The sequence below is a fragment of the Solea senegalensis genome, linkage group LG1 (genome assembly GCF_019176455.1).
Source record: "Solea senegalensis isolate Sse05_10M linkage group LG1, IFAPA_SoseM_1, whole genome shotgun sequence".
NCBI lineage: Eukaryota > Metazoa > Chordata > Actinopteri > Pleuronectiformes > Soleidae > Solea > Solea senegalensis.
In genome coordinates this window covers 14786063-14907246 of record NC_058021.1, presented here as the reverse complement: position 1 = coordinate 14907246, position 121184 = coordinate 14786063, and the positions used below count along the sequence as shown (strand labels likewise).

The following is a 121184-nucleotide window of genomic DNA, read 5'->3' as shown; positions in this document are numbered from 1 at the left end:
GTTGCTTGTTCCACAAGTGGGGAGCATGAAGTCAAAAGTCGGGAAACTTGTCTTGCTTTGTTTAGATTCTGGGAACATGGAATAAACCTGTTCCAGACAACCTGAGCTGTCTGGAAGCTTTATAGTCCCGGAGTAGACTAGATATGTATTTAGGCCTGAGCCCATTTAGTTTTTTATAGACAAGTAATAGGATTTTGAAACCTTTCCTTTGACACACAGGAAGCAGTGTGGTGATTTAAAGAACGGCATAAATGTGCTCCACTTTCTTGGTGTGGACTCTGGCACCAGTTTTCTGCCTGAGCTGCAGCTGTCTGGTTGAGTTCTGCTAAGACCTGTGAAAACACCATTGCAACAAGCGGCTAAATATAAACACATGAACACTTTTTCTGTAGCTTGTTCAGAACAATTTTAAAGGTGTTAGTTCACTGATTGAGTCCCTAACTACACCAACTATTTTGCTTGTTATGTAGATAGTGGTAATGATTTTAAATGAGCAATGTAATGTGTATTTATGGCCAAAACCATTTTCACATTATTGGACTATGTTCAGGTGGAAAGTCTGGCTCATTGCTTCTTTTGATTCATTTAGTGAATGTAAAGAATTTTTCTCTTGATCTCTGTAAAATCATTATTGTAAAAGATAAATGTTGAATACAAGAGGCCCAAGAATAGGTCCCTGTGGGACACACGTGCTTTTGTTTGCTCAGCTTAGTCCCAATCTTCACTTTGTGTAATCAGGTAGAATACTTACTCCCCAACATCATGTGAACAATGCGTCTGTGAGCGTGCATGCCTCTTTAGCATTTAGTGCAAATGACCGAGTACAGAGAAAAAACATAATTAGGATAATATTAATTGTTCAAAGGCAAAATATGTCCTGTTTGCAATAAATGAAGGAATCTAGCATGCATCTAAAAGCACACTATCATAGTATCTCTGATACTATTTAATTATATAATATGTAACATTTCTGCATTGAAATGATCAATAAACTCCAAGATTAATATTATATAGAGTGCCTGCACTAACCAAAACATTGCACAGTAACTTGTATTTGTATTCAAGCTAATGGGGCAGTTTCACTTTGGTCGCCTATTAATGACATCATACACTTTATCTGTCTCTGCTACTGTGAAATAACCACGGAAGCATCACAGAACTGGAATTTAATGAGCACCAAAACTGTCAAAGACAGGTACAGTGTGCACACCCTCTTCCTACATATACTCCAACAGCACTACCCTGTGCTGTGTAACTGGATATATATATATATATACATATAAATGTGGTTACGCTTTTGTTTATTGTTTTTTGTTACGCTTTTTATATTACCCATGAGTGACAGCTATATCTTCTGGGGCAAACCATTATCAAAGTCAGCTGAGGAGGTAAATATTTGGTGTTTTGTCTTTTGCTTTTTCACTAATGAATCATATACATTTCTGCTGCTGAATCTCCATCAGAAGAAAACACTCTTGTGATTCCTCAGTTCTTCAAGATGTCATCAAACTAGGTCTTTCACTGCTATTGCTTTAACTGATGGACCTCAAGTGGCAGAAATGACATACTCTATGTGTAACATGCGATTAATGAAGTGATGGTTCGAAACTATTTTCTTGCACTGTAAAATGACCTTGAAAATGGGCTATATCTGTTCTTTCTGTTAGCACACCCAAACTGCAAAAAAGGGAAGAAAAAGAGGAAAAAAGTATGAGTAGTGCAAAATGACTGTTCTTGACCCTCCCTTGATTTTCAAATGGGATTTCTTGTTTTCCCCTGTGACTTTTGGGGGGGGTAGCTGTCGTTTAATGCACCGTTAAAAGGCTGCAGCTGGAAAAGTGAGCAGGAACATTTTTAACAACCTCACAAAGCCCCTAAAGCCCGAAGCCAGAGCTGCCTTTGACCACCTCACGCACAAGAGGAAACTGTCCCTCAAACCACAGACTCCAAATGCTGCACGTCAATCTTCCATGTCGGCGAATGCAACGGTCATTTCACTTTGATTTCTCCGACCGTGCTTATTTGAATTGATTTCAAAAGCATCTCCTGACCATGGCTGAATTGTGTTAAACAGGATTCATACATGGAGGTGGATGTGTGAGATATGGTGGAGACCTTGAAGGCATGTGGGAAAAAAAGTGGGGAGGGCAGGGTTTGTGTTTTCGCTTATTTCCAGAGGATGGAATGAGGGATCGGCTCTGACTGCATTTCCTGGAGGAACTGCAAATCTTGGAAGAGAAATCCTGTAAAAATCTCATATCATCATGAAGAGGATATACAACCAGGCTGCTTCCTGAAGTTGTTGAGGTCGATAACGTAGGTGTCTGGAAAAAAAGTTTTCATGGAACAAAACAAGTTCATTACCCATCCTTGGATATGATACCACATATAATCTGTCTCTACAGGACCAATTACCTTAGAATTAGAAAATTATATGGCGGAATTTCACGCGTGCCTGCTGTTCTTGCTGCCAATGTGGTCGGGTGTTGGACTTGTGCCGTTTTTTAGTTCTAAACTATTACTGTTTTGTGAATTTTTGGACGACATACTAAACTATGACATTTTTGTCACATTTTGGACGATATACTAAACAATGACTATTTTGAGTGAGTTAGTACGACATACTATACTATGACTTTGTTGTCACATTTTGGACGACATACTATACTATGACTTTTTCATATTTATGAAGCTGAAAAATCAGAAAGCTTGTTTTGATTATTAAATAACAACAGCTTCAAAACCGAAAAGTAGTTGACAAGTCATTTATTAATTGATTAATAATTGATTAAAGGAATCATTGTTGCAGCCCCAGAAAGAAGTAAAAGACTGAGTATAAATAAGTATAAATCAGACGCAAGTCTCGGACTCATATTTCTGTAGCTTGTTTAATTTATGCTAAATTGTTTGTATCTGTATAGCACTTTTCTAGTCTTGATAACCACACAAAACTGCGGAAATCAGCTTCACTGTTTCATTCAGTAATAGTCAGACGATAATGATAGGTTATTAAACTCGACATCACTTATCTTGTGGCTACATCCCCGCATATAGCTGCTGTGTTTCCTGTTAAAAATCAGACCAGGGTAATTGTTTTGTACAAGTGTCACACTGCAGTGTAATTGACAGGGCACTGGCAGGTCACAGACACCACAAGCCTTTGAAAAGGAAACTGTGCCTTTACTGTGTACAGTGTATTTACTTATTTGTTCCAGTGACAAGTTAATGAAAAGCTGCTTTAAATGGATCCTTAAAGCTGCAGTAGGCAATATCTCTGATGAAGAAAAAAAAAAAATGAAATGCCATTGGTGCGAATTTGCCTAAATCAACCCAAGATATATTAATAGAACTGGACCTGTGTTATTAGATGATCATTTTGATCCTATTTTAGGATCAAAATATTTATTTATTTTCTGCTCAAACATCTTGCCTACTTTATCTTTCATTACCTGTGCCTGTGCACAGATGTGATTCTCCTGGTTTGACCGCATTACTGAAGGTTGAGAAGCCATGTCAATCGCTGGCGGTAAACTGTGTTGGACTGAAGAGTTGAAGAAGTGGCGCTACAGTTACGGCTGGTTAAAACTTCCCGTCACTGTCGATATCAGCCAGTCAGCTTTGAGATATGCAGAGAAAAGTACAGGTGAGATGAGAAGACATGAGAGCTAGTTACACATTGGATGAAATAACAAAAGGAACACAGCTATGACCTGAAGACTGAACGGGCAAAAATCCATAATGATGGATTTTACCTAATTGATGCCATGCCAGAGAAATTCACTTACTGCACCTTGAAGATCAGGGGTAAAAATAAAAGTGACAATTATAAAATTTGAATAGAATAAGCAGTGTAATAACATAAAACAGGAATTCATACACAAGTAAGTATTAAACATGTTTTCATTAAAATGCACAAGAGTAAACGTGCAGTGGCCTAGGGGTTATTACGGTCACAGATTAAGAATGTAGTTCAGTCATGCAGTACAGGTGAATCTGGTATAACAGTGTTTATTGTAAGGGATTTGTTTTAGATTCCTGTGAGTGAGTGTGTGTGGGTGTGACTGCAGAGGACAAAGGGGAGAGCCCGAGAAGAAAACAGGGAGGCAAAAAGTGAAAGAAAGAAAAAGAGAGACGTGGAATAAATGGCCATTTTGCATCATAGTATCATTGCCATCAACATTTTATAGAGCTTCTATTGCATCTTAATGTTTCTTTATAGGTGAGACTGCCTCTTTATAATCATAAGTTGTGCAGAACGATTAGTTAGACAGTGCTACAACATAACATGACCAAACAAAATAAGCAGAATTTTCCGTGTGTACATGTTTATTAATTTCACCAACCAATTGAAAATGATTTCACTGCAAAAACAGCCTTGTTAAAAATAAAACAAATATTCTTAAACTGATTTAAATTTGCTTGTTTTAAGAAAAATAATCTGCTAATTGGGTAAGCAATTTTAGCTTGGCTAGAGCTAGCTTGAAGCTTGCTTCAACAGCCACTTTCAGACTCTACCAATGTGCCTTTAAATGAGGAACAGGCTAAAAATCTGGTAGTTTTTACCAATTCTTAATTGTAAGCTGTAATGTTCTATGAAGACAAAGTTAGATATTTTGTTTCTTTTGTGAGTGAAAAACATGCTAGCTAAGATTATTTTTAATTTTAGGCCAAAAATACTAACAATTTCTCAAAAATTAGGCTTCTTCTACTTCTATTTTTGTGTTCTTAATTCAAAATGATGTCACTTGTTACAGATATGGCTGCCAATTATTAGTCACTGCATTATGCAATCGCATTTTATATGTTGATATAGTTTTCCATCTATGAAAAGTAGGTCCTCATAGAAAGTCTGGGAAACACTGCCCTAGAGGATGCTCACATTTCTTCTTCCACGTATTCGACCAATTTGTATTTGTACTGTTAGTTGTAAACCAAACTCTTGTGGAAACCATGCCATGCCAACTAGAAAAATGGTCACACTGTGTTTAGGTATCAGTGCCAGTGTCTGTGCTACATTTGTTGACAAATTTCTCTGTTTATCCCAGTCGAAATTTATGTTCCCCGTGTTTTTAAACAGGCCTTTGGCAACGCAATGACTGCAGAGAATAACAACTCCAGTCGCTTTGGGAAGTTCATCCAGCTCAACTATCTGGAGAGCGGTGTCATCAGAGGGTGAGGTGCCAGCTTGTGTACTCTCCGTCAGCACAGTTAACCATTTACTTTTGCTTGATGTACAGCATTTGCTTGGTTTCACAGTTACTTTTCTCTTCTTGTGTCATGAATGCTTAGTGTGGATTAAGCTTCACAAAGGCTTTGTTTACATCCTCCTCTTGTGTGTTTCTTGCAGGGCTGTCATTGAGAAGTACCTACTTGAAAGGTGCCGCCTGGTGTCCCGAGATAAGAGAGAGAGGTATGATGAAGTTCAGACTACATGATGCATACTTTTTGTCTGCCACATGTCCATATTCGGTGATCATTGAAAGTCATTCAATGACTTGACTGACAGATATGGCAGACTACATGTAACACCTGACCTGACCAATCATCACGACTGACGTGATGACGTGGACAGGAAAATGGGCTTGGCCACGGGGGCGGGGCCAGGTGGGAGACACATGGGAGAGTAGACTGTAAATAAACAATGATGTCTGAAGCAGAGTGTGTGTGTGTGTAATAGTTGCTGTTAGAGCTGGCTGATCGTTCAATAACATTATATATTCTGATATATATAATTAATTAATTAATGCACACTTTGCACAACCCAATTTTCTGTCCTTCCCTTTTTGGCTTCTCTCTTTATGGGTCGATACAGCGGATCATCTACCTCCATCTTGCCCCTATCCCTTTTTGTCCTCTCTGTTACACCAACTGTCCTCATGTCCCCCTCTTCACAACATGATCTTTCTCTGTGGTCTTCCTCTCTCTATCTTCAACATCTTTTGTCCAAAATAATCACTAACTCTCCTCTGCACGTGAGCCAACCATCTCAATCTTGCCTCTCTTTGTTAATATCTTTGTGTCCATGAAGAAGTTTCACCCAGGAGCTAAGCTCAGTCTTTAATTATCTCGACTGTTATCATCATAATTATCTATATCAACTACTCTTATGATGATGACATTTTTTTGGCTATATCCCCCAGCTTAACAGCAACTAATTTCCACTCTACTCTTTTCCATCAGTATGGCGGGAGGTGTCCCAGATTATACACTACACAGGATTAAAATTATTGATTTTCAGGGCTTGACGCTTAGCAATCTCCGTACATTGTGTGTTTACACAGCCATGACAGTGTAGTCTGTGCCAGTTTCAAGCTGTCAGTGTTCTGTTCACTGCACACTTTAAATCCATGGAGATCGAACAATTTATTGCAGAATTTGAATCGACCCTTATAATGTCCATGTGGTGCTTTTCATCATGATGGAAACTGCCAGAACAGACATTATTTCAGACCAGCAGTATTCTAATAAACTTTCCCTCATCAGCGTTGGATTCCCGTCACTGCATTTTCTTTTGCTTGCTGAGTGTGTTTCATCCTCAGTTTTTATGAATACAGCCATGAAAGAGACGAGTTGTCTGTCATATTACTTGATAAATTTGTTACCGGTTATGCCATTTAATACATTTAAGCATTTAGCAGACGCTTCTATCCAAACCAGCTTACTTACTTACAAAAGAGGAATACGCTATCCTCTGATGAACGGCGTAGTCGAGGAGTAACGCAAGCCTTTAGAAGAGCATTTAAGTAGCTAGAATCAGTGATTTGAATTTGATGCAGGCAGCTCAGGGTAGCCAATAGAGCTCAATTAACAGAGAGGGTGACATGTGCCCATTTGGGCTGATTGAAGACCAGGCGTGCTGCCGCATTCTGGATCATCTGTAGCGGCTTCGCAGGTCGCGAGGCCTGTTGGTAGGTGAGATGACCAAAGCCTCTACTAGGAGCTGAGTAGTCTGTTGAGATAGGCACAGCCTGATTTTTCTGCAAAGCGACATGACAGGACGACAGTTATAAATGTCTATGTATTTGAACAGCACAGCCTCCTACTAACATGGCATTGTTTTGGTTGCCTGATGAGATTGCATGCCGTCAGATACTGGAGCTCTATAATCATGCTTAGAGCTGCAACTAATGATTATTTTCATAATCGATTAATCTGTTGATTATTTCCTCGATTAATCAGTTAATCGCTTGGTCCATAAAATATCAGAAAACGTTAAATGTTGAGTGGTGTTCGTCAAACCTGGAAATGATGATGTTCTCAAATGTCTTGTTTTGTCCACAAACCAAAATTATTAACTTTTATTGATTTCTTCGTTATCCAGAGCAAAGAAATTCGGAAATCTTGTTTTAATCATGAAAAAAGCTTTGAACCGATTAATCGATAATCAAAATAGTTGTCGAATAATTTAGTAATCGATTCATCGATTAATTGTTTCAACTCTAATCATGCTGTTATTGTGAAGTTTGGTGTTTCTTACACTCGGAGAAGTACTCACATTTTTGTAGAATATCAATGCATGAAAGTGAAACTCAAAGCCACAAAAAAACTCAAGACACGTTTTCAGTTCTCAGTGCAGTGTTGAGTCAACAACAGAGTTGAAATGAAAGTCACATGGTGGACTGTATGTGAGCTCTGTTTTCTGACCCGCAGGAACTACCACGTGTTCTACTATCTGCTGGTGGGAGCGTCCAAAGACGAGCGGGAGGACTTTTATCTACTAAAGCCACAAGATTATCTCTACCTCAAGCAGGTACCTTTGCTCCACTGTCTTTACAGCATCAGAAATATAGGACAGGTTATGATCTGCTGTGTGATTTGATGTGATTGAAATAGGTAAATCCAGCGATTGATGTTAAATAGAAAGACATGCTTGATATCGTAAAAACTTGGGTAAATTATAGCTCTCCTCGTGTGCGCTCACATAAAACTGTAAGACCTGGTTTATAAGTGCACCTGTTTTTCTTCACAATCATCTCCGTATATTAACAATTTAAGAACATGTCAAACTCCAGCATGTTGATTTATGTTTTAGTGAACAAGAAATGTCTCTCTATTTGGTTTCAGGTGTATTTTTAGTTTATTGTGACAATGCAACATGGATCACTCACTCCCACTAACATATCGTAAAGCACTTTACTTCAGTTTAAAATCAGGTTTCTTCTACTGCACTTAAACCTTCAGTTTAATTTTTATTCTAATGTTATTTATTCATGCTACTTTTTATTATTTAGTGTAGGCAAAATAAGGATTTAACCACTGCATATGATATTTGTATCTTGTATGTATATATAAAGAATTATTTTAACTTCAGTGCAGTTGATATCAGTGTCATGGAATTAGATTTTTTTTTTTGTAGGTTTTGCATCCCTGATAATAATAAACCTAAGACTAAACTGTATTGTCAGTGAAGTCGGGTTATTTTAGAGAGATGAAAATTATGAAAATGTAAAACTGTGAATGAAACACAAGAGAGGGAGTAAATAATTTGTACACATTTTAAGGAATTTTTTGTTTTTATAATTTATATCGTCATGATGATCTAATTTCTTTCCATGCATATATTAAGAAGTTTGGTCTAGGGCTGATATTTTTCAAAGCAATTAAATACCGGACCAAAACATTACATCTTCATCAGGCATGTTGTTTTTTTTTTTATTCTAATTTAAACGACTCAGTATTATACAAAGAATTGCAAACTTCAGAGATTTGTTAGTTGACAAAAGTAAATGAAATTTGCCACAGAATGTTACTCGTCTTTTAAAACTGCTCTTTGACTCCGTTCCTCTGATTTTTGAATTAATCTACCAGTTATATGTCTTTAGCCCCTTTTCCACCTATGGTCCAAGCTCGTCTCACCTTGTCTCGCCTCAACTCACCATGGCACAGCACAGTTTAGGTTGGTTTTCAACTACAAAATCGTACCTACTCAACATGGGTACTATATACTCAAATACAGCGATAGGGTTTGTGATGTCGCTCGCCATCAGTAGTGCTGTCGCTAAATACACCCGGACTCCTCTGTTAAATATTGAGATTTTAGACATTTCCCTGGTAATTGTTGGAGATTATCCCACGTTCCGTGTCATGCTGTGCCAAGGAGAGTCAAGATGAGCCGGTGGAAACGCACCTTTGTCTTACTTAATGTTTACACTCATCTCTCTCTCTATACATCTCTGTTTCTTTTGCAGCAGGGCTTCCATATAGACGATGTGGAGAAATTCGGGCAGGCGTACAAAAGGCTCCAGCAAGCTATGGAAATGGTCGGCTTCCTGGCCTCCACAAAAAAACAGTATGTGTGGGTTTGATAAGAAACGCTGCAGGTGAAATCCTGCTGGCCGGAGTCAGACTGAACTGTGTATACAGGGACCAAAATGAAATCAGTTTTCAAGAGTGAGAGAGTGAGAGTGAGAGAGTGAGCAGAGTCAGGAGGGATTCCCTGAATGAAGGACGACAGAAACCTAGTGACGCTCGCATGTAATTCAGTGTTAAGTAAGTCATTATTAAGTAAGTAATTTGTCAAGGAGGCAGAATTTAAAGCTATAGTGTGTAACTTAATAAATATCACTTGAGTTCAAAATGTTGTCAAATGACTTCACACAATGCTGATGAAGTCTGTCAGCTCCACACAACTCTGTGTTCCTCAGTATAGCAGTGTTTACATCTCCTGTCACACGGTGACATTCCAGCGCCGCACACAGGAAGTGATTTGTTTGATGTCAAAATGGACTGAGGCAACGGAACAGCAACATTGTGCAAGTAAACTGCAAATTCACAACATAAGGAAGCGCCCGCATAAAGTTTCAGAAGTGAATCTGACTGCTCAAAGTTAAACTGCTACTGTAGTCATGTCTGATAGTGTTGCTCGTTTTCTGATGAAGGACACAGTGTACAAATGTTACGTCATTTCATTCACAAAGAGCAAATCGAGAATTATAAAAACAAAACCGATCGACAAAAAAAGAACAAACCTGGGCCTGCCTCTTCTTTTAAAAAAAACATAATCATGCTTTACTTGCAGTGCAGCTTCCGTCATCATTGGTCTCTCCATGCCCCCCAGTTTAGTTTGGGATCCACTGAGTTCATGGATAATTCTTCTTTTCGTGATAATACTTATCTAAGGCATGTGGGGGATTTTCTGACGGGACCATCAGGTGGTTTTAACGGTGCTTCCCCAGAGACCCTCAAACTATAACAGGTATAGGTAATGGATGAATTTAGGTGGGATTTGTCATGAAGGACAGAGCTATAAATGCCAGACAGTTAAAATAGACCCAATATCTAATACTATTACAGCATAGCTGGTCCTCTAAGACTGTGTGGAAAGCCAAGAATACCAGAAGTATTTACTGTAAATGCCCCACCAACAACATTTCACTCTACTTATCAGTTAGATGGTGTGTCATGTTATTGTACTGATCTAAAAACTGCAAGAAATGTATTGTGCAATTTAACTGAACACTGTTGGGAAGAGTTTCTGCTTCCTTCGTTAGTTTCAATAACAGGTCGGAGCTTGTCAAGTCAAACAGGAGAAGAATGCAGGGAGCATTGTTGGCAAGTGCAAAACAGCCTTCAGGACACAGTGTTGCACATATAACTGCACCAGCAGCACCTGTAGTGCAGTCTCTGAGATTCCATTCAAATTGGTTTTCCACATAGTAAAGTGTAAAAAAAAATGACCAATCATTTGTATCATTAATCCCTCTGTCAATTCTTTGTTCTCCCTTAACTGATTAGTTGTTTCTATGGAAGAGTATTAGGGCCACATGTAAAAAAGAAGTTTACTTTAATCTCAGAATTCATGCTGCGGTAAAATGAAAATTGTGCAAAATATCTGTCAGGGTTTCTCAAAGATGACAACTACGTCCTCGACTGTCTTCATGTTTATGGTGCGTTCCATTTGTAGTCGGAATTTTGGAATTTGTTTATTGAGTACTGTAACTTCTACAGTACTCAGTGTGCTAATTCTCAGTTGCTCAAGGTTGACACTGGTACGTTTACACCAGCACAGCAATGTTTAGAGTCCCAGACTCCATTCAGCTGTGTTTTATGACTGGCAGCAAACAGCGAGGCTGTATACGCAGGAGAAGAGATATAAATAAGATACTGAAAGATATCGTACGACGTTTGTGTGTATGTGTATGTGTGCACACGCGAGCGTGTGTGTTATCAGTCAGAAGTAATGTCGGAAAGACCCTGGTAAACTGGAGCTTGATGTTCAAGGCTTTAACTGTAAATCCAAATGTGAATAATACGACATATTTGTCTCAGTGTTTTCTCTCTGTGCCCAATCTTCTTACCACCTGAAGAATGCAGTCAATTTGACACCTCAAAGAATCAGTTAGGACTCAATGACAACTCATTCTAGTTGAAAAGAATGTTTTGACGGCACCTGGCACTGCACACACTGGTCTGTTCTTACAACAAAGAATGTCATTTACTGCCATGGTTGCCATGGTATCCCACATACAGGTGAAAGGAAGGTGAGGGTCTCCATGTCAAATCTGCATTGCACACACTGGAGATTCCTTGAATTAATCGAGAGCTGACACACTTAAAAATTGTGCTTGTATTGCAGCTCAAATCACATTTGCAATGATGTTTTCACCAAGATTGTTCAGCTATAGAATCCGTGATGACAAAAATAGGAATTCTAAATCATTCAGTTCAAAACTTTCTTTAAGATATCATTGCTTTGAATCGAATCATGACAAAATTCACACCTCTACCGTCTACATCACCTGCATTACGATGCTACAACTTCAGCAGACTTCGTTTGGCTGTGTGTAATACCACTTCTATTTGTGTGTGTGTGTGTTTGTTCCATGTAGCATATTCTCCCTCCTCTCCGCCATCCTCCACCTGGGCAATGTGACGATCACAGCATCAGACGACACTCAGATCCTGGAGGCTGGACCTCCTGAAGTCCTGTCTACACTGACTGACCTGCTCAAGGTTTGTTCATAAAACACAATTGGATCTGCTAGACCTCATATTGAATGATTTATGAATGTGTCTATTGCAGTATTTCAGAACTTTTAAAGTTATTTTTAGGTGAAAAAAGAGCTGCTGGTGAAGACTTTGACCAAGAAGAGAGTGGTGACCGCTAATGCCACCATAGACTCACCATACACACTCGAAAAGGTTAAGTTTCAAGCACTCTTATTGGGATCTTATTGTGCATTTAATAGGAGGCAGATTTCAGTTTTGATTTGATTTGTTTGTTTGTTTGTTTCTCTGTGTGTAGGCCTCCAAAATGCGGGACTCTATGGCCATGTCATTATACAGCACTCTGTTTGACTGGATCACCCTTCATATCAACCATGCACTGTTCAATAGACGAGACATGGAGGATTCAGTCTCTGTAAGTCACTAATGATCCTTAAAAAAATGCAATACTCATCACAAAATATATACATATATATGTATGTATATGTATATATGTGTATATATATGTATATTGAATGAAAATTGAAACTTGAATATATTGAATGAAAATCTGAATATATGGAAAGAGTTAAAATAGGGAATGAAACTTGAATATATTAAATGACATCATATTCAGTGACATCATCAAGGCACTGGAACAATCTTGTGTTTTGTTGTTATTCAATACGGATGTTGCTTCAGGAACAGTAACTATGAGTGAGTCAGCACATAATCTTTTAGCTGTTATACTAGTAAGTAATGAAGAGATCATTAACACTCGTGCAAGTGCATGCTTGTATGCGAGTAAGAGTGCATAGAAACTCCCACCAGGAGTATAAACGGGGAGAGAAACAACTCCGACACATGAATTGTTCCGTCTACTGTGTTTATTTGCAGTGTTTGTCCATCGGTGTGTTGGACATGTTTGGATTTGAGAACCTCCGGACAAACAGCTTTGAGCAGCTGTGCATCAACTACTCCAACGAGAAACTGCAGTGTTACATCAACCAGCACATCTTCAGGGTTCAGCAAGTAGGTGTCATTCGTGTTTTCAGCCAAACGTCCCTTTCATTGTTCAATACTTTTGCACAGTACAAACACAGCTGAAACCCAATCCAGTTGACAATAATCAGTTGACACCTTAAAACCCACAGACTCATTGTTTCATGAACTGTTTCTCTCTGGCTGTATTGCAGTATTTGCTGTTTGACTGTCACTTATGGCACCTTGGCACGGTTAAGTTGCATTTCCGTTAGCGATAGCACCTTGTACCAGGTACTATTTTTAGCACCTGCGGAGGCGATACTATGCATGACATCATCAGTCTGCCGGCCACTGATTGGTCACAGGAAGAGACATCTGACACAAAAATCAAAGCCGAACAATGCCGAACTGTAGATTAGTTAAAAAGACTTAATACATCCTAAAAATTTGGGTTTATCGCCAACAATTACCAGGGAAATGTTTAAAATCTCAATATTTAACAGAGGAGTCTGGTGTATTTGGTGTCTGGTGACAGCACTGCTGATCGCAAGTGCCGATCGCATCACAAACTCTGCCGCTGTGTTTCAGTCCAATGACTGTGTCAGACGGAGTCTGTGCACCGGTCATGGAGGAAGTACTGTACAAATATTTTTAATGAACTGATTCTAACGATTCAGTAACACTGAAAACAACTGCTTTACAAGTCACTAGTCACTGGTTTGTGTGTGTCGAGTGTCTCGAGGTGAGGCGAGCTGGGACCACAGTTGGAAAAAGGGCCACATACTTCACCCACAGAAATAATATAAATTCTGTTTCCAGGAAGATTATGTGTCAGAGGGCATTGCTTGGCAAAACATTGACTACAATGACAACAGTGGCTGCATTCAACTGATCAGTGAGAAGTCGACGGGACTCTTTGACCTGCTGGACGGTGAGAGCAAGTACGTGAACCCTCACCTTTTAACTTTTCTGCCTTAAACACACGTGATTGTTATGTTACATGAGTCCAAAAACAGTTGTAGTTCCCCCGAGTCATCATAAAACACTTAAACAAGAAGAAATGTGCTAATTGTTATTATATTATTATTCATCTTTTTTAAAAACAACCTCCACTATCACTCCTGATGATGTGGAAGATAGTGGATTGGCCAATGGAGAATGCTTTACTTTACTGACTTTATTTAGTCTATTTAAAATGTATATTCTTGCCATTTTCTATTAGCTCATTCAGTATCTTTATACCTACTTTATATAATACTAATTTTATTACCCTTATTTTTTATTTTTTTAATGGAAAAAGAATGAATAAAAATAAACCACTGCTTTTTATAGCAGGATTTACTGTTAACTCACAGTTGATATAAAATATATTGTATTGATATTGAGGGTCAAAATGATATGGACGTCTCTTGACCTTTATGAATAATAAGGGAATCTTTTTTTTCCCTTCCATGTCACTTTTGGGCGTTCTCTGTAAACCTATAGATCATCTTCTTAATATGTATATAAAAAGCTTTGACATGTAAGAGTACTGTAATATCGTGTGTTATCAGTTAAAGTCAATAGTCGTAAATATTATTTGTGCCGTTTTCTCTGCCTCTCCAGTGCAGCCATTTGTTTTTCTGTGTCTTGAATCCTCTCATTTTCTCTTTTGAAATATCAACTGCTGAAACAGATATTTTGTCCTCTCTGTGAATCTTTAGCCTCCCTCAGGCCACAGATGAAACCCTGCTGGACAGGTTCAAGCAGCAGCATTTGGACAACCCGCTCTTTGTACCCTCGCCAAACACAGAGCCAACATTTGCCATCCAACACTTTGCTGGGAGTGTTGAATATCACATCAAGGTTGAGTATCAGTCCCAACGCTGCCAACATGCAGCATTCTCCACCTTTTTAAATTACAATTTCTCCACCTGCGTTTGGAATTCAGCAAACCTACTTTCCATCGCTCCACTGTTAAAAACAAGTGTTGACCTTCTGCGGCCTTGTTAGATAAAGCAGTGTGGGAAAAACCTGAGGAATCTATGTGCACTAAGTGAATGATTAGTGCTGATTCCTCCACGTCCCCCAAACACATGTGAAGAATGTGGAGCACCACAGATTCTCTGTTGTGCTAAAACAAGGAGTAACAGAATACAGAATGTCATGATTGTTGTTATTTTTCAGGACTTTAGAGACAAGAACACGGAGCACATGCGTCCCGAGGTTGTGTCCTTACTGCGGAGCAGTGAGCGTTCATTCCTGCATCACCTGGTCACGTCCAGTCCACAGGCTCTCTTCAGATGGGGCGTCCTCCGAGCCACTATTCGTATCCTGGCAGTGTTCAAACACTTGGGACGTCAGCGGGCTCAATTGTGTAGGTAGCTTTAGTTGCTTGGTTGACAACGCATGTGGATTTTCTGTGGGGTTTGTTTGTGCCGGATGAGCTGATTGCAGTTGGGATGCACCGATGCCACTAGATATTTAAACATTTACAGTCCTCTCCAAAAGTAGTGGCAGACTGAGGCCAGTTTACATTATTTTTGCTGTAAAACATTTGGGTTTGACATGAAAAGATATTATTATTAGAAGATGGCCTCATTTGCAATAGATTTTGCAATGCATTTTAAGGTGAGCAAAAGTATGTAGGAGTTAGAGGAACAGATGAACTTGAGTTAGATTTAACATTTAATATTCAGTGGCAAATACTTTGTGCTGGTTCCGTAGATGTTCACATCAAGTGACTCAACGTGATCCACGTTGAAGGAGCTACTTTTCTTCTCCTCCTCCTCTTGTCTGCTCTACTTTGCGACACAATTTTTTACTATTATTATAATAAATAATGACCAACCTGCTCATACATAAAGTGGTATCAGGTGCAGCAGTGTACCCAATACTGGTATTGGTATTGGTGCATCCCTAGATATTAAAAATAGTATTTAAAAATTCAACACTAGTCACTCGACTACTATGTCATTGTGTGTTCCCTCCCCCACCTCAGGCTTCTGAGCACTATTTAATAACTGCATACACGTGACTGACTTGTTGTATTGTAACCACAGTGGCCGACAGACGAGGCTCCTGCAAGTCCCTCAAAGACTTCAAAAGGTGCAGTGGCACGATGAACCGATTATCCAGGTAAGAGCTCTGTAGGAGCCAGAGTTAAGTTAGTTTTAGTTCAGGGTTGGACCAGGTGGTTGATGCAAGATTTGACACTTGTTACAATGTCATTTATTAACAGTTGAAGTAGTTAACTGTTGGCCTTAAGCCTTTGATTCAATTAAATATTCTATATAAGGAAAGGAATGTGGCTTTGTGGCCTTCCTGATGTTATTTTGTTCTTTAGATAAAAGCTACCATGGACACTTTGATATCTTTGACGGCTATGATAGATAAAAGGAATTGGATGATATGTACTGAAAAATATCTAGCAGTTGGATGGATGTGTCCGTTTGAGAAGCTGTACTAGGTTTTGGTGTAACAAGGTTTTTTGACCATCAGGGTTGCGTTGTCTTACTGTTGGAATCTATAGATCGTCATTCACAAACTGAACATCAAGGGAATATTTCTATGTGTTGTTGATCCTTGAGAAGCTTGGATACATGTGGATATAAATGTAACTTGGATGTACGGCAAGTGGAAATAAATGTGCAAACCTTCACACAACTTTCTCTTGCCCTTGTGATTGATGAATTACAACAGTACCTACGAGTCAAGCCAAATGAAACAAACTGAAACCTTAAAGCTAATGACTATTCAGTGGCTTTGGAATTAAGTGTACTTTTGCCACTACAAGCTGCTACACTGTCGCATTCAGATTCGATTTCATGTTGTTTGGGTATCATTTTGATACAACCAGGCAATGTCAGGCTTTAGTATTGACAATTGATTAGTAACTGTCTAACTACAACAAGAAAAATACCATTGTCATGTTTTATACACTGTATGGTGTATGTATTGATTGGCTCGGTTGCATTAAATCAAGACGGATGGAGGCAAAAGCAACATTGCATTAGTAAAATGAGAGGACTGCAGGTTGACAGGTTTGACAGAAAATGCAAATGAAAATTGATTTCTACTGCACAGATAACCCAGTCATTACAGTATACAGTGTTACTTAAAGCTAACATCAAATGTAAGCTTCAATGTGAGTTCTCATCTGTGTGATTGTTTCTTTGGACTCATGGTTGTTTAATATGCACTTAGGAACCCATATTGCATGTGATGTTAATATCTGCATGTGTGCAGTGATATTATTTGCCCGTGAGCATGTTTTACCACTCTCACGACGTTTGTCATAAATCTGACGCTGTAGACTGAGGCAAATTATAACATTGACATGAATAAAAATCACCAAAATGTATGCACTGCAACTTAAACTAAGGACGATAAATATGTGACTGTGACTGTGTCATGAATGAACACCTGCACAAACACATTATACGTGATGACCTGGTGTTTGCCGCTAAAGTAAACCGTCCTCTGCTCTGACTGTTACAGCAACAGCCTCACTCTGGACTTCTCCTTTGATCGCTCCGATGAACATCCTCTCGATGTGTTTGAAGACATATTCGCCAGTTATGAAATGAGAAAGCAAGTTGGGGCCATTGTGCATTAAAGTTCAGACTGTGTTTACAGTCACCGTGTGTTTCCTGTTTATATCTCTTATATTCTGTATCTGTGTTTTTCCCACAGGAAAAGTAGAAGCGGTCGGCAGAAGCAGCTCATTCCGAAGGTAAAGTGTTGATAACGTTGTTATAACATGACGTGACAAACCTATACTTTCGCTACATTCATAATGATGTCACTCCTCACACAGTCCCCGTGTCACAGTTCAATACACACCTGCAATCCTTCCTTGCAAAAAGCTGTGTCACTGCACTGTCTTCTATATTTTCTTGGAACATTTTGGGTGCACAAAGTACGAAGGGCCCTATTGAAACTGTAAGAATTGTGCTTATTCTATTTCTATGTATTTTTTGTACGTTATTTTTGTCTAATTTAGTACTGTGTATTCTATATCTTTTTCACTCGTCTATCTCTGAACCTGAACCTGCTGTAACAATGTGGATTTCCCCAGTATGGGATCAATAAAGTCTAATCTAATCTAATCTCTAATAAAAGGTACAGTGCTGATGAAGCAAAGTGCTTTCTGTGGCTGCCTTTTCTTAATGCAGGTCTTAATGCCCAATTCTGATCTGTTGAAACCTCAACATGAGTCTGCTCGTTTGAGCCCTCGTCCTCGTCCATTGCACTGGTGGAGAGAGTCATATGATCATGAATAGAGTCCATGATCATGAATAGAGTCCACGTGTGTTTAAGTTGTCTGCCACTGTCGAGTTTTTAAGGACAAGTCGCAATAATTTGGAATATCTCTTCTGCCCGGCAATCAAATCTGATTTATTTCCACATCTGAGTAAGGCTGTAGTGTAAATGCAACCTATGATGTTAGATGCTTTTATAGACTTTGACTTTGTCTTTTTAAACAGAACCTAATGGATATGCGCTCACTCCAACATATTGTTGGCCTTACTGCACATGATCGAACCAGCAAGTCCATCTTCCACCCTCACTGGAGAACACCCCTGCCCACTGTTGGCGCCCAGTTTCAGGTTTGTCTTATTCTCTGTATGACTTTGCACATTATTCTCCTTCCTCTTCTGTTAGAACAAAAATGTCCTCATTTCCTCCTTAAAACATCCATGAACCTTTTCTGTGGTCTTCCTCTTTTCCTCCCATCTTCAGCATCCTTTATCCAATATAATCACTATCATCACCTCCTCTGCACTACACCAAACCATCTCAACATTGAGTCTCTTACTTTATTTATTCATTTTGGTGATTTTTGTTCACGTCAATGTTGGGTCATCAACTTGTATGTTGTTCACACATCGGCTCTGACACCTGCCTGCTGGCTAAGAAATTTAGATTGGGTGACCGTGTCATCCTAAAATCCAAAGGGATGCTGACATTTATCAGCTAATTATTCATTAGCAAAAGCCTACCCATGGAAATAAATAAATAAATCAGTAGCATATATAGCAATATACATCTTGTGATAATGTAGTTTTAAATTTGCTTTTTCTAAATGCATAAGATTCAACTTCACTCTCTCACACAGGCCTCGACCAGGAAGCTGATGGAGACAATCGAAAGAGCCGAGCCTTTCTTTATTTTCTGTGTTCGCTCCAATGCTGAAAAGGTAGCATAATGTCATCAATGAATCTGCAAATTAGGTCTTATTGTATTTTGAAAAGGCTAACGCTCTTCGTAACTCACTGTTTACAGAGGGAGCTGCACTTTGATGAGGAACTTGTGCGACAGCAGATCAGACACATAGACTTGCTGCCGGTGGTTCACATCCAAAGATCTGGCTACAGCGCTAAATACACGTTCACGGTGACGTTTCATTGATGTCAACTAGACATTTATGTATGGTAATGGAGACTATTTGCATTTCTAACTCTGTGTTTTCTCTGAATAATAACAGGGATTTGTGGACAAGTTCAGGATGTTATTCCCAAAAGGCGCAACTGCAACTTCTGAGCACATAACTCAACTGTTTGAGAGGATGAAGCTGGATAAGTCCTCCTACCAAATAGGAAAAACTAAGGTCATTAAGTGTTTCATTACAGCCATAAATTAATCGGCAAGTTCCTGTTTATAACAGTGGTCAAAGGTTAGAATGTGTCTAACCATTTGTCATGTAATTGATTTAAGATTTCCGTTTTAAAAAGTGACATGATATGCAGGAATTCAATGGAAATGAAAATGTGTCTTCAGGCAAATGAAAAGATATTTTCCAGATTTCATGTCTAAAATAGGCCTTATTCTTGTGAGAATAAGGCCTTAAATCTGATCATTAAAAATAGAAAAAAGTCACAGAAAATGAATGACATATGCCCCAAAGAATGTAAACCCACAGCACCCACATGGTTTATTTTCTGCTTTGACCTCGCCACATGCTCTGTGTGTCTCGTTTTCATCCGCTTAGGTGTTCCTCAAGGAAAAGGAGAGGCAGCTGCTCCAGGACTCTCTGAACAAAGAAGTGATACGACGCATCATCATACTGCAGCGCTGGTTCCGCGCTTGTCTGATGAGAGTGCACTTTCTGCAAAAGAAGGATGCCACAGTCCTCATACAGGTACAGGGTTATTGTCATTTAAAAAGTACTGTTAAAGAATTATTATAGTCTTTATTTGCATACTCACCAATTAGTGATAGTGAATTTGACCTTGACATTTACTACTCGACACAAACTGGGTGCAGGAGCAGTGGCAGTGGCACGGGGAGCCATCATGTACAAGAATCTGATAGAAAAGGTAGATAAAGGAACGTCATGAAAACTGATTTTGACCACAGGGTTTCCATTGTTTCAGAGAAACTGGCGTGAATTTTATGAGAAGCAAAATCGAGCAGCATCAGTGATCCAGACGGCTTGGAAGACTTCCCTGAAGAGGCCGAATCGGCAACCTGAGGATGAGGAGTCGCCGAAAAGCCGCCATGGTAGAGACAGGTATGTACAGTACATGCAGCTGCACCCACACTGCCTCACTCTAGAATTGATTTGAATGTGTTTAAATGATTGAGAGTGGAAGCCAACCTATAACCAGCGGATGGTTATAAGTCTAAATTGGTAATACACCCAACCTGATTGTGTTGCATTTAGAAAAGCAGCATTTTTTGTCTGGCTAAAAGTAATGACGAGCTGCAGGTGGGGCCTTTACATTCCACACTCTGTGCACCCCATTTTGCTTTAGGCATTTTTATCCGACAGCAACTGTCGGGATCTGTGGTATGTGTGCAATAGGAACGGTAGTGTTCAAAGTATGTTGAAGAATTAGTGACATCTAATGGTGAGACTGCAGAATGAAACAAATGCTGGACTCACTCACTCAATTTCCTCCCACTCATCAGAGAACTAAGATGGCCTTCACATACCAGAAATGATGTAAACACAGAGATAAAAAAGGTTCAGGGAGGAAATGGATTGTGTGAATTATGTGGATTAGATGAACTTGAGAATGAGTCACACCTTCTTGTGAAAACCCAGAAATATTCTGGTGCTCTGATGAAGTCAGGATGGAATGGATGTTTAATGTTATGTATACAAGTTGGTGACCTTGGTTTTCTAAAGCCTGGAAAAAATAAAAGCCAGGAATGTTTAGCATTGTTTACTCTCGTCTATGATTTGTGTTCTACATTTTGGCTGGGCATATTCTGTATGCATGGCACATTATTTAAAGGAATCGTCTCAAATCAAATCATACACAACTCTCATCCCTGTCCTGTTTCATCCTTCTTCTTCATTGGTTTGTGTATCTGAGATATGTGGGCTGAACCCTTTGTTCTGGTTTACGTGGTACACATTCTTTTTCAAAAAAGGCAACATTCATCGCAATTTGAGCTGCTGTAGAAATCCAAGTCCAAATCAGCAGAGTTTTCCTCAACCTTTTAGTCAAAATGTATGTCTATATGTTTTTAATCGCATGCATAAAAATGTGCTACTTCAAAATAATATGAGGTGTCACAGATGTGGCTATACATTAGTTGCTCTTTATCGTGTGATTTGAGTGACAATAGTTTGCCATCTTTAAAAAGTGGGTCCCCACATAGAAAGCCTGGGAAACCCTGGAGTAGTGGCGAAAGTACACTTAATACCGAAGCCACTGAATAGTCGTTAGCTGTAAGCAATTTTCAATTGGCTTAACTCGTAGGTACTGTTGTAATTCATCAACCATGAGAGAGAGTTGTGTGAAGGGTTTGCACTTTTATTTCCACTTGCCGTACATCCAAGTTATATTTCTATCCACATGTATCCAAGCTTCTCGAGGATCAACAACACAACAGTAAGACAACGCAATCCACGTTCCTTTCCTTATATTCAATATTCAATTAAATCAAAAGCTTAAGGCCAACAGTTAACTACTTCAGCTCTTAATAAATGACATTGTAGCAAGTGTCAAATCTGGCATCAACCTAACCTAACCCTGAACTAAAACTAACTTAACTCTGGCTCCTACACCTGGACTGAAGTATGTGCATTATATGGAAGGCAGATTCTAAGACTATGAAAACTAAAATATATTTATTTTAAAGTGATTATAAACATATTATAGGTAGTACATTTGATTTCTCCTAAATGTTTCACACTGGAGGTTTACATTTGCTTCTCATATGATTGTGACAAATGATTAGAATATGTTTACACGTTTAAACGTCTTCCTGATCCTCTTTGGTGATTAGATATTTTTGATTTGTTTGGATACAATGAATAGTTCTGAATGCATGTCAATCTAATGTATCGCTTGTTATGTAACAGGTTGTCAAAGAAGGAGTTAAAGAGGCAGCATAAAGTGGACATGAGCCCCAACAGGACCCAGCAGGTGGACTCCGTCAGTGGCCAGAGGGACCACAGCAGGGAGAAACGAGATGGCAGAGGATCCCCACCTCCTCTCAACAGACCGCTCTCCTTCCCTCTGGACCCTAACGTTGGCAGTGAAGATCGTTCTCCCAGCCCCTCGAAGAGCAGTTCTCTGCAGCGCTACAATGACATGGCTGGCATCAAGGAGAAGGCGGAGAAGTGGAAGGAAAGGTACAGTGAGGGCGACCCGACAGACGACTCAAGTCCAGAAGTTTACAGACGAAGAGACAATAGGAAAGAAGCATTTCAGTAAGTGAAAAATTCAACAAGCTCCATTGATGTAGTCATAAACTTCCCTTTGGTTTCAATAATCTGAACATGGTTCTGTCATGGTTTAAAACTGTAGTGTGTCATTTTCAAATATAGACAAAAGTCTGATGAGCCATTTTGTGCAAAGTTACATATATATAATATATTATATTGGAATAAATATATTTATACATACAATCACTCATTGCAGTAATTCCCAACTCTTTTTTTTATTTCCATCTGAAAAACAGATCCAGAGTGAAGTCCATGTCTGCTGATGAACTGTCCCGTGTCAGCTCATCAGGCTCTGATAGCTCACCTTCAGCCAACGAGGTACCGTTTTCTTGTGATATTACATGATTTATAACATTAACTATAACTTAACAGTATCAATGTGTGTTTCGTTAGACTAATTCTCTTTTTGCCACAACAATAAATCTTGTGTTTAGCTATACAAGGTGCTCTAAGTCATGCAAACTGTAAGTTAATGTTAAGTTCACAAACTCATGGAGGATCCTAACACATCCTGACCCAGTCAAGGCCTCCCAGTCTGTGCCTCATTAACTTTCCTGGCCCAATTAGGTCAATGTGCGCTTCCGCAAGCAGCCCAGACGCAAGCGGCGCTTAGCCTATGCCCGCAGCGGTTTGATGATTAACTTTGGGGGCTCCAAGGAGAGTGAGTACTGGAGCTTCCCACTGCCCCCCATGAGCCCCCATATGTCCAGCCTGAAGAGCTCAGCCAGTAGTGTGGATGTCCGGGGCCTCAAATCCCAGGTCAAGGTACTGACCAAAGGGACATGTTGTCTGACAATGCTGCTTGTCTGCATGCAAGCCTTGCATGTGGATATCCCAGATGGATTGAAGCTTTTTTTTTTGCTGCATTTCTTCTCTGCACATCAGGACAAAAAAACAAAGCTCATTTAGTCTCTTTGCCACCAATGAGCTGCGGATTAGTCTAGAATATGGCGCTTTGATGTCGGGGTGTCCTCTGTCGCTTGCCTCATTTAAGATTATTTTGATAATGTGTTTTGTCCTAATGTTTGTGTAAAACACTGTGCTCCACTGTGCAGCCACGAACAGCACACTTGTCCCTCCACGTTGACATAATACCGCTCTTCCTCCCTCACCTGCACTCTCGCATTTTATAGGGCAATAAGGTGGAGCTCTCGAAGTAAACTTACTGGTGGGGTGGTAATAATCGCGTGAAATGCGCATGCTGCCGTCATAATGCGCAGGGAATTCAACATCATGTGTTTTATCGGCTGTAATTACACTAAAGGGGACCACGAAAAAAGGACTGAGTATTCTTTTTCCACACTTTGGCGACTGGTAGGGCCTCCAGAGTCCCAAATATAGGTATTAAAATGATTAAAAAGTTGATTTTGCATAATATGTCCCCTTTAAGACAATTTAAACATTACATGACATTGTTGTTATGATTATATTAAACAAGGAAAGTGTGAATTTTCTTGTATGACGTGTTACTAACCCGTTTTGTGGCAATCATAACAAAGATATTAAAATACACACATTCTTTTACCATACTAATGCAAACAAAAATAAATAGTCTGTACTGAGGTGGCAGCAGGAGATGGTGTTTGGTTTTAAAAAAAAAATGTAAATGGTGAAAGACCACTATTAATATGTTATTATGTTTATGGGGTGCCTGGTTTGGTGGTGGTGGCGCTGATGGGTGTGGTCAGATGCTGCTGGTGGTCATGGATGGGAAAGAGGGTTTGTTTTCTGATAAAGGATGTTTGTTTTTCTTGTAAATATTGGTCCCATTTTAGCATAAATCATGTCAATGTTTCCGTTGCAGTTGCCGGCGGAGCCTGATGGGTCGAGGTTCAGCCTTCCAGCCAGACGCACAGATGACAACTCGGGACAACACGGGTCCAACCAATCACAGCTCACGACTCCCGAAAGGTAGACTGCTTTATTTGATTAAATATCAAGACTTTCGGAAACCGAATTTTCTGTCATAACCGTTGTTCAATGACACACAAATTGTCTTTTCTACAGGATTTGGTTCCTCAGTAGATTCCTGAGGAAACGTGCACAGAAATGCGTCCCAGGCAGCGACTCTTCGTCAGAACAAGCAGGTAATTGACTGATTGGTAATTGTAGAAATATACGTGTCGAAATATACTTTTAAATATGCAGTGGAAGGTAAGACTGTGAGGGGACAATATGTTAATGATTAAAGGACAGTGATGTGTGTGTAAAATGATAGCGATTTGTTTATATCACTTCCCCAAAATATAACCCTGGAATACACATGCCATCAACAACCCTCTGTAAAACTACAAGAGTTTATACTTTGAGATTGTAAAGGTCAAACTCAATTACAGGGGGGCCCGATAATTAATTTTACATTACATTACATGTCATTTAGCAGACGCTTTTATCCAAAGCGACTTACAATGGAATTGAGTACAATCAGCGTGGGGTGGAATCGAACTTGCGACTATTGCGACCATGATGTTTATCGCACATAGGGTACCGGTCTTAACCACTGAGCCACTCCACCCCAAGTCGAGAGCCACACAAGGTCAAATAACACTACACAAAACCAATCAGGGAACACATTTTAAATTAAAGATGTGTCATTTTTTTATTACATTACTAATAAGTGTTGAGTTTGACACATGCTATAAATAACAACAAATCTATTAGTTTGGTTGAAAATATCACATACTACGTCGCCAATACATAATAGTACTTTTCTTCTAATGATTCCATCTCTCCACAGTCACCTTGCCCAGGTACACGACACATCCATACCACGTGTCAAACCAAAGCAGTGGGCGGGCCACTCGAAACCCCACCATTCGAATCAGCCGGGCCACGCGGGCGATCGAGTGGAACACTTCTCTGGACCGAGAGATCACCGACCCCAAGGAGCTGCGGAACCTGGACGAGTTCCTCGGCAACCAGGTGAGGAGCAGAGCAGAGTTCTAACTTGTGTCTTAACGATTATATCGTCACTGCTTGTGTTACTGATTTTCTGATAATTAGATAATAGTATTTTTTTAAAGCACAGACACACAGCAAGACATCATACTTGCCATATAGGCAACAGAATGGAAACAACCATATATGGACACCTCAGTGGTCATTAAGGTGCTGACCATGAACAACAGCCTTTTTGAATCTTGACAGCGTCAGGACGCGGACAGATGCGCCACTCTCAGGAAAATACCCAAAATAAAACATGTTAAAACAACACATTTCAACCACTTACATAATATCACTGCATAAATCTGTTTTGCTATTACATAAGGCCATGGTTCTTAAACTGCTGTACGTGTACCACCAGTGGTACGCAAGCTTCCTCTGGTGGTACTTGGAGGAAAATCAGGAATACTGTTCTACTGTATTTACCAGGGTATGTGATCGATGGGAGTCGAGCTGAGGAATTTTGGCCGGAGTGCATTTTCCTTGCATTAATAGATGGATATTATATCCTAGATTTTCATCATGTGAGATTTTATTTTCTGTAGAAAAAATAATTGCGAGAGGAGCACTTGATTTTTGCTTTATTTTAATTGCAGTTACTGATTTTAGAACACGTTTAAACCTCGCTGTACAAGATGGACATTTTAAATCACTGCTCTTAAATGGCCATGTCTAACTGATGAAGATGCATTCATTGGTTTCAGTTTATATTTAAATGCATTAATTTTCAGTTTGCCACTTTATTTAAAACAGGATCTTGTACAGTGTGCAAAAATATAATGACAAAAGGTCTTTTATGTTTGAAGCTCCAACAGACTGGAATAATGTACCAGCTGATGTACAAATCTATTGCATTACTGGGTTTGTTTAAATCTACTCTGTCCTCTTTTTTTCCATTGTAATTGTCATTGATTTTGTTTCAATTTACCTAATGATATACTGATATACTGTATTTGTACTTAGTGGTATTACACTTAACTGTATTTGGTGGTCCACTTACACTTTATCTGGTCATGACCACTCTGGCCTAACTGTGGTTGTAAGGTTTCCTGTGATATTATTACTTGCTGTATGTTGTTTTTGTCTGTTGTCATTCTGATTTTTATTTTGAGTTTGGTTTTGTTGTGTAACAGAAATTAGATGATACATATCAAGGGGTTTATCCTAATGAATAAATTGGTTATATTATATCTTTCTTTCTTTTATTTGTCCCGAAATTCTCTTATATTAATTATTTGCTCACCTTTGACCTCAGGTGAATGACCTGCGGTCAAGAATGAAAGAACTGTCGCCCACAGAGAGCATTTTCCTCACAGCCACCATGCAGTTCAGAGAGACCATCAAAGGCATGTACTCTGTCGAGGTAAGTCAGGTTCCTTCTCCATACTAGAGAGTAATTCAAAGCAAACGGGTTAACTGTACCTTTCATGCTCGATGTGTGACCCAACAGAAGCCCCGGATCGCCTACAAGGATCTGATGAAAGGCTACCACAACAAAGTGACCACACTGGCAGGATTCAAAGAGAAGGCAGAGGTCTCACTGGTGGTCAACCTGTTCCAGTCTGTGCTGGACGGCTTCATCAGAGGAGAAATAAAACGAGTGGAGTCTGACCCAACAAAGGTACATTACAGCATTCAGACAGAAACACAGTAATCCCTCTCTTAACTCCTGACTCACTCTCGTATAACTTCTGGCTTCTTTCAGGCTACTAAAGTTACAAAAAAGAGGAGGAAAAAGGACAAATGTGTACGTTTAATGTATTAATCTCCACTGTTATGTCTCCTGGTCACGAATCTTGGTGAATATCCTCAGTGTATTGTGCGTTTACTTTGTGTCTGCAGCTTGATAATCCTCTGGATCACTTGTTCAGCACATACCAGGTGAACATCATGCAGTCATGTGACTTGTGTGGCTCCTACATCTGGGGGATGGAGAAGGCCTACATGTGCAGCGGTGTGTTGAACAAACACAATATTTTTAACTTAAAAATATAATGTACATAAATGAATCACTATTTGTCTTTTATATTTTCATTTAGCTTGCAAGTTGATATGTCACAAGAAATGCCTGAAAAAGATCATCACAGATTGCTCTACACGCTGTGCCAGGCAGGCAAGTACAGACATTTTGATGTCCCCTAACAATAACTTCTCAAGACTTCCCGTCTGTTAAGCTGTGACATTAACCCATTTTGTATTTTCCTGTGATCAGGATGAGAGTGTACCTGGCTCCCTTCACTTTGGGGTGCAGGTGTGTGTCCTCACCAGTAAAGCCAACCCTGTGCCCAAGGTAGTGGAGATGCTGCTAATGCATGTGGAGCTGAACGGCCTCTACACTGAGGGCATTTACCGCAAGTCGGGCTCAACCTGCCGCGCGAGGGAACTTCACCAGATTCTGGAGACCAGTAAGACATTTCAGATCTTGTCTTTCAACAGATCCTATGATAAATTCTTCTCTCATTGAAGTGCGGTGTGAGCGATTGAGAGGCTCATCTCAATTTTCACTGTTCCCCGTTCTCCCTCTGTTCTTCTCTCCCTCAGCTCTCTGCCCACTTCTTGGAATGTGTTTAAACCCAGAGCTTTAGGCTGAGTTAGCCTCGAAAGAGTGGGTTTAATTACCCTTCATAGATTTGAAAGTGATGTGAATTTTCTTTTTCTTTCTGTCTCATGAAATCAGATCCTGAGTCAGCGTGTTTAGAGAATTACCCCATCCACACCATCACAGGTCTGGTGAAAAGATGGCTCAGAGAGCTGCCTGATCCCCTCTTGACCTACTCCCTCTATAGTGACTTTTTGCATGCTGCAGGTGAGTAAATGTAAACATTAGCTTTTAATTTTTTTCTGATGTAAATCCTCATGGGTTGGGTTAACATTTACTCAAGGATGTTCCGTTTTTTATAGATTATTAGAAGAGAAAATAATACGTAGAGGATAGAAAAGCAGTTGGAGAGCGTAGACCTCCCCATGGCTTAAACATATACCAACACCTGATATATTTACATATTTTTGGAATTGGAACTTTCTAAATCTGCTTATAGTTTTTACCATCTTACATATGCATGACAAAATTAATCCTGATCTACTGATGGTAGAGTGTCTGATCCTGCATACTCATACCACATTTCGATGACTTTTTATTTTTTTTTTAAGTTTTTTCTTACACCCATTATTAGAGATTTGTATTTCTTGAAACGTTCTATGACATCATCAGTGGGTCGATTCTTACCAAATTTATGTGGGAATATACTTTACCTTCCCATGACAAAACAAATGTTAATTGATCTGTCAAAAGCAGTAGACAGGAAGTTGCTAACAGTAGGACAATCTTAGGCTGATGAAAACACAATCTCCTTGGTCGGGGTAATAAAAGTCTGAACAGAGTTGTGATTATTTGACATAAAAACAAGACAGCAGACTTCCAGGAAACTGCTTTTCCCTTTTTATATACAGCAAAGCAAAGGATAGTAAGCAGAGTCCAGGGTACTGTTCTCATGTCTTGTCCAAACTATTGTTACATCTAAAACAGAAATAAAGTCTTCAATTAGTCTTCAGTATTATTGTGGATACAGTGATATAATAATATACAATGTTTACAATAATAATGTTATACAAAACAGGAAAAATCAACAAATCCTTATATTTAATAGGTCTCTAATATGCCTCATTTCCAGTTAGCTGTATATAGATCTTTTCATACATATGTTTATTTGTGTCTCATATGGATATTTTCACAACTCTGACAAGTTGTTAAAATGTCTTAAATGCATTTTTTTTTCTCCACCTTCAGAGCTGCCAGAGAAACCAGAGAGAATCAGGGCTATATACCAAAAGGTTGACGAACTTCCTCCTTCTAATTACAACACACTGGAGCGGCTTATTTTTCACCTTGTTAGGTAGGGTGTGTTGGGCGTGTGATTGTTTTTTATAGGTGTGAGTGAGAATTCACACAAGATCTTGACCTTTCTGTTTTCCAGGGTTGCAAAGGAAGAAGAGCATAATAAAATGTCATCAAGCTCCCTTGCTATTGTGTTTGCCCCCTGCATCTTGCGCTCCCCTGATGCTGACGACCCCTTCCTTGGAATGAGGGATGTAGGCAAGGCTACACGGTAAGTCATCATACTGCACACAACTGGAATTCCCCTCCAGGGGCTATAGTTGCTTATTTTTCATGCCCAGTGTGAACGCCTACCTTTTTAAAAAGCTAGATGCATCATTGACTCTGTTGTCTGCAGGTGTGTGGAGACTCTGATATCCGAGCAGTTCAGACGCTACACGGAGAAGATGCAGAATATCCAGGAGCTGGAATATGCAGAGGCCCTGGCTGTGAATCAACTCAGACTCAAGAGGCAAAATACTGTGAGAGAACAATACAATATTAGATTTCTCACTTTATTTATAGTTTTTATCAGTTGATAGTACATCTAACCTTCTTGTTGGAGGATTTGAACCCTTCAATTTAAAAAGTATGGCACATCTAGCAAACAAAGAGGAAAATGCCATGGCCCTCTGCAGGTATGCTGGAGGACTAGAGCCACCTGAACATGGTGTAACACCAAAGAATGTAATCGAAGCAGAGGGCTGAATATTGCAGTTGTATAACTTGGAAATTGTGTCAAAAAAGGAATCCCAGAAAGGGTAGTGATACTTGTGCAGAAGTCACAAAATAGCCCATTTTTATTTAATTTGTGTTCATAAAAACGAGACAACCCCACTTGTTACAAATGTAATTTCTAAATTTCATGCATTCAATCAGATTTCTTAATAAATGGATTACTTTATTCTCAGCTATGTTTATATAGTTGGTGAAAATGGAAAAAAGACACTCCTGCACATTCCTGTAGCCTCTGTCAATACGTTTTAATAAAGTAATGGAAAAAAGCAGCCTAAATGCTGTGTGTTCTAAGGGTTAAGGGTCAATTGTGTAACTTTTCGGAGGGGTTATTGCCAGAAATTGAATATTCTACCCATCATTATGTTTGTATTTAATTTATATTGCAGTTTGTATGTTGTATGTGTATAATCACTTTTTTTTGCTTTAGAACAGGGGTTGCCATCCCGCTAATCGTCGATCTTTGGATACTTTCCCTGTAGATCCCGAAAATAATAAGAAATTAACTTTACTTGGTAGGCGGGTCGTGGGCTGTTCTCAATGGCCACTTGGCGTGACGACAATAGAGGACATTCAGTAGCTCTTTTTTTCTTGCCCAGTTTGTATGAGGAAACATGGGTCGTAAAGGAGTGAACCAATCAGCTGACTGTCATGGTTGGAGCCGGCCTGGCTACCATTTTACTCTGGTACCCCAAGGAAAGGGTGCCAAAAATGGAACAGTTTGTGCCAGTTATTTTGGTGCTATTCCTAATGGAAACCCAAAAAAAACATAGCGTGCTGTACTAAACCGAACCGTTTAACTCGGTGGAAACATGGCTATAGTTCACTAACACTCGTGTCTCTGTTGTTGCACTCTGCAGTCTCGCCATTAGATGTCACTAATTCTTAAACATTTGACCTCAAAATATTTTTTCATTCAATTCAGAGGTTTTCCCAATTATATCTTAATAGTCTGCTTATGTCACATAATTCTAACTGCAGTTTAAATGAAAAATAAAAACACATCTTGTTTTAATCTAAGTGAATCCATGGTGTAGGATTGTGTCTTGATCTTTAATCTGCCTCCAACCACTGTTCTGATCTGTGTGCAGGTTGTTGAAAAGCCCTCAGAGCTGACTGTTCCAGAGGAATTAAGTACTAACGACATGGAGAAGACGCTCATCGAAAGGATCAAATCCATCAAGCAGGAAAAGTGAGATCTGTTTTTCTTATTTTAGTCGAATTAAAAGCAGTTTAACTTGTATGTGTTTTGAGTGATATCATGGTTTGTTGTTATTACATTACATTACATTACATGTTGTACATGTTGTTGTTATTGCCAGGATGGACTTGGCCTACAGGTTACCTGACCTGGAGCAGGAGCACTCTGACAACGATAACCTGGACTCATCATCATCATCAATGAGCACAGAGAGCCTAGAGGACCGTCTGAGGAGTCTGGATTCGGAAGGTCAGTAGGGAGGTAAGGTATTTTCACCTTCCTCTTGGTTTAAGAAAACAAGTCACATAACTTAGCCATTGTTTTGTTTTATGTCCAAACACTTTCATACATAGTACATGGGACTATATTTCATCATGATAATGGCTTCTGTCTCTGTGTGTAGACAGACGCTGTAGACCAGTCCCTGACAGAAACACTTATGGGAAAACTGTTTCATGTGTTGTCTGCCAGCAGTGTTTATACCTGCTCATAACGGATATTTTAAAAACGTTAGGTATAATAAATGTTCATGTTACCCGGTTCATTGAGGACAAGTGACAGTGTGTTCCCATGAGATACAGAACTGGGCAGAAAGAAAGGAGAGAAAAACAATAAAACACACACAGACCTGAAATAAAACATTAGTTGCTCCAAATAAATGGTGAAGGAAACACAGAACGCATTGATATTGATGATCGGGAGAAAGTTTAGGAGCGAGGAATGCTGCACGCTGCACAAGCTACAGTATAAAGTAATTTTCTCAAGAGTCAAAACATTTCACAATGTGAATGAATATTTCTGTAATATATCTGACCAAATATCTTGACTAATCTGCCGTTGCTACCAACAGGAAAGGTGACGATGCTAACTCAGAGCCAGAAACCCGACTGCCCACCGAAACCTCCTGACCTGGCACAGAGAGTCAGAAGCCTGATGGCTCAGTCAATGGACAAACAATTGGAGTTCACATCGGGACAAAAGAGAGATGTCACTCAATCCATGTGCTTCCTACCCAGCCAAGACCACCCCTCTGCAACCAGCAAGCCTCGGGTCACCAGCAGCACTTTCAATGGGAGCTTTGACGACCTGGACATCCCATACATAGATGAAGATGAGGAGCCAAGTTGAACGCCAACACCAGGAGTTCTTATTATATATTTGAATATGTGTGTGTGTGTATGTGTTCATAGAAGACTTGTTACGGCAAAAAGAACTGCACTTTGCCGTACAGATTTTCCATTTGTCAGTGCTGCTATGGAAACAAAGTGCTGTATGAATTGATGTTTATTTAAGGGATACGTTGTATAGGGTCACTTCCTTCAGGGGTATGATTTGTTGCAGATTTGATCAAGAACTATCAGCAATAACTGTTCTTACTATGACCCTGTTCAGACCTTGGGTTTACCTTCTCCATCCTGAGGAGGAAGTATGACTGCCAGATGGAAACAGTCGTACTTTGTCCACATGTGATCAGATTATTGAGGTCTGATGTGAATACCTGGTCTGAACTTGGTCTAAATGTGTCTGTGTATCACTATGTGATTTTAAACATAATTCAGGATTGCACAGTACACATTTCAGAGAAGGTTTTTCTATTGGATAGTTTGTGTTAAACTGAGTGTGTTGTCTTAATTAACGAGTTGTGCAACATAATGAGGAGCAATTCAGGATTCAAGTACCTCCCATACCAATGGTTCATACCCTGAGCTTGTTGACGATGGCATAAAAAAAGTTTTATCTTTGTACATAGAGAGACTCTTCCTTGTACAGACACTGGGACATTTTTTCAAACTAATTGAAACTGCTCATTTGTTTTGTCTGACTATTCTTTATACTGACTGCTATGAGTGATCACTGTACCGACCTACAAAAGAAACAATAATAATGCTGCCCTTCTTGACTGAATTTCTTTTCCCCATGTTGTTTTTCTTGGTTTGACAAGGCTTTGCAGTCTCACCAAGTACATTTTTTCATCGTGCATGTACATTTTGTTAAGGGGTTGCAAACATACATTGTGGTGGATGGCCTCTGATTTTGTCAGCAACTGAACTCAAGTGTCTCATGGAATTCTAGAACTTTAGAAAAGTAAGTTTTTTGTATGTATGTATATTCTGATATATTGATATACAACATACTGTAAACATTGAATACATTAAATAGAAAGTGAAAGGAGACTATATATATTTATTCATTAAGAACAACAAAATAATTTGTTGTAGTGATGAGGTTTGTCCTGCACAGTGTCTTCAGAGACAACTAGGAAAGAGAACAGCAAGGATAAGTAGACCTATGACCAAAAATGAAAAGTAGATCACAAATCTTGGAAAACTTACCAAAAGTAAATAAATAATAAATAAACCAATAATTCAAAACTAACAATACAATTGGGGTGCAGTTGCATATCATTAATTCAGTCCAGTTGTCATTTATTCAAGTCCTTAAATACATGTGATTTTGAAGGTATTATTAAGAAAATGGAGGTGGAGATTTTACTATACTATTTTTATGTCTAAAACATTTGACTAAACATAAATTCACATTACAACAAAGACGTTCATATGTTTGTTTTTCATCATAATGCCATCTAAGGCATTTCCTCTCTGTTACCCGCGGTGTGACGTTTGCCAATGACAAGTCGAGGATGGTAGCGTCAACCGTTTTTTTTTAACCAATCAAAACTCGAGTGACATTTGTACGTTTATAAGACAACCAATCTCTGGATTACTTTGCATGTTAGGGGCGGGTCTCCTCTCTGGTTGCGGAAGTCAGGTTGAAGATGAGAAATCATCATTTACTTAGCCCGCAGCTCGTTGCTAGCTGTTGCTCGGAGCCCTGTGTCGAGGTGTTGTCAGCGTAGCAGACGAAAACAGCACATTTCCTCGACTTTTACTCGGCGCAACGATGACCCTCTGACAACAAGAATGGACATAAGTTTACAATGACGGGGGAGAAAAAGAAGAAAAAGCGGCTGAACCGCAGCATTCTTCTTGCAAAGAAAATTATAATAAAAGATGGAGGAAGTGTGAGTTAAATATTTATTTATCTTCGTTGATTTAACTTGGCAGCGAGCTATTCTTGCTCTCGACCGCTTAAGTTAGTCTGTAGCTTTGTTCCTTAAAGAAAACGCAGCTGTGTGGGGCGGCATTTGATGGCTCTGTCCCCGGCAGGTAGAGTCACCCGTTAGCTGCGACCGCTTAGCTAAATGGCTAACCTAGCGAGCTGTAAACTAGCAGCGTGTTAGCGGCCTACGTTAGCAGCCCGTTTACACGTCAGCTTGGCTCAGTCATGTTTTTCTTCATCGTCTGTCGTTGCAACCACCGTTGAACATTCGCATATTACATTTAAAACATCCTTTATTGATAATTGTACTCCACGTTTGTTCGAATATCGTTACAGGGCAGCACCAAGTTGTACATCACACGAGCTCGGGAACTTTAGCACACTAGCATATGTGTTAACGGTTTTTGGCATTAATTTACATTTCTCAATATACCCTGTCATGATTAAAGTGTTTCATGAATGTTTTGTCCTGCATAGTGTCAAATAAACGACGTAATCTAACTTGTCGGAGAACGTAACGCATCCCCGCTTGATTATGTTAACTACAATATTTATTTATTTATCTGACATTACAGTGTTGCACCGTTTACTTAACGTAGCTAAAAGCAAGGCGGTAGTTAAGCAACAAACAGTGCTAACAAAAACTGGAAACACTGCCGAAGAGACTTAAGTATGAGAATGATCCCAGATTAAAGACTCATACTAAACTACTGTATGTGCTGATCATACATTGTACAATGGTGGCAATATACACCGGTCAGCCATACTATTAAGATTAGTTATTTGTCCAAATGTGTCATTGTCATTTGTGGGGGAAATAAGTCAAGAATTATTTCAATTCAATTATTGGTATTTTTACATATAAATATAGACTTGACTTAATTTCCTTTGGTAACTTGATTTGTTTTTCTGTGCGATACAGTAACACCCATGTGTCTTTGTGTATTGTGAATTCCATGAAACTAAACTAAAAATTAATTACATGATGTCATTCATTATTATAGTATAATAATGACTGACATCTTCAGTTGCTATGTTCAACGTGAACACTATAGGTGCATGTTGTTGAATGTGTATATACAGTACACATACTATATATGTGCAGTCTCAACATACTGGTTTTAATGTTGTGGCTGATCTGTAATATGCTTTGGTTGCATGCATACAGTACATTGAGAGGCACATGGGAGCCATCATAAATAATATAAAAGATGTGGTTTTTGAGAGGTTTTTTGACTTTTTACTGTAAGAGTGTATTGAGACTTGGTGCGTAATTGTTGTAAATACTGGCCATTCAGATTATGGGATGCGTATTGCTTTGGCCAAACAAATATCACAGGGCAGACAGTTATGATATCCTTATGAAGGTAGTCCTAATGGACAAGAACCTTTTCTTGCAGTAATAACACATGGCTTTATAGATTTCCTTTATAGTTTCCTTAGAAATATTATTGTTGCTGTACTATAATGCTGTAGTAAGGGCTGCCTGTTCACCCATTAAGATCAAGATTTTCGCCTTCAGCACCCATTCATTGCATCTGATAGACTTCGATGAAAATAAGATCTATAGATAAATAGAAGGATGTGGAATTATTAAAGAGGAAGTGGCAGCATTTCAGTATGATAAGGCATTATAGATGGTTCCTCCTTTTCCCCATAAAGGAGATGGTGTGACCATCTATGTTTTATGGGGGGGGTTCAATCATACCCAGTCTTTTAATACTGTTTTGTTTTCTCAACCTCCCCTCATGAGGAAATTGCAAAGCATGTGTGGGTAAACAAGTACCACCTGTGTTGGTCAAGTTAACCCTGGCCTACTTAACAATCTGTACAGTTTTCACTTCTTCCCGTGTTTCTTATTAAACACAGCACCAGTACCAACTTTAACACATTTTTATTGCTGCAGTGAAGTGACTTATTTCCAGTGGGTTTTGCATATTACAGATACAGGTCTGTATTTATAATGACCTGTTAAAGAACACAAATCATTCTGTTATTGTATTATAACATTATGTGTCATTTAGCAGATGTATTATCAAATCAACTTTATTACCTCTTCTTTAGTTAATGTTTAATTTGTAGTTGTATTATATAGACACTTTCTTGTCTGGTAAATTAGCTCAATTTACCAGGCAAGGTGAACGTATAATATTTTGTTTTACCCACAATTAACACATATAATATATAATCAGAACAGCTCAACCGTGTCTCACTGTAGTAGTGTGCTGGGAAAACTCTAATATAGTGGCTTGTTTTTCATTTTGGCAAGTACAACTGTCTTGTTGGATATGATATCAATGTGAAAAACAACCACTTCCTTTTTATATCTTTCTATTCTATCAAAATACTCAAACCCGGTTCCAGGCCTCTGAATTGCGGTTATCAGAGGAGTCTAAATTAAGTTATTCTGGCAGCTGAGTCTGATTATTATGTATGTGAATCATGTAAATTATATAAAAAATACTTAAACTGAGAATGTTACCTGTGTTTATGTAGTGACTGCTCTGACTTTTTTCTGAGTGATTCTTGTCTATAAGTTTCCGTAGCTGTATATAGGAAGTGGCTAGTAACATGTCTCGGGCGCCTTTGTTGTACTCGGATGTCAGCACTGTGATATTGTTTGGTACTTCTTCAAAAAATGTGTTTACTCAACTGCGGGTGGTCCTAAAAGATCAGATGTTTCATCACTGCCTTGAAATGGTTACATTTGATCTGTTGCCACCAGCTACCTTTAACGGACAATATGTTGTTTTACTGCTTATCAGCTAAATCCCATTCTCTTTGTGTGTGTGTGTGTCTCCACCCAGCCTCAGGGAATCGGTGAGCCCAGTGTTTACCATGCTGTGGTGGTCATCTTCCTGGAGTTTTTTGCATGGGGTCTCCTCACCACCCCGATGCTCGCGGTAAGTCTGGTTGCATGTGCTTTCACATGGACACACACTGATATGTAAGCTGACATTAAAGTTTTTTGTATATTCTTATGCCTACGTCTCTCTTCTCTGAAACCCTCTGTAACAAGTGTCATTTCCCATTGAATCACTAAAGGCCCATCAGTGCCTATGAATAATTGAATTCATAATCAAACGAGTAAGGCCCTGGATGAGGCCTGGTGTTGTTTTTGTTTGGGTATATTGGCAGATGTTAGGCTGGGTGCTACTGGACTGAGAAATATGAAAAGGGCATCAAACAGTTGTATTGTCTGAGTTTTTTTGTTAAAGGCTCATGGTAGGGTGTTGTTAGGCTACAGCACAGATGCCAGGCAGATCACACTATACACTCACTACACACAGTGCTCTACAGTGGTATGTTCAAGAGGTACCATTTGTTATTTTCTGTTTTATTTGGCAAGATTTAAATAAATTGACGCTTCCTCAAAAAAGTTGTGTATGTGTGTACATATTTTTACTTCACACATCTCTTTTAGGGCAAAGACTTGGTTTTTGAGTTAGAGTTTGGGTTAGGCATTTATGTGTCATGTCAGTGGGTGTCCTCACAATTATAGACAGACAAGTTTAGTTGGATTGTGAGATAGCTTAATAGTTTTCTGCTTTTTCTTTTTCAAGTCAAACACTTTAATTATTGATTTCATGTCCAGTTCCATATATCTGAGCACTTTCATCCACATACGTAAGTTTGTTTGTGTAGAAACCGGTATCTCCAGCAAATGATGAGCAAACATCTGTGAACCACATGTCCTGACCAGACTGTCTTATATAATGTGTGCTTTCCTGCAGGCTCTCATTTGAAGAGATAGTTGTGTGTGTAACTGTTGAGAATTAATTAGTGGGGGTTTGTTGTCCTCAAGATTCCTGTGTGAATGCAGGATTTGCATGTTGGAGTAATCAGAAGGTGTCTGAAAAGGAGAGGGACTGCTTCACCACTCCCAGTGAGCACTCTGCTTCATTAGTATCCAGCAGCAACGGTTGGTGTGGGTTGGGTAGCTGACTCCCTGAGGAAACGAAGGAGATTCTTAGCCATGCCACGAGCTTTCCCTCTTTACCCCTGAACAATATCCAGATCCTGTTTTCCAGTCTCAGTCGAGCTTCGCGTGTCCTCAATTAAATTAAAAGCTTTTTGTTCCCACACCAGGCACTTGTATGCAACACTTTATGCTTCACGTTGTGAACTTTGAATTGATCTATAAGTGACCTCCTTTCTTTTCCTGCATGCCTACAAAGTTACATTGATCTTAGAATCTAGTGTCCACCTGTTTAAATTCTAGTTACATTACAGTAAATCTGTAACCAAACTCAATGTTATGGTGAGGCATATGTATTGATTTCCATGATTAAAGTTAAAACTAGGGCTGCAATTACGATTCAGTGTTTCCCAAAGCTTTGTTCTGAATTGTCTTGTTTTGTCCACAAACCATAATTGTCATGTAAAAATCTGCATATCTGTGTTTTATTGGTCTGATAATGTATAACATTACACATCGAAGAAAGATGAAGTAAACCAAGTCTCAATGATTTGTCTATATATCAGTGTTTGAGGAGGCTACAAACCTCTTTTTGTCTTTGTAACCGCCGGTTTTCACTGTTTCACAGTTCTGTTTATTCATTGAGTAACTGTGCATAACAACAGGTCAAAGAACTCGGCCATCTGATAACACACATCAATGGCTCATGTAACCATGAAAACAATTGGTATACACCAAAGAAAGCCACTTTGTCAGTTTTTGCAACAAAAAAGCAATTGGACTACCTGAGTGAAGTTGAAGACATTTCACCTCTCATCCATATTTCCGGTCAGCAGTGTGGGAACATTTGGGTTATCAACATGTGGGTCAAAACCTTGTAAAAAGGTTTTTGTACTTTTTAAGCATTTCTTGACTGTTCTGCAACAGACCACCATGATAGAATCATTCAGTCATGTCTTCTCTTAATTTCCATCCTCCGTTATTTGTTGAATGGACAGGTTTTTGTTTAATGCTGACTAAACTACCTGAACACTGAAGAATGTCACAGTTTGAATTGTGATGCAGTTTTCTGTCGACAAGGGGGCTTCATATGCTGTTATCTGTGCTTTATTCTCCAGGTATTACACCAAACATTCCCCCAACACACATTCCTGATGAATGGGCTCATTCATGGTGTCAAGGTAAGAGATGACAGAGGAAAAACAGGGGACCAATATTCTGTCTCTGAAATAGCAGCAGTATAACATATTTAGATTGAGACTACTGTGTACTTTACATGTTAATGGAATGCATGATATTTGTAATGCTAAAATATAACTATTATTGTTATCCATTTAAAATCATAAATAAATAAATATTTGTTTTAGTGGGTGAATGTTATGCTAGATGAATTTCTGACTTCTCAGAGAAGCCCAGCGAGTCAGCTCAAATTTGGGTATAAAAAGGTGAATTTATTTTATTTGGCAAATAAATATTAACAATATTTTTAGTTTTAAACAAGGGTGTGAAAGATTTCTAAAATATATATATATATATTGTCTCTCATGACAGGTGGTCTAATACATTTGTTAAGCACTGTGTGTGTACGCCATCTTTTATATTATTTTATATTTATGTTAATTTTTCACAGTTTAAATTAAATAATCATTAGCCTTTTAGCTGAACACTTTTTGTGATCTTTGGACACATGATATTAGTAAACACTATTTTTTTTCGGTACTGCAAGTTTGTTTATTTTTATTGTTGTAGGGATGGCACAGTGGCACTTTTGTGTCAATTACAGATATTACAAACTAACACAAGTCATAAGACCTTTTAAATTCTGGAGCTGTTAACAATGCATTTGTGCAATTTCAAGCTTTTTCAAAGACATAATTCTCTAACTGTTACAAATATTCTTCTCCCATGAAATAGAAACAAACAGCCCACAATACGACTCAGCTAAAATGCTGTTGCTGATTTTTATTTGCATTTCTACAGTTTGTGCATAGTGAAGCAAGTGATATATAGGATTTGGATTGTGTCCGATTTTACATTTTGATCTGTCCAGTGTCCAATCCAGTGATTTTGACCAGTATCGGACTGACGGTTTTTGTTTAACAATGCCTTGTGTGACAAAGTTATGTTGCATGTTTACACTCAGCTACTGCACTGGTCCCTCACCTGGCCACCACATAGATCAGCAGTATGTGCAATTTGATGGTCTGTGTCTGAAGACGGGTGGAAAAAGAAGACCTATAATTATTTTGGGTTTTATAGTTTTGTTTGTGACAAGAAAACCTTTTGTGTTCAAGAAACACTTTGCAACTACCAGCAAATGTTGTGAATGTAAACCACATTGATAAGCGTGTGTTGAGTGGAGTTTGTATTTTATAACTTGTTGCAGTGGACAAACTCTAAAATGCTACACGTTGCAAAATTAGCTGTGTTGACACTGTCAACTGTCTGTACATGAATCATTGTGCTTGTTGACTTGGAAACGTCACTTTAGTTATCCATTTACAGCTCTCTATTTAACTGAACTTCTCTCCTTTTCAATTCTGTTATCCCACGTCATCCTCCATCTTTCCGTATGTCCCCTCTAGGGCCTATTATCATTTCTGAGCGCTCCACTGATTGGAGCATTGTCAGACGTATGGGGACGCAAGTCTTTCCTGCTGCTAACAGTCTTCTTCACGTGTGCGCCCATTCCACTGATGAAGATCAGCCCATGGTGAGTTTAGAAATAAACTTAACAGTTAACATGCATTATTTGGTACAAAACAAATAAATGGTCAAAAATATTTTTAAAGCACACTTGTGTGATTCTAATGGCTAAAAAATGGGATTCCATAGCATTAATTTTGTAATATCAAGTTCTGAAGCTCTGAAATATTTATTAAAGGTTGCAGAATCAAATAAACCTCTCCTTCCAGTTTAATAGAACCAAACTACGTTCTGACAGACTACTGACCCTGAAGTAAGCAATAGCTTGTTACGTGTGGTTATTTAATTTGTGTTTTCTTTTTGCAGGTGGTACTTTGCAGTCATCTCCATGTCTGGCGTCTTTGCTGTCACCTTCTCTGTGATCTTTGCTTACGTGGCCGACATCACGCAGGAGCATGAAAGGAGCACAGCATACGGTTTGGTAAGGAGTGGCTGTCCATGTTTAAAATATGTGGATAAACATTGTAAACACTACATAAAAGAATTATCATTGGATAACTGTCTCTCGTCTATCAGATTAAACAAAATGGTCAGTATTCAGAGAAAATAAAAGCCCCAATATAAAAGAGGAATCCACAAAAGAACAATTGCTTCATGTTTTGCTCACCTCTGCTCTGCTCTGCTGTGTCCTCCCTCCCCAGGTATCGGCGACCTTTGCAGCCAGCCTGGTTACCAGCCCTGCCATTGGAGCCTACCTGTCTGTGACCTATGGTGACACGTTGGTGGTGATCCTGGCCACAGCCATCGCACTGCTCGACATCTGCTTCATCCTAGTGGCTGTACCAGAGTCGCTGCCAGAGAAGATGAGGCCAGCATCATGGGGAGCACCAATCTCCTGGGAACAGGCGGACCCATTTGCTGTGAGTGGAAAACACAGCCCTCTTCAATGATCATTTAGCAGTGTTGATGAGCGAGTGTTCAGCATAAGTTCTATTCAACCGTACAACATTTGGTTCCAGATTGTGAAGCGACAGCTTCTGATCAGATTTCACTTCTCTTCTATTTTAAATATGTACATAACAATATAACCACGTGTGCTGAATGATGAAAAGTGTGTCAACAACAAATGTTTTCTAGAACCTCTGTCTATCTAGTAATAGCGTCTTAACAAGTGTGGGAGCTCCGTGGAGCAAGTCGCTTTTAAATGGAAAGACAGCTGCTCTTGGCCGCCATGTTGGATGTAAAGCTAGCATGCCAGGGGGTTGTGATTGATTGCTTCGCCTTTTTTAGTAGAGTCTGAAGTTGGCCAAAATGGCATCCTTGTCAGATGTGTCTGCAGAGCAAAATCAAATCGCTGGCAGTTTCTGCTGGGTTCACCCAGGCTAGAGAGAGACAGAAGGGCAAAGAATGGCTGAGTGAATTGATGTGCTATGCAAAGCTCTGCAATGAAATCAGATTGCATTGGCTTAAAATGTGAAACGAAAATGCCGAATCAATATGTGGTGGTCAGTGATGACAGTGTGGACAAAAGACAAACAAATCTATGTACAGGAGACACATAAGTGTAAAACATTTTGTGTTCACTAGTAAGAGGACGTTATTTTAAGTCAGCAGTCATTCACTGTGGGCCGGGATGCATTTAGGTTCACACTGCTTAACGATCAGAAGTCATGTTGTAATGGAGCTTCAGTGGGGATGGTGTGCAAAGACCTTTAGATGGATATGTGCTTCTATGTCAGTTTCTACATTAATCGCTAATTTGCTTTTCTGAAAAAGAGTTGCTGGAGGGGTCTGAATACTTGCTAAATATAGCGTCAAAGTCATTAAGTTGGCAACACTGTTTGCCGGATGACGAGCGGGAAAGGAAGTTGGACACAGTTATAATAATAAAAGAATTATTTTCCGAACAAAAGCCCCCATTTTGTAACAATCGATTTGTTTTGATTATTTTGTTTTTGTAATCGTTATGGCCCCCGAAAAATATCGATTTAAAAGTTGAAAGTGAAATGATTCTGCAATATCCCATGTAAAAGAATAACATTGCACACATACATGTTTGTTTGTTTATGTTAAGAAAAAAGTGAGTAAAACAACCCTGGACAGGAATGGTTAGCGGCATGCTGGTGCTCTTTTTAAACATCTTTTGTAACATTTTACAGAGGAACAGCTTTTTTTATCAGTTTAAAATAGCCATTCCATAATTTGCTTCCCTAAAACAATACAACTAACCATTTCATCAAGACAATGGTCAGTGGATATTTCAGTTGTAAAAGTCACAAGTTGCAGCAAGAAAGAAGGAAGTTGACAGCATGTTTGCTGGATTCAGAACTACCCAATTTTATTAACATACAGTATCTTTTCTTAAGGTGATTATATCTGTGTTACACATTCTTGCAGCATGCATTTAAATTTCTCTTCTTCTCTTCGCTCTTCCAGTCTCTGCGTAAAGTGGGCCAGGATTCCACAGTGCTGCTCATCTGTATCACAGTGTTTCTCTCCTACCTCCCTGAGGCTGGCCAGTACTCCAGCTTCTTCCTTTATCTCAGACAGGTATGGCTCTTCTTAAACATAAATGCTTTTTTTTAATATATATATATACATATATATATCTCAGATGTGTTTGATATAAAGTTGTTGTTTTTTTGCTCAGGGTATTCTTTTTGATTTCTTTTAAGATTATATTTTTATTCAGGGTTAAACTTATGGCTCATTCATGAAACAGAATTCTACTTCAGTAATTTATGTTTCTAATGGCAGAAAATGGACAAAATGGCAAGTTGAAATTTGCAGAGTGCCCACTTTCACTTGCATTATATCCAGGATTGGATCAGCAGCTTTGCTGAGTTGCCTATTTCTCTGCTTGAACAAATAGAGAAAATTCATTATGTGTCTCAGCAAAATGCTACAGCGGGAAACCCAGTGCTTCTGCGAACGCACGGTGCCAAAAATGGACAGGTAGTTATTTATAGACTGTTAGCATCTGGAACAAGCTCGCTGCTCCGAAACAGACTGATGAGGTGTGACCTCTCTTTTTCTAAACTGTCTGAACAGAGGACTGTTAACTTTGTGTAAACACAGTCAGTTAAACCAGTCGGGCAAGTGAGACACACGCACACACACAGAGCTGTTATTCCTTCTACCACCTTGACAAAGACAGCGATGCCGCTCTTGAGTGTTTAGGCCTTTATTACTCACCACACCCGTGTGTTCTCTTTTTACCAAATTAGTTAATCATATACCTTTCTGCCTTCAGTGTCATTCTAGACATTTCACACAAGCTGTTCTACCTCTGCTGCCTGTGTTGAAGGGTAACATATTTGACCTGAATACACCTAAGAACACAATGAAGGGGAAAATAAAGACTTGCACTTTTTTTGTTGCAAGATGCAGTTTTCACAGAACAATGTGGACAAATCTCCTCCCTTAATTGTGTTTATTGAAGAGTGTGAATAGGGGCTTCCTGTGTTTGTGCATGCTGCTCTGTAGATGAATGGGTCATGTCCTAACTTGTATTGTTTCACGTCTCTCTCTCTCTCTCTCTCTCTGTCTCTGTCTCTGTCTCTGTCTCTCTCTCTCTCCCTCACCCTCAGGTTATAGGCTTCTCATCAGAGACTGTGGCTGCTTTTATCGCTGTAGTGGGGATCCTCTCAATACTAGCTCAGGTATTTGAAAAAATTTACTAATGTTTGGTTTCTCCTCAACGTTGAGCAGCCCCCCAATGTTTTTATTGTATTTATTGTGTTGTAGTATTTCGCAGTTCTCTAAACTGAAAGTAGTTTAATGTTTATGGCCTAAATCCACAAAGTTAGCAAAGCCATTGCTCACAGACACAGTCAGTATGGATAAGGAAGCGAAACCCAAAAGTCTTCAAAGGTTGTGGGGAGGGCAGTGGCGCAATTTGTGGAAGAACCGATCACAAAAAACGATTTTGACATGCTTTCAACACGCACCTCCATGTCCATCGCACCATCCCAATAAGTGAGACAGATTTTATTTACATTCCGTACACACAGTAAGTGGGATACCTCTTCCAAAAATGGGCTTTGGAGCAATATTGTTTGTCACATGTAATTTGATTTTTTGAATCCTATCAACAGAATATTTTATCTCTACAACTGTGTCAAGAGTGACAGGGATATAAAATGAAAGTATATCTTTTGTTTCCACAGACGGTGGTGTTGGGAATCCTGATGCGGTCCATTGGAAATAAGAACACAATACTGCTCGGCCTCGGCTTCCAGATCCTCCAGCTGGCGTGGTACGGCTTCGGCTCTCAGCCCTGGTCAGTATCTCCTTCAACTTGTTTATAATATGCGCACATACAGCTTGACACACATATCTACCCCCCAGTATACCAGAGCATACCCAACGCATTTAAGTTACATTTATACACCAACACACACTCGGCTCATTTGCAGACTGGGAGGAGTGAGGCTGGAGGAGAAGTGGCACCCGATTTTGACAGTTTGTGAGAAAGCAGCAGGAGGAGGGTGGTGTCCAGGTCAAGTAGCTTTTCACTGTGAGGGGTGATTTTGTCAAAGGCAGCGCTGTAGTCAATGAAAATCATCCCTGCACAGGTATCTGGATGTTTAAATGGCTCAACTCTGTGTGGAGTTCTATAATGATGACATCTTCTGTGCATCTGTTTGCTCTATAAGCAAAACTGGTGAGTGTAAATGTTGGGCATGAGGTGACCTTACAGACCTATTACAAAACCACAGTCTTCATGATTCAGCATGAGTTAACGCTCTTTGCTCACATTAAATTCCATTGAAGAAGCTGAAGCCGCTTGTCTACATTTAACTGTGTGTCAGTCAGTATCCTTCCTCGGTCAGTTGAAATGACTGGAAGACTGTATTTTTAAGTGCAGTTTTGAACTAGAATTCCTAGCTACTGTTGTTATCCCCTGACAAACCACTAGAGGGGAGCATAGCTTAAAGGTAAGCTTGAAGGTAACATTACCACTGAGGTGGTGGCCTTTTTATATGCACATACACCCTGTGGTGGCACAGTAGTCTGATATCTGGGACTATTATCAATGGAGTCAATGTATTGATATTTGTTTGACTGATTTAAAAAAAGAGGCTGAAATTATTTATTTCCAGAAGTATGTTTGCGATATGTTTCAGAAAACTATTTATTTACTATTTCCGATTAAAGATTTTGCTTGTTTGCTTCAAAGCCAAATTGTGTATCAAGGTGATTTCACCATACAAGCACCATCCACTTGCAGATGATCAGTTTCATGTTCATGTCCTGAAATGAGATCAGCTCCATAGGTTTCTTTTGATGTTTTGACCTGGGAAATGGAGTAACTGTAAAATGTACTGATTCTTTTAAAGAGAAAAACACCACTCTCTTTTTTTTAACCTCTCTATATGATTTTCCAGCCAATGAATATCAACCTGGGAGGTTTTTCTGACTATTTATGGTCAAGTATGGGCCTTAGCTGAAGCTCGCTAAAGATGTGCTGAATTGCAAGTTGATCATGATTTATAAATGGACACTAAATGAGACCCCAGGTCTTTAAGTCCTGGTTAAAATTCACAAACAGAAGGTAGAGGTAGGACAGGCAAAGGGCAAGAAGTTGTTTTTACACTCCTCTTCCTTTCAGTGTTTCACTGAAAAAATCATCTATCAAAAGGAAAATGATACCATGATTTCTTCTAGTGTATATGTTATTTTGAGCACAAACTTTATCCACAAAAGCCTTAACTAAACCTACTCTGGAAGAACCTTTTTTTCATTTAGTTTGTATTGCTCACATGTGTTTATAGGATGATGTGGGCAGCTGGAGCTGTGGCAGCCATGTCCAGCATCACTTTCCCAGCCATCAGCGCCATCGTGTCCCGGAATGCTGATCCAGACCAACAAGGTACGTTTCTGATCTGTTTGTAGAACTGTTGGATTTCCTGGTAATATAATACCAAAACAATAGCATCTTAAATTCAAGAATACATCAGTGTTTGACTCTGACTTAAGCCGCGTTTCCATCACTGTACAGTTCGGCCACGGGAATTGTTGGGTCAATTATTTTGGTACTGTTCCTACTGTAAACTCAAAAAAATATGTACTTTACTGAACCGAACCATTCCACTCGGTGGAAACACGGCTTTAGAATGAATGCGTCAGAACTTTGCTTTCTTTGTTTACAATTACTGCTAAAATTGTCAAATATCTAATCACAGTATCAATCCTTTGACCAGGAGAAGTCACTGTGCTCTTCTGTAATTACAAAAGTCTTTTGTAATGAAATGTCACTGGCTCTGTCTAACAATAATTGGCTCACGATCAGTTAATATTTGTGTCCGTGTGTATCTGCAGGTGTCGTCCAGGGAATGATTACAGGAATCCGTGGCCTCTGTAATGGTTTGGGTCCTGCCCTTTATGGTTTTGTCTTCTACTTGTTCCACGTGGAGCTGAGCGACACAGACGGCTCCGAGAAAGGTGCCAAAGTCAACATGGCCAACCCCACAGATGAGGTAAACATCCGTTTAGGTTACTGAGTCCTGTGCAGTGTACAAATAATGTCACGCATTTGGTAATAGAGCTTTGGCTATTTAATTACTCCATTACTGTTTATTTGTTTTTTATTATTGGACAAAGTTTATTTCTTATGTATTAATGCAAATAATTACCTTATCCTTGGGTTGTCATAAAAGATGGCATCCCTGTTTGCAACAGTGTCATAAGAACCTGCATCTTGACTGGATTGACGTGTTTTCTTAGGATTAAAATATTGAAAATTGCTACAAAGTTCGTTCTAGTCAAATTTTAAAATCCTCTTGTTTGTTCCGATGTTTATTGAAAATGATCCTCTTCCATGTGGCTTTGAAATTTATATTGACTATCGAGTATTTTCGCTGGGCATCAGAAATAAATTCTAGGATCATGACAACCCTGATTTATCCTTCTATTTTGATATTTAACTGTTAAAACCCATGAGATAAAGTATACATCTTATCTTCCTTCTCTGCAGAGTTCCATCATCCCAGGTCCTCCCTTCCTCTTCGGTGCATGCTCAGTGCTGCTGTCTCTGCTGGTCGCCCTGTTTATCCCAGAGCACACGGGGGTCGGCCCGAGAACCGGTGCCTACAAGAAGCACAGCAACGGGGCACAGAGTCACTCCCACAGCCCCCAGGGCAGCGGGGCAGAGGGCAAGGAGCCTCTGCTGGAGGACAGCAGCGTATAACCTTAGCTAAAGGGGGCGGACACCCGCACTCCCCAGCCAAACGCCTGCACAAATGGACAAAGTACACACATTTTACCGTACAGACACACTCGCACCTCAGGCGCACATGAGACTTGAGTGCCGCAGAAGAGGTGTATGTGTCCGTGTTTGTGTCCACAGCACAAAAGTGGGCACTTGTTCCTAAGCAGCCCTGTTGTGTGTGTGTGTGTGTGTGTGTTTTTTAAAGCAGGGTAATTGTGAGGACCCTGTTCAATGAGAGAGTGAGTATTTTTCAGGCTGCACTGGAAACGTGTGTGTGTGTGACTCGGCTGAGCTGGACTCTAATCCCTGGTTTCTATAATACGGTAACAGAGTAGAGCATACAGCAAAGGTCACCCCCAAAACCCTCCTGGTGAGAATCAGAAACAAAGCGTTTTAGTTAGAGTGTGAGCATAGAGTTTCTCAAATGTCACTAAATCCCTGTGTGATAATTCTCGTTCCTGTGTTGCCGGTTAAGTGGCAGCTCGGCCTGTCTCATGGTTCACTGCAGTTCTGCTGTGACAACATTTTCAAGAAGGGAACACACATTTTCTTTTTTTGTCCTCTGAATGCACAGTAGCTGTAAACCTGTGAGTGGCGTCTCACAGAAGCGAGGACGGGGTCAAACAGTTTTACTTAGAAACGGCTTTGTAAGACCACCATTTGTTTAAATATCACACTTGTTAACAGACTGAAGTGTGTGCATACATGACCACTTAATTCATTTGTTTTGTTTTTTCAACATTTACTTGCCATTCTCTAGGTTAGGATTACATTTTGGGTTGTATATGTTTCTGTTTAATCCAAAGGCTAGTTGTGCTTTCAAATTTTAATCCAAGAAACAAATGTTGCCTTGACGTGACTTGAGATAAATGAATATATACATAAAGAAGACACATTACGTGACCTGTATGAAGACCCAGGTCTGAGGAGGCTCTGTAATCTTACACTATCGCTCCCATCGGAGCCGTTACTCACTTTTTATTCCTCTTCTTTTTTTTGCTTAACGTCCTTCCCGTCACTCAGTTTTCTGACGTTTATCACCAACAGGTTTGAGTTTTGCAGAGAGATGCTTTTATTTCAAACAGCCTCCGGGCCATTTAGTAGCTGGACACTCTGGAAAGTCTCTTATCAGCGGTCAGTGGTGAGTGATGCCGACTGTTAATGCAGGGAGTTTGAATTAATATCATTGGGTTCAACAGCCGATCGGTGTTGTCACTGCAGGGCTGTGATGTAATGTCAACTGAGTCAGATTGGTGTAAAACGGATAAACGGTGTCACGTAATCTCTCTCTCAGAGACTCAACTTTTAGATGTCAAGCACCTCATTTAACAGGCTACAGATTGTCCACAAGGGGGAGTGCTTTGGTCACTGTACAGCATCTGCATGAACCTGCCTGAAAGCAGCAACAGCAGCTTCAATATTGAGGGATGAAAAACAGCTGCAGAATCTTCAGTATTTCTCGAGTTTCAATGTTGAAAAAAGAAAGTTAATTTCACATTGTAAACTGCTGCTGTTGCTTTTCTCCTCACAGGTCGACGCTGTGTGTCCCCTCTTTATTTTATTTCTTTCCTTGTCCCGATGACTGTTAAAGACCGGTTTAAATGATTCCAGTCGCCATTTTAAAACCTTTAATTTAAAAAAAAAAAGGTAAATGTCAAGTGCATTTAAACAAAATTACAACAGATACTGTTAAGTAACTGACGCTGGATTTCAACATCCCTCGAGTGACGTCATGTTTTTGTGCCAATTTCGGTTGCTTTTTCATACGCGTCGTGAATGTGTGAGTGGTGTGGATATTGTTTCTTTGCTTTTTTTGACTTGATGTCTCTGGCTCAAGATTTAAGTTTTAACACTCTTCTTTTTATATGTCTTTTTAAAATGTCATTTTTAGGCTTGTTTTTTTTTTCTTCTTTTTCTGTTTTCAGTCTTCAATATCAAGCATTTCTCCTTTTCAGTTAACACATTTTCAAAGTCACTGAATGTTGAGAACCAGGCCGGAGACGTCGACCACACCTCGCCCTCAACATTTTGGCCTTTCACGTAGTTTAAATTAATTAATTCAGTAATACACAAAGTAAAGGATGTTACTCTTAATTTAATCTTTTCTATTTATTTATCATCTATTTGGACCAAGACGATAAAATCCAGACCCCTCGTAAATTTGTCAAGATTCTGCACCAGCCCAGCGTACACTTGCGTACAGCTTACACGCAGACGACTGTAAATGTAGAAAAAAAGGAAATCATGTGTACTACATCAAGTAAATGTACATATTTATCGCTCAAGAAGATAATGACCACCATTTGGTCTATTTGGTTGTATGGTGCAGTTCTCTAATTATTATACAGTATATTTCTCAAGACTTACCTGCTAGCCACTCCTGGTTTTAGTACGATCATGTGGTTTGTGGCCTGAACCCCTCTCTGTGTGCCTAAATTTAGCCAAGACATGAGTATGGCAACATAAGTAAATGGTGGTTATTATGTAAATATGGGAAACTAATGACAAACTATTTATTAAAGGTTTATTGTACAATGAAATGTTTGTGTGGAGCATATGTTTGGGTTAAAATGGTGTGAAGTTAAGTCTTAATAAAAGTGTTTCCTTTTTAGTTTAGAGCTCTGGTTAAACAGGTTTGTTTGTTTAGTCACATTAAGAGTTCTGTTTTACTCTACGTACACACTGTAAACATTTGATTCAGTGGTTATTATTGCACAAACCTAAGCTCATTTACTCTGAGGTTTGAGCCGTTCTTTATTAAAACCACAGGGGGGCATCTGTCCAGGGGTATCTGCAGCTTTTTAAGTCTTAAAGCACTGCTTTCAGCTCACTCTTTTTGAGAGAACTCGCACAAAAAAAAAAACTTTACTGTGTGAATGTTTTCTTTAACCTACTAGACGCTGTGGACATGATCAATTAGTGTATAATAGTCTTGCGCTGGTTTACCGGCCGTTCATCAAGTTCTGGTTCATAACGATATGACTGATTCATTATTCACCATGGCCTACAGCAGGACGTGCACTTGGACCGTCAACCTGTTTGTGTGTTTCTATGGCAGTTAATTTAATGCAGTACCTGTTCATTTATATTAGTAGTGTTTGAAGCACAGTCCCAACAGCTGTGGGATTAATGAACAGAATACAGACCACGTGGTGGGGTAGTGTTGTATGTGTTCTCCCAGTGTGTGCGCTTGTGTGTGTTTCTGCCTGTGTTGGGTTTGTTTAGCACTTTTATTTCCAGTTTCTCTCCTCTGAGAGTGTCAGTCTCTCAGGTGGATCTTGGCAACCAGGTGGCAGCTGACTGGAAGGAGGATTGGCTCCCCATGAGTGGTTGAAGAGAAGGGGACCCGGAATGTGGCCTTCCTCCTCCTCCTCACCTTTCCAAACGAAGCCTGTGTCGTTGCAATTCCGTAGTAGTTTAGTCGTAGTGTGTGGAGGGTTGGATAAGTTGCTGCATGGGTGTGGTATTTAAGTTGGTTTTGAAAGCTGCAATAGGCAGATTCTTTGCTTTTGTGTTTTTTGTTTATTTAAGATAAATAATGTTTGAGAATATTAAAAGGTAGCAGAAGAAGGAGAGAGAAGCCATTTTGTTTCATCTTTCTTTTCTCCTGTATTCAATTGGATTTTCCGTTTTCTTTGCAGGTAAGTTTAGGTTTGAAAAGATAAGTTTGGGTTTGGCATTGTTCCTCCATAACTGCTACCCTTCTTTAAACAGACTTTGGATTTATTTGGGCTTTCTTTGGAAAGACGAGGTGAAAGATACACACACACTCTGCTATCCAAAAACATGCAGAGGTTAATTGGACACTTGTCCCCCACCTCACATCAGCTGAGATTGGTTTCAGTTCCCCCACGACCACCGTGAAAGGAATACACATTTTTTTCAACATTTCAAAGTGGGTACTGCACACACTGGTGACCTCAGTGAGTCGCCCGCCAGGTTTTTACATCTGTCCAACAAACCATTCATGAAAAACACATTTATGCAATTAACCCTGTACATCAAAGTCAACTGTAGTTATTATGGTAATTTGACTCGTGCTGTTTGCAGGAATCTGACCAATCAGCGACTTTGTCGCCAGAAAGGGAAAAAGTGGGAAAAAAAAGTTTGTACATAGTTTTTGGACATTGAGAGATTGGACTTTTTTTTTTTTTTTTTAGATTTTAAATATGTATTGTGTTGTTCAAATTTCAAATTTAATATGCAAAATCTGGTGACTTTTAGTTTTTCTTCATTTTGAATTGTTAATGCACCATAGTGAAAGTTGATCTGGAAAAAAAGACAAAAGCACTTAACTCACAGGACATTTTCTGGTTAAATTAAGCATAATAATAATAATAATAATGTTATCTGCTGGAGGAAAGCTTTCCAAAATGAAGTGCCGTTATCATACTTTTTCCCCATGTGCTGCTACTCCCTGTAGGTGAGATCACTGGTGTTTCCACATCCCTTTCACACTTGCCCTTGAGAGATTAGCGTCTATCTACACAAACAGTTAGGACTTAAAGTATCAGCCACTCTTTATAATATGAGATTTCCTTCTACATTTAAGGTATAATCTCTGAGCGAGTCTGAGCAGTCCTGTGTTTCCATCTCTCTCTCGCTGTCTCTGCAGAAATATGATGACGTTTGTAAAAAAAACTGTCCAAGTGGAGCAGCAGGTGATATGAGGTCTTAACCTGGGGATAGAGGAGATAATAAGACTCTTATCCATAATCCATGGCCATTGTTTCCTCACAGGCGCGCTCACCGCGCTCGGCACTGCGCTGCTTCACTCGGCACAATCACGTAAAGCCTCAGTGAAACTGTTCAAAAAATTTTGCCTCACTCCTGTTTTGTTTCCCACTGTGATTTTACTTTCATCTCTGCAGGATCACTTTTGAACACACGCTTGATTTTCTTTTTTCCTGTAAAACACCAAAAAAGGCGGGGCTTTAAATTGTGGCCTCCAGTGATCGTAATTACACAATACATCAACAAACAGCAGGTTCCAGCTTTCCAGGAAATCAGAGACATGCAGTAGGATTAGCAGCTTTCTGGCAGCAGAGGCATTAGGGCATATTTTAACTTCACCAAGTGCTTTAGAGATCACTTTCAAGACGTAAAGGCTGTGCACGAGAGCCCGTCTGGTTCTCTGTGTTCTCTTTAATTTGTGCTGGTGTTGAAGATGGAACGAGCACAAGAGTGAAGAGAATGATTTGATTGTATATATAATATTGGCATAGGTATCTAAATTGTGTTAAGTTATTTGGTTTTGTTTTGGAGTTTGTAGATTTGCTCATTTAGCGCACGTTTGCACATCTGCACAAAGCAAAGTCATTAGACTGGTTTACTTGTTTAATTCAACTTCAGTATCGGCACACTTTTCACACCTAATAGTCCACTAGACTCAGCACGCCTTGCTTTTATACTTGAAACGGACCGAACCTTTTGATTAACGTATTCCCCTCGCCTGAGGCGGCATTACATCTACAACTACTGAAGGAGAAAACAAGACAAAAAATTAACAAGAAGACTCACTCAGCTGTTAATGCAGGGCAACTTCTGTCTCTGCCACATAAGAACAAAACGTTCTTGTTTTTAAATCAAATCAAATTGTGCTTAGGGCCCCGTAAAGGCTTTGGCCGGCCCTGGCTGGAGGTCCATAACACAGTCCACAATACTAGTTACATAAATGTCCATTAACCTCAGACAGCGAGAGCATCCATCAAGGTCTGCCTCCAAATGTGAAGTATTTTCTGGAAATGGCACCAGGAAGAACTCTGTCTTTAGAGGAGAACACCTCAAGCCCCACAGGCGCAGTGGGAAGGGGAAGTGGGTCCTGTAGTGGATGTCCCACTCAGTCCAGATACACGGCAGCATCTTTTCCTGCAGCATGCTGGCGTCTAGGAAGAGCCCTGGGGATTAATCATGCGTGAACCTCATTGTTCTTGCAGTCAAACTGGTCTGTGTGAACCTTGCTTTGTCACTAACCTCTGTCACAATTCCTGCTTTCCCATGTTCTATATGCAGACCCACACCAGTGTTCCCCTCATATGACTTCCTGGCACATGTGATTGACGAACTCAGGGGTAGGTGTTGGCCTCTGGACTCTTTAACGCACAACATCCCCGGACACAAAAATCTGATTTTTTTTTTTTGCTCCAAGGCCACCAAAAAAAATATATGATCAGTTCTGAACTCTTGAGTGGAACCTTTGAGGAATCTCTCCCACGCCTCTTTTGGAGTTGGATGGCAAAAATAACCTTGGTCACCGTGTGTTTATAATAGCAGAGTGAGTCAGCCTTATCTCCCTGGACCCTGACCCTGTTCTTTTTTGCTGTTAAATTCAAACAGTATATATCTATATGTTGGAATAAGGTAAAGGTTGCGTGGCGACGTGTGGATATTGTGAATGCAGCTGCTGCAACATCAGTCCCTTATATAAGAGTTCTTGTATTGCTGCCTGCAGTGAGGTTATCATTTACAACTGATTCCTGTCTTTACTGCGATAAACTAGCCCACCTGTGCTGCGACTGACAGCTACTGTACAATGTCGTCTATGTTATACTTATGATCACAATATTATCAGCAGATTTTTGGCTTTGAAATGTAGTATTGCAGTGGTTCTCACACTTTTTATAACGAGTACCACCTGAGAAAATATTGAGCTCTCGAAGTAACACCGCTATCACCAACGTTAAAATACAGTGGTGTAAATACAGTGGTCGAGCAGAGTCAACTACAGACTTTTCACAGGAGGCAGAATCCCCCAATATGACCCTTGATTAAGCATTTAACTGAATAAGCTGTTACCTCCTATGTTTACACCTCTATTATTTTATTGATTTTGCACAAGGAGGGAAATGAATATCTATGTCTGCTGCACCAGGAGTACGTAAAAATGTTATGTTAGTTTCAGGACAAAGAAGATTGTTCCAAACACTTTCGATATATTAGAATTAGAATTGTCATGTTTGTCAAATCACCAAATCATTGATCTATTGTTTGCAACTCTGCAGCACGCTGCAGCACGCCACCACATAACACCAACTATTGGCCTCACTCCACTGGCTAACATTTTAAAATTCTCTTCATTCTTAATTCCTAAAATTTGTTTTTAAATCATTAAATGGGCTGGCATCTTGATATCTGGCTGAACTGCTGCATCTACACAGTCCAGTCAGAGCGCTTAGTTTGGCTAACCAGCTACTTTTAGAAGTCCCATAAACAAAGCTAAAGACCAGAGGTGAAAGAGCATTTTAGATCATTTAAAACTATTACTCATGCCTTTGCACCAAGAATAACACACACATGCAACACGTCAGCAAAATTCCACTACTGTGCATCCCTGGTTATACTACAATCTACTATTTTCCACTGCATTTTAACACAGCTTCCAACGTGTCTCACTTTACTTAGCCTGAGATTTTCCATGCTGTGCTTCAAGTTGCACCTCCAGTTAAGTCCAGTGTGGAACATCAGGGTCACAGGCCTGTGTCAAACAGAGTCAAAGGCTTTAGGAATAATTTCCCTGGGGAGACCATGCAGGATAAAGTTTTTATTACAGTTATTACAGTTAGGAAGTTGTTGTTTTCTTTAATTAAAGCTGCATGATTTAGTATTTCTTATTTGCTCAACATTAAATGAATGTATAAAGTGAGCAGACCTGTCACGAACTTGTAATTATGAGAAGAGAGTTTTAGTCTCATTTAACATATTGTTAAAATACTATTGTAAGATAATGACATTATGGCACTATAGTTTTATAATTTGTGGCGACTCTGCATTACCAACAGTAGCAAGTAACTTTAAATGAATAACACCATTAACAAGCCACTGGATGCTAACTGCCTAGCTTCACACAGCGGAAAATGTTTTGCATCTTTTGTTTATTCTGTGTTTAAGTTAATAAGTTCATGGTTGATACTATTGTACAGTATTCCCTGAAGCATCTACCACTGCGACTTTTACTTTATAAACTTGTCTGCTTACTTTTATTTGTCGCATGAATAAGTAGCTAACGTGTCATGTTAGCAGTTAGAGGTTTTAGCTATGACCTTGCAGTGTCAGGGAGTTCTTCTGCCACATACTGGTCAGAAAAAAATAAAGAAATGTGGCTTTAATTTTCTTAAATATTTTAATATTACTTTAGAGAAATGTCTAGGATTTTAAATTTATTTAGGTGACCTAAAAACATCATTTTATCAGCACAGCATGTTTTATCTACAGAGGATAGGATACATTACATACATTAATTGAGGATTAGTGCCACATTTTTTCTTAGAGGTCAGAATTTTGAGGGAAAAAAGTCAGAATGCTGACCTAAACTTGTTATTCTGACATTTTTACCATTCAAAGAATTCAGAATTCTGACCTTTTCTGACTTCAGACTCATAATTCTGACTTTTTTCACAGAATTTTGAGATGAAAAGACCTTTGTTTTTAGTTTTCCTAAATTTTTTTACATGTGAACACTTACATGCTGAATGTTTAGATCTCTATTTAAAACATTCATGTTGTCATGTCCCATAGTTTACTTTGTTTTTCCTCACGGAAACTAATTAATAATGAGCTGTTGAATAGCAGTCTTTCTTTTGTTGACGTTGGTGCCAGATTCATAGTCATTTCCTGGAGAATGGTGTTTGCTTATTGTTCGACCTTCGGTTCTGAGTTCCCAACAACATAGCTTGTGAAAGCAACGCTTTTCAACAGCCAACATGTAAATATCGGATGTTGAAGCTTCCTTGAAGGCACCACAAAGGAAGAGTTCCTTACACAAGCAGTAAAACCATAAAACAAAACTACAAGTCACTTTGACAGGAAACCCAAGATGTGGGGGAGGTAAACTCAATGAGTAAGTTAATTGCCCGCTTGAACAATTTCATCAATGTAAGTAATGCTTTGGAAAATTAAAGTTATTTATATGTATAGTACTCAATGTATGATTTGTGGTTAAGCTGAAGGAGGCCAGTTTAATAAAAGCAAATAATATACGCTGATTTTAGCTTTACTTTTCAGGTCCGCGAGTGAATCCCTACATTTATTTGTGCAATGCCAAATATCTACAACCCTTATGAATTAAAAATAACAATATTAACAGTCCAGTGAGTAAGAATTAGGGGTGACAGTTCAGTGAAAGTGTGGATTTCGAGTCTAAATGCTGGTGTGTCCTCGGGCAAGACACTTAATCCTACATTGCTTCTGTGCTGGCAGCGTGTGAATGGGTATGAAATATGTGTGATGTGATAGAAAACCTAGATGCGCTGTATGAATGGATGTGAATGGGTGAATGGCAAAACTGTAGTGTAAAGCAGCTTTGAGTGGTCATCAAGACTAGAAAAGCGCTATATATTATATTGATCTGTTGGTGAGACTGCAGACTGTGATTAACACTCACTGCTCTCCATTCCAAGCACAGAACTACGGTGGCCTTCGTGTATCAGAAAGGATGTTGTTCTTCTTCCACACTCTGCCTGGATTGTCTGCTCAGGTTGTTGCAGAATTCCTTAAATAGTATAAATGTTTATTGTAAGGCTACAAAAAAACAAATTTACACTCACTCAAACATTCATATGGGTAGTATCTTCAAATTCTGCCAATTAGCCATGCTACATGCTACACGGTGGACCTTTAACGTTAGTAATAAAAAAAGTATGTATGTTTACTCCTATTGTTCTTTAATAACATGTTTGTGCATGTGCATATGTAATGGGACAAAGGGAAATACAAATACAGCGGCTGTCTCCTCTCGCTGATTGACTCAACCAGCAGCTCAACTCAACCTGACCCCCATTCCACCTTTGACACGGATCAACAGAGAGTCAGGCACTGCAACACTTTTAACGGTTTGATCCGACCCCTGACTTCAGCAGAGGTCGGGAACAGGGGATTGTCAGGGGGATTAGAGGTCAGTACACAAACAACAACCTGAGGTCATGCAACAGGCCTCGCAATTAGCATTCAGATCATGTGCTTATGACTCATTTGTTGTTTTGTTCAGCTGAGCCTCAAAAACACATCAATGTAGTTGTGGTGGGTCGGAGTGATCCTAGACAAGAACAGCAAAACAGTGCTTTAGTGAAATTAGACAGAATCAGAGTTATATGCTGTACAGTATACTGTACCTGTCTGTCTGTCTGTCTGTCTGTCACACTGATGATATTTCGTTTGGTCATGAATTAGAAGTGGAACATGCAGTAGTTCTGGTCAGTCACTGGCTATAGGCTTTAATCTCATTATGGATCGTTACTCCCACAGATTTAACCCTCAGTGTGAGATTATGCTCAAGATAGAGAGTTCACAGCGCAACATTTTATCTTTGCTCGATAAGGCAAGGCGTTCGTTCTCTCTCGTCAGCCTGTAAGTGATGCTTGTTGAAAGGTATTGGCGAACATGACTATTGAATGCGTTGTTTCAGTTTTCCTTCCACCATTGCAGAAGTGTTGTTGTTCCCACTCCCCGTGATGGTAAATTACGTTCATTACCAAGTGCTGATGAGCTGTTCTCCTGATTCATGGTTCTCTGAAGATGTCACTTCCCCTAAAATCAATGTCTGCATCAGTAGTATATAACGAAATCGAAGGCCACGTTCACACCTGGTATTAACATCCGTCATCAGTGATCCAATCACTTGTGGAAACCGCTAAATACAAGTGTTCACACCGGGTATTATAATCCGTCCTGGACTCATCTTCTGTGACACACTCAGTGTGTTTACACTCAGAGTCAGATCTTATTAATAACTTTGTTTTCTTAATGTCATTTAAACACGTTACTCTGGATAATAAGATTCATAGTCCAATTACTCCTGCATGTATTCTGTGCATGCACTAAAATGTCCCCAGTCTTTGACCCGTATAAACGTATAAACTGCAGTATTGTTGCCAGAAATCATATCTTTCTCTGGACAGCAACCAAATGCTCGATCTAATGTATATGATGATTCACTTTTCCAGGCTACCTGGGTACTAAGTGGGCATGGGCTTAAAGAGGGTCAACTTTGCAGGTCCCATGTGGTTTTAGTAACATGAGAAGCCCATGTGGGCAAACACGGGTGAGACCACAGACAAACGATTTTATATTAATTTCATTTCGTTTTAGTTTTTAAGTAGATTTGTTTTTAAAATTTTAGAGTTTTAATGAGTTCATTTTTTTGTACTGTTTGTATTTGCCAGGTGCAAAATTCAAAAAGTATCATAATAAGTATTGTATCATAAAAAAACAACATTTAAAATGTATTAGGACAAATGAACAACCGTCCAGTAAAAATCGAATAGCCAGCAGACAAAAGACACATGTGAACATAACAACATAAATAATAATAATAAATAATATACATCACAATGTACCCTCATGAAACACATTTATTTATTTATTTACATGTTTATTTTGGTCATGTCAGTTAGATCAATCATCATCACACATCATCTTAGTGTAGCTCACACAATACACATAACCGAAAGGGAAAGCGGGAGAAGCAAAAGCTTTACCCACAGAATACATATTTTCATCGTACAATACATAATTTCACATCACATTGCTTGTGAGCCAGGAGTCTCAGAGAGATCAATTTGAGAAAAAAATTAAAGAGAGTTTGATTCGCTTAGATGAACCAGCTCAACCCAATTAACTACAAATGTTATATGTAACTTGTCTAGCCCAATGTCCCACATAAAACAAAGTAAAATGAAAATAAAACAGAGAATGAAAATGCTGTTTCAAATACAACCTTTCAAAATTTGCCAGGCAGAGCAAACATAAATGTACTTCATATGAACCCAAAAGGCTCAGGTATGAAAATAAATTCACAAAGACGAAAAACTAAGCACATTCACAATTTCAGTTAGTTTGAGTTAGTTTTATAAACACACAATTCAGTTAGTTTGAGTTAGTTTTGTAAACACACAATTCAGTTAGCTATTGTGTTCTTTAAACTCTTTATTTCAGTTATAGACAACTAATTTCATACATTTTCATTAACTATAATAACCTCGCTTGGCACCCATAGTGTCAGTCCAAATATAACCCTGACACGAGGTGGTCTGAATACGGTCAAAGGCAGAGGATATGTCACATAAAATTGACCACTAAAGGTCAGTGGAACAGCTGCTTCAGAAATCCTGTAAGAGCAGCTTTTCTTTATTTTTATTATTCCAGTAAGATCTATTTTAGTACAACAACATTATTATTATTAATAATAATAATAATAATAATAACAATAATAATAATAATAATAATAATAATGCAGTTGTTTCAGCGTGGGGGTGATGTGATGTACAATACACAACAGGACATGATTATCCCGCACCAAAACATACTGCTGCATAAACGGAGGATGTAAACAGGCAGTGAATTAGCAGTTGCGACAGAAATAGCATTATGGCTCACAAACATGTCGGGAAGAACAAACTGTGACACTGTCTTTTCATCCTCTCAGGGGTCAGCTGTGAACAGAGCGTGAATATAATATCCTCACAGTGTTTTTCCCGCTCATCTGTCAGAGTGTGAGAAGAGCGCTGCGCGATCAAAAGCACAATCGACTTTTGTTTGTGGTTTCAATTAGTCAACGACTTCACTTCCCCCTGCGTCTGACTAAAATAACCAGGAATCTTCATTTCCAAAGAGAAACAGTAGGAGTAGCTCTGACCAGAAAGTGTGACTCTTCTCCCTTTACAGTGATGAAACGGGCTTTTTAAAAATATTTTCTTCAACAACATGTGAGCTTGAATTAAATTGGAACTATGTACTACTAAACTGTTAATGCTAAGATCCAAGACACCACAATAAATGTCCCCTTTAACAACAAAGTAAATGCCTATAAAGAGAAAATGCTAAACCCCACGCCATGTGCCATGCGGCCACACATCTGTCACTAAATCAATAAGCGAGCCTTGTTACTTTAACAGAATTAGGTGAGAAGTACTGCCTTTCAAGGGCCTCATCATGTGACCTCCTGTAATTTGGAGTTTATTGTATTCGTTTCAAACAATGTAATTACATTATATATATGGGGGTTTCGGGGTTTGTTTTGCCATTTTGTTTTTTTATTGTTCATATTTGACAACACTAATCAGTGTGTTTTAATAGCTGCAATTAAATGCAGTCACATTGACAACTAGGAAAGTCTGAGTTTTGATTTCCAGTGAAGCACAGAACTGATTTTAAGATTTGTTGTTTTTTTTTTAAACTGACAATACAAGGAATGTGTGCACTTCCTAATTCTCTTTTCTGCCTCCAGAACTCTCACTTCTGCTGCCCAATCACTACTACTCTGTGTTCCACAGACCAAAGAACAGAAACTGGAAAAAAAAAAGTGCGCATTCCCCTCCATTGTTGTTTGGTTTGGTTGACAACGTTCAGTACGTGCGTACAGGGGAAACGCCGCATGGATTCCAGTATGACCATTCACTCACGTCTCATGGCCACTTATTGGACGTTCATTATATGCAGTGTCCTCCAAAACTATTGGAACAGTAAGGACAATTCCCTTATTTTTGCCATAGACTGAAAACATTTGGGTTTGACATCAAAAGATGAATATGAGAAAAGAGATTAACATTTCAACTTTTATTTCCAGGTATTTACATCTGGATCTGATACACAATTTAGAAGATAGCATTATAATGGAACACAACATTTTTAGGTGAGCAAAAGTGTTGGAACATGTGACTGACAGGTGTGTTGTGTTGTCCAGGTGTGTCCTATTGCATTGACTATTCAAATAGTAAATAGCACTGAAGGTCTATGCTCAGTTTCAGATTGGGTAGGATAGGTTTTGCGTGTGTAGACTGCATTTAGAAGTGGAACCAACATGAAAACCAGAGTGCTGTCTATGGGTGAAAAACAAGCAATTGTGAATTTGAGAGAAGAAGGGAAATCAATGAGAGCCATTGCACAAATGAAGATAGAAAACTAAAAAACTAAAAGTATCTGCTTGTCATCTTTATTGGGCATTTTAGTAGCTGTTGACTGACACATACTGAATTGACACATCTGATTTGAAAAGTGGAATTGACAATCTGATTACTGTGTCCACACAGCCCGAAAAAGCAACAACAACCTAGATCTGAATCACATAGTAATCTGATTGTCACCATTATCTGTTTCTTTAACATTTTAATTGTTGTCTTATTTTATTGGTTGTCTGTACAATGCTGTCTTATTATGTTATCCAGATTAGAGCTGCAACTAACGATTATTTTCATAATTGATTAGTCTATTGATTATTTTCTCAATTAACCAAGTCATCGTTTGGCCCACAAAATGTCAGAAAACTGGAAATGATGAAGTTCTCGAATGTCTTGTTTTGTCCACAAATCAAAATGATTCACTTTTAATGATTTTTTTTGTTATCTGGAGCAAAGAAACCAGAAAATATTCACATTTAAGAAGTTAAAATAGTAAGAAATCTTTTTAATCAAGAAAAAACAACCTTCAAACCAATTTGTCGATTTTCAAAATAGACAATTATTTAGTAATAAATTAATAATTGATTAGTCGAGTAATCCTTTCAGCTCTAATCCAGATATTCTAGGTTTATATTAATTTATTATCTTCTTTATAAGATTTATATATTTATATACATATATACATATACATAGATATGATATGTGTGTGTGTATGTGTGTATTTATCTAAATAGTGATGAGCTTAAGTTTTATGGTTTTATTTTGGAGTTGAAGATTTCAGATCCCCCACCCCCCATCAAATTCAGTTTAGGGCCCCATAAAAGCTTGCGCCGGCCCTGCCATGAATCAAATAATACAACAACTCCGTATGAAGCGGTCAGGTTTTCCGTGTTTCAAGTGTGACCCGTGAATAAACTGTCATGACTTAACGGTGCAAATGACTGGTGGGAGTTAAGTGCATTATTTTTCACCACCTGACAGTTGGATCAGTTTGTTGTGTAATCCAATAAGCTCCAGTCCGTATTTCCCCTGAAGCCCATCTGGCTCACTGGCAGGGTTTGTTTACTGGCGGAGAGGCTGGGAAGAAGGGGATCCTGCAGGAGCTGCTGGGACACTGTACAATCTACCTCGGTCTGTGGAAGAAGAAAAGGGAAAAAAAATAAATGAATATTAATAATAATTAATAGAAAACTTTATCTCATCTATTTTCTCGGGTTCGTGCTTGATCGTCATGCCAGACAGCTGAACGGAGCAGGGTCGAAACTTGGATCTTTTTTTTTTATCATAATAATAATTGTTATTATTATTATTCTTATTATTATTAAGATCACCTGATCGTCTACCGAGCCACGACGGAGTCTGTGTGCAAGCTTTCACTGAAATCTCTGCGCTGACTAAGAGTTCGTGCTACTCGACACTGAAAAAGAAAACGCCGTATTTCACTCGTGGGGCAGAAAGACAGAAAAAGAGCTTCGGTGTTCTGTGCTCGCTGGAGGACTTCAGAGAGGACTGTGCATTTCTGCGAAAGACACGCTAACGTTTTACGCCACGCATGCCACAGCCTGCAAAATCAGCAGCCAGCGACTCCTTTAAAAAACATCTGAATTAAGTGTTTTCTTTTTTGTTCCAGTGATTTCTACATTTGCAACTTTTGTGGGGGTGTTTTGTGTTGTTGTTTTTTTGAGACCGTGCATCTCCGCTGACGTGGGATTTCTCCGTGTTAAAAAAATGTTAAGACAACTGGTGTGAAAAGCAGCGCAAACTTCTCCTGTGGCCTGGACTGGAGTAAAGGAGCCAGGCTAGGCTAAGCTAGGCTAGACGCAGCAGCAGCAGCAGCAGCAGCAACAGCAGCAGCTAGCCCAGCAGCGACGTGTGGTTTTCCTCGAGTCTTTTTTTCTGCTATTTTTGACGCGGGCAAACTAAAGTGGGACATATACAGAAACACGTGTATGTAAATGCACAACGGGGAGCAGTAGTGTGTCGCGCTGCTGTGTGTTTTGACGGTGCTTTTCCATGAGGTGGCTAACTTATGCGGCAGCAGTAGTCGCAGCAGCAGCAGCGTTAGCTTGTGATTGAGTGAACACGTTGGACTCGATCCTCCGCCCATCTTCCGGGATGTCTTTCGTTTATATTTGTTTACCTGTTGGCCCACGCCGCAAAACAAAACCAGTCTCCTGAAGGCATTTTTCCTCCATTTTGAACTGTGGTGTGTGCCTTTGCCAAGTATCACTGAGTATTCGATCTGGATCGGAATTGAATGGTGCGTCGAACAGAGTCAGTGATGTGTCTCCGGACTTTGTGTTTTGTTTTGACCGCTGCCTGCTTCATGATGAGCTGTCATCAAGCGTCTGCAGAGAGTAAGTCATACTAATTATTTCTTTACACGAGCTGTGCTTTCTTTCTGTTGTGAAACGGTGTGGTTGCACACACACACAGACTACTTTTTTAAAAGTCATTACACAGATATTAGCCATACATGCTCAGGTACAAAGACACAATAAATAAGTAAATACAGTTTTAATTATCGGCACTGGCTGAGTAGAATTTCAATGATTATTATTTGTTTGTTCATCGATTGATTTATGTCAGTTTTGGTATTTTTTTGTGCTCAGAAATTAGATTAAATGCCGCTCAATCAATAATGTATTCGTTCATTCAAACTTTAACTTAAAGCCTATGCGTTTATTGGATAACTTTAAGTTATTGAGTATGTAATATTTAGTTAGTTTTCATTACTTTATTTATTATTAAACTTACATATTTTATTAGAGTGGCAAACATATCAACCAAAACAAATATTGCCTCATATATTTGTCATTAGCTTTCCTGATCTAAACAAAATCCACATTAGTCGAACTCTAATGCAGGTGAACACTGAACCCTCAAATATTAACACAACACATCCATCTTCTACCGATATATCCTCCACCAGAGGGTCGCGGGGGGTGCTGTGCCAATCTCAGCGGACATAGGGCGATAGGCGGGGTACACCCTGGACACTTCGCCAGTCCATCGCAGGGCCACACACACTCACTCAGACAAACAACCATTCACTCTCACACTCACACTCACACCTATGGTCAATTTACCTAATCCCCATATCGCATGTTTTTGGACTGTGGGAGAACCCGGAGAAAACCCACGCACACACGGGGAGAACGTGCAAACTACATGTAGAAAGGCCCTCGTTCCAAACGGGGCTCGAACCCTGGTCTTATTGTAGCAAAGGCAAGAGTGCTTAACACAATACATCAATAAATCAAATTGAAAACACACATGTACACAACATACAGCAATTAAAATGTGTATTTTAGATATGTTACATGTATGAAAAATAATAATAGTAATATAATGGGAACAATTCATCTTTTATTTTTCAGTTAAAATTAATATTTTGATGCTGCCACTTGTTAGTGCTCCATCACAAGACTTTCAACACAACTTCAACTATTTACACAGTGAATATTGACTTGAAATTAGATTTCTGAAGACATTATATTTCAAATGAAATCACAATAATTGCTTTCAATGTTATTGTTCAGGCCTACATATTCTTGTTTTGTAAATAAGTCCTCTTACATGTGTGTATTTTTGCATGGACAGGCATTTAAGCAGAAAGCAAAAATTAGTTTGACAATAAATACTCTGACACTGCCCTACGAACTCAAAAATGCATGGATTTAATAAATTGAGATGTGGAGAAAGCACTCGGAGAGTGCAAACTTGTACTGCTCATTTTCCCACATCACCACCATGTTCCTTATATTTTGAGTTCCCCTGCTCACAAATCGAAAGACGAGCAGACAGACAAACACGGCCAGAAGCATTACCTCCATGTCAGAGGCAATAAAAAAATATTAACTGCTGAAAAACATGCTGCATATTGCCCTGCTGTCAAACACATGTCTTTTTGTCAGTGATGATTATTTGAGGCACGTAGGCAGAAAGTTGTAGACAGCCAGTGAAGGGACAAAGGTTAACACTTATCTGCCTTTTGAGTCTGCAGGAACTGTAAACAAAATGTTTTGTCCCAAATAAGTAAGCAGTCTGAGAATTTATATGAATTAATTGGACACGCCAGGGACTGGAAATGCCTTGATTTGTAGCTGTGGTCAGTGCATGAATGGAACAATGAGTCCTCTTTAAAGCTCCTGACAATCCCCTTTATATTCACAGCCCACAAACCCGGATGATAACAATGAATGAACATGTTTGTAATCGCCCCAGAGACATTTATGCATTTCTCAAACGGCGCAGTGACAGCGCTTGCTCACACTGATGGAGTCTTTTATTTTAAGCAAATATTGATTATAATTATGAGGAAATGTGGAGTCAAACTGTGAGGCAACCTCCTTGTTTAACCTGCTGCTCAGTAGGTGTCTGGGTTTTTTTTTGATAAACGGAAACAACAGAGGTCAGTCAGGTGAACGAGAATCCACTCATTATTAACTAATTTATCAGGAAATGTTGTAGTGAAGATGCACTGTGATCTGTATTGAAAACAGTTTTATTTACACATTACTGTAAATGCCAAAAACCGTTTTGATTAACTTTTGTTTTCGTTATTTTTATTTACATCATTTTTGATTTATCATACAAAAGACAACAGCGTTGCTCCACAATACTCTGCTGTGTGATTAAATATCACGTTTGTCCAACTATACCCCGGAAATGTAAATATTAATTTTAATAGAAGGCAAATTGTGACATTTGAGAATCTTGAGTCATGTCATTTTGGGCAGTTTGATTGATAATTGCAGCTATAAGTAATTCCCAATGTAACGTGACAGTGTCATTATCTGCTGTGTAGTGAGACATTTATTTAAAAATAATTATATATTATCACTGTAAATGATTTCCTTCAAATCTTTGTCCATAAAACAAAGTGCATATTCAGCTACTTTCCTTTAGTTCTGGAGGAGCACAGTGGAAAAGTACATTAGGCTTTAAACACTATATAAAAAAGCCTGTTTTTTTGAGGGAAGAAGAAATTAAGTTTCCTTACTCGTCTTGACACAAACACCTAGATGTGTACATAACAAACTGTGCTACGTATTTCACCGATAGGAGCTCCTCCTTTTATTTTCAGTATCAGGGAGTATTTACTGTTTACATCCACTTTATTTACACACACCACATGTTTTGCCCCGGGTATAGCTTAGCTTTAAAACTTTATACAGCGACGGTACATGAAAGTTTGACTTTTAAGAGGGGAAAAAAAATCACCTATCGTCAGATTTTAGTAAAGGACAAATGGAGAGATGTCAGTAAACCAGTCGGAACAAGAACTTTTAGACATAAATCAAAAGCAAGTTGTGTAATTGCGCTGCCACCGCCGCCTCTTCCCCCTCCAACACACACACACACACACACACACTCTCTCTCTCTCCCCCCGCCTGCTCTCAGACTTGAGTTTGAACCACAGAAGGGAAGAGTGGAACGTGGGCCTCACACTGGCTCTGATTTCATAAGCTGGACTGACAAATGTTGAAGTCAGGAAAGCGACTCACTGGTTGCTGTCCAAGTCAGCTGAAGGAGGCGAAAACAGCGTTTATTTAGTGGCAGTGATGATAATATTTCTAATCATCGACTGATTTTAATTCACAGCTGTGTTGTGCTAAGCCGTCCATATAACTGGCATTTGGTCTGTGCCCTGTTATGTTTTTGTTGTTGTTATTTTTTTTTTTGACATATTGTAAAGTCAGCCCCAGCATGGGCCTCTCATGTAGTAACATTTCATGCTTCCGTTTTTCCAGGAGAATATCATGTAACTGTCAGTTGTAGTTGGTTGTAAAACAACACCCAGTGCTGTTTTTGAAGGCTTCTCCCTACTCTTCAGAGAAATATGGTGCATTTTGCTTTTCGTTTATAGTAGTTACTTTATAATTATTCATGCTTTTACCATAATTATGTTAAGATATGTTCAGGATATTTTACGTTTGATTTGTTCACACACTGTGCTGCTTTGGCTTTAAGCCACCACACATAGCACTGTCTGATTGATTACACTTTATAATCAATAGCCAGTCAACACTGCTGTGGCTGCTGTGCACTATAGGACGATGTGTGCATCCTTTGAAGATGGGGTGGAAAAAAAAACATCTATCTTTTCTGTTTATTGCACACTGCAAAATGATTCTCCATTGCAATATTTTTTTTTTATTACCGTTTTGGAAAGTGCTTCGTTCGTCCACATGGCAACAGAAGCACGCAGGGAAAAAGTGCATGAAGGCAACACAAACAAAGATGGAGCACAGTAAATGTGACACAAATGACAGGGAAGGACAGGAGAACAACACTGAATAGCCAAAACAGAATGAGGGTGTGGTGGTGCCACCTGACAGCAAGAATATTGCTGGTTTTAATCATCAGGGTTCAACTCAGGGCATTTCTGTGTGGCAACTGAATGTTCCTCCTGAGTAGTCCAACTTCCTGCCACTGTCCAAAGATATGCTGACTGGAAGTTAAGTTAGTTAGAGGCCCTAAATGTCCTATAGGTGTGAATGTGAGTGTCTCTGTAAATTGCGTAAAAAATAAAAAAAATAAAAAGGAAATGACAGAATGAGGCACAAGTACTAACACAGAGTGATCAGAACACACAAAACAAGAAATTTGAGAACATAATTCTTTCCAGGTTTGATAAACCCTGATCAACATTTTATGGACCTAAACGATCACTCGGCCCTAGTCCGGACGTTTGTCTGGGTTTTAAAAGTGTGATGCGGAGTGATTTACTTCAAATGTTGTGGCGCAAAATGTTGTTTCTCATGTTGCCTGAGGCGGCAAAATTACTTCACAATCTTACTTAGCAGAAAACTCATCTTGGAATACCAGGAATATATCTCTGTGACATTACAATTCATGAACAGACAAACCACCACAGATCCAAGCAACCACTGCCAATAGGGATGGTGTTAATTGCTTTAAAAAATAAAAAATAAAAATTTAAATAAAAGTCCTGTGTGCACCCACTTATTTTAATGTGACAGATGCTTTAGTGGCGTGTAAGTGCACAACGTTCCCAGGTGACAACCACACCTAAAACAAAACATTCCAGTGTGAGACCATTTAAACAATTGATTATTACTTACTCTTAGTTGGCAGTTCACTGGGTTCATCTCTCAAAAACTAGTCCAGTCTAATAGATATGGAATATCCTGCAGTACACCTAAGATTGTTTTTTATTTTGGCTGTGGTGCGTGCTCTTATTTAGCGCACATCAGTAGATGGCAGCTGTCCATAGCCTTCATGCAGCAGCAGTGAATGTTATTGTAAGTCTTGATGGTAAGATTTTGATTTTATTTCTAGTGTCGGTGCTGAAAATAACACACAGTTCAACACCTCCAGTGCGTGGCTGTTTTATTGCCACCCACTGTGTGTTGAATGTTGTCCTGTTTGTCCTCCTGCACTGTGAGCTCAGAGGCAACAGTTGTTGTTTTGGCAAAAGTTTTATCATCAGATATATTTGTCTTTATCATCTTGCGTTGTCATTCCAGCTGACGCTGTCTTTCCTGTCTCGCTGAAGACGAGGAAGTACATGTTATTCACAAGTAACTGGAAAGAAAACACATGCGTCTTCTGTCATCTATCATGTAGCAGAATATTTTCTTTTATATATACGTGTGTGTGTATATACAGTATATACATATACATATATATGTATGTGTGTGTGTGTGTGTGTGTGTGTATGTATATATGTATATATATATGTATATATACATATATATGTGTATATATATATATATATATATATATATATATATATATATATGTATATACATACATATGTGTATATATATATATATATATATATATATATATATATATATATATATATACTTACATATGTATGTGTGTGTATACTATATATATCTTAAATCTAACACCAATAATTGCTTCTTTTTCTTTCTTTTTCTTTTTTAAAACAACCACACCAGAGGCAAATGAGTCTACTACCACGTTGGCTCACCTCAGGTTGTGTGCTGAGGTCTCCGGTGGTTTTGTTGTCAGATTTTAGTGCATTGTTGTCATGAATGAGTCAAACAGCGTGAGACTTGTCACGAAACCATCGGCAGCACCAGAGAGCAACTTACTATTAAACCACCTTTGGTTTATTCTCCCTGACAAGAAAAGTAAACGCAAGGCGTTGGAGCCGTCACCTCCCAGCCACCTCTGCACAACTTCACTCCCCAAACACTTCCACTGCTGTCTTGAGTACCAAAGTCATGAGTGTGTTTGACACGGACATAATGGAGGGATTTTTGCACTTGTCACCCTCAACAATGCTCGTGTAATCCTGGTTGACGGGTTCACATTTGAAAGTTATACACTGCTTGGAACTAATCAGACACACCTGCACGCTGACTTTGGCCACACAGAAAAGCCTTGTTGTGACACAGCTTTACCCTTGACACAGTGGCCCTGTTAAAAAGGAAATGTGCTTCTTGTTTTGCTCTCACAAGTTTCAGGTAATGATTACTCCACAGAATACCCACATAAACCACTTAAAGGTTTTTAACAGGAGCCTCTTTCACTCAAATACTATTGTTTTTATATCAGGGTGAAGCTGCTAGAAAAAGGAGATTAACACCTTCCATATTATCAGTGGTCGTTCTGCTCTGTAGTGTTTTTAATTGTGAAGTCGCACGTGCCTGATAAGCAAAGAAAAACAACACTACCACTTTTGCCCTGGCATCTTTTACTTCAGTTTCTCTTAAAATCAGTGTCAAACTCTCGGCCCTCCAATCGATTTCATGTTGCCCACCACTTCCTGGCGGCTCATGACCAAGAGGAAAGGAATTGGGCTTGTAACCGGAGGGTGCCCCTGTGCAATCCTGTGTGTAATGGATGTGTTGAATCCAGACGACATATTCCCTTTCACTAATTGATGTGTGTGCAAAATAACAAATTCTAAATTCTAATTAATATCATTATTTTCTCAATCGCGTGATCGTTTGGTGAAATATTCCCTTTTTTTCTAAACCTGGAAATGATCACGTTCTCAAATGTCTTGTTTTGTTCACAAACCAAAATGATTCAGTTTTTATGATTTCTTTGCTAAATGGAGCAAAGAAACCAGGAAATATTTACTTTCATTATGTTTTTATTATGAATTATAATTCCATATGATAACAAACACTTTTATTTTGAAAAATATCATAATAAAGTATATCGTCTACCCCACAGAAAAGGTGTTTTTTTTCCCCCAAAAAAAGTTGGACTTTTTATTTTCCCCTTGGTGGGCCCCCTCCTGACCAGACTATATGATCAGTGGCGCCCAGGTCATTTAAGTTTGAAACCCCTGATTTAGCAGATCTGATTATATTGAGTGGCGTCGCAAGTTTTTGCCACAAACATTAAAGCAAAAAATAGCTTTAACACGTTCCCACTGGTTTAAACCCAGGATTAAATGTTTGTTTTTAACCTGTGGGAATGGGGTTATAGAAGACTGATCTGTATTCTGATGCAGTTTTCACACTAGTTGTTTCATCATGACACGGCTTTGCTGTCTCACAGGGGTTTCATTTGAACCAATGTCATACATTTCAAATAATCAAAAAGAAGTTCTGGATGCAGTGGATTGTTATGACAACCATCAAAAAAAGAATAATGTGCACGCAGAGGAAGCCGGTGGGCAATTGAATCACCAAATGATCTTGCGGTCGAGAGCCATTTATCCACAAGATAGACATCACACAATAGGCTCCTTCTTTTACTACATTGCGCTCCGCTGAAAGACTCAGGCCTTGATTACTTTGGTTTAATTTTATTCCCCGATGCACCGTGTTGTATTGTTAATATACTCACCATGGCAGTCCTGCTAAACTACACTCTGTATTTGCTAACCCACGACACACTTCTGCCTGTTTACAAGACAGGGCCTTGACCCTTCAGCAGTTTCTCAAGGAAGCATTATCTCCGAGTTGTAGTAATGAGAGAATTAAACTGCGGTAATATCTAATCCCATGCTATTAAGGAGATGACAAGCCTCTCTTAATGGCTGCCAAGAACCTTTTAAAACTAAATTCTAGCATGCCGACTTATTAAGTCAAGAGGTGAAACAGTGGTGATTCAGAAGAGACGTTTCTACTGTTTTGCAGTGTAATGATGTGAAACTGTGTAATTATTAGGTTTTACTGCTCCCTTTTTTTTTTTCTTTTTTTTTTAAGTGGATTACATCACATGTCATTTTGGAAACCGTAAATGCATCTCAGTGACCTCGGCATGCTGTTGAACTGTGGTTAGTTTTTAGTGAAAAATCAGGCGGCAAAACAGCGAAAGCTTGAAAAGGGGAAGTGTTGAAACGGCTGTGTTGTGAGTGTGGGTTCACTTCTCTGTGAGGCCCAGTGATAATGTGCACCATCAGTCTAACAACCTATAACAACCTGTAACCCCGACGCAAACACACAACACACAGATCAGAGGCGTTATTGCCTTGCAATGCTGCCTGCTTGCAGCTGCAGTGAAAGCATTGTGGATTTGTACAGTCTGCCGCGATCACTCACTGGACAGATGGTGACGCTCCGATGTCTCTCGAGTGGGACTCCTAGTTCTTATAGATATGTTAAAGTGCTCCACAGCTGCAGAGGAACAGTCGACAGGACAGGTCAATTTAAATTTAGGACGGTCTTGTGACCAAGGCAGGATTCACATCAATCATTCCCAGAGGTGTTTATCTGGATTTATTACCAGGATGACGTGTCATCATTGGGTTGCATTAGGTAATAAGTGGCATAACACTGTTACAGGAAAATGATACACCTTGGGACATAGTAGTTGTTTACATCTTATTGCTGTGATATCTGTGATTTCCGTCACTCCTGGTTGGTCTTGCCTGTTGTCTGATATAAAATAACATGGGGTCAGGATCACGCTGTTCCTGTAATGCACAAGCATCCTGCAGTTTGAACACGAGGGGGGAATCGCCTGCCTTTTTTAAATGAATACATTTGTGTCCTACCTTTTTTTAACAAAACGCAGCTGACCTTATTGCAGCGTAAATGCCAATGTGCCTCGGAGCTTCTCCATCTCCATAGTTCATAGCTTCACTGTCTGTGGCAAAGGAGTTCATTTGATTCTATACATTTGTTATTAATATTGACAATGTGACATTGCATTGTTCTAATGTGACATTAACTTAAATAAAAATAACTGTAACAGTCAATGTAACTCTTAAATAGTGCTATAAACTGATATTTTCTTGATTAATCATTTACTTGTTTGCAAATGTTGAAAAAGTGATGTTTCCCAAAGTTCTAAAAGATTTCTTTGGTATATGGAGCAAAGAAACTAGAAAATATTCCCATTTAAGAAGCTGAAAAACTAGACTTGGCTTGTTTGATAATAGTCATTGATTAATAATGTTGCGTAATTGTTGCAGGCCTACTGTTTGTATTCAGCTCTTAGTGTTATGTTGAGTTGAGTTAAAGTTAACTTGATTGTGATTTGACCTAATCAGAAATTGTGTTAATTTGACACTTTTTTTTTTTTAACACTGCAAAATATACCATGTAGAATTAAATCATTGCATTTGTGGTATGGTGCGTTTTCAATTTCACAATCGCTCGCAGTGATTAGTGTCCAGTTGCCACGGAAAACGCCAGTTCTCCTTCAGCCACATGTTTTTTTTGGACGTCGTGCCCATAATTCACGCAACGTATCAGTGGCCATAGGAATGAGGTGGATCCATAAATCCAAAGTCATAGGATAACGCTGTGTTTGCACTAGTAACTAATAAACGGATGAGCTTTTATCTTATTTTTTATTCCCCTTTGTTGCATCCACACATCCATCTCTGCTCTCCAACATCAGTGGGTCGCTCAGTTGTCATGGAGACACTTTTACTTTACTTTTGGACTTTTCGTCCCTCCTGGCTCAAAGTTGAAAACCAGACACCACTTTGAAATTGACACTTAGTTTTGTGCAGGACCTTCTACAAATTTGCTCTTCACATTTAATGGATGAATACATAATGTACTTGATAGCAACACAAGACCGCACTAGTCTTAACCTTTAAACTTTGATTTTAAGCTCCACCCTGTCTGGTCTGCATCCACGTTGGTATTATTAACAGCGTTTTCTTTTGCTTACGGTGGTGCTGAAATGGGAAACCATCATACTGCTGCGTTTTAATTAACCTTAAAAGTTCATCCGTCTCACAGGTGCAGGCACTGATAGAGATGGATGGAATCTAATGGCATCAATCGATAGATATTTGCCCCTCTAATGAGTCTAACTGCCAATTCGGAGCACCGTTATGTTGTTTGGCCGTCTGCTTCAAAGTTGGTGACGTATGGTGAGCAGGAGCCAGCTTAGTTGCCGTAGTAACCTTTGTGATGTCTGCCAGTTTTTGTTTTTTTTCCGTTTCTCTACAATGAGGGAGAATTTGAATTCTGGCCTGCACCTGGTTTGTTTTGCTTGAGTTGTGTCTTGTCGTCACGATTCAGAGCCATACACTGAAACAACCAAATTGTGTGTGTGTGTGTTTCTATCCACTCCTGCCAGAGTTTTGTTCCTAAACTAAGTATTCACACATGGTGAAGTCAGCCTGGCCAGTTCTTTCTCTGCTTTAAAATTCCTCACTTACACACCAGGACTGCCATGTTCCAGTTTCGAATGTGAGCCACTATTGGTACGGCTGGAGTGTATTAGATTCTCTATTGGGAATGTGATGCTAAAAATACTGGCCTGGCTGAAAGTGTACACTGATAGGAGCCTGGACTTACTACCCTGTGATGATTCGCCTCCTCCACAGGGTCACTGAGTCCTCAGCTGCGACACCGTCTCCTTGTAACGTACGCTGCCAGCAGCATCTTTGTTCGTTAAACTGTTCTCTTTGAGTGTGTGTGTGTGTGTGTGTGGGATCTCTGAGGCCCTTTGTTGTTGACGGATCTACGGTCGGCTTCATTTCTTGCTGTCCCTTCTGTCCGTTCCCTAGAAGTAGTTTCGTTTGGAGGTGGTCGTGTTTTTAAGTACAGAACTGTGGTATGTCACCCATGCAGATGATTTGGCAAAAGGAGCTACAGTTTAAAGATAGTTTAAAAAAAGAAATGCACCTATAAACGAGCCAAGCTGCTTTTAATAGGCTGTGGTTTAAGCCCATGTTAGGACATTAGCCTGTATTTAAAAAAAAAAGGAAAAAAAGAAAACCTCCCTCAAAGTTGTAGACCAGATAATCGCTGAAAAGAGATCTTACTGGTTGAGGTCATGGAGTGAAAAGCTTGTTTTTTGAACACAGTGATTGAACAGCGTATGTCTGTGTGCAGTTGTCTTGTACAGTTATGCAACAGAAAGTGTAAAAGGAGCCGCTGCCATAAAGAGGTGCACGCCTAGCTGTTACACCTCTTCCCCACATGACTGACCAGTTGGCCGGATGCGCCCATCTCAACGGTGGGTCGCACAGTAAACAAACACAGTCCTCTCACCAGGCAGCGCACCCATGACTTGGGAACTGTAAAAGCGCCAGGGTCTGGAATGTCCTGCGATGCACCTGCAAAGGAAAACATCTTTATGGCCGCCATTGCTTGTGTTATGTCACAAGCATATACTCAGTTTGGGTTTGGCTGGTTTCCAGAAGTGAGGGCTGAGGAAATCCTCATTACCCTCATCGTGTCTAAATATATATATATATATATATATATATATATATATATATATATATATATAAAACACCAGAGTGTAAAATTGCAGACGGTTTCAAAATGACTGCTGTTTGATATTCAACTGAGGCTCTGTTTACATTCAGCAGAAACTAGCTGAAACTAAACTAAACGATTAAGAGTTACTCATTACTTATTATTAAGCATTTGGCTGCTTTTACTCTCTTTTCTAGAGAGCGCTAAATATTAAAAAAACAAATCAATAACAATCGTGAAATCCTCTGTCGTTACAGCCTTACATTTATCTCTTGTACTGTCAGAATTTGACAGTGGAAATGTCATGTGCTCAGCAGTGAGTTGAGGAATTTCTCGTGAAACCCGATCATGTGACCACGTTACGACGGACAATTCCCCAAGTCTACTACCAGGCCATTACTGTTTCAGTTCCTCTTACAGACAAATATTTTAATGCATTAGCTAACGTTTTTGTATGGTTTGAGTTGCAGAAACAACTCCACAAATCAACCTCGGTGCAACCAAGGAAGAGCACAGTCTCGCTGTGATGACAGCACTCCATATTTGACAGTGGCTCGCTGCCAGATATGCGGTTGCTAAACAAAATGTCAGTGAAGATGGTCTGGTCTTCATCAAAGGCAGAGACACAACCGCATACTTTTCAGGAAAATCGCGCCTCTAATTACTAAAAGATTTTTTTTTTTTTCTTCTCCTTGAGTCTGTGGGACTTCCTCTGCCCTGTTTTTCCAGTTCACAGAGCAGACGTCATGTCTAATGCATCGCTCACATTCTGTAGTAGAAATCTGCTGACAAATTGTCTCCAACAGTGTTTTTGTTCTTCATATCCCAGAGTAGTAACATCACCTTTCCACATGTGACAGCTTTGACGTTACCCAAGTTTTTGTCTCCTTTATTAAAAGAAACATCTTTCCTTTCTTGTCTTTTCAGTATGTCCAAAGCAGGACATCCGGAACAGTGTGGCCAACCTGCAATCACTTGAGAACTGCACTGTGATTGAAGGCCATCTGAAGATCTTGCTCATGTTCAGGACCAAGCCAGAGGATTTCCGGGGCCTGAGTTTCCCAAAGCTGACGGTGATCACCGACTACTTGTTGATCTTCAGAGTTTACGGCCTGGAGACTCTCAGCGACCTCTTCCCCAACCTAACCGTCATCAGAGGCAACAACTTGTTCTTCAACTATGCCCTAGTGGTGTTCGAAATGCTCCAGCTGCGAGAGATCGGCCTCCATAGCTTGATGAACATCACCCGGGGAGCCGTGAGGATTGAGAAGAACCCAGATCTCTGCTATCTCTCCACCCTGGACTGGTCAAAGGTCCTGGACTCGGTGGCGGACAACTACATCATGGCCAACAAGAACGACAGAGAGTGTGGTGACGTGTGCCCGGGGGCCTCCATCGGAAAGACCACCTGTCCGACGACGACCATTAACGGACACTTCAGTGAACGCTGCTGGACCCAGAGCCACTGTCAAAGAAGTAAGAATACTTACTCAAAGATTCTCATAATCCTGCACTGCACACTTGTTATCAATGATAGGTTATAGAGACGTACTGCTCACAAAAACTACAACAACTAACATTAATCCTGAACAATCGGGCAATTAATCGGTTTTAATGTTTGTTTGTTTTTTGAAACAAGTTCTCAGATTTTTTTTTTGCTTCTTAGAAATTAATATTTTCTGGTTTCTATTCTCTGTACTTAACAAACAAATCATCAAGACTGAATCATTTTGGTTTGTCAACAAAACGAGACATTTGAGAAACATCATCATTTCAACCTATGAAAAACACTGATCAACATTTTGTTTTTAAAGATTTTCTGACATCTTATGGACCAAACGATTGCACAATTGATCAAAATTGTATATTTTGTTGTACTTGTTTTGCCTTTTAAGATGATCCCCAGTGAAGACTTAATGTTGTGGTTGGCCACCAAACTCACTCTTGCCTCACTGATCCCTGGTGCAAAGTCCGATGAAGTTCTGTCTAGTGCTGCGAGTAGATTATTGTCATAATCGATCAATCTGTCTATTATTCTCTTGATTAATCAAAGTAACTGTTCAGTCCATAAAATATCAGACAATGCTGATGGGTGTCCGATCCAAACCTCAAAAGGATGAAGTTCTCAGATTTGTTGTTTTGTGATTCAATTTTAATGAGTTTCTTTGTTATTTGGGGCAAAAAAAAAACAGAAAATATTCACATTCAAGAAACTTTTTCAAACCAGTTAATCAATTATCAAACAGAGAAAGAAAGCGGTGTCCAATTCAGGGATTTATTGTAGTGTAAAATAACTTTGTTTTTTGACTCTTTCAACTGCATCTTATAATCGTCATCACTGCGGTTGTTGTTTTTTTATTTATGTCTGGTTTCTTTGTTCGTTTCTAAATCATGTTCATGCTGAGGCAGAAAAGAATCCGTATGAATTTTTCTCTCGGTGACTGGTAGCAGTTCCCCGTGCAGCTCTTTCTCGACTACTTTCTGTCAACACATAGTTATTTCCGTTCCCGTTTGCTTTTTTACTACATGTCTAACCAGTCTAACATTTACGGAATTAATCTCTCCATTTGGACCAAATAAAAGCTGATGTGGGTCAGTGTTTGGAACAAAAATAGGCCTTTGTTCGCAGCTGAAAGAACGATCTTAACGGTTGTTTTGACAAAGGTTAGCAGTGTCCCTTTGTGATGTTGAAATGTCAGCACTGTGTCATGTGTCCAGGTTTAGTGAAGTGGGTCAAGTTCAGTGTCAAAACAGTTTGAACTGCACTCTTAATGTGACCCAACACCCCACCAGTTAGTCTATGAATGTTTATTCTCAACAGACCGCAGTGTCGTCATGTCGTGTGTATGGAGGCGGTAGAGACGATGGGATGGTGGGCACTGTGGACATCATAGTGTTATGACCACAGCTCCTGGGACAGGGGCTGTTCCTCGTACGTGTTATGGTTTTGACTGTGAAATGACAGGCCCGTTCATTTCACACTACAAAAAAAGCCTCTAGTTCAAGTGCGCGGAGGAATCTAGCACATGCGTGATGTGTGAACACCTTGGCTCACACCATTACGCAACCCTGAGTGCATCAGTTTCACAGTTCCTTTGAACCAGTGTCTGTGCACATGTCTGCCTTTTCAAGCCCTGATTATGAAGCTATTTATCTGTTTGTTTGGTGTGGGGACTGCCACATTTCTGTGGTGCTGAGCAAGGCTGCGTTTTTCACTGGAGTGGATGAATGTTTTTATAGTTTTTCCACTAATGACTTTGGATTTGAGGTGATTCCTCTTAGTCATCACAAGACATTTGCAGAAAAGGCCCCGATGGCCCATTATCAAATTGTGGTGAATGTCAAGGCGGAAGTGTTGCATAAAAGATCTCTCAGCGTATATGATTTTCTAATTGCGTGCCATTTTCCTCGTGATGAATCACCGCCAGATGCTGACTGGCAAGCACTGATCCTCAGCCGTGGGCCGGCATTCGGCACGGGCAGGGCTTGTGGTCTTGTGGTCTGGGACCTGTGGTTTTTTTGCCTACTTTCACTAAAGCATGAAAAGACCCGTCAAGCCCCAGCTTGAACCACAGGACAGAGCGCTAGGCATTCTGTGCCCTCTTCAGATAGAGTGCTTTTTACTTAGTGCTTTTTATAGACTTACTGTAGTTCTTAAAGCAAGATACTTGTTGCATTTTTTCACAGTCTCTTGATCTGCTGCTGCTGTTGTTGGGACTGTAATGATCTTCTTTACATTGCACCAGTATTTCCACAAGTAGCACAGGTGCCTCCAGTGGGAAAACTACTTATGTCAGCATGCAGCACGTTCATAATTCTTTTATGTAAGTTATTTTCCAATGCTGTTGCAGGACATGGACAAATTACAAAAAACAATAACGGGCTGTCTTTGCTTTTTGTGAGTCACAAAATAATACACGTATGCGTGGACATAGAGAATGAACTTGGGACATTACAGCACAGCAACCACCACAAAACATGCAAACAAGGAATTCCCTCTCATTTGCTTCTCCTCCCCCCTTTCTTCAGATCAGAATCTAAAAACCTGTGTTAATAATGGAACAATACCGATTCATTTAGTAATCGATTAATAATCGACTAATCAAGTAATTGTTTCAGCCCTAATGCCAAGTGTTTGGCCTGAGTGTTTTGCATATTAATGCCTCAGCAGATGTATTAATACAGTTTCTTCATTGTGTAAAATTAATAAACATAAAGATTTATTGTTTGAGGCTGCCATCATACAAGTACAGTAAGAAGCAGTTTATTCAGCCCACTGTTATCATATGGGGGATCTTGGCGTGTTCTTGTGCTAATAATTGTGTGCATTCCCAGTTAGTATTGGTAATTTTACATCAGGATGTGAATAATCCTGCTACTGCTGCCCTTGTGATGACCCGTACATTCCGTAAACATTGCTGTCCTCACTATTATTTGTGTGCGGGACTTAAATCATCAACAATGAAGAGCAGACAAGTGGACTCCTTTATCTTGTCATGGGTCCTTTTCAGTGAAACTGTGAGAAACCCTTTAGAAAAATAGGTGATATTGTTACACATTTGTAAACACGTGTCTTGCAGAGCTTCAAGCGTTCGAGGAAACTGTAGGTCGTGCGTGCACTTTCTCTCCTCCGTCCACCAGGAGAAAACAAAGCTGCAGAACCACGAGGCTTGCATGTTTGGAGTTGGAACCCATTTCCCTTCCCTGCTTCTCTAAGAGGGGTAATTTGAGTTTCTCCCAGAGCAGCCTCTACTCATACCCCCCCGCCTCCGTGTTAGACTAAATTGGGTGTGTCCATTCACTAAAGTGGCAAAGCAAGGTTGCAGGTGATGCTCATTATCGAAGCTGATTAGATTTGGCTACAGGCGTGCGTACACACACACGCACGCATGCACGCATGCACGCACGACACGCACACACACACACACACACACAGACACGCACGCATACGCACACAGACATGCACACACGCACACACACACACACCATATCAACAGCTGTAATAATGGCAAACCAAGGCATCGTCCTGTGAAGCATATTTGTTATTTCTATTATATTGTTATTTCAAGATTTTTTCGACTATTTTCACTAAATATCGATATTTTAATTAAACTTGGGCAGAATTTAAATGGCCAAAAGAAGAGGGAGTTGACAGCGGGATAATGGTGGAGAAATTTGTGAAAAAATACATCGACTGAATACATATGCACTTTGTTCTCTATGTTGTGAATAAATAGAGAAATCCTGCACTTTTAACTTGCACAGTTGTTTTCTTCAGTTAAGCACTATTTGGACTGGATTATTTTTACATGGAGAGGTGGAGTAATGTTATTTTACCACAGGACATCTGTGATATTTCTCAGTAAAACTATCATAATTGTGAGGGCTACATTGGGGTAAGTTGCTCTCTCTGTCCCAGGAGCCCTTTACTGGGACTTGTCATGGAGCCTTTATGACCAGCTCCGTGCACTCCTGCGATGGGTGACCCCCCAGACAAGGTGACATGTTCCGTCACTCTACTCGGTAACAAGGACCCTGATGTGGGAGGGCAAACGGGTTAATGAACCTGGTGATCCCTGGCACCGGCTACACGCAAACAACTTCACCAGGACTTCCCGGACACACTGGATGGCGCTTGATTTAAGCACTGTCACTGCTTCTTGATATCACAAGAGTAGACATACATAGTGCCTTGATGCATGCTAATGAAAATCCACTACTTGTAAACAGGAGATGATGGAATGTTTACGCACACATTTACTGCTGGTCTATTCGCATGGGATTAATATTACCTGGGGTAATTTTTCCAGACCTTCTTTTACCCCAGGTAAAAGTAGCAGTAATGATTACTGATATGGCACATTTGGACGGGACTAAAATCACTGAGAAACTTAACCCCACCTCCTCATGTAAAACTAATCCTGTCCGAATAGGGCTTCAGACAGATATGCATATTGCATTATCACACAATCGTTGTATCATTTATTATTGGTGTCGTTGACCATGCAGCGTGTATCGTATTTTGTGAGGTACCGTGTGATTCCCAACCCTATTATTGACGTTCGCTGCTTCTCCTTTAAGGATGGAGATACAGACTCCACACAGAAAGCCGTGGTCCAACAGGATTCAAAGTAAAATCCCTGCTGAAAGGCACCACTGCCACTTCCATATTATCTCGATATTGTTAAGGAAAACCAAGTCCCAAATGTTAATATAAAAAGCATCCGTCCATTGTTGTTTGTGCGGGTAATCATCCCTAAAAAAAACAAAAAAACATCGTATTATAAATTATTGGCAGTTGTTTCCTTATCCTGTTGACATCTTCAAATAATGTGCCATAAACAGACTTTTTTAAAGCAGGCCTTTATTTCCTTATAAAATTGACTTGAAATTGTGAGCTGGCATGAAGGGAAATATTACTGTAGAGCCGTTTAATAAAGTACTATTTCTTGCCCACTGGCTTTTAAAGATAATAGGCATTTGATTATGTTTTTATAATGGCTGTTCTGTGGCACGGCTTCTCAGGCCGTTAGGCTGTCACTTTAGCCTGCTCCTTGAAACCGGCCGGCAGCTGAAAATATTGGCCCTGACTCAATAAGAGTGCGGGGGCTTCCACTTGATATTACTTTGGACTGCACTGAGAAAATGTCCATCTGGCCATATTCATTTATTTTCAGTATTTTGTAAATGAAAGTTCACCTTGTTGAAATGCCTGTGAAAATATTAAGTATGATTATTAGTCATTGTATCTCTCATGAGTGAGATTACTGTGAAATCAAGTTCCCTTGTTTTATATTTTTTGTAAACGTGAGGTTTCTGGTCCCTGGAAGCGGACCAGAAATATGTGATATATTTATAAATATGTGATATATTTATGAATGGTGTCACTCATGTTTTTCTTTTATACTTTCAATTTCACGCATGCCACAGCGGATCATCTGCCTCATGTCCTCCTTCACATCCTTGAACCTTTTCTGTGTTCTTCCTCTTTTCCTCTTGCCTGGCAGCTCCATCGTCAACATCCTTCACTATCACTATCCTTCCTCTGCACGTGACTGTACCATCTGAACCTCGACTCTTTTACTTCTCCAAACTGTTCAACCCAAGCTGACCCTCAAATATGCTAATTTTTAATCCTGTCCATCCTGGTCACTCCCAATGAAAATCTCAGCATATTCAGCTCTGTCACCCACAGCTCTTCTTTCTTGTCTTTTAAGCTGTGTTTCCATCAAGTCGTTTTGTTACAGCAATGTACAAAAAAATATTTGTGTTTCCATTAGCAATAGTACCAAAATAACTAACCCCCATCGTTCAGTTTTTTGTCACCTTTTCCCTTGGGGTACCAGAGTAAAACGGTACCATAAGCTGATTGAGAGAAAAACATCACTCCCTCGCTCACTTCTCTTCAACGCATGGCGGTGCGGTGTCGTGCTACATATCTCGCTGACCTCGCATCGGGTACGGCCCACGCCTCAGTCGAAAACGCAAGCCTGACCAGCGGTTTACCGGTTTTAACCAGCGTTTTTTTTTGACCAGCGGTTTTAACAGAACCACACCGTGATGGAAACGACTTTTGACAGTGCCACTCTCTCCACTCTCTGTATGAGCAGGTATACAAATGCCTGCAGTTCCTATTAAGGTTGAACTTTAACGTAGCAGAAATTCCACTTGGATAAACCAGGTTTTGCGTTTGTTCTCTTTGAGGAGCAGTTCCTCTTGCAGGCCCTTCATTAAGCTCAGGGTGACACAATAGATGAGTCTGCATTTCCCATGTGGCTAGTACTGTTCACACATTAATAAAAGGTGATCTTAATTATCTACATCTGCTGGAGATGATGATGATGAGAGACCCAAGGGGTACGGTCCTCAGCCACCCACAACAGCTTTTGCCAGCATATACATCATTTAATAAGCTCCCTAAAGAGATAGAATTAACAGACAACTCAACCGATACACACAACACACTTGTTGCATGTCTGCATGTGTAGCCCACCAACAAAAGGAGGATATGGTTGTTCTGTTGCTGTTTTGTGACATTTGAACTATTGCTATAATTTGTGCCAGGCCAGGTAAGGACCCAGTGACAGAACTTTTGAAAGGAACATCCTAAATTTAACTTTGGCTCACATCACATTTATCTGCACACCAATCCCAAGATGAGGTTGGAGATGTGTCAGGGTCAATGTGTGTGTGGGTGTGAGTATGGGCAACACAGACGTGGACTATAAATCTCACAGGGACATAACCTGTGTGCGTGTGTGTTTGCAGCTATTGTTTAGTCTTGCTGCTAGGAAACACGAGAGTAACACCGTGGTGTAATCGTGTATATGAACACATCAGTCTTTCACTCGGGCCGTATCGGAAGGAAAAGCAAGGTCACCAGCCACATCGGGGGTGAGGAAGGGTGAAAGGAGGGGTCCTGCCTCGCCATTGACCTCAGCTCTCCTCTCTGTTGCTGCGTCCACACATAGCGGTCAACACTGGTGCCACAATGATCCTTTTCCACTCAGAACAATGGCGGTTGTAGAAGTTGACGGCACGTTCCTCCCAATTGTTTCCTGTCTTTGTTGGTTTGCTTCCTTTCTGAGGTTATGAATGGAGGTGTAGGTCTGAAGTGCCGCCTCAGTAGCATTAGGCACTTTTATGAGACCAAAATACTGATGGGTGACCTATGGAGGTCAGCGAGGCAGGAAGGAAGACTAACATAGCCGCTAGTTAAGCTGTCGCTTGGGAAATGGAAGGATATTGTTACAGGAGTTTATTATTTCGAGATGGAAGTGAACCCTGCTGTGAGAAAAACTTCAGCTATATCACATTGTGTTCATGTGCAGTGTTTTTATTTTGAAAACGATGGCTCAATCATGAGATGGAGATGAACTGAAAGGAGAAGAAGATGGGTAGATTCCATTTCAGCCCCTTACCCCAACCATTACCCATCCTTTTTTGCCAGTTCTCCTGAAAGCAAAGGGTTTCCCGATTTTTGTAGGTGGGTGCAAGTGTCCCAGAGGTCTTTGCCTTTAGTCATGCCTCTAAAGCATGTCCTTTTCCCATCACATACATCATTCCTACTGCGTCTATTTTTGTCATGACCCATGTTCATTCTGTGTTCTCCTGTGTTAAACCTTAAAGCATTCTGCACGATATCCTGGACTTCCTGGAAGTGGGAATTTAAGAAAATTGGAGGTTGAGCTAAAGCCAGAGTTGGAAGACGGTAAAGATTGGAGTGTGTAAAAAACATTAATAACAATATTAATAATAATACATTTTATTTGTTGGCGCATATAAAATGGGTGACCTTGAATGTAAGGTGACACTCAAGGTCACCTTACATACAAATGCAAACAAAAAAGTAGAATAATAAAAGACAATAAAATGTAACAGTGCTGTGTGTATAATTAGGTATTGGACACATTTTTAGGAGGCGTTACGTTTTTTGTCTAACGGTTCAAACTTCATGTTTGAATTTCGTTCCTTTCTTGTGTACTACACTGCAACCATTTGTCTTTCGTTTTTGGTTCCTTTATCTATCTGACTTAGGCCTCCTCTTGTTTTTACACCTGGTGCTTAAAATTGTAAGTTAAATTTAATTTGTGTATCACTTTTCTGAGCATGGGATTCAACCCACCTAGATAAATACTTCCCAAAGGGTGTAAGTACAGTATGTCAACTGTTATGGCGTTTTTCCATCATACACTTCTAGCACTACTCAGCTCTACTCGATTCCAACTCATCTCTGCTTGGTTTGGTATCTGTCACATGGTTTTCCATTACTTCCGGCAGTCTGTTGACATCGCATTTTAGGCTCAGCTCGCATAGAACTTTTCCAGAGCCAGGTACCAGGTAATATCCCTAATACCACTTCTGTTGTACACATTGTACTGTTTAATTTTTAACCACAGACATGTTGCAACGCTTTTATCGACTGGTTTAGTGAACAATGGCTAGCCCAAGATGTGTTTCTGTTTCAGACTTTTCAACTGGAACACAAGTTCCAATGCAAATGGAACGCAGCATATAAGACAGGGTGGGTTGTAGCTAACAGCTTAGCATGCTAACTTCACTAGACATTTCTGCCATAACAACACAACTGTTATAGTTATTGGTGATCATCTTAGTTAACATGTACAGTATAACCTTTTCAAAGAGTAAGAGTGGTTTGAGATGACAAAAATGTCAGAGGATACTTCACTTGCTTGCTGATCATATAACCCAGTCAGTAGACCTTATTTTGTATTTTACATTTGTGGCCCGTTTGACGTTGTTTCTATCACAGAAGTTTAATAATCAGGTGTGAAAATAGAAAAAGTAATCAGACAAATGCATACTAGTCATTCTGTATGTGTTAATACAAGCACCCCCACCTCTGCCCCTTTTTTCCTGAGCCTCAACAGTCTCCTCTCTTCATTGCTCAGTATGTAGAGTGCTCTCTGCTGTCCTAATAAAGACACACACACACACACACACACACACACACACACACCATGAGTACTTTCCTTTGAGCTGACTTAACCGCTCTGGCACTCAGTCTCATGAAGCTGCACCCTGCGAACTCTTGCCGTTCAGCTACTGGAGCCATTCCCATGGAATCCCAGATATTTCAGGCATTTGTTAAAGCTGGGCCGACAGGCGTTTCTTCACCACCATACGTGCTCACACTTAGCATAGCCATTCGACTTACAGCACAGCTCACTACTCCTTTGCTGCTGGATTGTTTTTTCTTTATCTACTCACGTGCTGCACGCAACTGTATTCCAGATGTTTTTCTTATTCTGTCTCTGTAGGTTTTCCTTACATTTTTGTATGTTGTCATGGCAATCTATGGCCTTCTCACTCCACAAAATGCCATTGTTAGGTTGTTTATATGCATGGTTGCAAATGAATGGACAAGGAAAGACATCATGTCGTTTGCTTGAGAACAGTCATTAGAAGAAGTGAGTGAATTGATGTAATTGTAAATGCAATCGAGTTTTGCACCTTGTGGCCTTTAAAGGTTGTTGGTAGTTGTTTTTTATCTCACTCCAAGCAAAGTAGAACAGCAACGTCTATCGTCAGATGATGGAGTAGAAAATGGCAACAGAATTGAACTTCCAACTCTATAGAGGAAACTCTGATTTAGGCCTGAAACAATTATTTGAAATTAATTGTTTTTTTGTTTGTTTTTTTAAAGAATTAAAACATTGCTCAATATAACAAAGAAATCATTAATACTGAATAATGTTGGTTTGTGGACAGTATAATAATGGACAGATTGATTATAAAAATAATGGTTAGTTGCAGCTCTACTCTGATTAGTAGATAGTAGGGACAGGCATTTCTAGCAAAAATATTAATGGAATATATTCAATGGTATTATTCATCAGTTATTCAAAGAGCTAGTGAAAGTAATGCAAGGTTCAAAGTGTGTTGTGCTCATGGTAGCAGCTAATGAGATGCATTCAAAGACCCTTGTACATGTCATCACTTCTGCAAACACACATTAAGTCCTTTAACTGAGTGCTTGTTGTTGCTGCTGCCACCTTATTATTATAGATGCACCACAAATTAGGTAATAATTGTGGTGATAAAGATTGATAAAACATGCCCATCCTTGGTAGATAGCTTTACAAACTGATAAGGTGATTAATCAGAAACTATTCTGAATAGGTTTTTGATAAAAGGTGCCAAACCTACAGTGACTGCAGCTTCTCAAACAGCCTGTGACACTGCTCAAATTTGGGTTTGTACCCAAATATTCATGATGTATTAAATATGTAGTTCTCTAAATTGACCTTTGCTTTGGCCACTGTCACCAATGACATTTACGGCCCAGATTGTCTTTATATTATACCTCACCAGTTGTTGGTACTGCTGCAGATATGAGACAAGTGACATGAATAAGCACCGGTTTACATCCAGAGCAAACACCCATGGCTTTATTGGACTGTCCCTTTAACAGATGCACTTACTACAATGAAGACTGATAATGGCAGCGAAAAACACTTCACGTGCCCTTTTTCAGCCTTAACTTGTTTGCTTCATTGAAGAAACCCAATTTTCTTATAGAAGTGGATTAAGGGGACCATTCCACATCACCCTGTTACTGCAAACGCTTATTATTTATTTGTTTAGACAGCTGCTCTCTTAGTAAGAAGATTAATGCCTTTGCCTGAAATTAGCATTTATAAAGAGACAAAAGGTTTGATGTTGCATTAATGACATAAATGTGTGTGAAATCATCACACAAAGTCAAAATGAACCATGGAGCTGGTCATTATTTTAGCCTGACACTGACCCCCCCCAGCCCCCAGGCTGCAGTGTGCGTCACTTGCCTGTCAAACAAGCAGTATAATTGCCTATCAATGATTGCACAATGTTTATCATTTCTATTCCAGTCACGGATAAACGGATATCCTGCCTTCAGATGATGGTGACATTAAAAACAAAAAGTGCCTTCCCATGTTGTTTGTGTCTTTTTGGCCTATTAATGGAGGCTGGGCATGGTTAATGAAATTGTTTACGCCTGCTGCTGTTTCTGCCCGAGTCGCGTCAACCAAACCTTGCTGTTACTGAGTCACACCAGCGGTCAAGAGCACACCCGGGAAAAAAAGTCAGACATATAATTGTCATTCAATTAGCCTTTGCTTTGTTTTGTTTTTCATGTTACGTCAGATCACTATGTCAGTCCTTTCCTCATACTTTTATTTAATCAAGCTTTAATTTGAGCTAGGATGACCACAGGATGTTTTTGTGTTTTCACTGATCGTCGTGTCTCTTTTTCATACGTGGGTGTAGCGACACGTTTTTTGGTCTTGACTGATATTTTGTCGTGCCTGCAACTTTCGGTCCACAAAGCCCACAAAGTAAACACCTTTTCACTTTCAATGCTAACTGAAGGCTACATAGGTTCAACAACACACATGGAAGGGAAAGGTGTGGCGAGGGATATTCAGCTGCAACATTTTTATACACTGCACCTTTCTTAAGTCATAAAAAATGATTTGCAATCATTGAAAATTGTAATATATTATTTGTCCACGTTGTCACTATCTCAACTTGTCTGTGTGAGATCAGTGTCATTTTTTCCATTCCAGTACACTCTGTGTTTTTGGCATATGTCTATTTCCAAAATCATCAGCCAGAAAAAATTGAGTGTGGAAGATTTAAGGAAGCAGAATAAAGGCCTCGGAGTCTTGTTGTCATGTATAACTGAATGCATCAAAAATCTTCATCTCTTTATACAGATCGGTTAACGTCCACCGGCAACAAAATCTCAGTGTGTCCAACAGTAACAGCAATTAAAAAGCTTAAAAAAATAGTTCCAGCTGGAATAGCTGTGCCTTTGTTAAAATGTATTCTCCAGTCAGATGCAGGTGGCCTTATTAACATTAATCAGTGGTTTTATAATTCAATATTGCATTGGATTTTTCAAAATTGGCAGACATTTGTATGCTAATATGCATTTATTATGTTTTTGCCTCTTCCATACTCCTTGAATGACATTCTGTTCTCAAATATGTGTTCAGCTGTTGTGCTGAACCAGGCCGCGAGTGCTGAGCAAATATACTGTAAATCAAATCTTCAGGAGTTTGGCTGTAGGCAACTGGACCTGCTAGAATTTTGATGGACTTCTTCAGTTCTGACTAACTGAAATCCAGGCATTAGGGCTGCAACTAACAATTATTTTACTTATCGATTAATCTGTCAATTATTTTCCAGATTTACCGAGTAATTGTTTGGTCTATAAAATGTCAAAGTGTTTCTCTAACCTGAAATGACGATGTTCTCAAATGAGTAAAGAAAACCAGAACATATATTCAAGAAGCTGAAAAATCTGAAAACACTCAAGCCACTTAATCGATTATCAAAATAGTTGAAAATAGTTGATGGTTAATTTAGTAATCAAGTAATTGTTTCAGCCCTACCAGGTTTTATCACCAATGAAGTCCAGTTACTACAGCTACTACTGAAGATGACTATGACCTGGTCGAATGAGAACCTCCACAGACGCAATGTGAATAAAACCTCATAGTTTAATTTTGACAGTTTATTTAGCATTTATTTGTCTCCTTTGTTTTAAAAGGCTAACGATGTAAAAACACTGACAGATCAGCATTTTCAGAAGCACTTCATTTTTGTTCCAATTTAGCCTCTTTTTCTTCTGGGCCCTCAACAGAAACCTTTCTTTCATAAGAAACTAAATACTACCCTTGTCATGGCCGTGGAATTTTAATTGCCAGCCAGCACACCACCACTGTCCCATTTAGCATTTTCTGGGGTCTAATATGATCTCAACACAAAATTCTTCAATGTACTGTTGTGTCATCACTGCCTTAAATGGAAGCTGGAAAAAACTCACCACAGGATGATTTTTGGGACGACTGTGGTTAATGGAAAGCACAGTGGCTCTTAATTTTAGGCAGAAATCCCAGTTTTGGGATACTGTGTATTTTATTATCATCCCTGCTTGAATAAATGCATTACTAATTGCTGTCTTGTGCCAGGTCCAAACAACAAAAATAGAAATATCTTCATAGAGTTGTTATATTGGTTTGCAGAACGTCCAGAGCAGTGTGCAAAGAACTGGTGTGAACTGTGCGAGTCATTAAATGCAAGCAATGTGGATTCTTTCTTCTTCTTTTTTTTTTGAAACCCCACGTTGTCACAGCATGGCGTTGGCGGGCAGTCTGCACAAATCTGTTTCTTCATCTCTCTTTTTTTTAAGCTGCCATTGCCCTGACAGACTGTGTTCGTGTCTGTTACAGTAGAACCTGAAGTACTGTGTTGATGTTGTCCATTTTGGGCTTTTGGAGACATTTTGTGTGCCCTTATTCCTCAGCTTTCATGCGATCCTGCTGCACTTTTGTGAAAGTTCAGATACGCCTTGATCAGGGTGCTAGAGAAACCAGTGTGATGAGGAGGAACAGTTTAGAGACGCACCATCCAGTCACAGAGGTGTCCAGTCGTAAACAAACCTAAGTCCAACTGCTGATCCAGCACTCGCCTCCCAAAAACCCATTGATTTATTGTTGACAAGTGATTTTACTCTGCAAATAGGAGATTAACACACTGATGAAACTCAAGCACATATTGACACAGATTAGACTGACAATAATAACAACAAGTATTATATTATTATAGAAAGAAACTATGCCTGACATGTGCATGTCTGTATAGAAAGAATCAAACCGCGTCCCCCCTCATTCTGGGAGAACAGAGATGGCTTGGGGTGGCCCCATGCTCAAAGGTCCTCAGGGTCTCAACCTTGAAAACATTTCTGACAAGCAAACAAGAAACAAATCCCTCTCCCATAGTCTGGCCACTCTTGTTTGTGTATTAAAGGCCTGTATGAAGTCTGACAGTGACTAATACAGCTGCTTTGGGATTGATTTTGGCTCTGCATTGATCTCAGTGTAGCAGACCTGGCCAAGTCAGCTGCTGGCAAAGTGAACTGCACTAATCTTTTGGACGGTGAGTGGTTTTGTTTTGTTTGGTTTGTCATGAAAGCGGTGGCCGCTTGTTCTCTCAGGTGGCTCCCACTCAGTGCATGTCTGAAGCCTGACATCAGGCACTGAAATGGATTGACCCACATTAACCTCACTCACCCATGGCTCTGTTAAAACATTAGACATGCAAGATTTAGAAAAACAAGAATAAACAGAATCAAAAATACTTTATTGATCCCCGGGGTGGGAAATTGCTTCTGTTGGAGCGACTCCAACCAAGAACAGGAAATAACAGAGATTCACAGCCTTTACTAAGATAAGTACACTAAGATATTAACTAAGGTACAATATACTAAGAATATATATACATTATGTACATTATATGAATAGTATTAGAAAAGTAATTGAACCTCATTAAGTGGACTGTGTGAAACCTAATACATACATTTAAATGTTGAAATGTGCAACTGCATTGATACTGAAACTAAATGCAGATGCATCACAATTATAATTGTGTTTTTTTTGTCAAGAAAACTTTTTCTATTACCAATTTATCTATTAACAATCACTCCCTAATTAATCATTTAATCCAAGAAATGTCTACAACACTTGGCCCATGTGTGGTTCATGTTTGAAATTGGGGCTGAAGGGAAACTGAAAGGTAAAAGCGCTGTAAACTGTTCAACAGGACTCACTGTAATCTCTGTTGTTAAATACATTTGCATCGCTGCGGTAAAAGTCCCCGGATAGAAACTGTTCATACAAATTCAAAACCAAATTTGCAACAGCCTGTGACACATTCACATGCCATTTGGCTGACACAATAGTGTTGCTGTCCTGCCTCACACAATTTGTTTTACCAGATTTTTTTGTTTTTTTCTTTGACCAAAATGTTAAATATTTAATGTAAAATTATATGAAATAGATAAAAGCAGAAAACCTAAAATATAAAATGATATATAATAACAAGGAAATAAACAAATTAAAATCCAAATCGCCATGATTGTTTTTATTGAATCATAGTAAATAAATGACTAAGAAACTGCTGAAAAATGTTATAAGCTCTTTAAAAATGACAAATACTTTAAATAAACATAACAATGTAAAATATAAAACATCTACAGCCAGATGTAGAAATATAATGATTATGATCACTGAAAATGAATTTTAATGTCAGTATTAAAACCATTTAATATTTTAAATATTAACAAAGTGTTTTGGTATTACTTAAGACTTTAATATTAGAGCAATTTCAGTCTTTTTGTATGTTACAGTTGTTCAAACACATCTCAGTCTGGATGGAATTTTTTTGTTGCTTTAGGGTTGAAGTCAAAACTGCTAATGTGTTGTAGACAAGATGAGGCATGATCCATCTGCAGAGGTATGAAAAGCTTCTCTGCACAATACTGACAACGGTCTTATCTCAGCAGTCATCTCGAGCCAATGAATCATAAAGCAGTAGGGCCCCTATTTCCTCAAAAAAGTACTGTGGAATAAAAAGTGACGCAATGGCTGTGTTCTGACAAAAAGAAAACTGGACTTAAGAACTAATTTAGCCTTGGATCCGTGTTCAAACAGCTGATTTAGCTCACTTAAGTTCAGCCCCAGCCTCTCACTGCGTATGTGTGTCGTATGTGTTTATGTGTGTGTTTTTTTTCTTTTTGCAAAACTCATATTGCTACTGTCTGAAGAGAAGAGAAGAGAAGTGCAAAAAAAGGGTTAAACCATGTGCCGCTCTTCCTTGGAGATGGGAGAGGCAATTTGAATGGCTAGCTCCTACAGCTAGCCAACACATTGGCTAAGGCTGAGGGTGGATCTGCTGCTGGGCCTGTGCTCTGGCATGGAACCCCTTCTGCAGGATCAGGAGTCACAGAGAGCAGACAGCAAAGCTTTTGTGAGCGTGGGTGTACATGCATTTGAGGTGAAGTTGAATGGCTGCTTTTGAAATGTACTCTGGTCGCAACTGGAAAATGAGATGAAAATTTCTTTTGGGGGGGTTTAAGTGTGGAGATTATCTTCAGTACTCTTTATAAATCCCATTGTGGGGAAGATTATTTTGTCTAGGAGACAGACACAGATAATAGGTGGTTGTGTAATTTATTTTCTAGCACTCTTGCCCCTTTAGCTTCCCCCTTTCCCTGCCGTTCGCATATTACTGCGTCCCTCCCAAACAAACTCTTCATGTGCTTCAAGAGCCCTCTTCCATTAATGTGAGAAAACAGGGGGGCAAGGTTTTGACTGCATGATACTAATGAAGCCAAGCAGTTATCAACACGAGCTCACTGACTCATGCCAAACAACATAGAGTTGCAAAGAATAACAGATTATGGAGAGCCAGAATTGTAAATACAACTCTAAAATGTTTGTTCAGGCCAATAAAAGACATGAATACTCATATTTTTATTATCTAACCTGTAAACTCAGAGACTCATTACCCCCTGTGTTGTTGAACGATGTTAATCTGGCTCTCGTGGATGTTTCTCATCACTAAGCTCATCAGGCTGGTTAGACAGTTTGATTTACTTCTGAGAAGCCTCTGTATGTCCTCACACCTACAGTGAGACAGCACGCACATAAGCCGTGGTATACGCTCTCACTCGTGTGCGCGTGCACACACCTGTCAGTCCTGAGAGTCGGTTATGTAACATTGTATTTGTGGATGAACACACATGCAGGACTTATGCATTAACATGCAACCTAAAGACTTATGTCCTTGTCTGTAGTGGAATGTGTTTACAACCCAATAACATCAGCAGACCTATGTGTGACTCAGTGCGTTGACATGCATATTAAAAGTCCAGTTTTAGTCCAAGACAATAATTTGGTTTTCCTAATGTTAGGTAAACACATTAGTCTGGCTAAATTAGAAGTCTAATCTTTGACCCGGAAGTAGAAGGAGACGACATATAAAAGAACACGAACAACACCGCATACCACAAAGAGGCATGTTCAATCTGGAGGCGGAGTCAGACATACACTGCTAACAAATCAATTATCTCGTCCGCATGTATACTCAGACTCGGCAAGTGGTAAGATTGTCTTAGTCAGACTACGGCCTTAGCTCGATTAAACTGTGCATGTTAGTGAACCGACTGTCAGGACTCTGCATCTTCAGTATCTATAAGTCAATGCATTTACGTGACAATAGCAAAAAACTATAATTATCATGTTATTCTGACTAACATCTTGACTTATGAAATAACCCGTTAGCTTGTTAGTTTGAAGTTGTATTAAATTTAATTTCCCAAAGTCGAACCCAAAGTCAACACAACCAGATAATGGGACTCAGTCGGGCTACTGCCACATATATACCTTCAGACCAGAATCAGACTCGAGCTGGCCTGGACACTCCATAGTCTCCACCTCATGCAAAACTTGGAAGAGGAAGAAGTTAGAATGTAGAAGAATAATAATGTGAAAATTCAGCCAGTATATTTAGAAAGTCAATCTGTCGATTATTTTCTCGATTAATTGATTGTTTGGTCCATAAAATAACAGAAAACCTTAAAAAATGTTGATGTGTTCGTCAAACCTGGAAATGATGACATGTCAAATGTCTTGTTTTGTCCACAAACCAAAATGATTAACTTTTAATGATTTCTTTGTTATCCAGGGCAAAGAAATGAATAAAATATTCACATTTAAGAAGAATCGTAAATCTTGTTTTAATCATGAAAAAAGCTTCAAACCGATTAATAGTTTATCAAAATAGTTGTTGATTAATTAAGTAATCGATTAATTGTTTCAGCTCTAGTTGCCACCTAGTGTAGCGAAGATCTTGTGTGACTTGTATGGAGACGTACTGAATGTCTTTCCCCTCTTAAGGACCCAGAGTCCATGTTGCCACAGAGACATTTCTGCTGAATAGTTTTCAGCTACTTTATCTCATGTGCGGCTTGTTTTGTACCATGGTAATCGCAGCCAAGAGCTTAGCAGAGCATCACTTTGCGTAGAATTGATGTTGTGACATTTTTTTGATACCTTGAATTGCAACACATTGTTGGTTATTCCACAGTGATTGTGTTTATGGCGCTCGTGCTCAAATGTCTCGTCGATCGAGCTTCAACGCCAGCAAAAACCATCTTGCACGTGTCAACCCCACATGAAAAATATACAGCGCTTCAAATGCTATTCAGGTACATGAGTACCTTTAGGACTGCAAGGATTATCGATTACAGTTAAATATATAGACTTATACTTACAGTGCCAATGGGGTTTCACTGCTTGTACCTTCTCTTTCACATCCCACAAAGGACACATTTTATTGCACACTGTGATGTGATGGATGGATGTTGCTCTCTTGATTGTTTCAACTAAAGCACTGACCACAAGAGTACTGATGCAGTGTACACTGGCAGTTAAAAGGTCTGCCTGAAGATGTGTGGTTACACCGAGATGACTGAAACCTTTCAAAGGAGCATAAATTAAAAACATGACCAAGACACGTTCAGTTTTGTTGAACAACAGAATAGAAACCAGAATAGTAACACTCTTGCTCATGACTCGTATTTATTTCTTTATTGGTGATTATTTTGACTCACTAACCTCGTCTTCTCCTTACCTGCAGTGTGTCCTGTTCAGTGCAAACACCGGGCCTGTACAGACAATGACCAGTGCTGCCATGAGCACTGCCTGGGCGGCTGCCTGAAGCCCAACTCAGCCAGTCACTGCGTGGCGTGCCGTGGCCTACAGAGCGAGGATAAATGTGTGGACCGCTGTCCCCAAACCCACTTAACCTTCAAGGGCTTGCGCTGCGTCACCCACGCTTTCTGCCAGGAGCTCCACAACAAGTGCAAGCAAGAGAAGGAGCGCAGCAAGAATGCAGACTGCCACGAGTATGTCATCCACAACGGTGCCTGCATGCCCGAGTGTCCCTCCGGCTACACCACCGCCAACTCCTCGTAAGTGGATACTCGTGCTGCCTGAAGGGCTCTTATTGCTCTGAAGGAACAATGTTTGATTAGAAGAAGCTGTTAGACTGTCGTCATGCGCACACGCAAACTTACTTAACACATCAGAGTTAAAGATTTTGATTAAGACAAAAAAAACAATATGTTACTATCTTGCTAATCAATTGAAGAGTTTATGTCAATTTTCAAGAGGATAAACAAGTGAATTAATTCAATTTGTCAAGAAATCGTCTCCGATTTTTTATTATTAATATGTTGATTATTTATTTTGCAGGGATGAAGAGAATGTACAGTATAGCTAGGTCTACTGTGACATGAGCAAAATATGACTGTTCTGTAGTTGGGCCCAAGAAAATGTATCTCTATAGGTTTTAGGCCCAAGCATCGGCAAAAAATTCCCTGATAATAGTTCAAACAAACTCCACCACTAAGGTTAGGAATAGGAAATAAACAGCTAGAATTTATATGAAAGAGAGCAGATATGTGCCCCATAAAATTAGAACCAAATAGTCTTTCTTTTACTTTCCTTGTAGAACATAATGACAGCGTTGGAGCTCAGACAGATCAAAGTGTGCATGCGTGCGTGCATGTGTGTGTGAGAGAGACTGTGAGAGAGACTGTGAGTGAGAGGGAAAGCAGACAGCTAGCTCAAATGAGTGCAGCACAGTGGGACGGCTGGCACATCTGTGTCTCTGATTTTGACTCCGTATCCATATGTTTTGCTTTATTTTCTCAGTCACCCACTTCCCGCACAAAATTGGCTTCATGCGTGTTGCCGTGTTTACGCCATAGGCAAATGGAAGCAACTCCCTCTTTCTGTGCATCTGTCATTTACAGCCTTTGCATGTGTCTCCGCTGCGTCTCTCTGACGTCGGGTGCTGTGCATATGCCGACCTGCCAGTGACCTTCATCACTTTGACGCCTTCACTGACCATGACGGGCCGGTTGATTAGTGTGGGCGTGTCTGTGAGCGCAGACACTCCAGACAGTCCTAAACACTCTGCTCTGGCAGAGGCTGAAACCACAGCTGGATCTCTGGAGACTTGTTGTCTTCTGTTACAACACGGCTAGTTGACCAGCCCAACAGTTATAAAACTGAATAGTCCAAGAGGCTTTTTGGGACAGTCTGTCAGTTTAGTGGGGTGCTGTGGCCTCACTCCCAGCGGGTGGCTGTAATAAGATATAAAGAGTCTGTCTGGCATGTGACTGAAGCAGTCTAATCTATGCTGTGATGATGACAATGACGAGACCTTGCGTTCCTGCTGTGCTGTTTGTGTCATAATGCGTGTATGTAACTTTATCACCCACTAGCGCATTCAGCTTCACATTCACGAGGTGACATACTGTACATTTACACCTCAGAGGTTTCCAATGGGACTCAGATGAGGGTAAAGTGCCTTGTTCAAATGCATCCCAGACAAAAACGAAAATATAAAAGTATCTCTGATTTTCTTTTGCTGCCAAACAGATCTAAGAAATCACTTCTTTGTGTCTGACAACGATATCACAATCCCAAGTATCTACCGATTTCAGTCTGATGCAGTCATTTTACACCTTTTAAACGACGGCACTTGTTAACAACACATTTGTGTTGATGCATTTTCCACCTACAGCCATTTCAAGCAATTTCAAGGATATAGTTCTCCAACTTGTAACAAATATTCTTCTCCCATATAAAAGAAGGTAAATGGTATGTAGTGACATTATACAGTATGCCTTGGATAAAATATTGTCTATTTACATCTACAGCTGTCATACTACAGTTTTCGGTTTGGGCAGTTTCATTCTGTGTTCACGGAAAAGGGTCCACGCATTATAAATTTCATCATTTGCCCATTTCCACGTTGGTCTTTCCGGCCATTGTTGAGCACCCCAACAGTTTGTGTCGCTACAAACACACGCTCCCTGTGGCAGCACACGCCTTCCTGCCCAGTTGGTTGCACACTTTTAATTATTGGAACAATCATCTTGAAATTATTTTTGATCTGATATTTGCATCGTGACAAAAAAGGGGGCAAAAGTTTTTTCACACATTTTTACCTTGATTAAATAGTTGCAGTGTCTTTTTTTTGGATATTTGCTTTAATTTTGATTACTTTGCTATTGATTGTGTTATGTGAGATGATCGTAGCCTCATAGCCGCAACAACCCATCGCTCGAAGAACACAAATGAGGTCAAACTTCTGGATCGAAATCACCACTGGAATAGAATGTGAAATGGAATACGCATGCTTGGAAAAGTGTCTCTCTACGGACACTTAACGCAGAAAGTTTAGACTCGGGCCTAAAATAACAACCAAATAAATGTAGATGGAGTAGAATGAAGCTAATGTCTCTGCAAGGCTATTATATAATATACCCACTGTAGTATTTTAAAAACATTAAAAATAAGATACTCCAGGAGGAGCTTCTGCACTTATGATGACCTCCAGTCAGGGATTTTAATCAAATCTTAAAGCTCCTGCTGACCTCTGGTGAAACTAGCCATACCTCTGCCTTTCTTTTCCTCTTATTGCTCCTTGGCTTCTCCCGCATGTTATTGGCTTTAAGTTCAGCTGAGGAAATGAAAGTGGACCAGATCACAGGACTCGGACCATATCCCTCTGAACATGTTCATTTTGCGTCAGGCTTTCTACATTTTTAGATTTTATAGTTGTGTATTATTTGACAACGTATCAAACACTGTAGCACATTAGCCGAACAGAGGCTTCTCACATCGTAAAGCAGCGAGCAGTGAAAACACATTTTAAATGCATGTCGTACTTAGGGCAATGACCCTGAACAAACAGCCTGTCATTGTCTAATCCTTCCCTTAATTCCCACAAACGCTCCCTGCAGCATGTGACATCTGTAAATCTGCCGGCGTGTGAATCCGAGAGGCTGCTGTGGTTCCTCTTACCTCATCAAATTTGCACTTGCTGCATTACGAGTGGGAGGGGCTGGGGGCGGAGGGAGATGGGGTTGTACAGACTGCTCTTCAGGAAATGGGTTAATATAGTTGGCACACAAAAGGCGCAACCATATACCCGTTATGAGAGGAGACTTGTTATGAAAAGCTTATGCAAGCCAGGTGGCTCAGCTTGGTTGTCAAGGTCAAAGTTTGGGGTAAGTTCAGCTTTAGTTCAAACAAAGCAAAAGTTCACAAAGGCACGAACAAGAGAGTTCAATTCGCTGTGGCTCTGCTACGCATGTGGTGCAGCTACGATGATTTCATATTACATATTACAGATCACATGACTGCTTGTTTGTGAAAGGTGTCACTCACTGGACCATGCAGTTCCATTTTAGACCTGTTCAGCTTCTGAGTATCTCTCAGCTCGTTGTCATTGTAAATTTGATTATTATTACTTTTGAGGGGGTTCCAACATGCAAAATGCAACAATAACAAAGAGTAAACATACACATTATACAGAAAATAGGGGCGGGAATCGCAGGGTACCTCGCAATAAGATACCATATGTGATACATGGTAAAATAGACTCTATTTATTCACAACAGAGAGAACAAAGTGCATAAAGTCTATGTATTGAACGTGGATATCTTAATGTAGTGTTCTCCACCATCATCCCGCTGTAAACTCCCTCTTCTTCGGGCAGGTGACATGATGCTGTGATGCCCCGGCAAGTGAAACTGTCAGGGAATCTTCACTCTAGAGCAGGGGTGTCAAACATATGGCCCGCGGGCCAGAACCGGCCCACCAGAGAGTCAAATCTTGCCTGCAGGATGAATTTGTGAAAATTACACATCACATAACACAATCTAATCATGTGAAATCCTATATTTTGCAGTTCCAGATACCTGCACACACGTGTAAATTGTAAACTTAGACATAATATTGTTGAAATAGCACTTATTTTTCTCAAGAACTTTCAGGTTGTTTGTAATGCTTTTTGTAAAAAGGTACTTCAGTCCTTGTTGTCCATAGTTTATTATGCTATTATTTTACTAATCTGGCCCACTTGAGATCAAATTGCACTGTTTATAGCCCCGTAACTAAAATTTATATATATTTATATCGATAGTTGCCCTGGTGTATCGATTATCTTATTGCACGAGGAAGGACGACGATATATCCCCAAATTAGCTCCTTCCCCTAATTGAAAAGACATATTCAAAATAACAGTCAACAGTTTGACAGGCACAGAACATCTGACTACACTCTGGGTCAGTCTTTATAGTGGGGAAAAATGCACACAGTAGTCTTATTTTATTTGGTGTCCTGTTGTTACTTACATGCTGTCCTCCAGGACACAAAAGTGGCAAAAAGTCAGTGAATATAACAAAACACTTCCAATAGACACTGTTCTTGTTCAAAATAGAATAAAAATGAAAAACTCCAGGCACTAAAACAACAAACACTAGACTCTCGCCTTTAACTCCACGTAGTTCCGACAACCTCAAAGTGGCGCCTTAGTGGTAATTAATACATTTTCAGTCGAACAAAAATAATGTATAATGATGTGAACATGAAAATATTGATTTACTTTACTGCAAAGCTGTGAAACCCAGCGTAAACGATCCTACCCAGCACCAAACACCACTGTAAATGCAATGGAGCATTTAGCCGCTAAAGTACCCTATATTTCTCTCAGGAGATGGTGGAGACTTAAAGTAATGCCAGAAGCAGGCGAACATTACATCCGTCAGGTGGACACAAATGTGACTGCAAATGATGAGATTGCTGGATGTGATGTATCGGGTTCACCACATCAGTGAAATTGTGATGACGCAGTGTACGTCCTTGCTCGGGCTCTGTTTCTCATGCCCTGCGGTGCCAAAGATATGAGGAATTGCAGGTTTCTCCAAGCACCAAGTATACACTGTTACCGCCCTCTCCTGAGGTTTTGTTGTTTTTTTTTTGTCTTAGGTTGGTCTGCACTCCCTGTGCCGGGCTGTGTCCTAAGGTGTGTAAGGGGCTGAAGATCGTGGACTCTGTCACTGCAGCTCAGGCTCTGAGAGGCTGCACCGTGCTCAACGGAAGCCTGGTCATTAACCTTCGTGGAGGAAGTGAGTGTCTGTGATTCGTAATAGCTGTGAGAGCTTTTGTTGTTCGGCAGAACATCATAAAATTAAAAATAATCATTAAGTTTTTTTTAACACATTGAACGTGTCATATAGTATTTAAGCGTATTTCAAAATAAGACCATGTTTATGGCCGATCTGAATGAATGTATCCAGATGTAAGATCATCATCATTGTATTATTATTATCTTGTCATTCAAAGGCTTGTGTGTTTCTTGTTTTTCTGTAGACAACATAGCAGCCGAGCTGGAGGCCAGCCTGGGTCAGCTGGAAGTGATCACTGGCTACCTGGCAGTGCGGCGTTCCTATGCCCTCGTGTCGCTCTCGTTTTTCCGGAAACTCCGCGTTATTCATGGAGAGGAACAGGAAATCGGGTGAGACTCCGTCCTCTGAGCACATCTCATCCTCACCATTCCAGGGCCTCCTCCTGTAATTATGAGTTAAAAGCAGCAGGACTGACCTTTTCAAAATGTCTTCCTGTGGTAGCTGTTTCTGGTTAGGCTTCCCCAAATCATATATGAGGTTTCGTTCACATGGCTGCTGCTGTTGTTGTTGTGCAATAGACAATGCTCATACAGTAAAAAAGAAATGTGTTCTTCCAATCTTGTGTGTTCTTTTTCCAGAAATTACTCGTTTTATGCTCTGGACAATCAGAACCTGCGACAGCTCTGGGACTGGTCCAAACACAAGCTCACCATCCTGCAGGGCCGCATGTTTTTCCACTACAACTCCAAACTGTGCATGTCGGAGATTCGCAAGATGGAGGAGGTCACAGGAACAAAAGGAAGGCAGCAGAAGAGCGACGTCACCAAGACCAACGGAGACCAGGCCTCGTGTAAGAACCCTTTCCTCTGGAGACACTGTAATTGTTGTAGGAGTTGCTATGACGACAGATTATAGCTGACCCTAACACAAGCGCAAACATAGACATGGTTAATGTTATGACGGTCATTTCCTGTCGTCGTATGTTTGCAGATGTCTTCCTGCAGACCTTTCTCTGATATAGATTAGTAGGAACAACCAACAGACCCGAAGCACATCCAAAAATTGGATTGCTATTTTAGTAGGTGGCACACCAGCGTCTGTACCTGTTATCTTTCATGTTGTGCCAGATATTGGGACAATAACAGATTATTACTAGGTTGAATTTTAGGTTTTAAAGCAACAGCAGGATTTAAAGAGCCTTGACCAAGGGAACCACGCACTGTCAAAGCAGAAACCAGTGTTGGCATGTCAGGCTCCACCAGCTGACAGCAGCAGCATAGTCCTAATGGATTTTTGATGGGTTGAGAATTGTGCTGGTGCTCCAGATGGCCAGTCCAGCTATAACAGACCACTGTGGTCCACTGTGAATGTGTATGTGAGTGAGAGAGAGTGAGCGATATAGACAGAGTAGAACTGCAGAGCAAGAAAAGCACTCAATGCTCCGCACGTGACACGACAATGAAGCAACAGTTGAAAACAGGTCAGGTTTATTTATATTGGGAGTGTAAAAAAATCAGTTAGACCATGAAATATGGCCACAGTCTATATAATTAATAAGGAAACACTGGGTATTATAATTTGATTTGTTAAGATTGTCAAGCCAGGCGAATTTTTTGGTCAAGTTTTTACCCAATTACGTTTTTTGACATGGGTCACACAGTGGTAAAGTGGCTAACATTGTTGTCTCACATTGAGAAGGCGACTGGTTTGCATCCCAATTTGACCAAGGGCCTTTCTGTGTGAAGTTGCATTACTTCTGGGCACTCTGGCTTCCTCCCACAGTCCAAACTAACTTGGTCAATGTCAGCTGGGATTGGTTCCAGCTCCTCCCCCCCAACAACCTAACCCATAACCGTCCAGTTAGTTGAAAGACAGCTCACCCCACCACTCTGGGCTACCATCGCCCCATAATCAATCATAACCAGTTGAATCTCACAGTCTCAGGAATGAAAGGAGCTGTTCCATTTCATTTCATGACCAAAGTATGACCGGCCAGTGAGGTTATGTAATTGTTATGCAATTCTCTTCACGTACGCTGAATGCAAAGGCGGATTTTTACGTGGACACACACAGGTAATGAACTATATTTTGCCTAGCAGCTCTGTGTGTGCTAAATCAATGAGTGCGGCTTTTATGTGGAAACCTTATCTTCTTACTCCAGTTTACTGGGTTATTTTCGCACCAAATCAACACCACTCTCTCCCTATAGCTTCTTCTTGTCCCACTGTTTATTGCCTCTAATTGATCCATGCGTTTTCTCCTCAGGCGAGAACCAGGTGTTGAAGTTTACTCAGATCCGAACCACGAGTGATAAAATAATGGTGAAGTGGAAGTCCTTCTGGCCTAAAGACTTCAGAGACCTGCTGGGATTCATGGTGCTCTACAAAGAAGCGTGAGTACATTTACAGTCATCAGGCTTAGCCACAGACAGACAGACAGACAGACAGACACAATCACACTTGGATCACTGCCTGAAATGGATTTGCTTTCAGCTGTTTAACTACGTTGTAAATAATAAAAATAACCATTTAGATCTGGTGGATAGTGCCGTCAGATTATACTTCAGTGACTCACTTTAAACAAATTCCTATATAATACATCTGTGAAGGACAAGACATTTCTTTTTCTCAGCTACTGGTGGGGAATGTTTTGTTTGTGTCATTTCCGTTTGTGTCGCTGTATCTTCCGGTTACAAGCTTTATTTATCTCCTTAGGGAAATTCCCCCTCCGCATTTAACTCATCCTCATCCTCCTAGGAACCTTCCTAGAATTAGGAGCGCCCAAGGAGCAAATGGGGGTTTGGGTACCTTGCTCACGGGTACCTGAGCCCTTTGACCTGGTGGGGACTCGAACCGGTACCCCTCCAGTTACAAGCCAAGTTCCCTTTCCACTTGGCCATGGCAAAAAAAAGTCACTTAATAACACTTTTGTTATGTTAAGGCTAATTATTTGTGTTTATAGCAGGATTTGACCATATATAGATGATTTCATTTTGTCTTACACACGTCAATATCATTCATTTAACATAAAAAGGCCAAAGAAATAAACCAGGTATTATCTGAAATGATGCTGTTTTTTGTAGCAGATTTTTACATTTTTATGATATCCGATCCAGTGATTTTGTACCAGTATTGGAACGATATTGAGTATCATGTCAGCTCATCCCCATCCAGTATTTACAGTGTTTGTATTGTCACAAAGGTCTTAAAAGAAAACTTTCTATGACCCCAGAGAAACAACTTGTGTTGCAGCTTTCTATCCCCATGTATCTGGTATATCGGAATATAGCCTAAAGATATTGAGATATTACTAATACGCCATGTCACCCAGCATTAAATTAATTTGAGAAAAACAAATTATTGTTATTTTATGTTTGTCAATTCTTGTTTGTTTGAATAAAATCTTTTTGGACCAGCATCAGTTTAAGGTTGTGTCTGGCCTCGCGAGTGTTTACACAGCTCTTTTCTTCGAACTGACTGCTTCAATAAATACAGTGATGAATTGCCAGAAAGCATCAAGTTGAAACTCAATATCCTCTCTCTGCTGAAATACAATTCAGGCCCACATATACTGTATAACAGACGTTTCATTTGGATACCGTTATGGTTCTCTCTCCCCTCACAGACCTTTTCAGAACGTAACTGAGTTTGATGGGCAGGATGCCTGTGGCTCCAACAGCTGGGTGATTGCTGACGTGGATCCTCCACGCCGGGTGGGAGACGTGGACAAAGACCAGGTTGAACCGGGTCATCTCATCTTGCCACTGAAGCCCTGGACGCAGTATGCTATCATGGTGAAAACTCAGCTCTCCGCCTCCGATGAGCACGAGGTGCTCGGAGCCAAGAGCGATATCATCTACGTCCGCACCAACGCCACCAGTAAGAACGACTCAACGCCACATATTGTTCATGTTTTTGAAGCTTGTGAAAGAAATAGTGTTTTAACAGATTCATTTTTGAATGCTGAAGTAACTGCGGGTTCACGTTCCTATTTCTGTGCGGGCACTTCTGCTTTTCATTTCCTTTGTGGATCTGGGAACAAAGCAAGTTTGCTTCCTTAACAGTGTTGCGGGGACACTTGAAACCCTTGATAACAAATGGAAATAGCAGGTCAGTTTCACATCCGTGTGATATTTACAGAGTGAGAGGACGACGTTTTACTCTTTTGTGTTGTCGCTCAGTGTGGACGGCTGAATTAATGAATGAAATCATATAAAGAATTCATAAACGTAGGCCAGTTTTAATAATTAAATTAAATTAAATTAAATTAAATTAAATTAAATTAAATTAAATTAAATTAAATTAAATTAAATTAAATTAAATTAAATTAAATAAATAAATAAATGAATTAATTATATAAATTGTTACTTGGGATAATAGTCATTATTAGCTGTGGTTTTACCTGCAACTGCTCGCCACTTCTCTGGTACTGGATGGTCTTCTGTGCGTCTATTTTAACAAGCCATCAGACATAGGGATACCAACTAGTTTGTTCCTGTGGCTACTTGAAATTTAAAGCTTTCAGCCACAAGTGAAGTGTTTACTTGTTCCTCACGGGAAGGAAAAAGTCCTTATGGCACTTCACGTTCACGTTCCCTTCTTGTTTGCAGCCGATTAGCGGAACATTCCTGTTTCATTAAAGCCTTTCGCTAAAGCCACATGAATACAGGAGAGGCCAATAAAACCAAATAAAAGCAACAGAAATTACCAAATTAGCTAGTTCAACTGTGGTTTGGCACTATTTTATTACCTGCTTATCTATAAGTTTGTCCTCCTGCTATCAACTTCCTGTCTACAGGAGTCAATCTACCCACTGATGACATCACAAAACAAACTTTTCATTATTTCTTAAAATGGGCAAAACTGTAAAAAAAAACTGGTTCAGTCTCCTTTAACCAAGTGGATCAAAATGTAAAGGCTAAATATAACTCCATCACTTTCATGACGATACTATTGTTTAATCCTTTAAACATAAGGTAGAACAGATCGGCCCCACCTTTTCCGTCGTTGCAGATCCCACAATAGCATTTAGTCATCAAACAGAGCATGGCAACATTTCCCCTGAAGCAGTGAAGCTTCTCCAGTGACACACTAAACACCTAAATATACTTTTATTATTTTTTTTATTATTAAACAATACAGAAATGCAGCCATGAAACATGACGGAAAGCTTTTTCCGCCACACCGGGATGTTCAAAACTTTAAACAACTAGTACAATAAGTTTCCTCTAAAGTTTAAATATGTATATTATGCCAGAGGGTATTTTAAATTCTTAAATTTCATCAAGCATTTTTTTGACGTCTGTAAATCTGTATTAATAGTTTAAAACTGAACTAATTAGCTTTTTTAATCCATCCAGGCTCCAGATCACATCAATGTTGGAAATGAATCAAATGTCATATAATAATAATGACTGATATAATGACTTAAATATTAATTACATCCACCAAGGACCTGGTGTTTCTGTCTGTGAGTAGCATAACTAAAAAATATGAGGTACAGTTGGGGGTGTATGTAATGGCCTAAGGGGGATTCATAATTATTTTTTCTGAGTAATTCTTTGTGAAATGACACAGGGACAGGTTGCTGGCTTCTGCAGAGATTTCCATTGTCCCAGTGTTTTTGTAGTTGTTAAATGTGTTTTCCATCTGTTTGTTTCCTGCTGTATATACAGGAAAACATTCCAGGCCAATTCCAGAGCATCTTCTGTCCGAGCACTTACCTTTACTCCCTCCCCCCCTCCCTCTGCACTCTATCAGTCTGCTGTTCCTACATAATGAAGTTCTTTCCAAGAATGCTTCTCTGTAGGTTATTCCTCTTTTGTAAGTCTAAAAGCGTCTGCTAAATGCTTAAATGTAAATCTAACTTCCCGTTGTGGAAAAAGCGTGTATATACGTGTGTGTGTGTATTCTGCATCAGTGCTGTCATTTAGGCTTATATACTTACTTAAAATACTTATTAAACATGTTAGTCTGAAGGGAAATTGTACTAAATCAAAAGACACATTATAGCTTTAGTCTAGTTTTGTTTCCAGGATTTATTTTATGCTCTGTCAATTTAAAGAATTTAATATTTTAATTCATAGAAATGCTTTGGACGTTTGTGGCCATTATTAGGAATGAATGAGAACTGACTGAACATCGTGGGTAATTTTAAGAAACAGTCAGTCAGTCAGTCAGTCATCATCTAACCGCTTTATCCTCCACCAGAGGGTCGCGGGGGGTGCTGTGCCAATCTCAGCTACATCGGGCGATAGGCGTGGTACACCCTGGACAGTTCGCCAGTCCATCGCAGGGCCACACACAACTAGAGACAAACAACCATTCACTCTCACACTCACTCCTATGGTCAATTTTAGAGTGTCCAATTTACCTATTCCCCACACTGCATGTTTTTGGACTGTGGGAGGAAGCCGGAGTACCCGGAGAGAACCCACGCACACACGGGGAGAACATGCAAACTCCATGCAGAAAGGCCCTTGTTCCAACCGGGGCTTGAACCCGGGTCTTCTCGCTGCAAGGCGAGAGTGCTAACCACTAAACCACCGTGTGACCCTTTAAGAAACAGTGTCGCATACAAATATAAAATTCTTGTTTTGTCATTACACGTGCATGCAAAATTATACAACAATAATAATAATAATAATAATAGTAATAATAACTGCTGCAACTAACGATTATTTTCATAATCTATTAATCTGTCGATTATTTTCTCGATTAATAGGTTAATCATTTGATCCATAAAATATCAGAAAACCTTAAAAAATGTTGATCGGTGTTTGTCAAACATGGAAATGTTCTCAAATGTCCACAAACCAAAATTATAGACTTTTAATGATTTCTTTCTTATTCAGAGCAAAGAAATGAAGAAAATACTCACATTTAAGAAGCTTAGACAATCGGAAATCTCGTTTTAATCATGAAAAAAGCTTCAAACCGAATTATCAATTATCCAATAGTTGTCGATTCATTTAGTAATCGATTAATAATCGATTAAATGTTTCAGCTCTAATGTTTATATACTGAAGGATATACAGTCTAATTATTGATAGATCGTGTGAGTGTGTAATGACAGATGGCACGGTCGCTCTCAGGTACCACTGCTCTGTGCGGTGCCTTCTCATGCGAGGTGTCAGTCCATCACACGGCCGTTACAAGTGTGCACCTCGACTCTAATTGTAATTCTAATTGTACACTGCCACCCACTAAGTGTGGTGTCCTGTGCTGTTTGGGTTCATTGTATTCAGGAAGGCCTGTCTAAACAACTTCCTCTCCACAGTTGTGTATGTTCCTTGTCTGTGTCGTGTCTAACCAGCAGTGTCAGAAGGGCAAAGCTGTCATTACAAATGAGCTGTTGCTGGTGAAACTTAGTCTGACAATGCGGCCGAACCAGTTGGTCAGGACATTTCAGGCCAGGACATTTATCGCGTTTAATCACAAGTGTCTTTCTTTGTCAAGAATCTGATTCACAGATGATCCGCCGTCACTCAGTGTTGAAGCCACACTTAACCTAATTGTCTTGTGTTTTATCAGCTGGCCTCAAGTGATGCAAAAAGCAAAAAACACATTTAGATGAGTAATCTGATTAAACAAAAAGCACCTGTGGCTGGGGCCTGTTTCCGTCCAGGCTTTTGCATGTCACACTGTGACTCATGTTTGTTGTGCTTCTTGCGTCAGTGCTATTTATTTAACTAATTAGGAAAAACAGATAAACAAGCGTGGTAGTGAGTGCGTCTTGACGGCATCTTATTGCACGACTTAACTTGTCGGGGCTTTTATTGTAAACTAAGGTTTCTGTGCAACCGATTGTTCTACAATCAGTGTAACAACGGGAAAGGTCAAATGAAGGCATATTTAAAGTTAAAAGATGAGGTAATCTTCACAGTACAGTAACAGTACAGAGAAGAAGATGTGAAACTAAGCCTATAAAACCGCAGCTAAATACAAATATAAATCCAAACTAAAGCTATCACAACTTCCTCTCTGAAAACCTTGAAACCTTCAAGTCAAACTGAAATGCATTAAAACACCAGCTGTGGCACAGAGGAAAGTACCTTCTTTATGTAATATGCATCGTGGGCATTAAGTCTTTAATATAATAAAATATGTATGTATATGTATATATATATATATATAGATACACAGGTAAATTCCTGGTAAATAGTGAGGTTCATAGCACTAAATATTAGATTGTGCTTATTACAAGTGTATTATGCGGTGAACACAAACATCAAAGTGATGCACTTAGCTATGAAATAGGCAGAAGGGACAGACCCAGAGTGGACAGGTGCTTATCACATAGCAAGTGTGTACTCAGTAAGTGTGACATGAAATGCAAATTGAGCTGAAACAGCGTTACATCTGTGCTATTTTTTGATCACTTCCATTAATTGCGAGGCCGTCGTGCATCAAATTAAGTTTTCCTTACGTGGATACGGCCATTTGTAAGCAGCATAGGCGGCTTTCCTGTGAATATCTCTTGTACTTCTTATCCAAACACCGCCAAAGTCAGCACTGCACCCATCGAGTGAATAAGTGACAGGTGTCAGTTTGATGTAATCAGGCTGGGAGACTGTCAATAGCATTGCCTTCCATCACTTTAATGACAGTTATGTTTAGTACTATAAAGATCAGCCACACCTTTTTTCCATTGTTGCACATCCCACAATAGTATTTAGTTATCAAACACACACACACACACACACACAGATGATGATATTTCCCCTGAAGCTCGTGAAGCTTTTCCAGTGAAATACAAGTCACTGACTGAGAAAGGGAGCGAAGCCAAAAGAAGAATAATGGTGAAGCTGTAGTTTCTAACTAATGGAAGACTCCTCGCTCACCCCTCCCTTTCCCAAGAGCATTAGGCAACTACGGTGGCCCGAAAGTTTATTGTTCTCCTCCGTTTGCGTAGCAAGCTTCTGCTCCAAAATGCTAAATGCCACAAGGTGGCCGCCTCTGTAAAGCAAGGCCTTTGCTTAAAGCACATATGAAAGGCTTATTCTAAAGCTACAAAAACAAAATAGTCTTTATTTCAATGCAATTTTAAAACATTGTATACCGTACCTTTAATTTCACTGTACACAGGCTGCCTTTTAGAGCAGTAGTTGTTTTCCTTGGTAAAGTCGTAATGAGATTCCCTTGTGAACCCTGAAAGGGGAAAATATTAAAATTTTATTTTTCAGGTCCATGATTCATGTTGTCACATTTCATACTTGTTTTCTTGCCGCTCTGACGCGCAGTAAAAATTCCTCCCTGACTTCCTGTGATGTCTCCCCCAGAACCCTCAGTCCCGCTGGACCCGATTTCCTCGTCCAACTCTTCGTCCCAAATCATCCTCAAGTGGAAACCTCCCAATGACCCCAACGGCAACATCACTCACTACCTGGTCTTCTGCCAGCAGCAGCCTGAAGCCATCGAGCTCTACAAGTTTGACTACTGTCAGAAGGGTGAGACGCTGCGTTTGTGGTTGTCCTGCTCTCGTGTCTCTGCTCCTGTTTTAGTGGTTTAGTGTTTCAGACTGTGTCAGACAGCGAGAGAGAGAGAGAGACGTCATTTTATAGCTTTCCATTAGTCGAGCAGCTTTCGGCACTCAAAAACTATTTACTGCTTCAGGTTGTTTACTGGACGCTGTGACACTACTGATTCTCAGTATCTGTCAATACCCAGAGACCGTGTCTCAATCCTAATGTTGGTACTGAAGAAACCTGATAGTTGCTAGACTTGAACTCTTGTCCTCAACAGGGATTATATCGTTTTCTATTTGGATTACGTTAAATTTCAGCCTTGAACTTCATAAACCGGGAGCTAAGATAATCAGGATGTTACCAACCTGTGTCTCCAACATATTCAGAGAGATGGAAGTCTGCAGGGAGGTCATGTCACGAGTAATTTATCTCCACGAGAGAGAGAGGGTGAGGAGGAGGTGAGGGATGACAGTGACAGACATGCCCCCTCAGGTGTGCGTGTGTGTGTGTACATTGCTATTTGTGCATATGTCTGTTATGTGCCTGTGCTATTTGCAGTTGCCGTCACATTTCTCACTGTTTATTTTCTCTTTTCCTCTCTGGTTGCCTTGTCTGACCCCATTCCATCAGGGATGAAGTTGCCGTCACGGGTGCCTACGCAGGTGGACAACGAAGAGGAGCAGAAGAGGAACCAGACCGAGGAGCAGGGCCAAGGGTCACGATGCTGCGCCTGCCCCAAAACTGACAAAGAGCTCAAGAAGGAGAAGGAGGACTCGGAGTACCGCAAGACCTTTGAGAACTACCTGCACAACGAAGTCTTTGAGATAAAGTGAGAACTTCATAGAAAACATGAAGAGAAGGGTCTGTTGTCCTTAAAGCTCCTGTAAAGCATGCCTTGTTGTTGTTGTTGTTGTTGTTTTTATCTAGACGCTCCAGGCAGCGTCGCGCTGTGGTGGGAATCGCCAACAAAACGCTCCCCTTCCACGCCACCGCCCCCAGCCTTCCCGAGGGCACGCGCCTCCCCGAGGACGAGGGCGAGGAGACCTTTGAGAGCACCAAGAGGGTGATCAGCGTCCCCGCCAAAGAGTCCACCGTCATCTCTAACCTGCGGCACTTCACCAGCTACCAGATCGAGATCCACGCCTGCAACCATCCGACTGACCCTGCCCGCTGCAGCATGGCAGCCTATGTCAGCGCCCGCACCATGCCTGAAGGTAAAGACACAGTGATAGCGCTGATTATTGCTGTGGAACAAAAGCATGTTCCCATGTCTTGATTGTTTATATGTTTTATTGTGTGTTTTTTTTTTTTTTATTTTGTTGCTGCATGGCCAACAATAACCCCTTAGTAGTATGCTAACTAACACGCTCCAGCCTTAGCAGCCAGACAATGAGTCACCGCAGCATCTCGTCTAAACTGGAGGAGGGGTGCTTCTGATAAGAGTTTATATTGAAAACACGATGATGGCTGTAGCTTTTGGCGAGCGACGCTCACCCAGCTTACACCCAATAACCCGGAATAACCTGAAAATCACAATCCGGCAACATTTATATGTAATATTATAGGCTGTTTTACAGCAGATATTTTGACAGAGTGTGTTTTCAGCTGATGTCAGTCAGGGCAGTGTGACTGTGAGCCAGCAGACACTATAAAAGTCAGCCATCATTCATTTCATTTCATTATCTGCACCTGTGCTTTTCTCACTGTGACCTGTAAATCTCACTGAAGGAAATAATAAATACAGGGGACTTTTATTGCCGGTCTTATGTTCCTTTCTTATCTAGGTTCATTTGCATTTTTGTCCCACTTTCAGCGTCGAGACAGAGGCAGCTAAGTTCCTGTTGCAGCCACATGACGTGGTGTCATGTCATAGCCATTAATCTAAGCAGACGCTCATCTTCTGTTTCTCCTGAAACTGAAGAGCAGCAGAGTGTGACCCTGTGACTTTCTCCTCCACAGCCAAAGCCGACGATATTGTGAGCCCAATCAAATACGAGGTGACGGAGAATACGGTTCATATCACGTGGCAGGAACCTCTAGCTCCTAACGGCATGATCATCCTGTACGAGGTCAACTACAAGAGACTCGGCGACACGGAGGTGAACAAACACGACGCACGCACATCTGTCATGCCTGTTATTGCTCCAGTTAAAGTAGTGATGTGTGTCTGGGTGCCGGTTTGTGCAGGTAATGAAAGACCAATCAGATGAAATGGTTTAGCCGTGCAGGCATACAGACAAATAACACGGGTCATTCTAATTACCTGTCTTGTGTTTTTTCAAATTTTGGCCTAATGGTCTCAGTCGTGTATTTTGTTTGAACTGAATGGAGAAGTAATTTTGCCGTTGCAACGTGTTTTAGTTGCCATGGAGACAGGACTACAAAACAGATGGTTATTTAGTGTGGGGCAACGATAAATAAAACAGATGTTTCCACAGTGGAAACAAGTTTTAACAGGGAGAAGAAAGCATATCTCTTCAACTGAGTCAAAATGTTATTTTTGACATCATATTAAAAAACTTGGGCTATCCTGACGCAGCTGCTTCCTCCTTCCATTGCAGGAGCAGCATTACTGCGTATCTCGGAACATGTTCAAAGTGTCCAGAGGCTGCAAGCTGAAAGTGATGCATCCTGGGAACTACACCGTGAGGATCCGAGCCACATCACTGGCCGGAAATGGATCCTGGACTGAGCCCACATATTTCTACGTCCAGGACGCGAGTAAGTCTCGTCTGTCGTGCGGCTCCGTTGATATTCTCACCGAGGTTTATGCATTGTGAAAAGCTTGAGACGTGCTTATCTGGAATGATAATTAGGACTCCACACTGTAGAGAGTTGTACATCTGCCAAAGAATGGTTTTGGTTATTTACATAGCCCAGCAACTGCAGAATTATTCCAACACATTAATCAGCAAACCACACGTTCTGCTTCATAAACTCACCAGTGCCCCGCAGCACAATCTATCAACACGTTTCTCTTTCTAAAGGCGAGCTGGGACCATAGGTGGAAAAGGGGCTTTGGACTTGATGCACTTTGTTCTCTGTGTTATAAAAAATTGTGTCTTGCAATATATTAATTATCACAGAATTGCTGTATCGTGATATTATTGATATCGTATCACGAGATATCCTTGTGATTCCCACCCCTACAGCTGAATATCCTTCACGTCTTCCCTCACTTTCACAAGTGTGAAGCCTTCCCTTAGCATCTAAACTCGTGAGACTAGTAACGTTGAATTAAATATGTACTTTCCTTTCGGAGAAAAAAAGAAACAACATTTGATTTATCTGTAAACTGAAGCTGAGAGCTGGTCAATGTGAAGTTCTTTTATATCTACACTGACCAGCTGCTGTCAAAATGGGTAGAAATGTGTGAACAAGCGGAACATTAACACAAATAAAATCTTTTATTAACTATTTTGAAAAGATGGTGTTCACAGAGCAGCTAATTGGTCCTGGCTGTAATATAACACGCTTGTTTCATAAGAGGTAATTTATGTTCTTCCTCTAAACTGTCACTCATTGTCTCTGGGCGGATGTTTTGAACAGGCGATCCTCTCTACATTGTGAAGATCGTGATCGCTCCGGTCATCTGCTTTGTCCTGCTGATGTTTGTGGCCGCGGTCGGGTTTTTCATGTTCAAGAAGAGGTATAGAGTAAATGAGGTTTTTTCAAAAGCAGTTTTTTGTTTTTAAATAATTTCCTGTGTTTTTTAATAAATGTGCTCCTTGTTTACCTTTCAGTCAAACTCAAGGACCAAGCGGTCCCATCTACGCCTCTTCAAACCCAGAGTATCTCAGTGCTAATGATGGTAAGAAATGGTTTTAATGATATGATCAATGATGTAGAGGCTGTTTTTATGATGGATTTATTATTCAGCCAGTAATAAAAAAAAACTAATCTGTCTGCTCACCTTAGACCTCTCAGACACAACATCTTTTATTCATTTATTGATAATTGAACTTGTATATACATTTTTGATTTTAAAAACATTGACTTAAGGTTTTATGACATAACTACACTATGTAAAAAAGAAAAGTGCCTTCAATGTTATTATGCTTCCATTATGACGTTCCAGCACAGAATTTCAAATTTTCATCATTTTGACCCTATTTTCCTCTGTTTAGTGTAGATGTAATTTCCCTGGTATTGTGGCATACAGTAAATAGCAAGTGAAAACATATTAGAAAATAATTAAAATGACCCTACACAAAAAGTCATTTTTGTTAAAATTGTCATTTAAAATGCAAAACAAAATGAATGTTGTTGTTGTTGTTTTTTTATGATCAGGTTTGATAGCAGTTTTTGTAGTGTACATTTTTTAATGGTTGCATGAGGATGAATCTCTTTACTCCTATTAAGTTTTTCTTCTGCATGTAAAGTTTGTTAAATTGAGCCGTAATATTTTCCTCTAAATGTGTCCACAGTGTACGAGGAGGACGAGTGGGAGGTGGCAAGAGACAAGATCGCCATTCTGAGGGAACTGGGTCAGGGCTCCTTCGGCATGGTCTACGAGGGCATCGCCAAGGACATCATAAAGGGCGAGTGCGACACACACGTAGCGGTGAAGACGGTGAACGAGTCCGCCAGCCTGAGGGAGAGAATCGAGTTCTTGAACGAGGCCTCGGTCATGAAGGCCTTCAGCTGCCATCATGTGGTGAGGAGAGACATTTTTCTAGAGAAGTTTTTGTTGACTTGTAATAACCAGTATTCAGACTGGCGTGTTTCCATGTGGTGTCTTTATTCTGACGAGAATTTTCATTCCAGCTATTTGTGTCCATGTCAAACATACAGTAGCTCATGAAATAGGAATGACCACTCCTGTTTGTCTCACAGGTGCGTCTGCTGGGCGTCGTGTCCAAGGGTCAGCCCACCCTGGTGGTGATGGAGCTGATGACCCACGGAGACCTGAAGAGCTTCCTACGCTCTCTGCGACCTGATGCTGAGGTAATGACACAACAACTACACACGTGCCTGTGTCACTCAGAGACGTAGAAATATTTAACTGGTGTTTTTACAAGCTACAAGTGGTGTAGTGAGCTTTTTTTGTTCCAGTGACATTTGGCATCTCTGTGTGTTCATACCCCGAGCTCTAGGACACTAGATGTTTTATCTACAGTACAGATAGTTTGTCTTCCTGGTACATGACAATATACACAAATGCAGACAGGATGAGCTCAACAATTATCTTGCAGCGCATATGAAGTGAATGTCGTGTGGCATAATGTGGAAAATTCACCTCAGGTGTGACTGCAGCATTACTTCAGTTATTTCTGGTGGCACAACAGACCAAAACACCAAACCAAAACATTAGCAAGAGTTTGCAGCCCATAAATACACATTTAAGTTGTGGGGAAAAAAACATAATGGTCATTCAATGACTTAATACGATCCATTTCTTACATATAGCATCAGAAACCATGTTTACAATAAAGGGCATAAAAGAGGACCACTGAAATGTGAGTAGTTTTGTAAATACATAGTCTGTACAGCTTCAGTTTTAGCTGAAGACTCGCCACAACTTTATTCCAACCAAGTTCACATTAACCAGCAGTTTACACCATAATTGTTTGCTCCACTGATGTTTTCTGCGGCCAGGTTGTTGCACATTACATATAGAAACTCTATTTGCAATCTGTGGGTTTTTTGTTTTGTTTTGAACACAAGGGACTGTCTATTCCTAAAACCTTCCACACCTATACATATAGCTCTCTAAATGCCACAGTTCGCTTTTGTGTACAGATGCAGACAATAATGTTCTGTTCAAGTGTCACCTTGGGGAGTGTGTAAATATGCAAATGGTACATGACCTGGAATCGGAGCAGGATTGAGCTGCTGTATGTTGACAGGAGGCTTGTGCAATCAGCACTAAAGTCAAATAAAAACATGGCTGCAGCCCTGCACTGGCCTCTTTAGAGCTCAACTCAACCGGTGTTATTACTAAGCTCTGCATGTAAATCCATTTTTTTTTTTTTTTTCGAAGTATCAAAACATGGTTTCAAGACCAGCTTTGAATCCGGAAGTTGTTGACATGGAAAGAAAATGGTGTTTCTCTGTCCGTGTCTCTGTGGTAACGCATGATAAAGTTAAAGTTCCTCCTTGTTTCCCTCAGAACAACCCCGGCCGTCCACCGCCCACTCTGAAGGAGATGATCCAAATGGCTGCTGAGATTGCAGACGGCATGGCTTACCTTAACGCCAAGAAATTTGTCCACAGGGACCTGGCAGCCAGGAACTGCATGGTAGCTCACGATCTCACCGTCAAAATAGGAGGTACTCTTAAACACTCTCGAGTTGTGATTTGGCCTAAGTCGTGATGAAGACTTGGAGCCCTGCAGTGGTTGCGTTTCCAATCCCACTGGAGGAGTGAACAGTTTACACTGCTACTGCACAGAGAACCTTTTCTCTATCACCTAATTGGAACACATCCAGAAAATAACATATTTTACAGCTTCTACAGGTTAGAAAGTATTTACTGTGTGGCCTACGGTGACACACAAACCTGTTTCTCTTACACCTGTGTGTGAGAGGAGCTCTGATTAATTTTACGAGTAAAACTAGGGCCACCACTAACTAGATCATGTTGACAAACATCTGCTGTGAAAAAGCTCTATTAGGAGACGTGCTTATACGGGGCGACGGTAGCTCAGTGGTAGAGCAACTGGTAAACAGAGGAAAAAAAAATAGGATCAACATGTTCCCATCTCTTAGTGTTGATTAGTAGCCTAGCGACAGCATTTTGCAGCATAGTAAAGTGCAATACAAGGATCCAGATGTGAAGAAATAATAAAAGCATGAATCACTTTTCAAAGGCCAGCGGTCGAGGGAAGGCATTTTGTTTTAGAGATAATCCTGAGTTGAGCAAAACAGGATTGCAGGAACCTTAGGCACTTGACTGTCAAACAAGAGATGACAGTCAAATATGATGCCCACATTTCTGGCAGTGATCCGTAAACAGTGGAGAGATGCATTAAAATGGTTGATGGAGAATCTGTGCTATTCTGCATTTAATTTCTGCGTGTAATTGTCATTTTAAGTCTGGATAAAACATGACACTGAAAACTGGGGAAAAGTGGGGTTGCTATATATATATATATGTTTACAGTTTTAAACATTCAAATACAAAAAAATCTTATTATTCATCTTTAAATTTCACCTCTTTCCTTCCCAGACTTTGGTATGACCAGAGACATCTACGAGACCGACTACTACCGTAAAGGAGGGAAGGGTCTCCTGCCCGTCAGGTGGATGGCACCGGAGTCTCTGAAGGACGGAGTCTTCACTGCACATTCAGACTGCTGGTCGGTATCATCTCTGTGTCCCTGCAATCAAATGTTAAATCAGTTTATGTCGAGCAGAATCATACATTTTAACACATAGATTTAGTCTTTTTACCTTCATGACAAACCTGTAAACACTAAATGAGGGATTCAAACGGTTTATAATCTAACGTTGTTTACCAGCATCGCAGCGGCTGCTCCTGCTGTTGCTTGTTCCCCTCGTCATCAGCCTGCTCTCTGCCTCAAGTGTTTACAGACACATCGACTCTGTTAGGTGTCTAATGGGCTCGTCTTCATTCTGTCCGTGTCGTTGTTTTCTCTCTCTTCGTCCTGTTGTCCAGGTCGTTTGGGGTTGTGCTGTGGGAGATCAGCACGCTGGCGGAGCAGCCTTACCAGGGCCTGTCCAACGAGCAGGTCCTCAAGTTTGTCATGGATGGCAACTACCTGGACCGACCAGACAACTGCGCCGACAGATTGTGAGCACAAGAAGCGAGAATTCTAACCTCTTCATTATTTGTTACAGCCTGACTCAAAACCACACATGTACCTCAGAAGGTCTTAGGCCTTATTCAGACTGCCAGGACAAAATTCTTTGCATATCCATCTTTTGACCAGATTGATTTTCAAAAGTCTGGAAACGTTGCATCATTTTTTGTTGGAGTCAAACCATTGAGCTGTAAATGAGTTCACATGAGCTCCACACAACTGTCTCTCAGTTATTCCCTAGCTGCACACAGAGTTACTGCACATTTTATGTCGCAAGGCAGAAGAAGCACACTGTGTGAGTAAAGCAAGACGGCATTATACAGTTGGAACATGGCTGAAAACAGCAACTCGTCATAGACATAAAGTAGGCGTTCACAATCACAAGCTTTCCCAGTTGGCTGACTGTTGATCCTTTTGTAAGAGGCATTTGGAGAGACAAAAGTAAGTCAGACGCCACACTGTTGGGATTATTTCTCAGATGTTCACAGGTGGAAGTAGAGGTTTGGGCCTGGAGGTTTAATGTCACACAAAAGTCGCCTCAGCTTTTTTCATGTGCGACAAATGAATGACCAGTCATGAAAAAAGTATTGTTTAGGAAACTTTGTCAAAGTACATGTGTCGACAGCAGGTCTTTTTGTAGTTGTAGATGAATATACAATAGGTGCTTCAGTGAATATTCATGGTAGCTGGATGGTTTATTTAGGATTGACTCATCTTAGAGTACATTGCTTGTTTTCGCCATAATAAAGGGACACATGGCTTATTCTTGTGCTTTTAATGGTGTGTGATTGAACAATGGAGTCACATCATTCACCACTTCATCAGATCAGAGTGTTGTTGGATCTCTTGGATTGTTAGGTAGTCTGGAATGATGCCTGTTTTAGTGAGACATTTTAACCATGATGCCACTCTCCCTGTGTCTTCTACCAGACACAACCTGATGCAGATGTGTTGGCAGTACAACCCCAAGATGCGCCCCACCTTCCAGGAGATCATCGAGATGCTGCGCGAGGACCTGCACCCTTCCTTCCAGGACGTGTCCTTCTTCTACAGCGAGGAGAACAAGCCGCCTGAGAGCGAGGACTTTGACCTGGACATGGAGAACATGGAGAGCATCCCGCTGGACCCGTCCTCCTACTCGCAGAGGGAGCAGTGTTTGGACAGGGACGAGGCCTCCTCCATGGGTCTGAGGGGCAGTTACGAGGAACACCACATCCCGTTCACACACATGAACGGGGGAAAGACCAACGGACGAATACTGGCGCTGCCGCGGTCCAGCCCCTCCTAACATACTGTACACATCCCACACACACAAGAAAAACACATCAATGCTATAGAGTTGAATATATTTTTTGTCTTTCGTTCTCATTTTTATATAGATCACACTTTTACCACACTCTCTTCTGAAGCTGCACAGTGCATATCTCAGGACTTTATTTTTCTCCTCAGACACCACAAACCCACACTACAGTACGTTCACGCACGGACGACAGAAGACACATTTAAGGATGAATCTCCCACCTTTCTTGTTAATGATTGTAGTTTATATACTGTATATATACACATATATATATTGCCAAGTTTGTGCAGGACTGGGCAGATAATGGATTCAACTGTGAAACAAACTCTTGACAACCAAGAAGGCTGCTAAACCCACGGTCCCCCGCCCCAGCCCCCCCCCGCCGCCTGAGTCCAGACTGTGTCCCTGTCCCTCCTCTCACCCAAACAAAAGGGTTCAATCCCAGGTTGCTAGGTCTTGAAAAAAAGAAAAAGTGCCCTTCTATTTTGTCTGTGGCCTACGTCAGTTGTCTTGGAACTGTATGTGAATCTTTGTACATTAGTGGATGACGAACTGAGAATGAAAGACTTTGGGAAGTCCATGTTGGGCGGTCAAAGACAAGACGGTCCATCATTGAACAAACTCTTATCCACTGGAGAAGCTGGTTGAAGTGGCTTACCTCCTCACACTCTGCAGTATTCCAAAAACGGCTCTCACAGGATAAACACAGGACATTTTTTTTTTTTTTATATTTATTTTCCTGTCTTTATTCCACCACCCTCACCACCGTTTTTTTCTCTCTCTCTTCATTTTTTTATTTACACATTTACAGCTGAAGGATATTTAAAACTGTTTTCAAAAACACGCCTGCGAACGAGTTCCTCAGATTGACCAATAGCTGCTTCGTTGGTATATTTTTAGTGGGTATAGAAGGTTAAATATATATATGTAAGTATATAAAAAAATGTTATTGATGTTTTTGTATGTAGCTGATATGTTGTCATTCATGAGGTATTTCTGGTCATAGAATATGTTTTTACATGTTAGTCTCTTGTGTTTATTTTATTTTCTAATCCAGAAAAATCATACTAATTACCTTTTTGTTTTTTTGGGACTCACGATCAACCAACAGCACTCGATCTTTTTTTTTTTGCTATGTGATGCGCGGGGAGAAGAAGAAGAAGATTTTGGCGTCTTCAGCTTAAATATGTCTGCCCATCAAATCGAGATCAAATAAAAATAGTGCTGTAAATAATGCAGCAAAGGTGCATTCAGGATGTGGCTCTGACCGTGCTTCTGTTTTCTGTTCTTTTGTGCTGATTGTTGAGATTTTTACAGGTTTGCATCAAGCTCATCAGTGGTTCTGAAACTTTTTAGACCCAAGACACCACCGAAGTTCTCAAAGTGACACCATTACGGACTTTTCACAGGAGGCAGATTTAGTCCCAATAATCTCATCATCCTCGCACACTGGTATAGTGACATTAGATTAAGAAGGGGCTTTAAAGGTGACTCTAATTCATCCATTGTTTCTACCACTTTATCCTCCACAGGAGGGTCACGTGCGGTGCTGTGCCAATTTCAGCTGACATAGGGCGATATGCGGGGTCACACCCTAGGCAGTTTGCCAGTCCATCGCAGGGCC

At 39.9% G+C, this 121184-nt stretch overlaps 3 protein-coding genes across 3 annotated transcripts; all 3 read left to right on the top strand.

Annotated features, from left to right (window-relative positions):
* Positions 1-3510: 3510 nt before the first annotated feature.
* myo9b (myosin IXb) lies at positions 3511-33234 on the top strand. The gene is made up of 40 exons (XM_044046614.1): positions 3511-3643; positions 5046-5172; positions 5348-5410; positions 7651-7750; positions 9189-9289; positions 11829-11952; positions 12052-12141; positions 12245-12361; positions 12823-12957; positions 13729-13850; positions 14613-14754; positions 15076-15265; positions 15951-16026; positions 17389-17481; positions 17584-17623; positions 18378-18500; positions 19010-19090; positions 19177-19287; positions 19379-19501; positions 19883-20032; positions 20268-20404; positions 22211-22561; positions 22813-22894; positions 23144-23341; positions 24381-24487; positions 24584-24663; positions 25314-25498; positions 26775-26882; positions 26970-27140; positions 27225-27266; positions 27362-27473; positions 27559-27632; positions 27732-27924; positions 28197-28325; positions 29307-29412; positions 29494-29625; positions 29752-29875; positions 31220-31320; positions 31451-31578; positions 32180-33234. The coding sequence occupies exons 1-40, from the start codon at positions 3511-3513 to the stop codon at positions 32455-32457; spliced, it is 5079 nt and encodes a 1692-aa protein (XP_043902549.1). The 3' UTR covers positions 32458-33234.
* An 870-nt stretch (positions 33235-34104) lies between these two features.
* mfsd14a2 (major facilitator superfamily domain containing 14A2) lies at positions 34105-50180 on the top strand. Its single transcript, XM_044020914.1, has 12 exons — positions 34105-34351; positions 37197-37292; positions 39427-39489; positions 40894-41021; positions 41321-41435; positions 41656-41874; positions 43391-43504; positions 44545-44616; positions 45124-45236; positions 46732-46829; positions 47279-47436; positions 47934-50180. Exons 1-12 carry the CDS (start codon positions 34268-34270, stop codon positions 48144-48146), a joined length of 1473 nt encoding a protein of 490 aa, XP_043876849.1. The 5' UTR covers positions 34105-34267; the 3' UTR covers positions 48147-50180.
* A 12930-nt stretch (positions 50181-63110) lies between these two features.
* insra (insulin receptor a) lies at positions 63111-120814 on the top strand. Its single transcript, XM_044024946.1, has 21 exons — positions 63111-64413; positions 76618-77166; positions 95680-96013; positions 100890-101029; positions 101274-101418; positions 101668-101879; positions 103295-103421; positions 104654-104907; positions 110310-110477; positions 111126-111324; positions 111423-111709; positions 112455-112594; positions 113057-113216; positions 114045-114144; positions 114239-114306; positions 114923-115152; positions 115332-115442; positions 116608-116767; positions 117666-117795; positions 118116-118250; positions 119191-120814. Exons 1-21 carry the CDS (start codon positions 64314-64316, stop codon positions 119546-119548), a joined length of 4107 nt encoding a protein of 1368 aa, XP_043880881.1. The 5' UTR covers positions 63111-64313; the 3' UTR covers positions 119549-120814.
* Positions 120815-121184: the final 370 nt, after the last annotated feature.

What these genes read in the sequence shown, in the direction of transcription:
- myo9b (XM_044046614.1), top strand. Translation starts at nt 3,511, where the DNA reads ATGTCAATCGCTGGCGGTAAACTGTGTTGGACTGAAGAGTTGAAGAAG. An exon ending in ATATGCAGAGAAAAGTACAG is followed by an intron (nt 3,644 to 5,045) that starts GTGAGATGAGAA and finishes TGTTTATCCCAG; the next exon opens with TCGAAATTTATGTTCCCCGT. An exon ending in ACGATGAACCGATTATCCAG is followed by an intron (nt 16,027 to 17,388) that starts GTAAGAGCTCTG and finishes TGACTGTTACAG; the next exon opens with CAACAGCCTCACTCTGGACT.
- mfsd14a2 (XM_044020914.1), top strand. Translation starts at nt 34,268, where the DNA reads ATGACGGGGGAGAAAAAGAAGAAAAAGCGGCTGAACCGCAGCATTCTT. An exon ending in CTGATGAAGATCAGCCCATG is followed by an intron (nt 41,022 to 41,320) that starts GTGAGTTTAGAA and finishes TTCTTTTTGCAG; the next exon opens with GTGGTACTTTGCAGTCATCT. An exon ending in GGCTTCGGCTCTCAGCCCTG is followed by an intron (nt 45,237 to 46,731) that starts GTCAGTATCTCC and finishes ATGTGTTTATAG; the next exon opens with GATGATGTGGGCAGCTGGAG.
- insra (XM_044024946.1), top strand. Translation starts at nt 64,314, where the DNA reads ATGGTGCGTCGAACAGAGTCAGTGATGTGTCTCCGGACTTTGTGTTTT. An exon ending in GGAGAGGAACAGGAAATCGG is followed by an intron (nt 101,419 to 101,667) that starts GTGAGACTCCGT and finishes TTCTTTTTCCAG; the next exon opens with AAATTACTCGTTTTATGCTC. An exon ending in CAACGGAGACCAGGCCTCGT is followed by an intron (nt 101,880 to 103,294) that starts GTAAGAACCCTT and finishes TTTTCTCCTCAG; the next exon opens with GCGAGAACCAGGTGTTGAAG.